Source organism: Pongo abelii, chromosome X, assembly GCF_028885655.2.
Source record: "Pongo abelii isolate AG06213 chromosome X, NHGRI_mPonAbe1-v2.0_pri, whole genome shotgun sequence".
In the NCBI taxonomy this organism is placed as follows: domain Eukaryota; kingdom Metazoa; phylum Chordata; class Mammalia; order Primates; family Hominidae; genus Pongo; species Pongo abelii.
Genome location: NC_072008.2, coordinates 112,491,039 through 112,605,599, shown reverse-complemented (window position 1 = coordinate 112,605,599; position 114,561 = coordinate 112,491,039). Strand labels below are relative to the sequence as shown.

General features: G+C 36.2%; 1 protein-coding gene across 2 annotated transcripts; it reads right to left on the bottom strand.

The window, feature by feature from the left end:
* Positions 1 to 4,783: 4,783 nt before the first annotated feature.
* On the bottom strand, positions 4,784 to 110,605 carry RNF128 (ring finger protein 128). 2 transcript variants are annotated; one of them, XM_024240262.3, is made up of 7 exons: positions 110,200 to 110,605; positions 30,815 to 31,062; positions 18,845 to 18,916; positions 15,963 to 16,045; positions 11,498 to 11,594; positions 10,545 to 10,713; positions 4,784 to 6,202 (listed from the first exon to the last, which is right to left on the bottom strand). In XM_024240262.3, exons 1-7 carry the CDS (start codon positions 110,603 to 110,605, stop codon positions 6,069 to 6,071), a joined length of 1,209 nt encoding a protein of 402 aa, XP_024096030.2. In that variant the 3' UTR covers positions 4,784 to 6,068.
* Between the last annotated feature and the right edge of the window lie 3,956 nt (positions 110,606 to 114,561).

Here is a 114,561-nt window from a genome sequence, read left to right as displayed (position 1 = left end):
ATACAATATGTTCAAAGCCAAACTTATTTTTCCAATATTCCCCCTGGTTGATGTTTCTTCTACTGGGTTTCCTAGTTCAAAGGCCACTGTTTACCAAGACACTGAAGGTAAGAACTTGGTCTGTCAGTCCATTGGTTGGCCAGTCTCTCTCTCTCTCTCTCTCTCTCTCTGTGACACACACACACACACACACACACACACACACACACTCCTCTACTTCTTTTTCAAAAGTCCATCCCATCTGCCTATTATGGCTTTAGATTAGCCTCACAACACTTTCCTGCCATATGATAATATAGCTTCCCAACTCATCTGTCTGCTTCCATTCTTGTTTTCTGACTTATCTAAGCCACATATTAACAAACCCAATAATACACCATGTAGAGATAAATAATACCTTATTTTTCTGAAGGTCAGTCTTCCAGCTGACTCAGCCTTCTAAGAGCCTCAAACACCTATAAGAAAAGGTATTTGGCCATTCAGGACATAGGCATGGGCAAGGACTTCATGTCTAAAACACCAAAAGCAATGGCAACAAAAGCCAAAATTGACAAATGGGATCTAATTCAACTAAAGAGCTTCTGCACAGCAAAGGAAACTACCATCAGAGTGAACAGGCAACCTACAAAATGGGAGAAAATTTTCGCAACCTACTCATCTGACAAAGGGCTAATATCCAGAATCTACAATGAACTCCAACAAATTTACAAGAAAAAACCAAACAACCCCATCAAAAAGTGGGCAAAGGACATGAACAGACACTTCTCAAAAGAAGACATTTATGCAGCCAAAAAACACATGAAAAAATGCTCACCATCACTGGCCATCAGAGAAATGCAAATCGAAACCACAATGAGATACCATCTCACACCAGTTAGAATGGCAATCATTCAAAAGTCAGGAAACAACAGGTGCTGGAGAGGATGTGGAGAAATAGGAACACTTTTACACTGTTGGTGGGACTGTAAACTAGTTCAACCTTTGTGGAAGTCAGTGTGGCGATTCCTCAGGGATCTAGAACTAGAAATACCATTTGACCCAGCCATCCCATTACTGGGTATATACCCAAAGGACTATAAATCATGCTGCTATAAAGACACATGCACACGTATGTTTATTGCGGCATTATTCACAATAGCAAAGACTTGGAACCAACCCAAATGTCCAACAATGATAGACTGGATTAAGAAAATGTGGCACATATACACCATGGAATACTATGCAGCCATAAAAAATGATGAGTTCACGTCCTTTGTAGGGACATGGATGAAATTGGAAATCATCATTCTCAGTAAACTATCGCAAGAACAAAAAACCAAACACCGCATATTCTCACTCATAGGTGGGAATTGAACAATGAGAACACATGGACCCAGGAAGGGGAACATCACACTTCGGGGACTGTTGTGGGGTGGGGGGAGGGGGGAGGGATAGCATTGGGAGATATACCTAATGCTAGATGACGAGTTGGTGGGTGCAGCGCACCAGCATGGCACATGTATACATATGTAACTTACCTGCACGTTGCGCACATGTACCATAGAGCCTAAAGTATAATAATAATAATAATAATAATAATAATAATAAAAAGAAAAAAAAAAAGAAAAGGTATTTGGAAACCCCAAATAGCAATTCCAAACCCTGTGCTATGGAAAGACTGAGGCTGTCACTCAGGATTTTACTGGCTTTTTTGAAAGGAATGTCACTAGCTTAGGTTATACTTTTTTTGCAGTCTGCAGCTAGTTTAGAAGCAGTAAGATTCAAAACAGGTGGACTACTGCCAGAGGAGAGCCATTTAAAGCTTTGCTACTGAAAGTGTGGACCCCAGACCATCAACATTTGCATCATCCTGGAGCTTGCTAGAAATTCTGAATCTCATACTTCCTTCTACACCTGCTGAATTGGAATGTGCATTTTAACAAGATCCCCAAGTAACCTGTAGGCACATTAGCGTTTTAGTTGCACTGAGTTAAAGCAAATTAGATATTTGAAAATCAAACTCTACAACAAATTGAGGGTACTCATGTTTCCATTAAGACCCACATAGATATATTCTTAAAAAATAGGCTATTAATGAATTTTAGATCACTGAATTGCTTTTTAAAAAGGTTTATAACAGGGGCTGGGTGCAGTGGCTCACGCCTGTAATCCCAGCATTTTGGGAGGCTGAAAAGCGGGTGGATTGCTTGAGCTCAGGAGTTTGAGACCAGTCTGGGGAACATGGCAAGAGAACATGCCTGTCTCTACAAAAAGTACAAAAATTAGCCTGACATGGTGGTGTGTGCTTGTAGTCCCAGCTACTCGCTAGGCTGAGGTGGAAGGATTGCTTGAGCCTGGGAGGCAGAGGTTACAGTGAGCCGAGATTGTGCCACTGCACCCCAGCCTGGGTGACAGAGTGAGATGCTGTTCCCCCCCCCAAAAAAAAATGTTTATAACAGCACATGACCATTTAGTTTTCTAAGGCCGTGGTTTAGATGTGGGATATCAGTTGGTATTATAACTAGAAGGGGAAATTGCCACTAACCTTCCATGCTAAATCCTATTTATCTATACTATTCTCTTAACCATCAATGTCTAGGTATGCCTATTAGTGTCCCACATTCATGAGACTGTTTATGTAGAAAAAGGTTGAGAACTAGTGGATAGTGTTTCTCAAACATTTCACATTAGCTCTGATGGTAGAGGATAATGAACATTTATCTCTGGAAGTCAAAGTGCCCATCATAATAATGAATTTCTTTTAAGTTTCATGTAGTATATTTGTTTAAATTTTATATTGTTCAATGTTTAAAAATATAAAAAATTAACTCCAAACAAAAGCAATGAACAAGGTAAATAACTCAAAATTTGTTACAGCCTAAGATGATAACATTTTTCCAGACATTATAGAACTTAAATAAAATGTTTCATAAGTGAACAGAAACTAGATGTAGGTGGGGGAAGGAATCTTCCTAGCATTCCAATTGTATCTCTAAATATATTTTTACTGATTGACTTGGGAACCATGTATATTCTTATTTATAAGATAACACAACCTGCATTCCATTAAACTTACAAATAAACTGTGAAAACCCTTCTTAAGTTGGAGACTCCACAGACATACAAATATTACTGCCACTGTTAAAAAACACCAGCTTATATTTTTACTACGACGTGAGAGTGTAGCATGAAGTCTGATGCTCAAGCTAAAGAATGTCAAACGATAATAGCAGGAAGAAAATTCACAAGTGTTACGGAATTTCTCTCCTTGGTTTATAACCAAGAGAATCTAAAACATATATCTACACAAATACTTGCATGTGAATATGCATAGCAGCATTATCCATAATGGCCAAAAAGTTAGAACAGTCCAAAGGTTCATTAACTGTTGAATGGATAGCCACATGTGGTATATCCATACAATGGAATATTGCTCAGCAAGGAAAATGAACGAAATACTGTCATATGCTACAACATGGAGGAACCTTGAAAACATTATGCTAAGGGGAAGAAGCCAGTCACAAAAGGCCTATAATGTATGATTCCATTTATATGAAATGTCCACAATAGACAAATCTATAGAAACAGAAAGCAGATTGGTGGTGCTGTGGGCCTGGGAATGGGAGGGGGAACTGACTTTAAATGGGCATGAGGGAATGTTTTGGGGTGATGGAGTGTTTTAAAACTGGATTGTGGTAATAGTTGTACATATCTACACATTTGCTAAACATATTCCAATGATATATTTACAATGGGTAAATTATACTTCAGTACAGCCGTTAAATATTAAAAAACACTTAAAAATGCCCCCAAAGAAGTCCCACAAAACTTGAAAAGAGGTTAACTATCTAAGAATACAGGGCAAGAATGTAGGCATCACACATCCACCCCCGTCCCCGGCATATCGTCACATAAGACACATGTGCCTGGTTTGATAATCATAGTGCTGAGGCGTTCCAAGCATCTGTGTACTCTTAACATGCTTGAAAAAAGAAAGATGCACTTAACTTATTAACAGCATCCTGACAATCACACTGACAAAGAGAAGGCTGAAGAAAAACTTTAAAGTAATAAAAGTTTCTATGTCATGTATAGCTTGAAGATGGACTGGCATCAAGGTCTATTTTAATGTTATATTATTACTGGTCAAACCCTTTTTACCTTGCTGACATTTAACAATAATTCATGGTAAGTTGAATGATACTACAATGGCATCCATTCCTCTCTATGTAATATGTAAATATATCATACTAATGTTTTAGTGTTTATTGATCAAATATATAAATGACCATTTATATCCAACCATTTTCTTATCTTCCAAATCCAGACATATTATATGAGAAAAATTAGTGTATGGACAGTGATAAGGTTTGGATATTTGTCCCTTCCAAATTTCACGTTGAAATGTGATTCTCAATGTTGGGGATGAGGCCTGGTGGGGGTGATTGGATCATGAAGGTGGATCCCTCATGAATGATTTAGCATCATCCCCTTGGTGATAAGTGAGTTCTCACTCAGTTCATGCAAGATCTGCTTAAGAGTCTGGGACCTCTTGCTTCTCTCTCTCTTCCTCCTGCTCTTGCCATGTGATGTGTTTCCACTTAGCCTTCCATCATGATTGTAAACTTCCTGAGGCTCTTACCAGAAGTGAAGCAGATGTTGGCCCCATGCTTACTATACAGCTTATAAAACCATGAGCCAATTAATCCTGTTTTCTTTATATATTACCCAGTCTCAGGTATTCCTTTATAGTGACACAAGAAACATCCTAATACAGATAGTTAAACTAACACCAGACACAAACTTTTATTGGAATATTTTATTTACATTTTATATTTAAAGAGAATCAATACAAATTGGGACATATTTACAGCATTTCAAATCAGTGTACAAGAATGCAATGGTTTCATCCATTCAGCAAACAAAAATACATGTCTGTTTTATTCTTGCCTAAATTCTGCTATAATTTGAACAAAATTCTAAAACAAAAGATAAGCCACACAGAGTACAAATAAAGTGCATTTTTAAATAGCTCTATTTAACTTTGGTGGATGAAGCTTCAAACTTTATATTAAGGCACCTGGAATTCTCCCCCCCTTCTTTTTCAAACACCAGGAAAATGCATTCACAAAATTTATAGTTACAAGGACAGAATTTTAGTTTATCTAATGTAATTTTAGCCCATTTAGGTCAAACATAAACTCAATTTTCAAAGTAACATTGTTTGGAAAACATTTTCAACAGACTAATTTTATAGAACATTTTTTTTTCTGTAGACTAATTCATGCATGAAGATCAATGACAAATATTAGTGTTACTTACTCTGTCATTAGCATTTTCAAACAGTATGATGATTCATATACTGAGCTTTTGAAAAATCCCACAAGTTTGAGAAATAGTTACACAGTATTTTTGTAAGGAATTTTTTGTCTAATCTTGTGTCAAGTTGATGTCACTAATATACCAATCAATTAAGTCCATAATCTCTGATAAACTATGGTTGACACTCACATGAAGTACATTCGGCCTAATTTTAAAAACAAGAAAAAGTAAAAATGAATATTTTGCTTTAATCTTTTCTATTAACTTAAAGCAGCTTAAATAGACATTTCAAGAAGTACTAGCCTAAGTTTGCATTGCTTTTTACATTACAATTCCAGATCAATATAAGCACCTGGAGAAAAACCCTGACACATATAGCCCAAGCTAAAGTAGTAGTATTTTTCATTAAGATACTATCATAAAATAAAGTGATTACAGCTACTCCACATTTTAAAAGCAACATGTTTTTATAAGAAAATTGTTATAAATGAAAAACGTGACTTCTTGAAGACAGTTTTGAATGTCTAAAAATGTTGCTATCACTACTGAGAGGAAACTTGCCTATGAAAAATATTATAATGAGTTTGTGGAAAAAAGTTAACAGGTTAAATATTTTAAGTCATTTAACTATAGCATAATATTAGTCATCTGAGCACTTTTAGTATCACTCTTATTTTATTAAATTTATCCAATTTATTAATAGAAACTAGGCCCTGATTGGCAGTTCTGTTATTATTAACGGTTCAAGTTTTCTATTGACACAGATTTTAAGATTTAATTTCTCGAACAGCAGTCTCTTGATGAGGAGTTTCGTCTTCTTCAAAGGTTGGGTTGTCAACATGAGGAATAACATCCACTGCCACAGAATTTGCTTCATGGTTTACCAGCTGTAGATTTTCATCTTTAAAAAGAAATAGCAATTTTAGGATGATTTTGCCCCTCTCTTCTTTTAAGACAAAATTCATCATTTACTTCCAATAAGTCTTTCTTATTTAATTTCAACATACACTGACTATCATACTCATTCCCTGTACCTTTAATAATTATATGATTTATGCTATATCTTACATAAAGCACATATGGCATTATTATATTGATTTATAATTGCTCCTTTTTTGATTCACGTACATGTGCTTATTTCTACCTAGATTATAGCCTCCTTAAGAGCAAAAATTATGTCTTCTACTTTTTCCTTACCTTAAATATAACAAGCTGTTAAATCTGGCTATACATTTCAATCACCTGGGCATTTAAAAAATTACCAATGCTTCTTCATACACATAAATATAGATAGATAGATTAAGAAAATCAACCAGGAAGTTGGAAGGATGCCCAAAATTGAATACAAACAGTAATAAATGAACTTAATTGTATTATAAATGAAATACATAACCATGTGAAGAGAATGGGGAAGAAAACAACTAAACTTAAATAACTTTGGAAAACAGTATTTTGACTCTAACCTGTAAGGCTAAAAACAAAAAGAACTGTACACTAGTTACTGACATTGTTTTACACAGGGGTATGTGTTAGCAATGCTGAAACTATTTTATGTATATTCTATAATTGAACAAATAAGTAAAAATACTGTGGATAAAAAGAATCTTTCTCCTTTCACTGTTGGAGAAAGGAGTTACAAATAAATAAAGGGGGAGGCTAGAATGAACCCTGTGGTGTTGGATTGGAATCAGATGTATTAGTAGGGTCATTGTTTTTCAGACAGATAGATAAAATGACAGATAGAGAAATAATTTATATGTATGTGTATATTTGTGAGAGTAAATACATATATTTTCTAGTCTTGTTCACTAAAAGGGCCAATAGCAATGACACCCCGGTAGCAATAAACATGCCCGTTGCTCAGATCCTGGTTTTGAAATACCATTCTCCAGTAAAAGGCCTCCTGAAGAAGTGGCTGATTCTAGGGCTAGGAGAGGGAAAGTACAAGGTTAACCTAGATTTTAGCCTAGGGGCCAGCGAACTCAAGCCTACAAACTATAGCTAAAAGTGCTTATCATGGTTGTAAAAGGTTGTAAAACAAACCAACAAAAACAAAAAAATAAGAGTATGAAAATGAAGATTTAAGGCCTTCAAAGCCTAACATATTTACCATGTGGCCCCTTACAGAAAAAGTTGGCTAATCCCAGACCTAGAACACCTTGTGTTACCAGAAAGTAAGAAAGTTGAAAGAACACAGAAACCAACTTGAACAAGTTCCTGATTACCAAATCTAGGATGATATGAGCAAGGGATAAACGATGAGAATGATATTATAGAATGAAAGAAACATCTAGGATCCTACAGCATAATAAATAAATAACTGAATAAATAAATGGAGGAGAAGGAAGAGCTCTTCCTTATATTAGAAGTTTAATCAATAAATGTACAAAGAATGATGCAAACAGAAAATCACCATTTGGTAAATACTTCAGCAATAATTAAGGCAAGCAAGAAGCATCAATGATTGCTAAAAGTAGTGGGTAGAAGTATGATGAGTACCAGGACATTTGTGCAGTCTCCAAGTATCTCTCTATAAGATATTTAATAATTACAAAGGGAAAAATAGTAACTTTAAAGGGAGAAACCTGGCAGGCACCACCTCAACCAAGTGGGCAAAGTTTGAATCATCAGTAATAAGACACCAACATCACATGCTTCCTGGTATGATATGGGGGCACTGAAAGGGGCACAACATCATTTCTGTAGTATTCTTGACAAAAATGGACAATAAATTTAATCACTCGGAAACAGCAGACTAGCCCAAATTGAGGGACACCCTAGAAAATAACTGACCAGTAATCTTCACAAGTGTCAAGGTCATGAAAGACAAAGACTGAAGAAGTGTCACAGATTGGAGACTAAGGACACATGACAATTAAATGCAATGTGGGATCCTGGGACAGAAAAAGGACATTAGTGGGCCAGTTGGTGAAATTTGAGTCAAGTTTATAGTTTTGATAATAACATTTTATCGGCAAATTTCCTGGTTTTGATAATTGTATATGGTTATATGTTAACATTTGGAGAAGCTGGGTGAACGGTATATGGGCATTCTTTGTATTATTTTTGAAACGTTTTTGTCAGTCAGTCTGAAATCATTTCAAATTAAAATAAAAAATACCTGTGCCCGGGCCCTGCACCTCATGTTAAATCACAGTTGCTCTGAGGTGCAGTCCAAACATCAGCAAAGTTTAAAATCTCTCCAGGTGATTTTTATGTACAGCCACGATTAACAGTAGGGCCCTTATTCAATGGTTCTCAAAATGTGGTCCCTGGACTAGTAGCATCAGTATCACCTGTGAACCTGTTAGAAATGAAAATTCCTAGGCATCACCCAAGACCCACTGAGTCAGAAACTCTGGTGGTGACCTCTCTGTTTTAATAAGCCCTCCAAGTGACTCAATGAATACTTAAGTTTGAAAACCAGTGCTCTAATAGAACTTAGCCCAATGATGTGACACACGACATGAACTATGTGTGTTTACAAAGTTATGCAAATCAACTATCACCATAAGAATCAATGGCTAATACGTAAGATTCTTAAACTAGTAATATGTAATCCCAGACAAAATTAAATCTGGTTTAAGTGGTAATTCATTCAACACAAATTTGAGTATCTACTGTGTGCTGGGTGCTGGATAGACAACAGTGAATATAAGACACTGTTCTTACCCAAAGGAACTTTAAAAGTTTTAATACAATTCAGTGTAGTAAGTGCAATGATCAAAGTTCTATGGAAGCCAACAGTAGGGCCATCACATCTAGTCAAGAGAGGCTTCTCAAAGAGGTGTCAATCTTAAAGGAGAAACAGGAGTTATACTGGGATCCCCTAATTTCTTGGGTAACGAAGAATAGAAGGAATAGGCAAAGAGAAGATAGTGGCTCAAACTATGACTGTGGAATTAAGGTTGGAAATTAGGGGACAGAGTTGAGAACACAGAAGTGGAAGTGGGAAGAATTTGGGATGTCCCTAGTTTCTGGTTTGGGGCGGTTGGGTGAGTATTACTATCATCCAAATTAAGAATACAGGAGGAGAAACATGGATCATTATTTCATTTGCTTTTCAAATCTCTGCAAAATCTGTTGTGCTTACCTTTTTCCCCCACCCCACCCCTACCCACAGAAGAACAGAACACAAAAAGAGTAGATTGGAATGTTGTTTTTTAAAAGACTAGCAAGAAATTATCTCATACACTCTCTTTTATCTTTACTGAATTCTATTACCACACAATTATGAGATTACAAGATCATCTGGGGCAATCAATGATTCTCTATTACAGGTAGAATAATCCACAGATTATTAAGATACTTATAACTAGTTTATATTCAAGGGAATGTCTGAAGATTAGATACAAGAAACACAAAGTTTGCCTTTGCGTGGTTATATTCATTGTGATATCTTCAGAAGTGGTATCTATGGCACTGATAAGCCTATAGAGGACAAAGGTTTATATCATAGGAAGCTGAAAGTTTCATAAGTCATCTTGACAATCAGTTTTTGTTTTACTTTTATACTAGAATTAAATTATCTCAAAATGAGGATTGAGAGAAGACTTTCAAACCAACAAAAACATGGAAAAGATTGAGGTTAAAGAAAGGGAAAATAATTTTTATAGGGGTTTTATCTTTATAGGGAAAAACAGAACTCCCTAAAATTTCTCATTTGGCATAAAATTACTAAGTTGCAATACAAATTCACATGAATTTTGAAAATGATATATTCAATTTTAGTTTCTAACAGTTTGTTCATTTCATGGTAAATAGTCAACAGGTGGCAGCACATACCATTCTTAAACAGTTTCCTACTTGCAAAACATGGGTTCCGGAGAAGCTGGGTATAAATCAACCTTTTGTAAATTGAATTCTGTTTTATCATTTCAGAACTCCTTTATTTTAATTTCTGCTTTATCTGCAATAAACAATGGCTTCTAAAGTTTAAAGTTTCTCCTTACCTTCTGTGAGTAGTTAATAAGCCAAGATTTAAATGCATCAGAGAGAAGCTTTCCAATAAATCTTTCTTTTGTAAATAATTCCCACTCTGATGCATTTCATCTATTTCAAATACATTTGAATATATGTATATTAAGGTAGGGGTGCATCCTTCACGGCATTATTTTAAGTAGAAAAAACCTGGATCATGATAATGGCTGAATGGAACAAACGCTAAAAAGCAAGAGTACTATACAGGCATATGATCTACAATGGATTGCAGGGCACTCATTAACCTTTAGTATGATGCTTACTTGTTGACTGCACGTGTTCCTCCAGAGGCGGTTCATCTGCTCCCTGTACTGAAGCATATCCAGATGATGCGGTCTCACTGCGATTATCCTCTTCATGGGAGGAGGCACTATTAGATATTTCATTGGATACAGGGACTTGTAAAGACACTGATCCATCTTCAACATCCACCTTTAAAGAACATTTTAACAAATTAAAAGCCTCTCAGTGTACACGCTTTTCCTCGACATATCACTTCAAAGTTTCTTTATAGGTGACTCATTGGAGCAATATTTCTTAACCTTTTAAACCTATGATCCCTTTTGATGATCACAAGTCTCTTGTTAGCCCCAGTGAAAACAGAGTAACTGGGTCCACCAATGGGGTGAAAGATGCTATAGGCAGAGTGCACTCTCATCTGGTATGTTCATTTGGGTGATACCAGCACTTCATAAAATAATGCTGGGTACAAGTTAGATCCTAAAAAAACATCATGCTGTCCCCTATGGAACTTGAGAATCATTGTCATCTATGTACCTTCCCAAGTCAAGATTTGAGCTTGATTTTATGTTGTATCTTGAAAATAGGCCTTTTTTTCATTTACCAAATATAAAATTGTAATTTAATATTTATTATGCTTTCTCAAATTATGTCTGCTTATTTAACTACAAGTTTGGTCACTATGCAATAGTAAAAGATTACAAAAACAGAAAGAGGGATGCCAAGTTGGTGGTTTATATGGTTATCATTTCAAATTCTGACCAAATAATGAGTCTATTTGGAAAGAGGGAGGAAGAAGGAAAATGGAGATGGCCCAAGATGACACCTCACTGTCTATATGATATAAATATGCCTGGTTTTAGGTATAAACTATAAGTATGGCATACTACATAGCGAAAAAATAAGGATGTTATTTTTTTATTTTCCCCAAAGCCAAGGCATATATTCTTCATATAAATAACATATTAATGTTTACCTCAATTCCCAAAGCTTTGAGTATGTCGCATTTGCACATGGGGCAAGTCCTGTGTTCTAACAGCCATGGGTCAACACATGTCTTATGGAAAATATGGCTAATGCAGGAAAAAAACATAATTATCAGTTGTAAAGTAGCAACACTTTACCTAATATATATTAACAGATTACTTAGTGTGACTTTATTTAGTCTTTGAATGGATGCCTTTTCTTTTAAACACACTATTCATACAATGAAGGAGTCACAGAAACAAAACTTGGAAATTCCATAATACGGTACTTTTAAATGTAAAAGCCTCATTACTCTAGCTCCAAAAAAAATATATTTTCAGTACTCATTTGAAAATGGCTAGGATGCTACCTGACCTAAGACTTTGTTCATTATTTCAAATCTTAAACAGTTATAATTCCCTAACTGATAAATGGTACAGTCATTCTCAATAATACAGTCCAATATAGTACTGAGTACAACAACACTGTACTGATGCTTTAGGCAATGTGATATGTTCCAAGAGCATCACTATTGTATTAAATAGCTAAGAGAAGTAGTGGTAAAAACAACCTTCAGGAGAGGGATAATTTAAAAAACTAAGGAATGAACACTTTCAAATAGATGCTCATAAGTTGATTTCATTTTTTTCGATGGATTAGAATAAATTTAAAATTAATCCAGTACTATCCTTATATTCACATGCGTAACTATATATAATATTATATATTATATATTATATATACTATATATAATATATAATATTATATATTATATATTATATATAGTATATATAATATATAATATTATATATTATATATTATATATAGTATATATAATATATAATATATATGATGTATAATGTATACAACATATACTATATGTTATATATAGTGTATAATGTACATTATATATACTATATATTATATATAATATATAGTATATAATGTACATTATACACATAAATATATAATATACATATATACATAATATAATACAAATATAATGTAAATACACATATAAATGTAAGGATAATACTGGATTAATTTTAAATTTCTTCTAATCCATCGAGAAAAAAATAAAATGAAATCAAGTTATGAGCATCTATTTGGAAGTGTTCATTCCTTAGTTGGAATTTGTATATATGTATTTTATATATATACAATTTACATATATGTATAATATATACACAATTTATATATATGTATTACATATAATATATATAGCATCTATATAATATATACTACATACTATATACTATAAACTATATATTATATATACTATATATTTTATATATAGTATATATAATATATGTATTATATATTATATAATATATATTATATGTATAATATATTAAATATATTATATAATACATATTACATTATACATACAATATGTATAATATAATATATATTATATATTATATATGAAACATATTATATATATTATATAATACATATAATATATAATATATAATATATAATATATAATACATATTATATATAATATATAATATATAATACATATTATATATATAATATATAATATATAATACATATTATATATATAATATATAATATATAATACATATTATATATATAATATATAATATATAATACATATTATATATATAATATATAATATGTAATACATATTATATATATAATATATAATATATAATACATATTATATATATAATATATAATATATAATACATATTATATATATAATATATAATATATAATACATATTATATATATAATATATAATATATAATACATATATAATATATAATATATAATATATAATACATATTATATATAATACAGATATTATATATAATATATGTATTATATATGATGTATAATCACCTTTGGGAATATATAGTATATATATATATGCACTATATATATAGTGCATATATATATAATGCATATATATATGCACTATATATATAGTGTATATATATGCACTATATATAAAGTATATATATATGCACTATATATAGTATATATATATGCACTATATAGTATATATATGCACTATATACATAGTATATATATGCACTATATATATAGTATATATATATGCACTATATATATAGTATATATATACTATATATAATGTATACAGTATATATACTATCTATACTATCTATAATGTATACAGTATATATACTATCTATACTATCTATAATGTATACAGTATATATACCATCTATACTATATATTATATATATAATATTATATATTATATATATATCTATACTATATATTATATATATAATACTATATAATACTATATTATATATAGTATAGATAGTATATATACTGTATACATTATAGATAGTATAGATAGTATATATACTATCTACTATATAATATATAGTATATAATATATAGTATATTATATATACTATATTATATATATTATATATTGTATATAATATATTCTATATACTATATATTATACATAATATATTATATACACTATATATTATATATGATATATAGAGTTATAGAATATATGTTATGTACTATATAATATATATAATATGCATATAGTATGTAGCCTATACGCTATATGCTATATAGCGTATATATTCCATATATACGCTATATGCTATATAGCGTATATATTCCATATATACGCTATATGCTATATAGCGTATATATTCCATATATACGCTATATGCTATATAGCGTATATATTCCATATATACGCTATATGCTATATAGCGTATATATTCCATATACGCTATATGCTATATAGTAAATATAGTATATATAATATAAATATATAAACTACATATAGTCTATAGTATATAGACTATATTATATATTATGAATTATGCAATATATAATGTTATATAATAATGTATTACTATATAATGTTATATAATGTTATATAATAATGTATTATTATATAATATATAATGTTATGTAATAGTGTATTATTATATAATATATAATGTTATGTAATAATGTATTATTATATAACATATAATGTTACATAATAATGTATTATTATATAATATATAATGTTACATAATAAAGTATTATTATAAAATATATAATATATAATAAAGTATTATTATAAAATATATAATGTTATGTAATAATGTATTATTATAAAATATATAATGTTATATAATAATGTCTTATTATAAAATATATAATGTTATATAATAATGTATTATAAAATATACAATGTTATATAATAATGTATTCTTAGAAAATATAGAATGTTATATAATAATGTATTATTAGAAAATATAGAATGGTACATCATAATGTATTATTATATAATATGTAATATATAATATATAATGTATTATTATATAATATATAATGTATTATTATATAATATATAATGTATTATATAATGTATCATATAATATATAATGTATTATTATATAATGTATTATTACATAATATATAATATATTATTATATAATGTATAATATACAATATATTATTATATAATGCATAATATATAATATATTATTATATAAGATATAATATATTATCATATAATATATAATGTATTATTATATAAGATATAATATATGATGTATTATTATAATATAATATATAATGTATTATAATATATAATATATAATGTATTATTCTAATATATAATATATAATGCATTATTATATAATATATATCATGTATTATCGTATAATATATAAGATATAATGTATCATGTATTATTATATAATATATAATATATAATGTATTATATAATATATATAAGACATATTATATGTAGTATAAGATATATTAAGTAGTATGATATATAATATATATTATGTGTAGTATAATATATAATATATAACATATATGTAGTATATATAATTGTATATACTATATGGTATATATTACTATATATACTCTCTCTATATAGTATATATATAGTCATACATACCATATAGTATATATTATATGGTATATTATGTATATTATATACTATATGTATTATATATACTATATTTAAAATATACTATATATAAAATATATTTATATATAATTATATAGTATATACTATATATAATATATAGTGTTTGTATTATATATAATATACTATATAATATATATTACATATACTATATAATATATAAATATATTTTTATATGTAATATATTATATATAGTATTTATATATTATATAATATATATATATACTATATATATTACTTATATAATACATATATATAAATTGTGCTGGCTAGGTTCTCAGTTTTCTATGGAATTAGTTTAGAACAAGTTGATCCAGATTACAATTAGACTTATACCAATTTCAGTGGTATTAAGAAATTAATAAAAATAAAAAGAAACCATTCTACATTTAAATGAAGTTAAAAAATAAACATTTTTTACATTAATTTGGAAATATTCAAAATAGTTTTATTCCATCACAGTCATTTTTGTAGGTCAGCTATTTTTATTGAAGATATAGAATAAAATCAAACTTACTTGCAGGTTAAGATGCGTACCAAATCATTTGGTTTATACAGTTCAATGCACACAGCACAACTATCTCCATCAGGACCAATTTCCTACAAGGAAGTAGTTATTGTTACTCTGACAGATAAGAAAAATTACGTTAAACTACAGAACAAGATCAGAACATACATGTACTTAACAAGCCTAAATTCCTATAAAAAGAGGAGCATTATATCACCTAATGATTATGTAACTGTAAAGTTCCCAAAGGTGATTTAAAAGTATCCAGACTTTAAAAAGGTAAAAGAATAAAGTGAAACAAAAGGGGAACAGAACAAAGAGAAAGATGTAGCACTGATTTATTTTTCCTGATTTTAGAATTCACAAAATACCATTTGTACAAGTTCTATAACTTTTCTCATTTTTAAAAAATTAAGGTATAATTCACATACAGTAAAATTCACCCTTTTAGTGTACAGTTCTGCATGTTTTGAAAAATATATCATCATTTAATCCTTATCACCATCAATATATAGAATAGTGCTATTACTCCCAACAAACTCCTCCAAACTCTTTGTAGTTAACCCTTCCTCTCACCTCCACCTCCTGGCAACCACTGATCTGTTCTTATAGTTTTGGCTTTCTCAGAATGTCATATAAATGGAATCATGCATTATCTAGCTTTTGAGTCTGGCTTTTCAAACTTAGTATAATGCATTTGAGATTCATCCATAATGCTGTATGTATCAGTGGGATTCCCATCACACTTTTATTGCTAAATAGTATTCCATGATATGTATGTACCACGGTTTATCCATTCACCAGTTGAACAATATTTGGCTTTTTTCCAGTATTTGACAATTATGAATAAAGCTGCTATGAACAGTTGTGTTTTTATGTAAACATAGATTTTTTCTCCCTTTAGGGTAAATATCTAGTAGTGAGATTGCTAGGTGCTATGGTAAGTGTATTTTTAACTTCATAAAGAACTGCCAAACATTTTCAAATTGGCTATACATTTTGCATTCTCACCAGCAAATGAATGAGAGTACCAGTTGCTCCAAATCTCGCCCAGCTCTTGGTATTTTCAGTTGTATGAATTTTAGCCATTCTAATGAATGTGTAATTGTATTTCATTGTGGCTTTAATTTGTATTTCTTTAATTATTAATGATGTTGCATCTTTTATGTGCTTATTTGCCATCCATATATATATATATATATATATTTTTTTTTTTGGTGAATTGTCTGTTTTGCTTGCCAGTTTTCTCTTAGGTTGTTTGTATTCTTACTGTTAAGTTTAAGAGTTCTTTATATTCTGGGTACAGCCCTTTAACAGACATATGATTTGCAAATATTTTCTCCCAGTCTGTACCTTATCTTTTCCTTCTTTTAACAGTGCCTTTCAAAGAACAGAAATTCTTAATTTTGACAAGGCCAAATGTATCTTTTTTTTTTCTTTTTTGGACTTGTTTTTGGAGTTATATCTAAGAAATATTTGTCACCCAAGTCATGAAAATATTTGTCTTTAAAGTTTTCTTCTAAAAATTTCATAGTTCTAGGTTTTATGTTTAAGGTCTATGATGTATTGAAATAATGTTTACGTAGGGTATGAAGAATGGATTTAAGTTCTTTTTTGTCTGTTTGCTTGTTTTTTGCTTAAGGATATCCAATCACTGCATACGGATAGCCAACAAAGGGCTATCCTCCTGAAAAGGCTATCCTTTCTTCATTGAATTGCTTTTGCACTTTTATGGAAAATCAATCGACCATATATGTATGGGTTTATTTCTGTACTCTCTCTTCTGTTTCATTGATCTATAAATCTATCCTTTTTCCAATACGACACTATCTTGACTGCTGTGACTTTAAAATAATTCTTGAAATCAGGTAGCATGAATCATCCAAAGTTGTTCTTTATCAAAATTGTTTTGTTTATTCCAGTTCTTTTGCATTTTCATCTAAGCTTGGAATCAGCCTGTCAATTTCTATAAAAGATTTACACTAGGATTTTTATTGAAACTGCATCAAATCCATAAATTAGTTTGGTGGGGAACCGACATCTTAACAACAGCAAGTCTTCTGACCCATGAACATGGTATATGTTTCCATTTATTTAGATCTTCTTTGATTTCTCTCTTTCATTAGTGTTTTACAGTTTCATGGCTTTGGTAAGACTTAAAATGGTGTATTATTTCCATAAGTTCTATAGCCATTTTTTGAAATACATGTTTTACCCATCAATGGTAGTTTTCAACTGTCCTAAATCTGAAAATGCATATTCAACCAAAGTAACACTAAAGCATTGTATTAGTTTCCTGTAGTTGCTGTAACAAATTATCATAATTCAGGGGCTTAAAACAACACAAGTTTATTCTCTTACTGTTCTGGAAATCAGAAGTCTATAACCAAGGCACTGGCAATACTGCACTCCTTCTGGAGGCACCAGGGGAGAATCCCTCTCCTTACCTTTCCCAGCTTCTAGAGGCTGTCTGCATCCCTTAGCTCCTAGCCTCTTCCTTGTATCGCCCCAACCTCTTGCTTCCATTGTCACATCCCTTACTGTACTGTGGTCAAATCTCCCTCTCTCTCCCTCTTATAAGGACACTGCAATTATATTTTGAATCTACCTGGATAATCCAGGATAATCTCCCCATCTCATGACCCTTAACTTAATCATATCTGCAAAGTCCTTTTTGCCATATAAGGTAACATTCACAGGTTCAAGGGAATAGATAACTTAGATATCTTTGGGAGGCCATTATTCAGCCAACCTCTAGAATCAAATGCATATAAAAAGTCAATAAGGTTCATAAATGCCAATAAAAGCATACTTAGGAAGAACATTTAGCCTCAACAATGGCTTGGTAGCACTGCTTTAAAACAAATAGCATTTAAAAGTCATGAATGTACCCTGTCTCCTTGTTTCAGTGTGCGTAGTTGAAGCCTTCCAATAGCTTTTTTAGCATCTGCCTTTAATTGCCTCTGTAAAAAAAAAAAAAAAAAAAAAAAGCAGGTATTAGAAAAACTATTTTTAAAAGAAGTATGATGAAAAAGATAGAGAGGATCAATAAATATTTATCAGGTAAAAGTCAATGTACGAATCAATTTTAAAAGATAAAACTTAATTAGCCATAATAAATGTCCCATTTACCTGATATAAGGCAGGATTTTCCAAGTTACTGAGACTTTTCACTTATGTTTCCCTACTTTCTTAAACAATACTGTTGGGACCATAATGGTAAAAATACATTTCCCCCACCCCTAATGGATTCAAATACTATGAATTTTCAAAGCAATCTTCCTATTTGCAAGCTCAGAGGACATTAATATGCATTTTTTTCCAATTTCCTTTTTGAATCGTGTCTTGTTTGGTGGAAAGCGCATAGGATTTGGATTCCAATGGTTCAAAATCTGACTTTGTCACTTACTCAATGAATAACCCTGCACGAGTCATTTAATTCTTTGAGCTTGTTTACTTATCTATAAAATGAGGGTAGTACCAACCTTTACACTGTTTGGTATTAAGAAAAATATTGGTGCTTATAACCACGATTGCTTAATGAAGAAGATTGATTCTGAGAGTGGTCGCCTTTTATTGTTTCACTGAGCATATATCTAGATGTGTCTGGATATGCAAAAGCAAGCCACAGGCTCATTTATGGAATAAAAACTAAAACATTATGCATAATTGAGTCAGAAGTGAAGTTGAGGTGTGGGAAGAATCTACCAGGTGATGGAAAGACTATAAAGAAAGTCTATATAGTTCAATAACACATTGTCCCTCTATGTATGGTGAACCAGCCAGAGGAAAAAATCCCAGGTGACATTTGTTAAGATATTTGCCAATTTGAAGTTACTGGTGACGCTGCAAATACTTCACTCCCCTTCACTAAAGTCTACTACATACACGAATGCCTCAAGTGAATATAATATACATATGAATTGAAGTAGAGGCTAAGTATGACACTTGGTAGATGCTGTGTTGAAATGGTGAATATTTGTCCCCTCCAAATCTCACTGAAGTGTGACCCCCAATGTTGGAGGTGGGGCGTGGTGGGAGGTATTTGGGTCATGGAGGAGGATCCCTCATGAAGGCCTTAGTGCCGTCCTTATGGTAATGAGTGAGTTCTCAGTTCCCGCTGGTTGTTTAAAAGAGCCTGGCACCTGCTTCCTCTCTCTCGCTCCCTTTCTCATCCTGTGACACGCGTGCTCCCCCTTTCCTTTCTGCCACGATAGGTAACTTCCTGAAGCTTTCACCAGAAGCAGAGGTTGGCACCAAGCTTCTTGTATAGCCTGCAGAACCATGAGGCAAATCAACCTCTTGTCTTTATAAATTACCCAGCCTCAGGTATTCATTTACAGCAACACAAACCCGACTAATACATGTGTGAAATATAATGGTAGCATGTGCAGCATGGCAAGATAAGTGATCTTTCTATTTTGAACTGTAAAATGAACAAACTTAGAAATTCGGCAAAAAGTAGGCCCCCAGAACTAGAGATCATTGGGAGAATGTAAGCAGCTTCCTTCCTATATGTACCCCCATCCCCAGCTGACATTTATGTTACATGAAAATTAGAGATAATGTAAGTATTTAGTATAATGTCTGGCATATAGCAGATACTCAACAAAATGTTTATTACATAAAATGTAAACTACCATTCATCAATAAGCATAACAGGTACTTGCCAATATATATTTGCTACAAATGCTACAAATATTTGTAGCAAATATATTTTGGAAGGTAAGAATCTATAAGTATCAGTATGTGAGGAATCTCCTTGATGCCCAAACCTGTCTCCTATATAAGATATCATTTTGTAGAAGATATTTAGCTTAATGCCAAGGAGAATATTAGCCAAAGTATTTCTTTGCTGTCACAGGAAAAGCAGAAACCTCTCAGATTATTACCTGACCAGCAAATAAGCCTAACAGAAACAGTGAATAGGAAGGCCTAGATTCTAAGAAGGAAAAGAGGTGATAATCAAGGCACTTTCACTCCCGTTTTGGGACATAATTATGAACTAAAAAAATTCCATGATGGGACTTAATTTCAGCACAAATATCTTCCCTTCTATTTTGTTACTTGTAAGGTAATAACAGAGTGACAGTGAACAAAGGTACACCTAGGATCTTTAGATTACCGAGCCCGACATCTAATCAGACAGAGAAGAAAACTGATGCTCAAAGAGGAAGAATGTCTTGCTCGAAATATCAGAGCTAGTGTCAGCCCCACTGAAATCCAGAGTTATACCAAAGTAGCTATCTGTTTTGACTGTAGCATGGAGTAGGAAGCTACTCCCACCATTTCCTTACAATACACAGTTGTTATACAGTTTAAAATATATTTTTTATATCCATTACCTCATTTAATCCTCACAACAACCCCCAGAAGAAGGTAATATCCTCATTTTAGAGATGCTCAAGTGGAGGGTTGAAAAAGTAAAATAACTTATTCAAAAGGGAATGCAGCATCTAAATAATAAAGCTGGTACTGGAACTCTGCTGTTCATATTCCGAGTCCATTACAATATAACCATCCATAACTCAGCTGTCTTTTGATGTTTTTCTAGCTCCTGGATTCTAGGGTCTGTCAAACTGTGGCAATCCTTCCACCTGTATGCCTACAGGGTCCTGGCCCTGGCCCACACACCTACACTTCACTACTTTCTTTTCACACAGATCATGAGTCAGTTGGACATCGAGATGAGAAAAATGCAAATGAGAAAAAAATAGAGCCAGCAAGAAGAAAGGGGAAAAAAATGTAATGTAGTTGATGATGTCTTTCACAATCATTTTGCTCTTTGTCCTTAAAGCAATTCTAATTTAGGTTTAGGCAACAAGCTGTATCACACAGTTGGGGAAAGCTCTCATAAGGAATTGATACCTCTCTAGGGTATTTACTTGATTCACTCTATACAGTCTGATTTCTCATTGCAAAATATTTGATTCAATACAATATAAATGTCTGAATCTCCAGTGCTAGTGCTTATCAATTTATTAGGCATTAATGTCAAATATGTAACTTTCTTAATTATAGCCAAGACTATAATGCAAATTAATTTGAAGTGTGGGATCAAAGGGAAACTTTGTATGTAATGTCTGAGTCTATGCCCAGGAGAACAGTAGAACTTGCATTAAGGCCGATGCTAGAAAATGATGATGGGGGAGAATACAAAAAATAAAAAAACAGGGCCAAACCCAAAATGCCAGAAGACACTAGACAAGAGATTTGATTATAAAGGATCTCTAAAAGATTTGCAGCATAGCATAAACTAATGTTTAACAAAGCAGCCTTAGAATAAAAGTGTGTTTAAAAGAAAATTTGAATATTTTCAATAGCTCCTACTGGGCCGATATAAAGAAAAGCTATTTTCTTTAAATATAGATGCAAGACAAGTGATTTTAGTAAAAAGCACAAACTGTATTTTTAGAGCTTAAAGGAAAGTCACTCACAAAAAAACTGCCTCACGATATTCAAGATAGTACTCAAGATATTTCACTGTGACACTGATAGCAAGAGTGCCAAGACGCAAGCCTCCCTCTTAAAAAAACTGAAATATGAGAACACCATTAGGGCCCAGTAGATTATATTCAACATGTGTTTGAACAACATTATGTCAACTTTTGAGTGCCCAAATAAACCTCAACATTTAAAGACAATATGCCCCATGTGAACTATAATTTGTACCTTACTCCTTAAAAAACAGAATTTCAAGAACATATCTACATTATACAAATCACATGAGATACTTTTCCAATGCCTTGCTACCAGATCAGAATTTCCTTAGTCTATAAATTCCAGTAACACATTGTTTCCACCTCTTATCTTGTTCAGTAATTGTATTATTAATGTGCCTTTCTCTCTTGAGTAGCTGGAGGACTGGGCCTTAGTCACTTAGAAAAAAATTCCCCAGTGGCTAGAGTTTGCTCAAAAATTATTTTCTGAATTTAGAAAATATAAACAGACTTTCTTGATTTTCTCATGCAAGACACTTCTCATTTCAATTATTAAAAGTCTCTACTCCATTAAGTTTGGGGAAAGAAAGGTTTACACATTAATTGAGCCTTTACCATGTGTCAGGTTGTAAGCTTTTTACATGTGTCATCTTGTTTAATCATTAACAACATTGTGAAATAGCTATTTTAATATCCAAGTTTTATAGACAAGAAAAGTAAGGTTCAGAAGCTTGACTAAAGTCCAGACAGCTGGTTAGTTTCAGCGCTGTGATTCAATTCAAGCCCAGGTTCTATCTGGCTTTAAAGCCCATGATCTCTCCACTATTGTACACTGCCTCCACTGTGTAATGGCAAAGAAGCCTTTAAGAGGCTTCACATTCCTTGTGAAGATGACAAATGAAGGAAATTTAAAAACCCCTTTAAAGCCAGCAATTATCCAATCTTAAAATTCTTCCCAAACTGGCTATTTACTGTGATTTGGGGAATTTTAAAAAGCAAGTACATTATGTCAAATGCCTTTTGCCTTTCCCCTCCTCCTCTCTAATTCTAAGAGATACCTGGTCTAAGAATATTTGGCAGTAGAACTGAAGACTGATTCAAAGAAGCTGGTTTTGGCCAATTTTCTTAACAGAAGCTTAATGTGACTATTCTGACTAATCAAAAGCTGCATTCGCTCTAGTTAGTGAAGAATTTCCACTATATATATATTTTTTTATTCTGAATGGGAATATATTGGGGTTGACGATAAAATGTCAGACCAATGATCACACTTTATTACAATGTTCAATTTTGAAATTATGGTGAATGCAAAGATATTCTACCTAGTTCACTGGTGTATTTATATCCAATTAGGTAAAATATATGTTTCAGTCTGGTGATTTGTCAGCCTGATTTTTGGTCCCAGGGTGTTCAGCTTTTAGCTTAACTGAAACCCACATGAATAATATTAAGTATGTAGTCAAACCTAATTACTTGATGGAGGACAGGGCGTGCAAAAAGCAAGAAAGGAGAGAGATATAAGCAAACTAGATTTTTCTGTACTTAAGTCACCATATTTTAAAAATAAACATTTTCCTAAAAATTTGGCTAAGAGTTTTAACACCAGATATTTAAAATCAAGAATTATAGTAAGAGGATTCTTTTCCTCAGATATATTCCTAGGACAAAATAAAAGTCCGAGCCATGTAGCTGTTTAGGTATCTGAGAACTGAAAGAAATCCATTTTATTCAATAAAAACTTATCCATAATATTTGAGTGAAAACATTCCTACAGGCAAGAGGAGGTGCAGGCTATAAAACAGCTTCCCATGAATCTATGGAACTACAGATGAGGGGATAAATGAGTGCAGACCACTCCCATGAAGAACATAACTGTGAGCAGTGTAAGGAAATACACTATAAGGAAGAACCGTGAAGAAAGGGTGAATTTGATTCAGTAGATAGGTTATAGCTCAGATTACAGCATTTTTTTCAAATAAATGTGATTAACACCCTTTAGAATTTGTGGTATAACTGCAAGTTTGTATACTTTGACCAACATCTCCCCATTTCCCCAACCCCCCTGGCAACCACTTCTCTGTTCTCTGCATCTATGAGTTCAAATTTTTAGATGAATAAATCCTGAGGATCTTATATACAGCATGGTTTACTTGAAATTTGCTAAGAAAGTAGATCTTAAGTATCCTCAACACACACATGCACACACACACACACACACACGTAACTATGTGTAGGGATAGATGTGTTAATTTATGTTAATCATTTTACAATTTATATGTATATCAAATCATAATGTTGTACACCTTGAATATATACAAATTTTATTTGTCAAACATACTTCAATAAAGCTGGAAAAAGAATTAGTGATATAAATTTAAAATTAGAGTAAGTGAATATATAAAAATCCTGAGACCCATTATAAGAGCTTTCTTTTGTTCAGTGAGAAAGTCAGAAGAAAGATTGTAAAACTAAGTCCTATTTAGACAAGGATTTAATCTGCTCTTCTTATACAAGAGTCAAAATTCTCATGGTTTCTGTAAAAGACCCTGAACTACTCTCAAATGTAGGCAGAAATAGATACATACATGTGAACACACCAACTGCAAATGTATATATGTTAATAGTGGTACAGTGTGCAGGTACTTAATGAATCTTCCAGGTAATTTCGTGTACTAGTGGAGTAGAAAAAAACTTAATGTAACCAGAAATAGTTTAGATAATTTTTAGTAATGCTTTAAGTTGAAGGACAGATTTTAAGATATTAATGTAGCCTAGTCCTTCCTCATTTGAGAGCACACAGGAGTGCTCTTTCTCCCTGGCAGCAAACTACAGAAATGTGTGGCATATCTCTGCCCAGGGAACCAATTTAAGTGTTGGGATCCAAGACTCAGATGAAGGGACTGCTTACTAGGTGCATCCTGCTAGCAACTGGCCATGTTGCTGGAAACTGAGGACCCCAACAATGAAACTAGGATATCATCAATCTTGATTGTTGTGAAAAGCAACTCTGACAGGCTGGTACAACATGGTCCATTGTTCCAGGTGTATATAACAAAATTATCAATCACTAACATAAAGACCACTTTGAGAGCCACATTCCCAGGGTTGGCCAGGGGCCAATCATGGTTCCCTTGGGGACATGGAAGGAGTAAGCAACTACATCTGTTGTGTTACCTTTTTCATCACAATCCATCCTGTTTGTCAAAGCCTTTTTATAATAAAACTTTCAGTACAGCAACTGTTTGTACAGTATTTATATATTATCACTTCAGTTAGTACAGTAGTCAGTATAGTTACTATACAGTAACTATACAGTTAGCATAATATTTATAAACAGTGTACTACATACAGTATACAGTTGACCCTTGAACAACATGGCAGTTATGGGCACTGACCCTCACACAGCCAAGACTCCACATATAGCTTTTGACACCCCCAAAACTTAACTACTAATAGTCTACTGTTGACTGGAAGCCTTACTGATAACATAAACAGTTAATAAACACATATGTTGTATGTTATATAAATTATATACTGTGTTTGTACAATAAAGTAAATTAGAGAAAATAAAATGTTATTAAGAAAATCATAAGGAAGAAAAGAATATATATTTAAAGACACGGTCTCACTGTCACCCAGGCTGGAAAGCAGTGGCATGATCTCGGCTCACTGCAACCTCTGCCTCCCGGGCTCAAGTGATTCTCCCACCTCAGCCTCCCAAGTAGCTGGGACTACAGGCACACGCCACCATGCCTGGCTAATTTTTCTATTATTTGTAGGGACAGGGTTTTGCCATGTTGCACAGGTTGGTCTCGAACTCCTAGGCTCAAGCAATCCACCCGCCTCGGTCTCCCAAAGTGCTGGTACGACAGGTGTGAGAGAAAATAAATTTTATCTTAATTAAGAGGCCGTGGATTATCATGAAGGCCTCCATCCTTCTTTCTTCACATTCACTAGGCTGGGGAGGAGGAAAAGGATATATTGGCCTTGCTGCCTCAGGTGTGGCAGAAGTGGAAGAATATCCGTGTATAAGTGGATTCATGTGGTTGAAACCCAAGTTGTTTAAGGGTCAACTGTATATACTGTTCAGTTAGCACAGTATTTATATATAAGGTGCCATAAGAACAACATAAGTCTATCTAATACTTGCAGAAGCCAACAAGGAGTGGAAACAGGTTCAAAGGAACAATTCATCCAGTTTATAAGACCATCACAAACATCTTTACATTATTATACCAATTTAATTATCCATTTATTCCCTTGATCTATGGCCACTTGAACTTTGTGATAAACTTGCACAGAGCTATTTAATATAGTAATGAACTAAATCATTCTAATTCTTCTTCATGCCAGTCACTCTCCCTTGGTATCACACTGTGAGGAGTTTTTAGTTCAATGTCTCAAATACATTTGATTACCATATGATTTATTTATATAAGATAGTTGAATTTTACTAACAATACCAGTATTACACCATATCAGAGTATGGTTATGATACAGTTTGGTTTGGCTACAAAAAAATCTGGAAATGTCACAGAAATATTTATTAAACCTTCCTAGAAGAATTAGCCTTTGCCCATATGCCAGATATGATGAGGAACAAATGCTGTCACCAGTAGCAATCATTCTGTCATTTCTAGGTTCCATGTTAGCTGGGGACAAAGCCAATCATTTGTCTCAACTTATATTATTATAAAGTTATAGGTTCCTGTTAACTTTGTACAGCAAGGCCATTTCCCTCCCATGGGAGTACATGGGTATCATTCAGTATTCTATTCCTACTAGCCTTATTTTGGCCCATCCTTTGGTCAAGATCATTCAGAGATCAGCAGTGCAAGTTGCAATTTTACAAAAAAAAATTCCATAAATTTGGAGATCTGCATGTGTCTCAAATATTCTCTGCCTGAGCTTCTACAGCTAAAAATGGAAGGTCATTACCCCCATGGCTACTTGGGGATCACTTTTAAGTAAAATAGTTAATAGATTCTGCTGTGTTAGAGTATATTTTCTTTCCCAATATCGATTCCTAGCATTCTCTAGCATTATGTGTTGGGTCTGTGTGATCAGTTTATCAAAGCTTTATGACCTTTGCAAGTGGATTCCCATTCTTTTCCCTCCTCTTGGAATATGATTTCCTTCTAATCTGTCTATTTTAGTTAGTAAATCCTTTTCTTCTGAAAGCCACTCTTCATTAAAAGTAAATTCAGCTTTTCACATTATATCTAGGCCAGCTCCTATTTCACCTACAGCCCTCTTTTGTTTCACTGGTCAATGTTTAATCCAACACACGCATTGTGACTATTGAGTATTAACTGCTTGAATACAGTTAGGATACATTTACTGTACCCGAAAATGTTTGGTACTCCATGCTAGAGTCAAGTGTATAGTGGTCACTCCTAAATGTAGTTTAATTTGTGTATGCCATAAGGTTTCCCATAATCTTTCTTGTCTCAAGTTAGGGTTGTTCCTGGAAGGGACATGAAACTAACTTATAAGGCCTAATATGTTATTTTCATTTATAATCCATTGATACTTTTTTGTTCTGTTTAAAAGCGTTGTATCTACAAAACAGGGATGATATGTGTTCTTACACATCACACTACAACATATGAGGCTATTCTGTCTGGGGGCTCATCTGAGCATTCAGTCATCGGAATTTATGGTTACAGTTATCAGTTTCCTGACATTATATATCACGTATCATAACCTTCAGAAGAAGAAATTCTTGAATATATTAAATTTGCCTAACATTCTAATGAAGCCAAATTTCCATAACTCAGCTTCATCATCATTTCTACCAGTAAAATGGAGATAATATAGTTAAATGTTTAGTGATAATTATAATCAGCATATGCATTAATCTCTACCTTTTAAAAATTAATACTAAGTCATGAAAATTAAATATATAAATGACATTCTAGCACTCTCAAATATTTACAAGCAAAAAGGATTATCAGCCATATATTTAATCTTTTAGTCCCCAAAGGATAAACAGATATAGTCCATTAAGTAATTTTTAAAAGCCCCTTAAAAAGCCTTCTCCAAATAGATGAGAAGTTTTAATGCTATTCTTGACCATTTCTACAGAGGTTAATTTTCATAAGATGTATTATAAACTATGAAAATTAAATGCGTAGACCAGAGCTAAATGTCCAATGAAGCTCTGTAACACCAGACAAAGTTCTTTATAAACCTTATTATTTTCTGATGGGGTTTAATGCCATGTCAATAAATTTATTATAGCACTGAGAATACTGAAACACATACCCCACCATGAACATATGCAAACCAAACACTCTTGTCATTGTAACTATAACCTTTGAATAGTTAGTCACACTGGACACCAATTTCCTTCCAGCATCACAGATAAAAAACTGCACAATATACAAATGTCAAATATTAACACAGTGTAAAACTACTGAGTGGCCTGGTACAGGAATTTTAAACATCTTTTTGACCGCAGCTAGTATCAGGCTGAACCTGCCACCAATGTGATAAGCTGCTTGTCTAAGGAGAAGGATAGAAGCCAATTAACTTTAAACACTGAGATAACCATCACTTATTACCATATGCTGGTATCTAATCTTTATGAAGTTTTTATAATAAAATTTCAATTTCTCATCTATTCCTAAATTAAATTAACTTTCTTGCTATATAAAAATCCTCACTGCTCCTTCCGCCCCCTAAATAAATTGAGTTACTTTTCACTTATTGGAGGAAGAGTACATGAAGTGACCAGAAATCAATTGCCTTTAGAGAAACTTCTCAGTACATATAAAAATGTATTTTCATCTGAAAGCATTAAATCCCTACTGAGCTTTCTAAAGAAGTGGCACACCATTCCGCTGTTATACTGAGAATACCTGAAGGGAGGAGGAGGTAAGAAATCATGGTGGCTTTGACTGGGGTGGAAGCAACGGAAGTAATAAGAAATAATCAAATTCTGGATATATAATGAAGGTAGAAATAAAAGGATTTGCTGATAGAGTTTACGTGGGAGGTGAGAGAAAAAAGGAATAAAGAATAACTTCAAGGTTTTTGGCCTGGGGCCAAGAGAAAATCTTTTGAAAATGGGAGCAATAATACTATGTTTGCATGTTGGTGGAAAAGATCCAGAGGAGAGGGAGAAATTGTTAAAGTAGGAGAGTGAGATAGGACAATTTCTGGAGTGATGTCCTTGAGTATACAAAAGACAAAAATAATCTTATACCTGAGTGAAAGAGTTAGCCTTTGCAAAGGAACAGTTCATCCATAAAAACAGAAGACAAAGCAGGGGAATAGGATAGACGCAGATGAAGATAGATGAGAAGATGTGGAAGTATTATTGATTGCTTCAATCTTCTCAGTAAAATAAAATACAAATTGAGAGTAAAGTTGGAGGAGGTGTTGGAGAAAGGGAGAGGAACACATATGGTTACCCAACAGTAGGAGAGTAAATGGTCAAGAAAACATAGTGTGATTCCTGGGTAGCATTAAGGGCCCACTCTGATTTTACGGTCACAAATTTAAAGTGAGATCAGTCAGTACAGCTGTAAATGCCTTTCTGATACTTCAGTTGTGCAAGGTGAAGACATAGAGTAGGTGGGAAGTAAATTTAACCAGGGTTGGATTTGTTTTTCCAGCAACTATAACAAAGAGAAAGAAGGGCCAAGGGAACTGAAGATGTATGCATGGGAGTGACCATGGAATTTAAGCTGGGTAAGGAGAAATGGGAGCATATCAGGGGGCTGAGGGGGACAATTTAATGGTGGCAGGAACAATGCCATACAACCTTAGGTACTTTACTGTTCAATAATGCTTTGGTATTTTTGCTCTGTTGTTTCTATACCTTGTACCTTTTTATACACTGTTATAATATGGTAGAAACTATTAATATTTGACTCCATTTGAAGCCTAACAATATATCATGCACAATTAGATCTTCTAATCTGCCTTCTCAGCCTAGTCCCTCTTCTCAGCCCCATCCCCACATGCAAATACAGACATACATATAAAATAATAGTGGTTACCTTTGGGTGATGACTATAGTTATATTGCTATATCAGGTTTTAGGTGAGTTTTTTTCCTGTGTACTTTCTAATTTCTAAGTTTTCTATATTGAGTATGAAATGTTTTTGTAATTTAGAAAAAAATGTTTATTTAAAAGAACATATGTATTTGCACCCATATGTAATTAAATGCTGGATGTGTTCTCTAATGAGGAGTTAGAAGATTTAATCAGGTAGGATTAAGTTCTTTGACAAATATAGAAAATAAAACCTTTGAGAAGAGCTGACATACTTTTAAAAACTACCAGATTTTGTAAAACATATGGGGAGATCATTGTCTAGCACGTAAAATGTATTGAAATGCAGGATCCTGAAACCACAATTAGAACAGTAATTTTTTTTTTTAATAGTGGAAGAAAGGACCATTACAAACCTGCTTCCTGCTTTGAGCTCTTGCATTCCGTAGCCTTCGAGCAGAATAAAAGATAAAATAGCCCACAGTTGCCGCCGTAATAATAAAAAAGGACACAGAAACGAAAAAAATTGAATAGTGATTCACCCAAGGGCCATGTTTTTTCCCTACTTCTATGACCATTGTCACTTGTATGCCTCTTTGAATAGATTGTAGAATTTTTGTGCCTTTCAGATTGCCGATCATGATTGCAACAATGTCTCCTGCACCTGTAAAATAAAACAAATTCAGTTTTAGTTTGGTGAAACATTCTTAGTATAATAACCCAATTGCTAAAATGATTTTAAATGGGTCTCAATGAGACAAAGGAAGGATACTCATTCATTCAATTAACATTTTTGAGCACCTACTATCTATATGAAAGTTGTAGGCTACATAAACACGCATGAGATTTGGTTACTGATTTTAGGGAACTCATAACTTAGTAAGGAAGCTATTATATACAACAAACACCTCCCCCTCCTCAGATTAACTATCTATAATTCAACAGTACTGCCTTTGAGACCCAATTTGCATCTTATATGAAGGCTTGCTTAAAGACAAATAGTCCCCCAAATTGTAGAAAATAGGGCTTATATGATAAGGAATCTAAGATTTGGGGAATACAGAAATATTTCCCAATTTATAAGATGATAAATTATCTCAAGAGCTCACTACTAGCATGTATAAGGATTTACATACTGGGATAGCAATTTGAGCCAAACAATGTTTACAAACCCAAATGTACAAACTATACATATGTCCATGATGTACCATTTTTCTATATCCTCAAAAGCAATATAAAACTTGCTCAAGGTGTTCTAAGGTTTTACATGGACGTGATCAGGTTAGCAATGAAGATAACATATAGAAATGCACATTTCTATGCACTACCTATTAAAGACAAGCCTAAAATAAGACTAATCTTATTACTAAAGGTCTAATTATCTATAATACTTACCTCTCTACCACCAATTATATAAGTTTTGTGGAAAAAAATAAAGTACAAACGTTATCTTTCCCAATGTTGTAAGAATGTCAGATTGCTCATGCCATTCCAATGCTTATCAAGGTTTACATTCCCTCTAGTTTATATGACCTGAGACCAATAATCTTAAGCAAAAGAAGAGCACTTATTGAATGTTAAGGTATAACCAACTAGAGAAACCTCCCACTGATATTAAGTTAAGGTGCTAATCTGGGTTAATGATTCAACTCCAATCTGGAATAAATACAAATACACACATACAACTCTAAAAGGACTTTTAGAGGAGGTTCCAAGATGGCCGAATAGGAACAGCTCCAGTCTGCAGCTCCCAGTGTGAGTGACGCAGAAGACGGGTGATTTCTGCATTTTCAACTGAGGTACTGGGTTCATCTTACTGGGGCTTGCCAGACAAGTGGGTGCAGCCCACGGAGCAGGACAAGGCATCGCCTCACCCAGAAAGCACAAGGGGTCAGGGAATTCCCTTTCCTAGCAAAGGGAAGCCATGACAGACGGTACCTGGAAAATCGGGACACTCCCATCCTAATACTGCACTTTTCCAATGGCCTTAGCAAATGGCACACCAGGAGATTATAACCCGCACCTGGCTCAGAGGGTCCCATGCCCATGGAGCCTCGCTCACTGCTAACACAGCATCTGAGATCGAACTGCAAGGCAGCAATGGGGCTGGGGGAGGGGCGTATGCCATTGCTGAGGCTTGAGTAGGTAAACAAAGCGGCAGGCAAGCTCCAACTGGGTGGAGCCCACTGCAGCTCAAGGAGGCCTGCCTGACTCTGTAGACTGCACCTCTGGGGGCAGGGCATAGCTGAACAAAAGGCAGCAGAAACTTCTGCAGACTTAAACATCCCTGTCTGACAGCTTTGAAGAGAGTAGTGGTTCTCCCAGCACGGAGTTTGAGATCTGAGAACGGACAAACTGCCTCCTCAACTGGGTCTCTGACCCCTCAGTAGCCTAACTGGGAGACACTTCCCAGTAGGGGCCGACTGACACCTCATACAGTGGGGTGCCCCTCTGAGACGAAGCTTCCAGAGGAAGGATCAGGCAGCAACGTCTGCCGTTCTGCAATGTTTGCTGTTCTGTAGCCTCTGCTGGTGATAACCAGGCAAACAGGGTCTGGAGTAGACCTCCAGCAAACTCCAACAGACCTGCAGCTGAGGGTCCTGACTGTTAGAAGGAAAACTGACAAACAGAAAGGACATCCACACCAAAACCCTGTCGGTACGTCACCATCATCAAAGACCAAAGGTAGATAAAACCACAAAAACGGGGAGAAACCAGAGCAGAAAAGCTGAAAATTCTAAAAATCAGAGCGCCTCTTCTCCTCCAAAGGAACACAGCTCCTCGCCAGCAACAGAACAAAGCTGGATGGAAAATGACTTTGACGAGTTGAGAGAAGAAGGCTTCAGATGATCGGTAATAACAAACTTCTCTGAGCTAAAGGAGGATGTTCGAACCCATTGCAAAGAAGCTAAAAATCTTGAAAAAAGATTAGACGAATGGCTAACTAGAATAAACAGTGGAGAGAAGTCCTTAAATGACCTGATGGAGCTGAAAACCATGGCATGAGGACTACGTGGTGCATGCACAAGCTTCAGTAGCCGATTTGATCAAGTGGAAGAAAGGGTATGTGATTGAAGATCAAATGAATGAAATGAAGCAAGAAGAGAAGTTTAGAGAAAAAAAAGAGTAAAAAGAAATGAACAAAGCCTCCAAGAAATATGGGACCATGTGAAAAGACCAAATCTATGTCTGATTGGTGTACCTGAAAGTGACGGGGAGAATGGAACCACGTTGGAAAATACTCTTCAGGATATTATCCAGGAGAACTTCCCCAACCTAGCAAGGCAGGCCAACATTCAAATTCAGGAAGTACAGAGAATGCCACAAAGATACTCCTTGAGAAGAGCAACTCCAAGACACATAATTGTCAGATTCACCAAAGTTGAAATGAAGGAAAAAATGTTAAGGGCAGCCAGAAAGAAAGGTCGGGTTACCCACAAAGGGAAGCCCATCAAACTAACAGCAGATCTCTCGGCAGAAACTCTACAAGCCAGAAGAGAGTCAGGGCTAATATTCAACATTCTTAAAGAATTTTCAACCCAGAATTTCATATCCAGCCAAACTAAGCTTCATAAGTGAAGGAGAAATAAAATTCTTTACAGACAAACAAATGCTGAGAGATTTTGTCACCACCAGACCTGCCTTACAAGAGCTCCTGAAGGAAGCACTAAACATGGAAAGGAACAACTGGTACCAGCCACTGCAAAAACATGCCAAATTGTAAAGATCATTGATGCTAGGAAGAAAATGCATCAACTAATGAGCAAAATAACCAGCTAACATCATAATGACAGGATCAAATTCACACATAATAATATTAACCTTAAATGTAAATGGGCTAAATGCTCCAATTAAAAGACACAAACTGAAAAAAAAAAAGACAGACTGGCAAATTGGATAAAGACATCAAGACCCATCAGTGTGCTGTATTCAGGAGACCCATCTCACATGCAGAGACACACATAGGCTCAAAATAAAGGGATGGAGGAAGATATACCAAGCAAATGGAAAGCAAAAAAAAAAAAAAAAAAAAAAAAAAACAACAAAGCAGGGGTAGCAATCCTAGTCTCTGATCAAACAGACTTTAAACCAACAAAGATCAAAAGAGACAAAGAAGGCCATTACATAATGGCAAAGGGATCAATTCAACAAGAAGAGCTGACTATCCTAAATATATATGCACTCAATACAGGAGCACCCAGATTTATAAAGCATGTCCTTAGAGACCTACAAAGAGACTTAGACACGCACACAATAATAATGGGAGACTTTAAAACCCCACTGTCAACATTAGACAGATCAACGAGACAGTAAGTTAACAAGGATATCCAGGAACTGAACGTAGCTCTGCACCAAGCAGACCTAATAGACATCTACAGAACTCTCCACCCCAAATCAACAGAATATACATTCTTCCCAGCACCACATCACACATATTCCAAAATTGACCACATACTTGGAAGTAAAGCACTCCTCAGCAAATGTAAAAGAAAAGAAATTATAACAAACTGTCTCTCAGACCACAGTGCAATCAAACTAGAACTCAGGATTAAGAAACTCACTCAAAACCACACAACTACATGGAAACTGAACAACCTGCTCCTGAATGACTACTGGGTACATAATGAAATGAAGGCAGAAATAAAGATGTTCTTTGAAACCAATGAGAACAAAGACACAACATACCAGAATCTCTGGGAGACATTGAAAGCAGTGTATAGAGGGAAATTTATAGCCCCAAATGCCCACAAGAGAAAGCAGGAAAGATCTAAAATTGACACCCTAACATCACAATTAAAAGAACTAGAGAAGCAAGAGCAAACACACTCAAAAGCTGGCAGAAGGCAAGAAATAAATAAGATCAGAGCAGAAGAGAAGGAGATGGAGACACAAAAAACCCTTAAAAAAATCAATGAATCCAGGAGCTGGTTTTTTGAAAAGATCAACAAAATTGATAGACCACTAGCAAGACAAATAAAGAAGAAAAGAGAGAAGAATCAAATAGATGCAATAAAAAATGATAAAGGGGATATCACCACCGATCCCACAGAAATACAAACTACCATCAGAGAATACTATAAACCCCTCTATGCAAATAAACTAGAAAATCTAGAAGAAATGGATAAATTCCTCAACACATACACCCTCCCAAGACTAAACCAGGAAGAAGTTGAATCTCTAAATAGACCAATAACAGGCTCTGAAATTGAGGCAATAATTAATAGCCTACCAACCAAAAAACATCCAGGACCAGATGGATTCACAGACGAATTCTACCAGAGGTACAAACAGAAGCTGGTACCATTCCTTCTGAAACTATTCCAATCAATAGAAAAAGAGGGAATCCTCCCTAACTCATTTTATGAGGCCAGCATCATCCTGATACCAAAGCCGGGCAGAGACACAACAAAAAAAGAGAATTTTAGACCAATATCCCTGATGAACATCCATGTAAAAATCCTCAATAAGATACTGGCAAACCGAATCCAGCAGCACATCAAAAAGCTTATCCACCACAATCAAGTTGGCGTCATCCTGGGATGCAAGGCTGGTTCAACATATGCAAATCAATAAATGTAATCCATCATATAAACAGAACTAAAGATAAAAACCACATGATTATCTCAATAGATGCAGAAAAGGCCTTTGACAAAATTCAACACCCCTTCATGCTAAAAACTCTCAATAAACTAGGTATTGATGGGACATATCTCAAAATAATAAGAGCTATCTATGACAAACCCACAGCCAATATCATACTGAATGGGCAAAAACTGGAAGCATTCCCTTTGAAAACTGGCATAAGACAGGGATGCCCTTTCTCACCACTCCTATTCAACATAGTGTTGGAAGTTCTAGCCAGGACAATCAGGCAAGAGAAGGAAATAAAGTGTATTCAATTAGGAAAAGAGGAAGTCAAATTGTCCCTGTTTGCAGATGACATGATTGTATATTTAGAAAACCCCATCATCTCAGCCCAAAATCTCCTTAAGCTGATGAGCAACTTCAGCAAAGTCTCAGGATACAAAATCAATGTGCAAAAATCACAAGCATTCCTATACACCAATAACAGACAAACAGAAAGCCAAATCACAAGTGAACTCCCATTCACAATTGCTTCAAAGAGAATAAAATACCTAGGAATCTAACTTACAAGGGATGTGAAGGACCTCTTCAAGGAGAACTACAAACCACTGCTCAATGAAATAAAAGAGGACACAAACAAATGGAAGAACATTCCGTGTTCATGGATAGGAAGAATCAATATCGTGAAAATGGCCATTCTGCCCAAGGTAATTTATAGACTCAATGCCATCCCCATCAAGCTACCAATGACTTTCTTCACAGAACTGGAAAAAACTACTTTAAAGTTCATATGGAACCAAAAAAGAGCCCGCATTGCCAAGACAATCCTAAGCCAAAAGAACAAAGCTGGAGGCATCACACTACCTGACTTCAAACTATACTACAAGGCTACAGTAACCAAAACAGCATGATACTGGTACCAAAACAGAGATATAGACCAATGGAACAGAACAGAGCCCTCAGAAATAATACCACACATCTACAACCAACCAATGTTTGACAAACCTGACAAAAACAAGAAATGGGGAAAGGATTCCCTATTTAACAAATGCTGCTGGGAAAACTGGCTAGCCATATATAGAAAGCTGAAACTGGATCCCTTCCTTAAACCTTATACAAAAATTAATTCAAGATGGATTAAAGACCTAAATATTAGACCTAAAACCATAAAAATCCTAGAAGAAAACCTAGGCAAATACCATTCAGGCCATAGGCATGGGCAAGAACTTCATGACCAAAACACCAAAAGCAATGGCAACAAAAGCCAAAATTGACAAATGGGATCTAATTCAACTAAAGAACTTCTGCACAGCAAAAGAAACTACCATCAGAGTGAAAAATGCAACCTACAGAATGGGAGAAAATTTTTACAATTTACCCATCTGACAAAGAGCTAATATCCAGAATCTACAATGAACTTAAACAAATTTACAAGAAAAAATCAAACAACCTCATCAAAAAGTGGGCAAAGGATATGAACAGACACTTCTCAAAAGAAGACATTTATGCAGCCAACAGACACATGAAAAAATGTTCATCATCACTGACCATCAGAGAAATGCAAATCAAAACCACAATGAGATACCATCTCACACCACTTAGAATGGTGATCATTAAAAAGTCAGGAAACAACAGGTACTGGAGAGGATGTGAAGAAATAGGAACGCCTTTACACTGTTGGTGGGAGTGTAAACTAGTTCAACCATTGTAGAAGACAGTGTGGTGATTCCTCAAGGATCTAGAACTAGAAATACCATTTGACCCAGCCATCCCATTACTGGGCATATACCCAAAGGATTATAAATCATGCTGCTATAAAGACACATGCACACGTATGTTTATTTCAGCACTATTCACAATAGCATAGACTTGGAACCAACCCAAATGTCCATCAATAATAGACTGGATTAAGAAAATGTGGCACATATATACCATGGAATACTATGCAGCCATAAAAAAGGATGAGTTAATGTTTTTGTAGGGACATGGATGAAGCTAGAAACCATCATTCTGAGCAAACTATCACCAGGACAGAAAACCAAACACTGAATGTTCTCACTCATAGGTGGGAATTGAACAATGAGAACACTTGGACACAGAATGGGGAACATCACACGCTGGAGCCTGTCGTGGGGTGGGGGGCTGGGGGGGATAGCATTAGGAGATATACCTAATGTAAATGACGAGTTAATGGGTGCAGCACACCAACATGGCACATGTAAACATATGTAACAAACCTGCATGTTGTGCACATGTACCCTAGAACTTAAAGTATAATAATAAAAAACCCAACAAAATAAAAATAAAATAAAATAAAATAAAATAAAAGGACTTTTAGACTAGAATTTAAATACAAAAATACTGAATGTCTGAAATGTAGACACCCTCTGTTGTATCTTCTTCCAATATGAGTATAATACCCAAATATCCCTTATGGGTCTGGAGGTAATTTTGCCAGAGAGTGCCCCTTTTTTCTATTTATTTGGGGATATTAAGTTTTTAGCTATGGCACTAAAATCACAGACATTATTTGTCTTTTCTCTAAAAGCCATTTCTCAGGAAAATATTAAAATAGTATTCACAGTTTTAATTTTCAAATTAAGGGTACAAACATTAAATGGCAATGTACACAGTAAAATTGTTAATCAAGCAATCCCTTAAATTTATGGTCCTCAGTAGCCAAAGTTTTCAAAAGATGAGGCCAAAAAGAAATATCTCATAGTATGCTAAGATTCTCTCTTTATTTGAAGTTATTAATTTAAAAATTTTATTCAAAGCATTTTATTATAGATCCTTAACATTCCAAAAGACACTATTTTTACATGATAGCCATTTAGTTAAGCCCTTTTTATAACTCTACTGACTCATGTATGATCATTCAGTTTGATAGAGATTAATGACTCACCTTGTTCTCATTTACAAAAGGAAAATCTCAAAAACAATGGGGAGTGAAGGAGTCTGAAATGTAGAGACCCTCTGTTATATTTTCTTCCAATATCAGTATATGACCCAAATATCCCTTATGGATCTGGAGATAATTTTACCAAAGAGTGGCCCTTTTTTCTATTTATTTAGGGGCTTTACATTTTTAGCTATGGCACTAAAATCACAGACATTATTTGTCTTTTCTCTAAGAGCCATCTCTCAGGAAAATGTATAGTAATAAAGTTGTGATTAATTATATAATGTAGCATTCCTGTCCGATATTATAAACTGTATAATCTTTGAAAGCATAGAGAATTCTAAAAGTTAGGCTTTGGAATATATTTTTAAATATTTCTTTTGAATCACAGATGTGTACTGCTAATAAATTGGTTTTTTTTTTGTTGTTGTTGTTGTTGTTTTGTTTTTTTTGAGACGGAGTTTTGCTCTTGTCACCCAGAGTGGAGTGGAGTGGCGCAATCTTGGCTCACTGCAACCTCTGCCTCCTGGGTTCAAGTGATTCTCCTGCTTCAGCCTCCCGAGTAGCTGGCATTACAGGTGCATGCCACCACACCCAGCTAATTTTTGTATTTTTAGTAGAGACGGGGTTTCACCAGTTGGCCAGGCTGGTTTCAAACCCCTAACCTCAGGTGATCCACCCACCTTGGCCTCCCAAAGTGCAGGGATTAGAGGTGTGAGCCACTGCACCTGGCCATAAGTTTTTTTTTTTTTTTTTTTGGCTTAAACAATAGAAATTTATTTTCTCATAGTTCTAGAGACTGGAAATCAGAGATCATGGTATCAGCATGGTCAGGTTCTGGTGAGGGCTCTCTTTCTGTGCTCAGATGACCTTTCTCAGAGAAAAGCAGGGAAAGAGAGTGAGAGAAAGAGAGAGAGAGAGAGAGATCCCTTCCTATTCCTATAAATCCACCAATCCTATCAAATTAGGAACCCATCATTATGACCTCAGTTAACCTTAATTATCCCCTAAAGGCCTCATCTCTAAATATATTTGCATTGGGGGTTAAGGCCTCAACCAATGAATTTGGTGGGGAGAGGACACAATTCAGTCCATAGCACTAAGTAGCTTGTTTTCTTTGCAGTAATTGTAAATGGTACTGTTTTTAATTTGCTTTCCTCATGTTCTCTATTACTATAAAGAAATAGGATTAATTTTAATGTTCGATCTTTTATCCTGTGACATGGCTAATAGAAATGTTTTGTTCTTTTAGAACATATGGGGTAGGTGGCGGGGTAGATACTCAGGAACATATGGGCCATTGTGGTCAGATGAAGGTTAAAAAACAAAACAAGGTCGGGCGAGGTGGGTCACGCCTGTGATCCCAGCACTTTGGGAGGCTGAGGTGGGTGGATCACGAGATCAGGAGATCAAGACTATCCCGGCTAACACGGTGAAACCCCGTCTCTTCTAAAAATACAAAAAAAAATTAGTCGGGTGTGGTGGCGGGCGCTTGTAGTCCCAGCTACTGGCGAGGCTGAGGCAGGAGAATGGCGTGAACCCGGGAGGCGGAGCTTGCAGTGAGCTGATATCGTGCCACTGCACTCCAGCCTAGGTGACAGAGCGAGACTCCATCTCAAAAAACAAAACAAAACAAAAACAAAAAACAAGGATAGGCAAGAAATGTACATTGTATACATCTTAGCAACAATACTGTGCTTCAGTCCTCACAATCTATATTCATACATGCTATATACAGTCCAACTATTAAAAAACCTGAACTGGCCGGGCGCGGTGGCCCACGCCTTTAATTCCAGCACTTTGGGAGGCCGAGGAGGCGGGCGGATCATGAGATCAGGAGATCGAGACCATCCTGGCTAACACGGTGAAACCCCATTTCTACTAAAAATACAAAAAATTAGCCGGGCATGGTGGCGGGCGCCTGTAGTCCCAGCTACTCGGGAGGCTGAGGCAGGAGAATGGCGTGAACCCGGGAGGTGGAGCTTGCAGTGAGCCAAGATCGTGCCAGTGCACTCCAGCCTGGACGACAGAGCGAGACTCCGTCTCAACGAAAATAAAAAACAAAAAACAAAAAACCCTGAATTGGCTTCCTAATCATGTAAAAGACCTATTTCTAAGCATTTTGATACTTCCCACACACTTGAAAATATCTGTAAACTGCTCCCCCTCCACTGTTCTCAATTGCAGTTAACAGTGTAACAACCCCTCTGGTCACCTAGTTTAGTAACCTCAGAATCATGTTTGAATCCTCACTGCTCACCTAGTCAGTCATGGAGATGCTATTTACTTTCTTGGTGTCTCCATTATCAGATCTTTCTATTTCTGCTGTTTTAATATAGACCCTCAAAATTTCTTTGAAATAGGGTACTGAAACTATTACAGTAACCTCCTAGCTGGTCATCCTATATCCAGTCCCTCCCTTAAAGTTTCATTAGAGTTGACCTTTCTGCTTGACTTTTGCTATAACATGGTTGAATCGTGCCTCTTTTTCTGCCCAGGAGTCTTTAGTGGCTCCTAATTACTCATTACAATCTGACTTCTTGGCCTAACAAGTAAAGCCATATATGATCTGATCTCAACTGATCTGGCACATGTGTTGGTATGTTATATAGGCAAATTGTATGTCACAGGGGCTTGTGTACAGATTATTTCATCATCCATGTAATAAGCATAGTGCCCAATAGGTATTCATCCTCCTCCCTTCCTCCACCCTCAAGTAGGCCCCGGTGTCCGTTGTTCCCTTCTTTGTGTCCATGTGTACTCAAAGTTTAGCTCCCACTTATTCATAAGAACATGTGGTATTTGGTTTTCTGTTCCTGTGTTTGTTCACTCAGGATAATGGCCTCCAGCTCCATCCATGTTGCTGCAAAGAACATAATCTATACACAAACCCCTGTGACACACAATTTGCCTATATAACAAACCAACACATGTGTCCTTGAGCCTAAAATAAAAGTTTAAAAAATTTCAAGACTGGGCTTGGTGGCTCACACCTGTAATCCCAGCACTTTGGGAGGCCGATGGGGGGCAGATCACCTGAGGTCAGGAGTTCAAGACCAGCTTGACTAACATGGAAAAACCCTGTCTCTACTAAAAGTACAAAATTAGCCAGGTGTGGCAATGCATGCCTGTAATCCCAGCTACTCAGGAGGCTGAGGGAGGAGAATCGCTTGAACCCGAGGCGGAGCTTGCGGTGAGCCGAGATGGTGCCACCGCACTCCAGTCTGGGCAACAAGAGCACAACTCCATCTCAAAAAAAAAAAAAAAAATCAAAAGTGGAGAATGGAATAGTGATTACCAGAGGCTGGGGAGGATACAGGGTAGGGAAGGATGGAGAGAGGTTGGTCAATGTGTACAAACTTACAGTTAGGCAGGAAGAATAAGTTTGGTGTTTTTTTACACAGTAGGGTGACTATAGCAAACAGCAATGTAGTGTATGTTTTAAGATAACTAGAAGAGAAGATTTTGAATGATGTCACCACAAACAAATGAAAAATGTTCAGTGTGATGGATGTGGTAATTGCCCCCATTTGATCATTATACTATATAGTATACTTACATTGACAATCACATTGTACCCCATAAATATATACAATTATGTGTCAATTATAAATTTTTAAATTAAGGGTCTTTAAAAAAAAAAAGACAGCATCTGCCCAAAATAAAAAAGTTCTTAATTTATAGAGGCATGCCAATTGAGATGCAAAGTAAAATGAAATACTAGATAGAGGTTAGAAACCAAGAGACAGGGGACCAAAGAGGAAACATTTATTCTCTCACTTGGAGCTTGGGGAACCTGTATAGAAGCATCATTTGAGCTGGGACTTAAGTAATACATAGATAAGCAGAGGACAGGGAGTGTCAGAGCAAATATGGGTATTTTAGGCAGAAGGATCAGAATGAACAGTTAAGAAAAGTGAATGACAATAGTCCCATGTGGCTGTATCTGAGTACTCATGAGATCATACATGATCTCATTCTTTTTTATGGCTGTATATAATATTCCATGGTGTATTTGCACATTTTTTTATTCAGTCTACCATTGATGGGCATTTAGGTGGATTCCATGACTTTGCTATTGTAAATAGTGCTGTGATGAACATACACGTGCATGTGTCTTTATGGTAGAATGATTTATATTCCTTTGGGTATATACCCAATAATGGGATTGCTGTGTCAAATTGCAATTCTGCTTTGAGTTTTTTGAGAAATCAGCAAACTGCTTTCCACAATGGCTGAACTAATTTACATTCCCACGAGCAGTGTATAAGCATTCCCTTTTCTCTAAAACCTTGTTAACATCTGTTATTTTTTGACTTTTTAATAATAGCCATACTGACTGGTGGGAGATGGTATTGCATTGTAATTTGGATTGGTATTTCTCTAGTAATCTGATTAGTGATGTTCAGCAATTTTTCATATGTTTCATTTGTTGGCTGCATGTATGTCTTCTTTTGAAAAGTATCTGTTCATGTCCTTTGTCCAGTTTTTAATGGGGTTGTTGGATTTTTGCTTGTTAATTTAAGTTCCTTAAAGATTTCGGATATCAGACCTTTGCTGGATGCATAGTTTGCAACTATTTTCTCCCATTCTGTTGTTGTCTGTTTACTCTGTTGATAGTTTCTTTTGCTATGCAAAAGCTTTTTAATTTAATTAGGTTGCATTTGCCAACTTTTGTTTTTGTTTTTGCTTTTGTTGCAATTGCTTTTGGCACTTAATTTCCTCCAGGTTCATCCACACTGCTGCAAATGACACGATTTGCTGCTTTTTAAATGCTGAATAGTATTCCATTGTATATACGTGTGACTTTTTCTATATCCATTCACCCATTGATGGATACTTAGCTTGATTCCATATCTTTGCTGTTGTGAATAGTGTTGAAATAAACATGGGAGGGCAGATATCTCTTGGACAAACTGACTTCCATTCCTTTGGATAGATACCCAGTAATTGAATTGCCAGATTATATGGTAATTGTATTTCTAACATTTTTTAAGACTCTCCATACTGTTTTCCATTATGGCTGGACTAATTTACATTCCCACCAACAGTAAGTATATAAGAGTTCCCTTTTCTCCACATGCTTGCCAGTATTTGTTTGTTTTTTGTCTCTTTTATAATAGCCATCCTAACTGGAGTGAAGTGATATCACATTGCAGTTTTGATTTGCATTTTCCTGATGATTGGTGACGTTGAATATTTTTTTCATGTAACTGTTGGCTATTTGTATGCTTCTTCTGAGAACTGTCTATTCAGGACTTTTGCCCATTTTAAAATCAGATTATTTGTTGTTTTGCTATTTAATTGTTTGAGTTAACAGTCTCTTAATGACAGTAATGCCTTTATCTGCTATTTTTAGGAATTAGATGTTCCATAAAAGTAAAATTTACAGGTAACAAAAGGTTTTACACAAATACTTAGTTTTAACAATTTTGAATGAACACTTGAAAAAGTAATCTATATTGTCCTAAATTTGATTTTTATTCTTTTTATAAAATGTTTAGTTTTTATGGGTGCATATCAGGTGTATATATTTCTAGGTTACATGAGATATTTTGATACAGACATACAATCTGTAATAATCACATCAGGGTAAATGGGGTATCCATCACTTCAAGCATTTTTATTTTCTTTGTGTTACAAACATTCCAGCTATGCTTTTAGTTATTTTAAAATGTACATTAAGTTATTGTTGACTACAGTCACCCTTTTGTGCTATAAAATGCTAGGTCTTACTCGTTCTATCTAACTATATTTTTGCGCCCAGTAATAATCCCCAATTTCTTTCTACCCACCTCTACTCTTCCCAGCCTCTGGTAACCATCCTTCTAATATATATCTCCAACTGTTTAAAATTTTAGCTCTCATAAATGAGTGGAAAACATGCAAAGTTTGTCTTTCTGTGCCTGGCTCATTTCACTTAACATAATAATTCTCCAGTTCCATGTGTTTTTGCAAATGACAGGATCTCATTCTTCTTTATGGCTGAATAGTACTCCATTGTGTGTAAGTACCACATTTTCTTTATCCATTTGTCTCTTGATGGACACTTAGGTTGCTTCCAAATCATGGTTATTGTAGAATAGTGCTGCAATAAACACGGGGGTGTAGACATCTCTTTGATATCCTGATTTCCTTTCTTTTGGGTATATATCTAGCAGTGGGATTGCGGATTAATTGGTAATTCTATTTTTAGTTTTCTGAGGAACCTCCATATTGTTCTACACAGCGGCTGTAGTAATTTACATTCCAACCAACAGTGTACAAGGGTTCCCTTTCCTCTACATCCTCGCCAGCATTCATTATTGCCTGACTTTTGAATAAAAGCCATTTTAACTGGGGTGAAATAATACCTCATTGTAGTTTTTATTTGCATTTCCCTGATGATCAATTATGTTGAGCATCTTTTCATATACCTGTTTGCCTTTTGTATGTCTTCTTTTGAGAAATGTCTATTCAGATCTTTTGTCCATTTTTAATCAGATTATTAGATATTTTCCTATTTAGTGATTTCAGCTCCTTACATATTCTGGTTATTAATCCCTTGTCAGATGAATAGTTTGCAAATATTTTCTCCCATTCTATGGGTAGTCTTTTCTATTTGATGATTGTTTTCTTTGCTGGTAGAAGCTTTTTAGCTTGATGTGATCTCCTTTCTTCATGTTTGCTTTGGTTACCTGTACTTGTGGTGGAGTATTGCTCAGATAATCTGTGCTCAGTCCAATGTCCTGGAGAGTTTCCCCAATGTTTTCTTTTAGTAGTTTCATATTTTGAGGTCTTAGATTTAAGTCTTCATTCCATTTTGATTTGATTTTTGTATATGGCGGGAGATAAGGGTCCAGTTTCATTCTTCTGCACATGGATATGCAGTTTTGCCAGCCGCACTAATCGGAGAGCCTATCTTTTCCCCAATGTATGTTCTTGGCACTTTGTTGAACATAAGCTCACTGTGAATGTATAGATTTATTTCTGAATTGTCTATTATTTTCCTTTGGTCTATATGTCTGTATTTATGCCAGTACCATGCTTCTTTGGTTACTATAACTGTGTAGTATAATTTAAAGTCAGGTAATATGTTTCCTCTAGTTTTGTTTTTTTTGCTCAGGATGGCTTTGGCTATTCTGGGTCTTCTGTGGTTTCATATAAATTCTATAATTATTTTTTCTATTTATGTGAATGATGTCATTGGTATTATATTTTAATAGGGATTGCATTAAATCTGTAGATTGCATTGGGTACTATGAACCTTTTAATAAAATTGAAACTTCCAATCCATGAACATGGAATATCTTTCCATCTTTTTGTGCCATCTTCAATTTCTTACATCATTGTTTTACAGTTTTCATTGTAGAGCTCTCTTCTTTGGTTAGGTTTCCTCCTAGGTACTTTATTTTATTTGTTGTTATTGTAAATGGGAATACTTTCTTGATTTCTTTTTCAGATTGTGTGCCATTGGCATATAGAAATACTACTGATTTATATATGTTGATTTTGTATCCTGCAGCTTTACTGAATTTATCAGTTCTAATAGTTTCTTGTGGGGCCTTCAGGTTTTTCAAACTATAAGATCATATTATCTGCAAACAAGGATAATTTGACTTTTTCCTTTCCAATTTTGTTGCCCTTCTTTCTCTTGTCTGATGTCTCTAGCTAGGACCTCCAGTACTATGTTGCATAACAGTGGTAAAAGTGGATATCTCTGTCCTGTTCCAGGTATTAGAGGAAAGGCTTTCAGTTTTTCCCTATTCAATATGATACTAAGCTGTGGATCTGTCACATATAGCTTTTATTGCAATGAGGTATGTTCCTTGCATACACAGATTTTTTAGGGTTTTTAATCGTGAAAGGATGTTGAATTTTATCAAATGATTTTCAGCATCAATTGGAATTATATGCTTTCTATCCTTCATTCTGTTGATAGGATGTAGGACATTGATTTATGTATAACTATCCTTGCATCCCTAGGATAAATCCCACTTGATCATGATCAATTACCCTATTAATGTGTTGCTGAATTTGGTTTGTTAATATTTGGTTGAGGTTTTGCATTGATGTTCATCAGAGAGACTTGCCTGTAGTAGTTTCCTTTTTTTTTTTTTTTTTTTTTCGATATGTCTTTGTCTGGTTTTGGTATCAGGGTAATACTGGCCTCATAGAATGAGTCTGGAAGTATTTCTTCCTGCTCTATTTTTTCAGAATAGTTTCAGTAGGGTTGGCATTAGTTCTTCTTTAAACGTTTGGCAAAAATCAGCAGTGAAGTCATTGGGTTCCAGGTTTTTCTTTACTGGGGGACTATTTGTCATGGCTTTCTTCTCATTACTTGTTATTGGTCTATTCAGGTTTTGGTTTTCTTCCTGATCCGATCATGGAAGGTTCTATGTGTCTAGGAATTTATCCATTTCTTCTAGGTTTTCCAATTTATTGGCGTATAGCTGCTCCCAATAGTCTCCAGGGATTCTTTGAATTTCTGTGGTATCGGTTGTATGTCCCATTTTTCATCTTTATCTATTTGGGTTTTCTCTTTTTCTTTATTCTGGCTAAAGGTTTGTTGATTTTATTTATTTTTTTAAAAAACCAACTTTTCATGTCATTGATATTTTGTATTTTTTTATTTCAATTTATTTCTGCTCCGATCTTTATTAATTCTTTTATTCTACTAATTTTCCATTTGGTTTGCTCTTGCTTTTCTAGTTCTATTATTAGGTTTTTAATTTGAAGGTTTTCTACTTTTTTGATGTAGGCACCCATTTTTATAAACTTTCCTATTAGTACTGTTTTTGCTATATCTCATAGGTTTTGTTACGTTTTGTTTTCATTTCCATTTGTTTCAAGAAATTTTTAAATTTTCTTCTTAATTTCTTCATTAACCCACTGGTCATTCAGGAGCATACTGTTTTATCTCCATGTATTTGTGTAGTTTCCAAAGTTTCTGTTATTATTGACTTAGTTTTATTCCATTGTGGTTAGAGAAGATGCTTGATATTTCAATTAAAAAAAAATTTTGGCTGGGCATGCTGGCTCACACCTGTAATCCCAGCACTTTGGGAGGCCAAGGTGGCAGATCATTTGAGCCAAGGAGTTTGAGAACAGCTTGGGCAATATGGTGAGACCCTGTCTCTACCAGAAAAAAAAAAAAAAAAAAAAAAAAAGGAAAAAGAAAACATTGCCAGGTGTGGTGGCATGTGCCTGTAGTCCCACTGTAGTCCCAGCTACTTGGAAGGCTGAGGTGGAAGGTTCCCTTCAAGCCTGGTAGGTTTAGGCTGCAGTGAGCCGAAATCATGCCACTACACTCCAGCCTGGGCAACAGAGTGAGAACTTGTCTGAAAAAAAAGAAAAAAGAAAAAAATTATTTGTTTTATGATTTAACATATGGTTTATCCTTGAGAATGATCCATGTGCCAAAGAGACAATTGTGTCTTCTGCAGCTGTTGGATGAAATGTTCTGTAAATATCTATTAGGTCCATTTGTTCTCTACTACACATTAAGTGTGATATTTCTTTGTGGATTTTCTGTCCGGATGATCTGTCCAATGCTGAAAGTAGGGTGTTGAAGTCTCCAGCTATTATTATATCAGGGTCTATATCCCACTTTCTAGTTTGTATAATATTTGCTTTATACACCTGGGTGCTCCAGCTTTGGGTGCATATATACACTTGTTCTATCTTCTTGCTGAATTGATCCTCTTATCATTATATAATGACCTTCTTTATCTCTTTTTATAGTTTTTGTCTTGAAATCTATTTTGTGTGATATAAGTATAGCTACTCCTCTTTGTTGTTTTCTATTCGCATGGAATATCTTTTTCCATCCTTTTATATTCAGTCTATGTGTGTCCTTATAGGTGAAGTGTGTTTCTTACAGACAGCAGCTAGTTGGGGCTTTTTAATGCATTCAGCCATTCTATGTCTTTTGATTGAAAAGTTTATTCTATTTAAATTCAATGTTATTATTGAAAAGTAAGTTCTTACTCCCTTGCCATTTTATTATTTGTTTTCTGGTTGTTTTGTGATCTCTTCCTTTTTTCCCTCTCTGTCTTCCTTTTTGTGAGGGTGATTGTCTCTGGTGGTATGTTTTAATTTCTTGCTTTTTATTTTTTGGTGTATCTGTTGTAGGTTCGTTGATTTGAGGCTACCATGAATGTTAATAGATAACATCTTATATTGCGTTATTTCAAACTGATGACAACAGTGATTGCTAAAACAAACAAACAAAGAGAAAACTAATTGAAACTCTATACTTTAACTTTATCCCCTCCATGGCTTTTTACATTTTTATTGTTTCTATTCATATCTTATTATACTGTCTATGTCTTCAAAACTTGCAGTTATTATTTTTGATAGGTTCATCTCTTAGTCTTCCTACTCAAGGTATGAGTAGTTCACACACCACAACTACAGTGTTATAATATTATTCCTTTGAATATGCTTTCTATCTCGATCTCTCTACCTCCTCTTTAAGGCAAATAACTCTTAGATCTGTACTTTTGAAGCTATTTTCTAGATGTCGTAGGTGTGCTTCATTCTATTTTATTCTTTTTTTTGTCTCCTCTGACTGCGTATTTTCAAACAGCCCCTCTTCAAGCTCAATACATTTTTCTTCTGCTTGATCAGTTCTGCTATTGAAAGACTCTGATGCATTCTTCGGTATATCAATTGCATTTTTCAGCTCCAGAATTTATGCTTGATTTTTTAAAAGTATTTCAATCTCTTTGTTCAATTTATCTGATAGAATTCTGAATTCCTTCTCTGTGTTATCTGGAATTTCACTGAGCTTCCTCAGAAGAGCTATTTTGAATTCTGTCTAAAAGGTCACATATCTCTGTTACTCTGGGATTGGTCACTGGTTCCTTCTTTAGTTCATTTTCTAAGGTAATGTTATCCTGGATGATCTGGATGCTTGTGGATATTTCTTGGTGCTTGTGCACTGAAGAGATAGGTATTATAATATTCACAGTCTGGGCTTGTTTATACCTGTCCTTCTTGAGAATGCTTTTCAAGCATTCAAAGGGAATTGAGTGTTGTGATCTAAGTTTTTGGTCACTATAGCCATATATGCATTAGGGGGCACCCCAAGCCCAGTAACGCTGTGGCTCTTGCAGACTAGTAGAGGTACTGCTTTGGTGGTCTTGGGTAATATCTAGGAAAATTCCCTGGATTACCAGGCCGAATGTGTTGTTCTCTTCCCTTACTTTCTCTCAAACAAAAGGAATCTCTCTCACCATGCTGTGCTGCCTGGAGTTGGAGGAGAGGTGATGCAAGCACCCCTGTGGCCACCACTGCTGGGACTGAGCTGCATTAGACCAGAAACCAGCATAGTTCTGGGTTTTGCCCAAGGCTTATGGTGAGTATTGCTGTTTGTTCAAGGCCCAAGGGCTCTTTAATCAGCAGGTGGTGAATCCAGCCAGGCTTGTGTCTTTCCCTTCAGGGTGGTGGTGTCCTTTCCGGCCCACGGTGGGTCTAGAAATGCTGTCTGGGAGGTAGGGTCTGGAGTCAGGAACTTTAGGAATCTATTCTGTGCTTTATTTTACTGTGGCTGAACTGGTACCCAAATTGCAAGGTGAAGTCCTTTTTACTTTTCACTCTCCTTTCCTCAAGCAGAGAAAAGGAGTCTCTCCCCTTGGCCACTACAGCTGGGAATGTGCTGGGTCACACCTGAAGCCTTGCCCAAGGCCCAAGGTGAGTACTGCTTAGCTACTATTAATGTTTATTCAAGGTCCAAGGGCTCTGTAGTCAGCAGGTGATGAATCCTTCCAGAACTGGGTCCTTTCCTTCAAATCAGTGGGTTCCCTTCTGGCCCAGGTTGTGTCTAGAAATGTCATCCAGGATCTAGAGCCTGGAATGTGGGCTTCAGGACTCTGCTTGGTGCTTTATTTTACTGTGGCTGAGCTGGTATCCAAATGTTAAGACAAAGTCCACTTTAATCTTTCCTCCCCTCCCAGAGCTGTGAGCTGTACTGCCTGGAGTTGGGGGAGGGGTGATGCAAACGCTTTCTTGGCCATATGCACCGCAAGTCCTCTGGTTCTGAGCCCAGCACAGCACCACCAGGACTTGCCTCAAAATTGCAGTCCTTTTGGTCTAGACTGCCTTTCATATTTATCTAGGACTCCAGGGCACTTTAGCTCACAGTGGTGAGGCTTGCCAGAGGGATGGACAATTCTCCTCTGGCTAGGGCTAGTCTAAATGCTCCCTCCATGGGTATGGGCACAATTATGCCCCATGTTGCTTTCCTCTGTGACAGGGTAGCACTGAGTTCCCATGCAAAGTCCCACAATCACTGTGCTCTCCTTCCCCTAAACACACAGATTTTCTCTCAGTGCCATGCTGCACCACCAGGGGATGAGGGAGGGGTGGTGTAAGAAATTAATGACTATCTTTCCTATCCTATCCAGTGCCTCTTTGCTTGATGTGATGTTAAAACAAGGTACTGTTACTGCTCACCTGATTTTTGATTCTTACAAAGATGCTTTCTTGTGTGGGGAGTTGTTCAATTTGGTGTTCCTATGGAGGGGATGATCACTGGTGGGTTTTATTTGGCCATCTTGCTCCCTGTCCTATTTTCTTAACTAAGAGATACTGATTATGATTTATTATTGACACTGGATTATCTTTGTATGCCATTATTTAACATAGTAGTAAGATTATTTGTTTCTAAACTGTTGCAATTTTTCACTCGTCATAAATTTTTGGAAATGGAACAGATCTTAGCAATCAAGCAGTCTGACTCATTTTTGAGTTCTCACATTGGATAATTTTCTTTGAGGGAGGAAGGTTCTCACTTCAGTTGTTGCTTCTAGCAGCATCTCTCCTCTCTCTCTCTTTTTTTTTTTTTTTGGTGATGTCATGCTTCTAATATACCTTTGGCTCAGAAAAGACAATCAAGCTTGGTTCTACAGAAAGAGTAAAATTAGCTTCTAGAGAAAGCTTGGGGGCTTCAGGGCAAGTACCCTCTGTCTGACATTTACATTGGTGGCTCAGTGATGTTTTTATTTCCTGAATCCTGGCTATGCGCTGGATTTCTGAGGTTGCCAGATAAGATTTATCTATAAAACAGACCCTTAACATATTTAATCCTCATGTCAACCCTATAAGGTAGGCATTGCTACCATCCCCATTAATGATAAGACTGACTAATTGCCTAGGATAACACAAGCTAGTAAGTGAAGAAATGGTATTTGTACCCAGATAGTTTGGCTCTGGTATCTCTGCTCTTCACCATTCTACACTAGTTTTCTTCAATGAAACCTAAAGCTGTTATTTAACTGTAAAAGTGAAAATTAAATAGGCACATTCATGGGTGCAGTAGTAAATGTTTAGAAATCTGCTCTCAGGGTTGGAGAAAGCCCTAATTTGTAGTGTGTGCCAGTTTCCATGGTGTAAATACTCCCACCATAGCCACATGAACGTGGAATTGGGATGAAATGTGTACAATTGACTGAAGAAGCTCACCACTGGACATTACAGATTCAAAACTTCAGTACAATTGATTTTTCAGTCAGTTACAGATTGAACTGCTTATTCTACTCTTTCCCCACTTCTCAATACTGAACTTACCTAGTCTTAAAAAAGCTTAACTACAACTAAATACAATTCAAAATTTGTAACTATTTTACTTTGCTATTCTTTTCACTTGTGCATACCTAATTTCCTTTTTTTTTTTTTGAAACAAGGTCTTGCTCTGTTGCCCAGGCTGGAGTGCTGTGGCACGATCACGGCTCACTGCAGTCTCCACCTCCCAGGTTCAAGTGATACTCCCGCCTCAGCTTCCCGAGTAGTTGGGAATACAGGTATACACCACCACACCTAGGTAATTTTTTTATTTTGTAGAAACAGGGGTCTCACTATGTTGCCCAGGCTGGCTTCAAACTTCTGACTTCAAGCTATCCTTCCACCATAGCCTCCTAAAGAGCTGGGATTACAGGTGTGAACTACCATGGCTGGCCTCATACTTGTGTTTAAAAACTAGTGAAAACCCATGCACATTCCCAAATTAAGTGTCTCTACTTGTGACTCTGTTGAAAAACCACAAAATATGTACCCTGAAACTCCAAGGAAGAACAATCAAACTTCCTTTGTGGAACAAGAAAAAAACCCTTTTAGTGTGTGTGCTTTTTTGTGTGGTGTTGTGTGTTTCTGTTGCTACAGCAGGCCTTGTTGAGCCTCTTTTTCCCGTTAGCTTTTTCTATCCTTAAAATATTGGAAAGGGTCTCTTATAATGCGCCAGCAAATTCCAAACTTCTCAAATTAAAATTAGTGACTTTGTAAGTTATCTTTTTAAAGGATCACAAAACATTCAGTATGTAAAGTTAGCCATTTATTATAAGCAATATAGATGTGGTCATGTTCAGAATTTATCATAGATATTTAATCTCCCTGATTTTCAGTGTGTTAGGGAATAGAAAGTGAAGGGAATATTTAAAACATACACAGGACCAGAAGCTTTTCTCATATTAAACAAGATTTGGAAAATGTGAAGGATGGCATTTTTTTCAAAGACAGATTAAAATATCATCTTTTGCCTGAGAAAAAAATTCACTTTGTTTTTTAAAAATCGATGTATCATAGTTGTACATATTTTTGTGATAAGTGTGATATTTTGATAACTGTATATCATATGTAATGATTAAATCAGGGTAATCAGGATATTTGTCATTTCAAATATTTATTTTTCTTTGTGTTGAGAAGATTACATTTCTTTGAGCTATAAGTTATTCACTACTGTATTATTGTATACTAGAACTTATTTCTTCTGTCTAACTGTAATTTTGTACCCCTTATACAACTTCTCTTCATCCCTCCCCTTCCTGGCCTCCAATAACCACCAATCTACTCTCTATCTTCATGAGATTCACTTTTTAAGCTCCCACATGAGTGAGAACATGTGATATTTGTCTTTCTGTGCCTTGCTTATTTCATTTGATACAATATCCTCTAGTTTCATCCATGTTGCTACAAATGACAGGATTTCATTTTTTAAGGCTGTATAGTATTCCATTGTGTATACATACCACATTTTCTGTATCCATTCATCTTTTGATGACTGATTCCATATCTTGGCTATTGTAAATAGTGCTGCAATATCAAAGCATTTCTTTAAGTGCTCATAAAAATTGATCTTTGAAAACAAGAGTTTAGGTCCTCAAGAACACAAGTTCAATGAACAGATACCATATCACTGAATCTATGTTGTTTATGTTGCTGAGTTTTGCTTATCAGCAAATTTTGTTATTCTCTCATAATAAAACAACACCATATTATACAAATGCAATCAGTTTTACCAGTCTGTAAAATTAAGGTTTTTTCCTCAAAACGTTGAGAGCTGATCTTTAAAACCAATGTTGATATGCTAATATATAGATTGCTGTACAAGTTCTAGAGTTTTCCACTTTTCTGTCCAAAATTTCACTGTAACAACTATTTCCTTTGGAAAGTACCAGGCTTAAGAAGCCAAAAATGGGTTACATAGCTCAGTTGATTAAAATGTAGCACTAATAAGATCAAAGCTATGGTTCCATTAACTTTCTTGTGGACCGGTTATACAGAAGACAGACAGTACTCTTAATTTCATTCATTAAGTGTTTTTCTGAATATCTACACACATGCCTGGCACTATGCTAGCCTGTGGGGCTACAGAGAGTAATAAAGTGCAGTCCCTGCCCTCTACGCACTTGCAAATATCTTCCATATGTTAGATATTCATCACTAGGAAGAATATGATCCAAGCCAGTGAAATGAATTGTATATATCTACTACTATGGCCAGTAGTAGAAAATAATAATTCCCAAATCACATTTCAAACTGATACAAGTAGAATAAAAAGGAAAATTTATTTTCCTTCAATGTCCAATGATTTGTAAAATAACAAATTGTTTTGTATTGGTTTTGATATTTCTCAACTTGATAGTGTTCTTTATTTAAAAACTGGTAACCTGAAACAGTCTACAGTTTGGGAGAGAGAAACAGTATAATGTAGCCAAAGTAACTCAAATGGGATCAGAAGATTGGGCTGCATCTTCTGCATGAAGGAGGTCAGGCTGTGCTAGGTTTCTAAGGTTCTATAATCAAGTCTGGCAAAGGAAGATCACTACATTTCTTCTATCTTTATAGAATCTCCAAATCATTTATTAATTTCATCCTATTTTTCTAAACAAACAGAGCGCTCATCCCAAAGAAAAGAAAAAAGTCCTCAATTTGCTAAAAGTATCTGATGAGAAAAACTGATAATTGGACAACGAACTAATAGTCTAAACCCCAATCACCGAACAGCTGTCTTTTCAAGATTTCAATCTTTCTAAATCTGTACTTTGTTTCAAAGGTAATTGTGAGATCATTCACACCCTTTTCTTTCACGGACTGTTAGGCAAAAATCATTAACACAAACTATAAAATTTATTTGTTAAATGCCTATCTGATTTGTAGAGATCAATCAAGGATTTACTCATAAATCTTATATCTAATAATTACATTTTCAGAGTTGAATAGCAGAAAAAGCTGTCATTTTTATAATTCCAGTGTATTTATACCACTTTGTATTTGACAATTTAGTCATCAAGAGTAGTTAATCTGGACCCTTATTACTTAAATACAGATTCCTGAGTCCATTATAACTTAAAGAACACTTATCTTGATACAACAAATGTATATAGTAGTTATAGATTCCAATTCTATGAGAAATTCTCAAGCTTAATAGTCATTAATAATAACAAGACATGGCTAGAGTTTTATGCATTTTCATTCTGCTATCTAAAGTATCTTAGGAGAAGGGACAGATTAGAAATAGGTAGCAATTAAGTAGAAGAAGAAATAGAGATTCAATTTCAAATGTTTAACAGTGAAAAAAGGTTTTGGCATGTACCTATCTTGGGAACAAAGGTAATGAAATAAGCTGTAGCAACTCTTACCTATTGTTGAATATCATTCAATTAAAATGTTAATACAAAGAATGTCTATCTTGGGCATTATTGGGGAAAAATTATTATTCACAACATATAGAAATCCGTTGTAGGATCCTGCTGGTGGCCAACTTGTTTCTTTCAAAAAGCTAATGATATTATGGTTTTTGTCTAATCTTATTTGTAAACACAAATTCACTGGACAAATATTTATTAAGCACCAACTATGTAATAAGTTCTGTGCCTCTGGACCTTTTTTTTCCCCCACATTTAATATTAACGTGTTAAAATGTAAAATAAATTCTAAAATATTTTTACAATATATTAAATATTCTAAGCATAGTGATAACATACTTACAGCACCTTGGCATTGAAATACAAAATACAAGGTGAAGGAAGCTGTTCTAGTATCTCTTTCAACCAACATTTTCTAATATTAACATATTAGAAAAGAGAGGTTATTCACAATGAGAATAATAAGGGCAACTGAAGGGCAAAGTAGTTCTTCTTCTAAAACTACATTCAATACTGTCCAAACATCCTGATAATACAATAGGGTCAGCACTTCTGAATTTGCTGATATCCAGAATGAACAAGATCTAGCTGTAAAGAGTTCCAACATAACAAACATTTCCTCCATTATAAAATCTGGAACCAATTCAAGTGGACTTCTAAATATTCATTTTGTCCACAGTAGCTTTTCAAAGGCTTGGCTTTTCCTCCTATATCCCAAACTCTTCGGGCAACTGGGGAAGGACAACTATTTCAAAGGGTGATACCAAACCTCATCAGACCAAGAATCCCAAGTGGTGCTTTTTCAAAACAGAAAAAAAAAAAATCTAAACTTTTAAGCCAAACTAGCCTCTCTTTCTTCAAAGTCCTGTTTAGTGGCAACTTTTTTTTTTCCTTTTGATTGGTCTCAGTCACAGATGAACTAAATTTGCGTTTCTTGATTCCTTCATAGCAGTTCTTGCAATATATATATGTATTTACTATCAGTGTACCTCATCAAAGAAATAAATACACAAGTGATTTCTTAAAAGTATCTGGACTATATATCAGTGTTTCACTAGGAACCAGACAAAATCAGTAGTGCATACCCCTGTATAAAGTGATTATCCTCCTGCTATGGTTTGAATATGGTTTATTTGGCCCCCAAATAGATTTCTTTTCTTTCTTTACCTAGCCTCAGGTATTTCTTTATAGCCACACAAATGAACTAAGACACCTCCTATCTAGCCTTTTGTTAAAATCTAGTCTGTTGCAGAATAGGCATTAGTACAGATTAGCTGTTGATTAAAGCAATGGTTCTTAATATTCTGGATTATCACAGATCATCTTTTGGAGGGAGGGTGTATCGCAGGGAATGTGACCCAAATCACCTTTATTACCATTTTTTTTTAAATCAACAAAGGCACACAGCTAATGCAGAGTACAGTGAGTTGCCTTTCTGCCCTGCACCTCTAGATAATTTTGCTGTAGTTTTTGAAGGCAATAATACTTTAGGGAATGGGTCACATACTTGATATAGCACAAAAATTCTCTGGCAGATGGAGTCCTCAGGAAACAGTATATTAAAGACATTGGGGAATTAGAAATGACACTGTTCAAAAGGTCAAAGATGAATAATTTGTGGATGACATGTCATACTCATAGGTAAACAATTCTTAGAAATATTATGTAAAACACCTGATCCTGCTTGAACTATTCTGACTTCCACTAGTGGTTATGTTTAACGTATCACATAGAACCTAAGGGCTAGATCAGCAATTCTCCAATTTTTTGGTCTCAGGACCCCTTTACACTCTTTAAAGTTATTGAGAACTCCAAAGAACTTTTGTTTAGTAGATTATTTCTATTGATATTTACCACATTAGAAATTAACACAGAGGAATTTGAAAAACATTTATTTATTTATTCAGCTGGGCTTGGTGGCTCACGCCTGTAATCCTAGCACTTTGGGAGGACGAGGTGGGTGGATCACGAGGTCAGGAGATCGAGACCACCCTGGTTAACACGGTGAAACCCCGTCTCTACTAAAAACACAAAAAATTAGCTCGGCATGGTGGCATGTGCCTGTTGTCCTAGTTACTTGGGAGGCTGAGACAGGAGAATCACTTGAACCTGGGAGGCAGAGGTTGCAGTGGCTGAGATCGTGCCACTACACTCCAGCCTGGGCGACAGAGTGAGACTCCATCTCAATATATGTATATATTCATTTAAAATAATCATAAGTTCATGTTAATTAACCTAATTGTATTAAAAATAACTATATTTCCCAAAAAAATGTAACAAGGAAGAGTGGCATTGTTTTTCATTTGTGCCAACGTCTAATATCAGATTTAATAAAAGATAGCTGAATCTTCATAGCTGTTTCTGCATGAGATCTATAGTGATATGTTGTTTTGGTTAAAGCACAAGAAGGAAATCATTTTTTTAATTATACTTTAAGTTCTAGGGTACATGTGCACAACGTGCAGGTTTGTTACATATGTATACATGTGCCATGTTGGTGCGCTGCACCCACTAACTCATCATTTACATTAGGTATATCTCCTAATGCTATCCCTCCCCCCTCCCCCCACCCAACAGGCCCCAGTGTGTGATGTCCCCCTTCCTGTGTCCAAGTGTTCTCATTGTTCAATTCCCACCTATGAGTGAGAACATGCGATGTTTGGTTTTTGTCCTTGTGATAGTTTGCTGAGAATGATGCTTTCCAGCTTCATCCATGTCCCTACAAAGGACATGAACTCATCATTTTTTATGGCCGCATAGTATTCCATGGTGTATATGTGCCAATTTTCTTAATCCAGTCTATCATTGTTGGACACTTGGGTTGGTTCCAAGTCTTTGCTATTGTGGATAGTGCCGCAATAAACATATGTGTGCATGTGTCTTTATAGCAGCATGATTTATAATCCTTTGGGTATATACCCAGTAATGGGATGGCTGGGTCAAATAAGCACAAGAAGGAAAACTATATTCAGATATGCAATTGGAAAATTGACGGATGTCTCAATAGCATTTTCAGATAACTGTAGATATTATCCTTTGATACTATACCAAAACTCAACAAATGGTAGTTTCTTAAATACTATGTGTAAGATAGAATTTGAAACAATATCAATGAATTCTTTCTACTTGGTTAAATGAAAATCCATTGGTCTATCTCACACATTGAATGGATCTTTTATTTATATGGGGTTTTGTAATATCATGCATTGGTCATTTGGAAAATATTGGCTCACTGTGTTACATAGATCCCAGTTAGGCAGACTCAGTTATGCAGATTCACTGAGTTATGCAGTTATATGGGGACTCATTTCAAGATAAAACAATAACAAAAAAGTCAGTTGTTAATATCACCATTGATCCCATTAGAAAAGTCTAAGTATTGGGAAGTTATGCTTACATAGTAGATAAAAGTTTTTCCAAATTCTGATTTTTGCTTAAAAACTTAAATCTTATCATTGGCAACAAATATTGTCATTTGTTTTCCTGAAAGGACAGGCTCACCCAGTTAACTTTTGAGAAAATGTCTTCCAAATAGGACTGAAGTCTGAACAACTGTTGTTTGTCAGTGGATCTTCAAGTTAAAGAGTTGTTTGAAGTGGCTATTTCATCTCATGACTCAGTCATACAAGTGCTTTTCCTTCAGATAACCATCATACTTTGGTATGCTGTTGAAGTGCTTTATGCCTACTTCCCATTTCATGACACAGAAATACATATATATGTGTATATATGCACATGTATATATATGTGCATATACATATACGTATATCAATATGTACACACACTATATACATAGTTGTGCAGGGTAGAGATTTAATAAAATTAATTATTCTTTTTGATTCATCAAGGGCATTCTTAAGTGAAACCAGCATTTTCTGTTTCCTGAAGTGCATGGAGGTAGAGAATACAATTAATACAGTTTGGTGCCACAGTCTTAATTTGTGTTAAGGTGCCAGCAGTTTCACCCACCATTGCTTTTATATCGTCTGTGTAAATATTAACACAGTGAATAAGGCAAATAATGTGTAAGCATTATTATGAAAATAGTTTTGATCTCATGGACCCCTGAAAGAATCTCAGAGACTAGTAGTCCCCAGATCATAATTTCAGAACCATTGTGCTGGATCGATGATCCTCAAACGTTAATAGGCAGAAGAATTAGCTGGGAAACTTGTTAAAACACTGAGCTCTCTGGGCCCCATTCCTTCATTCAGTATATCTGGGGTGGGGCTTGGGAATCTGCAGGTTTAACAAGTTCTGTGGGTTATTTTGCTGCATGTGGTCTGTGGAAAATACATTGAGAAATACTGGATTGGAGTTTGTTTATAGCTTTTCCAACATTAAGGTCAAAGAGTTTCAAGATAGCAGTCTATTCCGTCTGTCCAGATCAATGCCAATCCTTTACCATGCAGAGAAAAACTCTGCCAATAGAATTATTTTGTTTTCCTCAGTATGTAATGTACTTCACATAGAATTTTAAAAATTTGCTATATCAGAAATAGTCCCATTCCTTTCCTGTTATAGTATATCTCCATTGTCACCATTATCTTTCATTTAAATCACCATTAACAACCCCTTAGCTGGTCTCCAAGCCACCAGTTTTAGACTTCTAATTCATTCTCTTCATGGCTACTAATGAAACATTTTGAAAAGGAAAAAGTACATTATTCTTTTTCAAAAGACCCTTAAAGAGTTCCATTTCACCAATGGAATAAAATTAAACCTCCTTTTATAAGATCCTGACCTGACTGTGTTAGATGTCCTGCTTTTACACTACCTACTACAGACTTCCCTTAAAGTTATCTGGTTTATTTGTCCTTCATAAACTATGAACTTCATGTTAGGGACTAGGTCTTTCATCACTGTATCTATAGCAACTAGCAGAGTGCCTACCACATAACACATGTCAAATAAATTTCTGATGAATGCAATTTTAAGTATAATATATTTAGTGATAATTTGAATTTTGATTTAATCTGAAAACAAATTCATCTTTTAAAGATAACTGTGGTTAACAGTCTACCGTGTGCGTCCTCTCTCTATATAAAGATGGCATATCTAGACAAGACATGTCTGCCTACAGCAAAGACCTATCACAAAAACAGATAAAAAATTAAATATTAATTCTATCCTATAGACCTTGGGTTTAGCGGAATGCTTATTGCCACAGTGCTGATTCTGTTGAAATTACCATACTTCCAGAGCTGCACTAATGGTGACAAATAATCCCCTTCCAACATGGGGCTTTGGTATACCTCAGTTTCAAACTTCCATTCAGATGCTGGTACACATGCCATTTTAGCCCAAAGCTCAAGTTAAAACACAATCATCCTGGTTCACTAGTAGGCTGATGGCTTGGACGGTTATGAGGAATTTCAGAGGGCATAAAAGAGAAGCACTGAAGCATCCAGAACAGGTTGAGTCTCTATAAAACCTTAAATTTCTGCTGATACTGAGGAAAAAAATAAGATATGCTATTGCAAGGCCAGGCAGAAATTATAGTGTATATGTTATTATACTGATAAATGGGTATTCTGTAATTATATTACAATTTTTATGCCAATGTTTTCTATTGTCGTTGTTTTTGTTTTGGGGTGGTAAGGTTTCTAGAAACCAGATTTAACATTTGCAGTTGCTATTTATTTATGTTTTCTAGAGGAATGCTAGTCAGTAAACTCTATACCATCAACATTTTCAATCCCTTGGGATTATAAACTATGAAATATAAAAAGCTGTTCAGAATCTGATAGGACTATTTGATGAGAAAAGGTGAAACAACTATGACTAACAAGATATATACAAGTGGTTAAAAATAATTAGATTATTTGTCGGGCAGTTTAAAAACAGGAGCAAACAGGAGACTTTGAGGTTTTAGGGAGAGAAAATTTATACAAATGATCATTAGAAATTACGGTGTTCCTTTTGTCCTTTATTTTTCGGTTCTAGCCAAGTGTGGTTGCTTATGTCTGTAATCCCAGCACTTTGAGAAGCCGAGATGGGAGGATTGCTTGAGCCCAGGAGTTCAAGGCTGCAGTGAACTATGATTGCACCACTGCACTCCAGCCTGGATGACAGGGCAAGACCCTGTCTCTAAAAATAAAAAGTAAAAATTATTTGTTGGTTGTATTTTCCTATAATGTGAGCCCTTGTAAAGGAGAATTCCACTGTTTATTCAATTGTTTATTTAGGAGCAAACATATGGGTACAGACATAGGTCATAGCCTAGACTTACAATGAAACTGGGACATGACCTTCACCACTTTATCCTGAACCTTTCAGACCAGGTGGAACTAGTAAAACAATGCATGAAAGGTACCTGTACTCTGTACCTTAAATGTTGCCAAACTCTAGTCAATGTAATTTTTTGTGCAGATCTGAAAGCCCTACCTAAATTGACATTTAAGTGCCGGACTAAAATATTATTAGGCAAAACAAACGAACAAAACAACAACAACAACAACAACAGAGGCTAAAAATGTGAGGTCCCTGGAAGGAAAAAACACTATCATTGTTGTTTTGAGCATGCTGCTTACTCACTCCCCTTCTCCTACTACAACATTCAGCATAATGCTGGTCATAAAGGGGCATTCAAACTTTTATTGAAATTGGTGCTTCTTCTTACATGCATTCTCTTCAGGTATAGTTTTTAATATGGGGATTGGGTTGGAAATTGCATTTGTCATTAAAGTTAGGAAGAGTATTATGTTGAGAGATTAGGTATTCATTTTGACCTGGCCACAAAATCCAAGGGTGCAAGAGTTCCAGTAGTCCAATTAGTTATTATTCCATTATGTATTCAAATTAGAGAAAAGGAGAATTTGGGATGCCTCTGCATGACTTTTGGTATCCTATAGGTACCAACAAATCTATAAAAAATAACATTCTAGTACTTGAGTATATTAAATTTCCTCCTGTATAACATATTACAAAAGCTAGCTTCTACATTAAGGCCCACACACGAATTATAAAACCAGACATGAATCTGTCTCACTTATGTCCTTATCTTTTCACTATAAATTGTTTCTGAAAGTCCGTAAAGAGAATAAACCTAGCATGTAGAACCACTTTAAAGCCACATAAACCTGATATAGAAGCTACCATATTAGTACAAAAAAAGAATATTTGTCATCACATTGAATATATTCTGTTCCTATCATACTGAGGTTAACTTTATTAGTTAGTCTCTGACATTGACAAAACTTTGATACAGTTAAAATATGAGGGCTGGGCATGGCGGCTCATGCCTGTAATCCCACCACTTTGGGAGGCCAAGGCGGGCGGATTACTTGAGGTCAGGAGTTTGAGACCAGCCTGGCCAACATGGTGAAACCCCGCCTCTACTAAAATCCAAAAATTAGCTGGACGTGGTAGCACACTCCTATAATCCCAGCTACTCAGGAGGCTGAGGCAGGAGAATTGCTTGAACCCGGGAGGCGGAGGTTGAAGTGAGCCCATATTGCACCACTGCACTCCAGCCTGGGTGACAGAGCAAGACTCCGTCTCAAAAAAAAAGTCAGAAAAAAAGAAAGAAAGAAAGAAAGAAGGAAGGAAGGAAGGAAAAAAGGAAGGAAGGAAGGAAGAGAAGAGAAGAGAGAAATTGTTAAGTGTCTGATAATCAGTGCTACCCAAATCGTATTTCAGATGTTAAGTATTTGGAAAGACAAAAAGGACTCTGCAGATAAATTCAGAAAATAATGCATTGAACAAAGTCAAACAGGGTTTCCTTTGCATATTAGAGGCTCTAAGAAGCCCTGCAGTGATATACACTGCCAATCTCCAAAGCTGGGCTATAGATGAGGGTAAGGAGATGGTTAAGCTATCCCTTAATAAACCAGGATGTGCACTGAGCACTGAACATATATTATTTAATTTACACCTCACAATAACCCTATGACATAAAGACAATTATATCACCCATTCTATGGGAGAAGAAACTGAGTCTTAGATTAATTTGGTTAAGGTCACAAAGTTTTACATGATAGAGTTGGGACTCATACCAAATCCATTTGATTCCTAAGTCCCCTCTTCTTAACCACTGTGCCAGCAAAAGGGTCATAGCCATTTCCATTGTTAGAGCTTAATATCTTGATTTTAAGGTTTTGCTTTTGCTTAAAGTGGAAATACACCAGGGAGAAGGAAGATAATATAGTCGTTTCAGTTTCTTGATTATGTGATTTCTTCCTGCATTTTTAAGGAACTGCCCAGAAAAATTGCAATATGGATGTTACGTTTTTTCTGCTTCTACATATGAAACAATTACATATTTCAAAATGTGGTAGTAAATATCTATAATAACCAATGGAGAAGTATTATGTTTAGTAGTAATGAAATTGTTAGCAAAGTTTCAAGAGAACTAGCATTTACTAAACGCTCACTACCTGCCAAACACTTGATTTATAATATCATAGAATAAGTAGGTATTATCATCCCCCTTTTGATGAACAAGATAAATAAGGTCTAGGTTAACAACTTGCCCAAGATCACATATTTATTAATTGGTAGAGCTGGAATTCAAATCAATCTGTCTAACTCAAGGACACCTGCTTCCACTGCAATATGCTGTCTCCCAATTTCAAATGGAACACATTCACCTTGGTACAATAGGTTGAAATAAAAACAGAGCAATCAAATAGCTTTCCTTACCATCAAATGATGATCTGTTGGCCTTTAATTACATTACTCAAAGTAAGTCAATTCTTTTGTCTTACTAGCTAGTTCAATCAAAAAGCATCAGCCATAGAGGAGCAGCAAAGATAATGGCAGTTATGGTTTGTGCCAAGGGAGGTAATTGGTGATTTTACACCATCCAGTTTCAGTCTTATATATCCTGCCGTTTTGCCAAAATGAACTGGTGATGAAAGAATTTGATTGAAACACACCTATAAAAGTATTTTGGAATTGTGTTCAATATAGATTGCCCATGGTTCTATGAATGAAACCCTCACTCAATATGATCACATTTTTTCTAGCTTTCATCCAAGTGACTGTTGAAATCTTCGAAGATAAGAGATGTATAGTCAGCCCTCCATATCCATGAGTTCTGCATCCATGGAGTCAACTAACCAAGGATCAAAAATATTTGGGAAAAAAAGTGCCTGTATTGAACATGTACAGACTTTCTTCTCTTGTCATTATTCCCTAAACAATGCTATTAACAACTATTTGCATAGCATTTACATTGTATTAGGTATTACAAGTATTTTAGAGATGATTTAAAGCACATAGGAGGAGGTGCATATATTATATACAAATACTATGCCATTTTATATCAGGGACTTGAGCATCTGTGGATTTTAGTATATGCGGGAGGTCATGGAACCAATCCTCCACAGATACCAATGGACAACTGTACTTGAAAATCTATTGATGGCTAACTAAGCCATAAATCAAGATACATTCTTAAGACTTTTAGGGACATTACAAATGCTCTTAAGATAAGCCAACATCTGAGATCCTCAAAGATTAAGAAAACAAAATGTAGTCTTTAAGGTGAAGTACATGGAAAAGGTGAGACAGAACTTTGGTCAACATGACAAAGAAACTGAATTAAAACTCCCTAAACCAGCATGGTTGGGAATAATATAATAATCCATACTCGATGGGGCTATCATAATGAACAGCCACAATAGAAACACTAATAGGTTACGTTTTAAAAGTTCATTTGTAAACCAGTTCTTTGGAAGTAGAGACAACATATTTTCCCATAGTAATGCTGCTAAACACTGGGTTCTCAAATGAGCTCAAAGATTATTACATATGAAAGTGCTTTGAAGACCAAAAACTGCAAAGCAAATATAAATTATTATTTAACCCATATTTGTAATAAAACTTCTCAGAAAACAGTATCACTGCAATATCTAAAGTAAAACAAACAAAGGCACATCAAATTTATCATGAATACTGGTACATGAAGGAAATGTGTATTTAATCAGGAGGATTACATGGTTAACGGGTGGTTTTTATAGAATTTATGGGAGTAAGTTATGGACACCTTCAAGGTCATTAGATTTTGAGAGTACTGGTTTGCTATAATGTTTACTACTACATCAAAAGAAGTGGAATCACATAGAAGGAAGCAAAAAATTTTTGAAAAGGAAAAAGAAGCTCTAAGAGGGGTGTGTATGTATTTGTAAGATTATCTAAGGTAAAATTAATCATGTTATGAAAGACAGAGGAAGAGGGTAGAAAAGTATGACACAAAATACATTCTAAGAGGAAAATAAGTGGTACCAAAACAACCTTGGAATTTGACAGTTTCTTGTATAAACCACCAACTAGTGGAATTTTATATAGCTGAATAAAATCCCAAGGGAAATGCTCATTTTAAAAACAAGTAACTCAATTTAAATGAGCTTGTGTGTTCTATCATTAACAAAGTGTAAAATAAGAATATCACGATTCCCTTCTGCCCTTAATCTAATACAATTTCCTCCTGTTTTCTAGAATGACAAAATCTATCACCATCAGATGAAGTCAGTGTCTCATGGATGAAAATTACCAATATATTGAATTCTTCATATTGAGCTATTAGCACTAATCTTAACAGTAGAATGGATACTGAAGGGGGCTAATGAGGGTAAGCAGGCCTCTTATGGGAAAAAAAAACAAAAATGCAAAGAAAGGCATGGAATGTGCATTTTTTATGTATGTGTGTGTTGGGGGGAGGTTAAAAAAAAAGCTAGTGATACAATGGGTAAAGAGAAGAGAAAGATTCCATATTAAAATAGGCAAAGTCAGTCCTGAAAATTCTTTTAGTCGTCAAGGCACATGAAGAAACCAGTGTTAACAATAAAAGGTAACACCAACTATCATATGGATTAGATAGCTATATTCAAAAGGCCAAAGCAATTCTTAAATTCTCATAATAGTTTGTAAATCATTTCTATGAGCAGATATGCTTTGTTCCTGTTGTCACTATAGTCACATTAGTAATCCTTTCTTTAGGATCTATCAATAATTTTGGAGTATTTTGGGTTCTTTAAAATTACGAATTTTTCTGATTATAAAAGTAAAACATTCGTTATAAGAAAGTCAGAAAATATAGAAAAATAATAATGAAGAGAACAAATACTTTCTCCCATAATTTCACCAACAATATTAACATTATGGTGTATTTTCTTTTTAAAAGCTAAGATGCTTTTAGTTGCAGGTAGTATTTAACTAAGCTATTTCAACATTTTGTCTGAAATGACAAGTTAACATCTAAAGAGAAACATATATCAATTATTGAGTTCAAGGACTATCTTCTTTCAAAAAAGGTCAAAATGAATAGGGTTAACTCAGAATTACTGATTTGTACCTAACCTGGTCATTCAAGTATTAAAAGCAAGTAATTCATGAGCAGATTCTGGAGCTAACAACCTTCATCAAGTCCAGTTTCCCAGAGGTCAGCATGAATCACCAAACTTTCCTTAAGAAAGAAATCAATATTGCACTAAGACTATCGGTAAATTCAAGCAGCAACTACATGCCATGGTGCATAGAAGGACATACACACAGCTGAAAAAGAAAAGGACAGAACAGGAAATAACATAACAAAGAGCCCTTGTGTTCCACTTTGCCCATAGGGCTCCAAGGTGGTGGTGTACAGTAAAGTGTGGCAATTCTGAACTGGCTTGGAAAGGTGCATGTACTCTGTGCTTGGTAATAACTCCCTACGGTATGTAGCTGAGGATCACCACCATAAAATAACTCCAATGCAGTGAAGAGGAGAATATTTCTGTGGGTGACTGGGCTCCTACCACACGCTGCAAGACATCATTCCCTCAGGAAACAAAGTTGATAATTGTGCTACATAAAAATTCTTCATATTGGAGTGTGAGGTGCTCTTCTGGAGTTTGGTACTATTTTATTTCTTGAGCGGGGCACTGGTCACACAGGTGTGCTCAATTGTGAAATTTCGCTGAGCTATAAATCAATGATTTATGTACCTTTTTGGGATGTATATTATACTTCGATAGAACTTATATATACAAAAATTATTTATCCCCAGGAAATACCTATGGTGCCTTATCAAATAAACTTTGGGGTAAACACCAACAACAGTTTATAGTTCAGTAGCCATCATTATAATAGAAAAGCTACTTAAAAGCAACAGGGGAAACCAGGTGCAAACCTCAATTGTGAAGAAGACATAAAAAAAAGAAAAAGAAAAAGGCATTACCTATGGGAATATTGGGGAAGAAAATGAACTGAAGCACAAGTGGTGATCAAATCCTAAGAAATACCAAGGCCACAATAGGCAATGCATATGGGTTAGATCAGACCATGTTTATGGCTAGTAAGTATATTTCAATGTAAACCTCGGTGGAGCATATTTTTTATTTAAATGCCCCAATTCACAACCCTCCCCATCTCCATTTTTGCACTTCCTTTCTGGTAGCTAAAGAAAGAGAGACTCAATCCCCAACTCTCAGTCAATGACCACAACCTTCAACTGCAAGAGGACCATCTTCTATTTCTAGATACATGGAGAAATTCTTACAATAGAAAGCAGTATAGAAAACTAGTATATATAGTATGTAATTCTTTAAATAATATATCTATATACAGAACAAAAGAATAAAATGATACGCTGGGCGCGGTGGCTCACGCCTGTAATTCCAGCACTTTGGGAGGCTAAAGCAGGCAGATCACTTGAGGTCAGGCGTTAGAGACCAGCCTGGCCAACATGGTGAAACCCTGTCTCTGCTAAAACTACAACAATTAGCCAGGTATGTTAGCACAGGCCTGTAATCCCAGCTACTTGAGAGGCTGAGGCATGAGAATCACTTGAACCCGGGAAGAGGAGGTTTCAGTGAGCTGAGATCACGCCATGGTACTCCAGCCTGGGAGACAAAGCGAGACTCTGTCTCAAAATAAATAAATAAAAAAAAAGAATAAAATGACTAACCCCCCCCCCCAAAAAAAATGCTAAAACAGATTTGTATATCTTTTTTCATTTTTTTCTGTATTTTATTAATACTACATTAATATTTATAAAAAATTAACTATTATAAAAGTAGAATACAAAGTTATGCCTACGTACAGAAGTCAAGGTAAGAAGGAATATTAATGGTGTCATCTGTGTTGTAAAATTATGGGTATTTTAGTTTTACACTTTTCTGTATTTTTCAAGTTTTCTATAACAGTTAATTTTATAATCAGAAAATTACTTAGAAAATGTCTTTAGTACTCTCCTCTTTTCTGTCCATTTGAGTGTGAACAGAGTTAAAATGTGGCATTCTGTATTGAAAACACATATCTTCCAGGGACTGACGGGGGAAAAGTTATTTATGTGCTTAGAAAACAATTCACTGATCAAGCTATATAGTCATCCCTCAGTATCCATGGGGGATTGGTTTCAGGACCTCCCAATGATACCAAAATCCACAGATGCTCAATTTCCTTATATAAAATGGTTCAATGTGTGCATACAACCAGTGCACATCTTCCTGTATATTTTAAATAATCTCTAGATTATTTATAATACCTAATACGATGTAAATGCTATGTAAATAGTTGTTATACTGTATCATTTAGGGGATAATGACAAGAAAATGAGGTCTGTACATATTCAGTACAGATGCTTCTTTTCCCCCAAATATTGTTGCTCCTCAGTTGGTTGAATCCATAAATGTGGACATAGATACAGGGGGCTGACTCTATTTTCCTTTTTTTAAAAAAGATTTTTACTTTATGAAATTTCACATTCACCAACATGTTCAATGGAAGCATTTTAATTGGAGACATAAATATAATGCTGGTGTAGTTTTTAAAAGATCAAAAAAAAAAAAAAAACCAGCACAGGGAAAGCTCAATATGAAAACTCATTTGTCATTATTTTCTTGTTACCTAGGGCATTTTGCCATTAAAAATCCATAAAACCAGGCTAATCACCATAGAAGTTAGCCAGCAATCTTGAAGTATGTGTACACTCTATTCCTGTATGCTCTTCTTTCTTCTACCAGACTGTACATTGCTTAAGAGGGCAGGGACTTTATCTTAATTATTTTGTATACTCAGGCAAGAAGCACAGTATCTATCAGACAGCAGATCTTTGATAAATGCTCGATGAATTGAATTCCAATCCACTAGATACTTTTCTAGTGAATCTTGTGACCCTTCTGGCATTAGAGTTCTTGGGTGTTTAAGGCAATTCAGCAAGCATTTCTAGAGCATGTATAGTACAAAGGTTTCTATAGAGATTACAAAGATTAACAAAACATTAAAATGATTATAATCCAGTAGAAGGTAAAATATGTAAACAAATAATTACCAGCAAAATGCAGAACATACTATAAGAGAGGAAGTGCTATTGGAACAAAAAGAGATTACTATACTTTGTTTTGGGTGTGGGCTGTGCTGGGAAGAGGAAAAGAGAGAATTAAGAAAGGCTTCAAAGATGAGGAGGCATTTTTGTTGTATTTTGAAGGATGTGTAAATTTTTGACCAGCAGAGCCAAGAAAAACAGGTCTGTTGGCAATAGCAGAAGCAAAGGAATGTTAGTGGAAAAGAATAGAGAATGTTTAGGGACCAACATAAAAGAAGAGGCATATAAAGCTTTGAATGTAGTTTGGGATCAAATTACTAGGAGTTTTATATGCCATGCTGATAAATGTAGTCTAAAATTTATAAGTAATAGCATATATGTGATCAGAGCTGTGTTCTGATGGCATGGAGGAAGAACTGCATACTAGGAAAAAAACTACTGGAGGCAAGGAGACCAATCAAGAGGCTAAGTATTTTTTCCCATGAGAAGACACAGGAACTGAAAGCAGGGTATTGAAAGCAAGGAAGAAGGAGACATATGTGAGAATGTTTAAAGTGCCAGAATCAACAGGATGTGGCATCTATTTACTGGAGGAGGAGTACTAGGAGTCTGGGATGCAAGTGAGAAGTGTCAGATGCATGAATTAATAAAATAGTAATGAAACAAAAGAGAGGCAAGGAAGGAAGACACTACTTGGGATAGTTTTAAAGAGGTAGTTAACAGTGTCAAATACAGTCCTGCAGAGATACCAAGAAGGCTACATCTGAAAATGGCTTTGAGAATAGTATTTTACATTGGTTAATCATCACTGGCCAATCCCTTTTGAACTTCTCTATTAAAAAAAGATTTATTTTCAAAGCCAACATTCTAGAAAAAGTAGAATAAAACTTAAATATAAAAGGGTTGAGAAGGGATTGGGTGGTGATTAAGTAGTACAAACATACTATTCCAAGGTCCTCTGTGAACGGAAAAAGATTGGTAGCAGGAGGGAGAAGCAGTTATTTGAGAAAAGTACAACAAACATATGAGGACCAAAAGATCTTTTTCCTGTTAAAATTCAGTCTACCCTCCGTACCTAAAGGGATCAAATTAGAATTTCAGGTAATGTGGACTTTGAAGTACTCTAGACTGTTCATTTCCAATTATGTTCTACAAACACAGGATTCAACTTTCATTTTCTAAAACATATTTATCTTAACTGTGATTAAAACATAATAATAGCTTCCTATATGTCAGACACTGTGCTAAACACTTTACCTGCATTATCTCATTGAATCCCAGCAACCTTAGGAGGCAAGTTTATTATTATGCCTACCTTACATAGGAGAAAACTGAGACTTAGAGAAGTAAAATAACTGGCCTAAGATTGAAAAAATACTAATTGGCAGAGCACAACCTCTTAACTAATCTGTTCCACTATCTTTCAACAATGTACACAAGCAACTGTGTTATATATCAAACTGTATCCCATTGGAGACTCCCAAATCATTAATTAAACTGCTTGGTTCATTCACTTTTTTTTTTACAGCCCTCAGGAATAATGCTTCTCCTGACATCCCTTTGCATATGTTTCAAGCTCTTGTAAATGTTTCATGAATTATGAAGGTTGTAGTTCTGCACTGGTCTTTCAATAAATTCATGCCTACAATGTTGACTCAAGGAAAACTGTACAAGCAAGTATACATATCTCTTCAACCTGTGGGTTGTGCTCAATTAGACACCAGGCAAAGCTCAGGCCCATCTGCCTGGCGAAAGCAGAACAGTTTGTTGCGCAATAGTGAGAACATGCTTAACGTGTCTCGTGACAATCTTACATTTTAGGTGGTTTTGATGCTTACTTTAAGATTTGGCCACTTCTTATCTGACTTTCATTTTTAAGATAAGAAATTTGAATAGTAATTATACTTTGGAATAAAAATTTTCTCCTAATTTCCTTTCAGGTTTCTGCACTGATTTGATTGAAGTATATCCAGAGATTGCAAGCCAAACTGCCAATAAGCATCTGTCATTTGCAATTATTTATCTGTGTGAAACAGAATTTTCTGAATACTCTTCAAACAAAATACAGAAATAAACTGCATGAGTTGATGCTAGGCTACAATTAACTTTTGTAAAATTTTGGTATACATAAAAGTCTCATTTTCCTAATTGATTGCTCTTATATAGTGGAGTTTCTTTCTCCTAAACAAAAATTTTAAAGCAACTGTTCTAAATTAGTTAGGTGAGAGTATAGACACTCAGCACAAACTCTAACCAAGGGCAAACAATTCAAGTGCAGGCCCCTATGAGAGTGAGTGAAGAGAGATTTTGTAAACAAAGAAGATACAGAAGGCTTTTCCACATTTGGTGGCCCCTTTGTAATTCACAGCAATATATAATGAATTAATCCATACTTAAATCTCAGTCCTATCTCTCTGCCACTATGATCCAAGATAAGTTTTTGACCAGAGATTAAAAGGAAACCCTAGGCTTACTCTGAGGAATGAGTAAAGTAAACAATATAACACTTTGCAAACAAATATTCAATAACACATGTGGATAATATGCAAGGTGATTTTCCCCCATATTGAAAAATAGTTTTTCCAGGAGTTCAAGGAGAAATGTGATTCCTTACCTCAAGTAATTTGCTAGTTTTGTCTAGTTAGCTTGATGGCAAACTTTGGTATAGCCTTTATCTCAGATAATATTGTTTTTAAAGTATCAAAATGCTTTTCTGAATGTAGTGTAATTTGGTGATCAATATTTAGGGCTTTATTCCTATATGGTATCCTGAAACACAACAGCCATAGTTAGATTCCCAGTGTATTCATGTCTTCAAATCGACAATTGCACAATCATACATTTGTACATTATTTTTTTGCATCCTGTTAGCATTAACCTATTATAACATTCAGTGACTATTATCAGCTGGGTAGTATATATATAATCCTTAATAATCACAGCAACATAAATATTATCTCCATCTTACAGATGGGGTATCCAAGGCTCAGTAAAGTTAAATAATCCTATCAAGGACACAAAGCTATTGTGTGGTAAATCCAGAATTTTATTCCCAATCTTGACTAAAATGCCTGTGTTTTTCTTAGTACACCATATTGCCTCTCAATAAAGTATAAGTAACATGTATGTAGAGTGCCTGGCATATAGTGGGAGCCCAGCAAAAGTTAATTTTATTGTCTCCTAAAACTATCAGATAAATACCCTTAACAGAAGTAAAAGGAAAATGGTCTAAGTAGGACTCTGTAATTAAATACTCTTTAATTACAAATCATTCATGCAAATGAATCTCATTAGAAGACAAAGTCAAACCCTTGCTATTAGACAGTCAACTGAAATATAAAGACTATAAACTTTATTAGGTCTTTATTCTTGATTTTCAGTAACTTCTAAAAGCTACTGATTCATTCTAATCAATGAATTATTGGCCAAGAGAGATACAGTTTCTCCTTTAATCAATATAAAATCTAAAAATCATAGCATTTTAGATCTGAAAGGGATCTTAGAGTTCATCTAGTTTTGTTTTGTTTCGGTACACCCTTCTAACTTGGCCTCCACTGCCTATACAATCATTTGACATGTGAGTAACTTGTACAAGGTTACAAAGTTGGTAGAGGCAAAGAAGGGGCTAAAAGAACTCAAATCTCCTGAGTTCCAATTCAGTGTTCTTTCCATTACGCCATCCAGCCACTCAATACAAGTGCTCTCTAGGCAGGTTCAGTCATAAGGTTTTAAGAAAAACAGAAAACCTCCAGTAGTCAAATAAGCAGCTTCATCCTTCCAGTGACTCCCAGAAGGCTAATCCTATCAGCTAACCCTTACTGAGAGTGGATGATGTGCTTTACTGCACTAAACTCTTTAAGGCATTATTTCATTTTATCCTGAAGGCAAACTTGTGGATAAGTTTTCTTATTATTCATTCTCATTTGACTGATGAGAGAACCCAGACTCTAAGACTTCAAATAAGTTGCCCAAGGTCACAGGACTAGTAAGCAACAGAGCAGGAATTTAAACCAAGCTCTGACTTGAGGCCCAGCTCTTAAAAACTATGATACACTGCTATTACACGTGTCTCTTTCTTTTTCTCCATTTTTTTCCCCTTTGTCCTTTAGGGTCTAGGATAACTATATACATAAGGTATGGATACCTAATCACAAATAGGGAGGTTTCTGGAAGGATAACCGACGGGGGAAAAATAGTAACCTCACACCATCTCCAAGAATTTAAGAACTACCTGGACTATTTTTTTCTCCAAAGTCTAGGCCTTCGCTATCCTCATGCAGAAACCTCTTCTTTTTCAAGAACGTTAGTCACCTGTTTTGCAACTCAATAACCTAAATCAGATTTTTCAGAAGCAAACAAAAGCACTGATACCAACAGTCACTTGGGACTTGAGACCACTGGGCAGAGAAGAACCCAAGAACTAAGCAAAGTTTCCACCAAAATTGCAATGAGGTTAACAGGGCACAGTAGCACGATCTAGTATTTGATACCCAGGAAACATGGAGAGAAAAACATGGAGAGGAGGGGAAAATCTGCCAGTCTGAGGTTGTTAAAAAGCAGAGTGAGGAAGAGATTTCCAGGTGATCTTCTCCTCTGTCATTTAAGACCGGATGCCCACCACCACTTAATCCAAGGCTAGACACCCTTGTGAAAAACCAGGACAAGGGAACGCAAAGAGCTCAAACAGTCCTTGATTTGCCAGCCTCTGCACCCGGTTTGTTTTACCCTTTTCCACCAGAGAGGCAAATGAAGGATTTTTTTTGCCCAACACCCAGCCCTGGTGAATCTCGGGAAGGACCCTGCCCCACTCCGTGGGGGACAGAAAGGGCATCCACTTTCCTTGGGAGCAAGGGGATAGGGCGAGGAGGGCAATGAGGAAAATAAGAGAAACTGGCCATGGCAGAGGTCTGGAGGGGTGCAATCTAGTAGCTGCACTCACCCGGGTGAGACATGGGGATGACCTCATTGCGGGTCCCTGGGAAGTTAAAGATGACGGCTCCAGACGCCCCTCTCTCATAAGCCAGATGGATCTTGTCTGCGAAGGTGCAGCCCCCGCCGCGTTGGATGAGGGCCAACCAAGAGACTTGCACGGTGCTTCCCCAAACCGTGGGCACAGTGAAATTAGTGTGCGGGTTACAGGCGTTGAGTGCCCCGGGCCCGTCGGGCGGTACCAGGACCCCAGCCACAGGCTCCAGCGGCGAGTCCTGGCCGTACACGCCCTCCTCGCTCAGCTCCCACACCGTACGGTTCACTCCGGTGTGCGGAACCCGCCAGGACACGTTGAGGTACGCGGTCCACACTGCTTCAGCCCCCCGGGAACCGGGTGCCTGCGGACTCAGGGCCAGCAGGAAGCACCATGCCAGCAATCTGGAAGAGCCGCAGCCACCGCGGCAGGAGACCCCGGCCCCAAGCGGCGGCCCCATGGCGCGCGCGCTCCGCAGTTCCCTAGTGCCCCTGGCACGCGCCCTCCTAGCGCTTGGCAGGACCCTGGTCTTGAGCAGGTGCGCGCCAGGTGGGGAAGGAATGAAGGGAGACTGGGGAGCTGCGAGCTAGGTCGGAGCCAGGAGGCACGTAGCGTCAGCACACAGGTTGCCGCAGATGCAGCTCCTCGGAGCTCCAGTCTTCTCCGCTACCGCGGCTGCCGCGTCGGGCTCTGGGGCTTTAGCGTGAAGCTCCGCCCAGCCGACTGGGGGTAGAGGTGGCTGGGAGGGAGGAAAGGACACTGCGGGATCCGCCTCTTAAAAGGGTAACAGGATGGAACGATGTTAGAATAGGATCTGAGGCTGTGTGGTCAGGTGTGTCGCGTCGTTTTATAAAAAACGGACAGGCAAGGAACGATAAAGTCCGCAAACATAAAGCTTTCTGGCAGGATTCGAGTCGGTTTTGAATTGCAAGAATACATTTTTCCCTCCTAACATTTGCCTAAAGGACATTTCGGGCTTACGGTGCCAGAATGTGAAGTACAGTACTTCTAAAAAGCGCAAATCCAAAAGGTCTGAGTTGTAGTCAAGGGAATTTGGATAGGGAAGGAATTTGAGTAGAATCAGGCTATTTACTGATTCTCTAGAGGGGGGAAGGGCAGGAAAAGCGCGTTGTTACCCTTTCTTACTGACTTCAAATGGCACCTTTCTCTTTCCCTGCTCCTAAGAAGCCTCATACATGTGTATTTCCTTAACCATTACCCTAGGTTTAATGTACCGCATCAGATGCCTCTTCTAAAACTAATCTTAGTCCTCACAAAAGAATGACTGTTTTCACACACCTCAGAACCAAGCCTTTTTTCTGCATTTTTCACAAACCTGACTTACCCAAGCAGATGTTCCTGCGCTATTCATGACCTTAACTACATAATCTTTCTCCATTTCCCACTAACTGAAAGGAGCCTGACTCGCCTAGGCGATTCACTCATGGCATTATTACATTATGATTTATCCTTGCTTAAGTATACAATTATACAATTTTTGTCTACCTTGTCAACTATTATATTTACTAGATGGTTAACAAATGAACCTTGAATTAAGCTGAATTAATACACCTGGTGTCTGATAGTTATGAATAACTTTTGACCTTGGGGAACGTCCCTGTGCCTCAGTTTCCTCATCATCTGTAAAAGGGGGATAATAATAGCACCTACCTCACAGAGTGTTCAGATGATTAAATGAGTTAATACATGTAATAAAGCACTTAGAACAATGCTTAGCAATATAAAAAATACATGTTAAATATTAAAATTATTAAACAGGTTCAGAGACACAATTCTAAAATAATATTAAAGTTGTTAATTTGAGGTAATATCAGAGAAAATGATGTTCAAGATGTTCAGTCTTAGCCACTTTTTCAGTTCAAAGAAATACAGTCTACTTTATGCAGCTCAACATTTGTTAAATTTCTGATCAATTACTCCCCTCAATCCCTGGCCCCGCATTTACTTAATCAATGTTATTTACAAAGATTAAGCATGGAACAATTCTGTACTTGATACTCTTATGGCTTGAGAGAAACCTAGAGGAAAATTAACATCGTATACCAAACAACACCTAGAACATAAATAAATGGGCAATTTTGTGAAACATATACTCTTAGGTATTGAAAGGGACTTTAGAGGTCAAAGTGGGTATATGAGACCAATAGCATGGTACCCCCAAATAGTGATGGTAATCTCTGAGATAAAAATTACCTAGGGGAAAAATGGGTAGGACCAACCACCTCTGAGAAATAGTACAATTCCAGAAATTGTCTGATTTTGCTGGTGAAGAGCGTTCAAAATTCAATCGATATTACCTGAATGACAGCCAACTATATTGTACTTTGAAGAAACAATGTGTTCAGAAGAAAGAAGGTATTTTATAGCTACAAAAATGAAGTTCAGAGAGACATTTATTAATGTTTGTCCATTCATTATTTTCTTAAATATTTGTTGTACATCTGCCATAAGCCATGGGCTGAGCATTGTGGTACAAAATCAAATAAGACATCAACTCTCCTATCAAGAAGCTCATACATTAGTTTTGATGAGAAGGACAAGTAAAATGGTAAGTGCAGTATAGACTGATATATGTATATAGTGTAAGCACTATGATGGAGATATGACAGGGTAGTAGTGGATAACAGAGAAGCACCTAACCCAGACTGGGAAGTAAGGAAAAGCTTCCCAGAGGAGGTTAGACCTGGGCTGAGTTTGAGAGAGTTAACTTTTCTAGGCAGAAAACAACACAAGGAAAGGCATTGAAATATGAAAAAGAAATGTTAGGAAGCTACAATTACTACAGGCCCAGTAAATGCAAAATGGTTGGAACCCAAAGTAACAGAGGGAAGGTTGTAACAGATCATGTTGGAGAGGTACATGGGGGCCAGTTCTTGAGAGTCCTTTGGGTAAAGCTAGGAAGTTTAGACTTTATCCAAAAACAAGGAGTAATATAATCAGGGTTTAATCAGGGAGTAATAGAATCAGATCTGAAGTTTAGAGATCCTCCTCTGTGGATAATAGATTGGAGGGAATAAGAATAGCAGCAGGGAGCCCATACAGAAGATGGTTGGCAGTGCTACAGGTGAGAGATGAAGGTGGCTTGGATAGACAGGTAGTGGACATGAAGAGAAGTGGGCAGAATGGGAATGTTCTTTGGTGGTAGAATCAACAGGACTTGGTTTGGGGGATGAAAGAGAAGGAGGAGTTAGAAATTACTCTGAGGTTTTTGACTTGGAAGATTAGATGACATTCAATCAGGGAATACAGGAGGAGGGTTTTAAATGTATAGAATGGGTAGAAGGAGAGATGAGTTCACTTTAGATCTTTCAATTTTGAGGTGCCTATGATGTAACCAGGTAGAACTGTGTGATAGGCAGTTGAGTTTCTGATCACTGAACACCTACTAAGTGCAAAGCATGGGAGAGACAGGGGTGTAGAGAGACAAAAGAAACAGCCCTTGCCTTCAATGAGCTCATGGTCTAGTGAGACAATCAGAGAGGTAAACTATCAATAACAGTACAGTGTAATACATGTTATGACTGAGAAAAGTATAAGGCACTAGGGCAAGACGAGTGTGACTGAGTCTTTAAGTACAAATGGAGTGACCCAAGCAAAGAGAGTAAGTATTTTCAGGCATAGGCAAGAGTATATTATATGAGAATTCCAAAGAACATTCAGGGAACTAGCATTCAGTAGTTTGGTATGGTTGGGATATAAAATTGCAAAGGGGGAGCCAAGGGCAGTGAAGCTAGTCAAATAACTTGTGCCAGAACATGAAAAGTTTAGAAAATTATACATATATACATATATATATATATATTTTTTTAGACAGAGTTTTGCTCTTGTTGCCCAGGCTGTAGTGCAATGGCACGATCTTGGCTCACTGCAACCTCTGCCTCCCAGGTTTAAGCAATTCTCCTGCCTCAGCCTCCCAAGTAGCTGGAATTACAGGCACGTGCCACCATGCCCGGCTAATTTTTGTATTTTTAGTAGAGACGGGGTTTCACCATGTTGGCCAGGCTGGTCTTGAACTCCTGACCTCATGATCTGCCCGCCTCGGCCTCCCAAAGTGCTGGGATTACAGGCGTGAGCCATCGCGCCAGGCCAGAAAATTATATTAAAGAGTATGGACTCAATATGCATGCACATGTGTATACACATACATAAGGCAAATATGGCAAAATGACAACAAGTGATAAATCTAGATGGTGGGTATATGGGTGCTCATTGTACTTTTTTTCTACTTATACAGTATTTTAAACATTTTGTAATAATGAGTTTAAAATTGTGAATTTATATTGAAGTCAATGGAGCGAATGAATGGTATGATCAGATTTGAACTTAAAGAGATCATATGGATTGTATGAGGACAAGACTGATGAAAAAGAGAATAGTGAGGAGGCCAATATCTCCAGAACTATTCTGGAGGTCTAGACAATTGTGGAATGGAGGTATCAGACTACCATAGCTTGATAACGTGAGTCATTAAAATCATCCTATGAACTCCCCTTGCTCTGAGTTCATCCTCACCAAGCAACCCTACTTATTATCAGTTAGCTCCTCATGTAAATATGCCTACAGGGAGATAATGTACTGATTAGCAAACACTAGTATCTGGTCCACTTGGAAGTTGTACTTCTCATTATAAATTAATCAATTGGCATTCTGGCTTATATATTGTTCTCTAGTGAATTTGGTTAAGTGTGAGTCAGTCCCCAGAAACCCAGTCTCTGGTTATACTACCAATCAAATTTCAAGGCTTACAAAGCTAAGAACTAGATTGTAGATCATGACTGCAACAAAGTCCTTCCACTCTATGGAGACTTGCCTGGGTAACCCACTGGCTTTCCCCAACCATATTCCTCTATTTCACTGTGAGTTATTTTCTAACTACAACAGAGCCTTGCTACCAAGAATGAGGTCTGTTGATCAGGAGCATCAGCATCATCAGGGAGCTGGTTAGAAATGCAGAATCACAGGTTCCACCCAGACCGACTGACTTGGAACCTGTCTTTTAACATGATTCCCAGGGGATCTGCATGTATATATGTTTAAGGAGCCCTAGGGTAAACTAGAGTATTCCTGACAGGTAGCTAGCATCCAGCGTCTGCTTGAACACTCCCAGTGTCAGAGCTCACTACCTCACCAAGCATCCCATCCTGAGTAAGACTACACTTTTCTTGTTTGGAAGTTAATGTAAGTATAGTTTGACCCTGTTTCAGTCCTTCTTCTTCCTTCCACCCTCCTCTTCCAAACCCAGGCCCCAAGAGTTTCCATGCTACTCCCTGGCCATATCACTACTCCACCAGCGCCTTTGCTCTGAGCAGTCCCCCTGTACCAGACTTCACCTTATATCTGACAAATCAAATTTACTAGTCCCAAATATATTCCCTCAGAGTCCTACTCTCCCTAAGACTAATAACAGCTACTGTTCATTGAGCATTTACTGTATGTTTTACATGCATTATCTCATTTAATCCTCACAAGTATCTATTATTAACCCTAGTTTTACAGAAGGGAAAACTGGCCCAGAGAGAATTACAGCAACCTGCCAAAATGCATATAGCTAGGAACAGAAGAAGGATTCCAATGCCGTTCTGACTCTTAAGTATTAATAGCTGATAATGACTTAACTGTTTTCCCTCTGGAGAGTGCCATTCGCATTTGGATGTTGCTTTATACCGAAAAGAGAAAGTTCAAGTGAAATGTCTCTTGTATGCATTTCAGGCACTGTGACCATTGAGGGAGACATATATGGGCCAGGAGCCTTTTTGAATTCTTCAAATCCTACCACAAAGGCCTACCCTGCCAAATATTTGTATCAGCAATACTAAACTGAAAGCTGCCCTGAGCACTTCACTATTTAATGATGAACTGATAAGCAGAGCAGCATCCTGCAGGAGCAACAGCAGGGAACCATTGTGGCAGATTTAGTTTCCCATCACACTGACTCTATAGAGATGTTGAGATGGACGATAGTGTTCAGCTTTTAATATGTTTGCAAGAAATGAGACATTATATCTGGCTTCTCACCATTAAATGAATGGCAAAGCACAACTTGGGACAAACAGTATCCTGGCATCTAAGTGATGCTGGATACACAGCTCGACAACATAGGTATAGAGAATGTGTAGACAAGGGATGACAATAAATCTCCACTCCAGGCAGCTGCTCTATGGATAGCAAGAAGAAAATGGTGGGTGTGTGGAGAGAAGCAGCAGCCAACAAAACAAAACGAAAAGCCAAAGCATGATGCCAACAGCATACTTCCAAATAACATAATGTCACTTGCAAATGAAGATTAAACCTCAGTCAGCTCAAGTTAGTATACAACCATTAGGAAACAGGGATTCTTTTTTTAAAGCAAAACTTTCATGCACCCAAAGAAAGGACAGAATTACCGAGAGTGGCTTTACAAACGGTAGATACGCTGTATCTAAAACTAAGAACAATCTTTTCATATCCATAACTTTAATAACTACCATTGAGAGTCTACTATGGGCCAGGTACTTTACATATATTAATGATATCATTTTATTTTCACAACAGGTAATGATATCCTATTATAATTTACATTTTTTCAGATGAGGAAAATGAGACTCAGAAAAATGAAGTATCTTGCTGAAGGTCACATGGCTGGTAGGTGGTGGAGTTGGAATTCACACAGGGTTATGTATGACTCCAAATTCCATGCTGTTTTCATTCTGCTGTACTACCTCTACACATACATAGGGAGAACATTATTACAAGGTGGAAAAAATGGGTCTTCTTCAGCCACACATTTTACCATGCTAAGAACCCCCTCACCAGAATCCTGCTGAGCAGCCCAGAAATCCTAGATAACAAAGATTATGAGGCCGGGTGTGGTGGCTCATGCCTGTAATCCCAGCATTTTGAGAGGCTGAGGCAGGAGAGTTGCTTGATTGAGCCCAGGAGTTTGAGACCAGCCTGGGCAATATAGTGAGACCCTGTCTCTACAAAACATAAAAAATATATATTTTTAAATAAAAAAGAAAGAAATTGTGTTGGTGGAGATCATTGCAGAAAACTTGAGCTAAATTGTATGCACTTGATTGCTACTGGGAGATCAAATTAGCTATCTTGAGTTTAGGGAGGCGATTGAGAGGATCACAGATTGCTGAGAAGGAGAGGGATAAAGAGTGGGGAAAGGCCCAAGGCATGGGGGCAAGTTGAGCAAGGGAGGTGCTGGAAGGAACTATGGAGATGAGTGGTCTTTACTCCCCACTGTGGTATTGGGCAAACCTACCTCGGAAACATCTCGTCTCATGCAGTCTCTTATCTTTCCTTTTCAGGTTTCCAATAAGGTGAAGATTCCGAAAGAATTAAACCTGTGACCACAAGAGAATTTCTGTATATCTTATTAAAGAAAGAAAAACAACTATTTGGGGAAAGTGGGAGAGGAAAATATTTTTAATGAACTATGCCCTGTAAATATGACCACGTATTCGAGGTTCATTTCCAATCCATTCAGCAGATCCAGTATGACACTCAGTATACTAGATCCACAGAATCCCCCCTATTTTAGTCTCTGTTCTTATTTTTAACTCTGCTGTTGACTGGTTATGTAACATTGAGGGAGTCTCTTTTTCTTCTTTCTCAACTAAAATAGCAATACTACTGATAAAAAATTGAACAGATATATTTTGAATCACTTAATATTCCATATTAGATGAAAGCCTAACAAATCAGATAGTATATCTAAAATAAATATCTATGATCTTGCCATTGCCTAGGACAAATGAGAGAAGAGCTGTAGAAGGAAGTGGACCTGTCAGGCATGGATAAAATCAGTTTAGTAAATTGGGGAGAAATTAAGTTATTAAAAGTGCCCATGGCCAGGTGCAGTGGCTCACCCCTGTAATCCCAGCACTTTGGGAGGCTGAGGCAGGTGGATCACCTGAGAGCAGGAGTTTGAGACCAGCCTGGCCAACATGGCGAAACCCCGTTTCTACTAAAAATACAAAAATTAGCCGAGTGTGGTGGAGCACACCTGTAATCCCAGGTACTTGAGAGGCTAAGACAGGAGAATCGCTTGAACCCAGAGGGTGGAGGTTGAAGTGAGTTGAGATCACGCCACTGCACTCCAGCCAGGGCAACAGAGACTCTGTTTCAAAAAAAAAAAAAATGCCCATGGGCAGTATTTTTTTTTTAATCTACAGGCAATGGGATTCTTTTCTGATAGAAACCTAACTTGATAATTTCTAATAAGGCTGGGGCTCCTGAAAAAACAATTTATGAACAAACATCCTTCTACTGTAGTATGTAATCACAATCACCTATTAAGCTAAGACTTACCCTTTAGAAGTTAAAGTCTTCATGAGTGTGGGCAAAGACCGCCTTTTTATTCCAAGGGGGCAAAGTCACAAATTCACAGCTGCCAACTATATGCATTAGGATTAGTGGCAGCTGCGCAGAACTCAAACTTGATCAATAACTCGGAGTAAACAAGTATCTGGCAATAAGTGACCAGGTGCTAGCACGTAGTTGGGACAACTGAAATTGGCTTCCTTGCCACTCATGATTCACACAGTAATTAAGTTCTGTCACACCAGAATTAGACAAGTGTCATGGTTATGTTGGTAGCAGGAAACAGGCAAGGAACAAGCAGGCCTTCAACAGTAAGGTATTTTATAGCTACAAAAATGACTTCGGTTTTGACTTCACCACAAATCATGTAGTATAAAGTACAAGAACTTTAATGGGGAAAAATACTAACGGGAACATCAAAAGGAAAAAAAAGCCCAGATGCATTGAATCAGAGCACAACCTGGCATCTATAAAATCACATCTCCCTTAGCCGACAATCTTCCAATTAGCTGGGGGGTCGGGGGAGGCACATTTTTTCTAAGCTGTCTCTGTGTAGCTTTGGGTGCAGATAACATCAAAATATTTTATCTTCTTCATAGTAAACTAGTTCAGACACAGAAATCTGTGACTGTTGAATATTCTGGATGTTGCCAACTCTAGAGTCACAGAAAGTCTTTTATCAGAGGCAAGGAAGTGGCTCAGCAATGTTTGATTTTCGAGAGGGGAAAAAGAGGGCAGAAATTGAAACCCTGAAGCTCTTGTTTGTTTGAAGAAGAGGCTCATTAAGTTTATCTTCAATGATCCCACTAGTTCATTAAATGTCTTAGTTTTCTTAGGTGATAATGGAGGTATTTAGAGACCTGATGAGAGCATATGTTTGGCCTCTATATGGTGTTTAGGGCATAGCTCCCTCCTGGTTTTAGGGCCTTCTATTGGTTAGATTTAAAACAGAATAAAAACTCTTCAGTACACACATTCCAGTAAGCAGGCTAACATATGTCAGTGCTTTCAATATGCCCCGTGTATGGCATTTTAGGCAGAGGTTTCCAAGTTCTAAGACAGAGGCAATAATCAATTGCTTAAGAGCAGTCTACCAAAGAGTAGATTTATACTGCCTGCTATTGTCCAGTTTGCAACAGAATCTTACCCTTGTCACTCATTGCAAGTTGTAATAGGTAGCAGTGAATAAGCAAAGAACAGAAGACTTTCAATGAAACAGTATTGCTAGGGAAAAATGTGCTAGACGAATCCCACTTAATCTCTACATTAAGTATACAAATTAAGGAACAAAACATTTTTATCAACTTTAACCCTCTGGGATTTCTAACATAAAATTGTAAGCAGTAACTATCATTGGGCATAGAGGTATTATAATTTTCTATTTTGGAGTTTCAGTGATTTAAAATAAAATTCATCCACTCTATTCATTAGAATAAACATTCTTAGAGTTTCTGCTGTCTACAAAGTCCTACAAATTTGCTGGGGAAGATAAAAACATGAATGCGACAAGTTCCCCCCATTAAAGATCTCAGTTAATAGGGTTAAACTGTATCAAGAAAAGATCTGTGGGTCCTCTCTTTGCTTTTACTTTCACATATCTAGATTATCAGCAATATAAGCTTTAATTGAAAGCACAGTCTGATCTCGATTGTCTACTACTGGAGAAGAGAAGTGATATTAATTTTTTTAGATTATTGTAAATAGCCTTCTAATTGATTTTAGTCTCTTCCCTATTCCAAATCATCCTTCATATTACAGCCAGATTATACTTTCTAAAACCTAGCTATGATTATGTCACTTTTCATTGCATATTGAATACAATATAAATTTCTTTTCTTTTTTTTTTTTTTTTTGAGACGGAGTCTCTCTCTGTCGCCCAGGCTGGAGTGCAGTGACGCGATCTTGGCTCACTGCAAACTCCGCCTCCCGGGTCCACGCCATTCTCCTGCCTCAGCCTCCTGAGTAGCTGGGACTACAGGCGCCCGCCACCACGCCTGGCTAATTTTTTTATATTTTTAGTAGAGACGGGGTTTGACCATGCTAGCCAGGATGGTCTTGATCTCCTGACCTCGTGATCTGCCTGCCTCGGCCTCCCAAAGTGCTGGGATTACAAGCATGAGCCACCGTGCCCAGCAATATATAAATTTCTTAACCTGGAATTCTAGGCCTTCAACAATCTAAGTCAATCTGACCACTTCCTCCTTTACCTCTTCACTGTATTTTACACATAATATATATGGCATCTTTCATACTATATTGCATTTATTTACTTACATTCCTATCTCCTTCATTAGAGACAGTTTCTTGAGAGAAGGGACCATGTATCTTTTTTATAGCCACAGATCTTACTCTGGCACATGACTTGAAGAGCAAGTAAATGATTTGCAAGAATTTGAGGGCAGGCTGTCTAGCTTGCTGCCTAGCTGGTATTTTTTCCTAATGTTTTTGTTAAGATATAATTTACATAGAGTAAAATTCATCCTTTTTAGTATATGGTTATATAAGTTTTTACAAATATATACAGTCATTTAACCACTACCATCACAATCAAGATATAGAATGGTTTCATTACCACAAAAACTCCCTCATGCTATGCCTTTTTAGTCAAAACCCCTTCCCACTTTTAATCCCTGGTAACTACTCAGTTGTTTTCTTTCCCTATGGTTTTTGCCTTTTCTGGATTGTCATATACACGTAGCTTTTTGTGTCTGACTTCTTTCATTTAGCAAAATGCAGTTGAGATTCATCCATGTTATTGCGTTGGCGTGGCATTTAAACAAAAGAGTGGTCAGAGAGATAAGTGCTGTGAGGGAGTACAAAGTCCTGTGCTAGAATAGAGGCAGGAACGTATGCATCTGACTCAAGGAAGTAGGGGCTGTTTCATGGATAACAGCAGGGCCTTGAGGGATAGGTGGGATTTTGATAGACACAAATGGTGAGGGAAGGTATTTCAGTAGAGGATGTAGCAGTAACAAAAGCTCAGAGTCAAGACAGAGCAGAGCGGATTTGGGAAACAGTATTTTCATTTGGCTAGAGTACAAGAGGAGGAGTAGTGGGAGATTGGGCAGAAAAGGTAGGTTAGGGCATTGTTGACCTTGAATAACATATTTTGGAGTTGGTCTTGATTCACTGGGCAGTGGACTGTCATTGTAGGCTTTTTATTCGATCTCTTTTATGAGGAGAAGAGTAGTTTAGCCTGCAGGTAATTCTGTTGCCCTGCCTGAATTGTAGTAGACAGCTCTCTGTCCAGGTAGGTATACAACTTGGACTCCTAAAACAAGGCAACAAACTACATCTAAATATATCCAAAGTATACCAAGGACATAAAATATCTGCACTACAGATACTTGCTAGAAAATGCATTCATGAAATTATTGAATCCGATACCTGCTAAAAGCTCTCTTTTATCTCCAGTTGTATTCTCTCAATTCTGTCTACAGTCAAGGTATCAGAAAGGCAAGTTTTGTTCCTGGATCCTATTTTCCTAGTCCTCCACAAAAACATCTTCACTGGGGTAAGAGTTAATGTTAGGGCATCTGTCTTAGCAGATAGCCAATTAAAAAAAATCCCCATTGAACAGCATTTCTTTCTTTCGTAAAACCATATTATCCACTGATTACTTGAATTCCTATGTAAAAAGAACTTTTTCCTATTTTGGATGCTTGTGTCTGATTATAAAAGACATGAATAAACATTTCACCAAAGAGGAAATACAGATGGAAAATAAGCATACGAAAAGATGTTAAATGTCATTAGCCTTTAGGGAAATGCAAATTAAAATCACAATGTGATATCACTGCATACCTACCAGAATGGCTAAAATTAAAAAAAAAAAAAATGTGTCTACACCAAATGTTGCCAAGGATGTGGAGAAGCTGGATCATATGTACATTTTTTTTGGTGGGAATGTGAAATGGCACAGTCAATCTGGAAAACAGTCTGGCAGTTTCTTATAAAACTAACATCCAACTAACCAGTTTCAGTCATGGACCTTTATCTCAGAAAAATGAAAAATTACATTCACAAAAACCCATTCACAAATTTTCATAGCAACCTCATTCATAATTGCCAAATCTTGGAAACAACCTGAATATCCTTCAGTGAGTGAATGGTAAAACAAACTGTGGTACATCTACACCATGGAATATCACTTAGCAGTAGAAAGAAAGGAGCTATTAATATATGCAACAATCTGGATGAATCTCCCGAGAATTATACTGAATGAAAAAAGCCAATCCCAAAAGTTTACATACAATGAGATTCAATTTATACAACATTTTTTGAAATGATAAAATTATACTAATAGCAGATTAGTGGTTGCCCAGAGTTAATAAGGGGTTACGGGGTGGAGGTCCTTTTGGCTATAAAGGGACAATATGAGGGAGCTCTGTTGCAATGGAATTGTTCTGAATCTTAACTGTGGTGATAGTCACATGAACCTACACATGTGATAAAATTGTGTAGAACTTGCATATAATTGCATGTAAAACTAGTGAAATTTGAGTAAGGTGGGTGGATTGTATCAACTCCAATTTCCTGGTTGTGATATTGTACTATCGTTATACAAGGTGATACCACTGGGGGAAACTAGGTAAAGGGATGAAGGGTATACAGGATCTATTTCTTACAACTGCATGTAAATCTACATTTTTAAAAAATAAAAAGTTTTTCTTTTTTAAAAAAGAGGAATACATGTTGATTGTAGAATTGTATAATGCATTATTTGAATTCAACTTTAGGAAATTATTTTTGTTGAAGAATTTGCATATTTTCTTAAAACATAAAAATCACCGTGTTTCTAGTTTTAACTTTGTGTCAGGAAACATAAAGCCCATAGTACTCCTGCTATAGTAGTTCTTTTGTTTTTTTTTGAGGTGGAGTCTCACTCTGTCGCCCAGGCTGGAGTGCAGTGACGCCATCTCGGCTCACTGCAAGCTCCGCCTCCTGGGTTCACGCCATTCTCCTGCCTCAGCCTCCCCAGTAGCTGGGACTACAGGTATCCGCCACCACCCGACTAATTTTTTTGTATTTTTAGTAGAGACGGGGTTTCACCATGTTAGCCAGGATGGTATTGATCTCCTGACCTCTTGATCTGCCTGCCTCGGCCTTCCAAAGTGCTGGGATTACAGGCGTGAGCCACCGTGCCCGGCCTTGCTATAGTAGTTCTTAACCTTTCTGAGGTCAGAGTTACCTCTGAAAATTTGATGAAACCTAGGTACAAAATAAATCAACACACACAATTTTGTGCACAATTTCAAGGAGTTGTACGGACCTTATGAAAGTTATCCAACGACCCCATGTTCATGTTCATATACTGTTCAGTATGGTAGCCAATAGGCTCATGTGGTCATTTACATTTTTTTATATGAAAAATTCAGTTTTTCAGTTGCATTAACTATATTTCAAGCACTCAGTAGCCACAGATGGCTCGTGGCTACATATTCAACACAGAAATAGAATTTTGTATAATTGTAAAATGTTCTGTTGGACAGCATTGCTCTAGAACATTCAGAATAAGATTTGCTTTTAATTAATTTTTTGAGACTGAGTCTCACTCTGTTGCCCAGGCTGGAGTGCAGTGGTTGATCTCAGCTCACTACAACCTCCACCTCATGGGCTCAAGCGATCCTCCCACCTCAGTCTTCCGAGTAGCTGGGACTACAGGCTGTGCCACCACGCCCTACTAATTTTTGTATTTTTAGTAGAGACTGGGTTTCGCCCTGTTGGCCAGGTTGGTCTCCAACTCCTAAGCTCAAGCAATCCACCCGTCTTGGCTTCCCAAAGTGCTGGGATTACAGGTGTGAGCCACCGCACCCGGCAGAGATTTGCTTGTATTTTTTTTTTTTAAATTAACTTCATCGGGCTGGGGACAGCGGCTCACACCTGTAATCCCAGCACTTTGGGTGCCCAAGGCAGGGGGTGGGGAACCACTTGAGCTCTGGAGTTTGACACCAGCCTGGCCAACATGGTGAAATCCCATCTCTAATAAAAATACAAAAATTAGATGGGCGAGGTGGTGGGTACCTGCAGTCCCAGCTACTGGGGAGGCTGAGGTGGGAGAATCGTTTAAACCCAGGAGGCAGAGGTTGCAGTGAGCCCAGATAGCGCCACTGGACTTCCAGCCGGGGCCACAGAGTGAGACTCCATCTCAAAAAAAAAAAAAAAAAAGTAACTTTATCTACTTATAACTTCAAGAATATTAGGAGGTAGTCAAGAGTCAGGCTTATTTACATAACACCAAAACAACTGGCTAAAAGTGGAATGTTCAGTGACTTTGTTCAAATAGTATATCTTTTATTTTAGTAAACATATATGATACTAACTGTGGCAAAGGGTTATTAAAATAACCCTTTTACTTAACTTTTAACTCAGTTAAGAGGGAAGAGCAAAATTTTAAATACTATGATGCGAAAAATAGCTGAGTTGAGTAACGTTTTAGATGTGTAGGCAGAAAAAAAGGTGGAGAATGCATAAGGGAACTTGTGTCTTGCAAAAAGTAGCATTCTGGTTCATTGTAGTTTGTCAGATATTTAGGAATAGAAGGTGCTCATGCTCAAAGTGTTAGTGATTTATCAAAGCTCTAATGATCTTTCTCTTAGAAGAATTATACGCTTAAAGCATTAACAATAACCTTGCTTTACTGGCTTTCTTCTTGAGATCTTAAAATTAACTTTTTCTTTTTTGAATTGAATTTCATTTTCTACCTAAAGCAATGTATAGTTTTTTCAGAGTTGCTGCTTATTAGTCCTTAAAAAGGAATTGAGTCAGTTACAGATACCAGTAGATGGGAAGCAGTGATGCAGATGATACAAAGGAGCAGATAATGAAAAGACACTTGAAGTTGGCTTTGAAATGCATTTTTCAGCACATTTTCATATTCTGTTTTATGCAGGCATTCTCTTCAGACCTATAAAGAGGTGACTCTGAAGTATGTTGAGTGATCAAAGAAAGTTAGCCTGAGATTTAACCACCACCGGTGGGCTAGCCACATGCAGGTAATTAAATTAATGGCAAAACTTAGCATATTTGTATTCTGTATGTCACCTTACTCCCATGAGCATGTAGCCACTAAAGAGATTCTATGAACTTACTGATCTTATTCATTCTGGGAATTTATTCCCATCTTCAAGATGCTTAGTTTTAAAATAATCAATTAGATTGATTTTTGTTTTATTTAAATCTATTTGGCTGACCTTGGCTGAGTGTCTTGGTGTTCTCATAATTGAAGCAGTTGCCATATGGTGTCAGAAGACATTGGAAATTTGATTTCAGATGTCAATATAACAAGTTACCCAAACCTACACGTCCTGTACATGTATCCCGGAACTTAAAATAAAATAAAATTTAAAAAATATGGAAAAATAAACCAAAATAAAATGTGCTTGAGACAAGTACTGAAGTGTTTGAATTAGCCATAAAAATGTTCAACATGCTCTCTGTTGGGCCTTTCTTTTATAAGGTTGGAACAAAAAAATGCTGTGTCATCTGTTGTACAGTGGGTTGAAAAAAGGAATTCCACTCTAACTATGATATGCAATAAATAAATCCTAAATACATATTCACAGGTTTTTCTGGTATGGATAAGTCTGGCTCACTTAGCTAGTTTCAAAAGGAAGATTTAAAAAACCGTCGAGATCCAAATAAATGCAAACTTTGTTATGTGCTTAGGAACTTTCCTGTGTCTTATGAAACAAAATGATCTTACCGTCTGGTGATTGCTCCATAAATATGTAAACCAACTAAATAATTCTACCATCCACAAGAGGATATCTGTTAAGGGGTGGATACTAATTTCAGATTTTTGCAGTGTTTGCAAAAGTGCATTTCCACTCCAACCCTCCACTCCCTTGGGGCTAGGCGGTGAGTAGATGGGGAGAGAGGCTGGCTCCTATAAATAAGCACATCTTCCTATAAATTAAGTGGGTGTTTTGAAAATGAGGAATCAGATTCAGTGATTTTTTTTTAGCAAAAATTATTTTTATATTTGCTGTGGATCAAAATATTTTTCAACATCCTGTGTGGTAAAGTAGCAAATATTCAACAAGTATTTTCCCACCAACTTCCTTCACAGTCAAATGGGGTTGTTCATAGTTCAGCTGCATATGTTGTACACATATAAATCACATTTTAGTTGACCACATATTTCGGCTTATAGCTTCAGAAGAGGCAAATCAAGAAGCTAGACTAAACCTAGAGAGACTATTATTTCTAAATAAAATTGGCCAGAATATAGTTGGCTATTTTCTTTGTGAATTTCTCCCTAAGGCACCCAGATCAGCTTTTTTTTTTTTTTTTGACAGACTCTTGTCCAGGCTGGAGTGCAGTGGCACCATCTTGGCTCACTGCAAACTCTGCCTCCTGGGTTCAAGCAATTCTCCTGCCTCAGCCTCCCCAGTAGATGGGATCACAGGCGCCTGCCACCATGCCCTGCTAATTTTTGTATTTTAGTAGAGACAGCATTTCACCTTGTTGGCTAGGCTGGTCTCAAACCCCTGACCTCAAGTGATCTGCCCGCCTCAGCCTCCCAAAGTGCTGGGATTACAGGCATGATTCACAGTGCCCAGCCAGATCAGCTTTTCGTATCCCTGAAACTCTAAAAGGTTTTAATTTTATCAAACTGAAAATTATTCTGACTCATTTAAGTCAATATCCTCAATAAACTGTAGTTCTCTGAGTTTCCTAATATATTATCCATAATTGCTTATACCATTTTAACAAAATATATAACAGGTGCAAAAGTAGTGCTTGGAGGACTAGAAATTTGCCTTTTGTTGTGTATATCTTCACTGCTTTCCTTCTGTTCATAACAAATTCTAGTGGTATATCAAAGACAAGGGTGAAACTGACCTAGGGTCAGGAAAACAACCATATTAAAGGAATTGAGATTATCTATTTTTTTCATAGTTCAGTAGAACATGGTACTTTACTGTTTAGCTTCTCAGGAATCAGAACACAATTTATGCAGTACTTAAAATTTATATGAAAGTAAATTTAGAACATTGGAGTGTTTGTTCATTTTTGCCATTTTGTTTGGCTGAAGGTAAAAGTCTTAAATTACCCTTCTATTCTGAGTAATATTTTCTTTCCCTAAAGTACAAATAGGATATGTGATTGAGGAAGCCTTTCAAAAAATATAGACTATCTCCAAGATCCTACCGTAGGGAAATAAAAATATTCCATTAAGAAGTTAAAACAGGCTGGGCACGGTGGCTCTCACCTGTAATCCCAGCACTTTGGGAAGCCGAGGTGGTGGGATCACCTGAGGTCAGAAGTTCGAGATCAGCCTGACCAACGTGGAGAAACCCCGTCTCTACTAAAAATATGAAATTAGTTGGGCGTGGTGGCATCTGCCTGTAATCCCAGCTACTCGGGAGGCTGAGGCAGGAGAATTGCTTGAACCCGGGAGGCAGAGGTTGCGGTGAGCCGAGATCGGGCCGTTGCACTCCAGCCTGGGCAACAAGAGCGAAACTCCATCTAAAAAAAAAAAAAAAAAAAAAAGAAGAAGTTATAACAGTTAAAAATGTTCCAAATAAATATAAAACAACACAAAACCACCATAGCTTCATATTATGAAAATGTAATTACATTTAAACGGCACAGTTCAGTGAAATGAAAGCCTAAAGTAGAAGATTTATAACGTATTATTGCTTGAATGAGACAAGTTTTATCAATATTTATCACTTTGTTAACATTTTATGTATTTATAGAGTAAGGATTAATGGGCTGTGGACATTTATTTCTTCAGAGAAGTATTAATAGGATATCCAATAATTTGAACAATATCCACAAATGAGCAATGGGGATATTCTTTTAGATATAACTTTTTTCATTGTCAGAAGTACAGTCTGAGCATACAAAATAAAGGAAACAGAAGCCTACTTTCATTATGAAATTATTTTGCAAATAGAGTGAAACTATACTAATAAAACTTGCTTGAAGTAGGCAAGTTCTATAATTGGAATCATAGAATATAGTAATATTTTATTATTTTGGAGAATGGTTAGCACTCATTCTATGATAAAGGAAATTCATACTGTATATAAGTTCTGCACTAGGAATCTTGTACAAAAAAAGACCCCACAATTTTTCTAGTGCTTTAGGAAGTATTCATTTGCATAAAAGCAACTGAATTATTAATTCAAATCACTTACATTGTTCTTTGAAGCAGATTTCTATATTTCTTTAGCTTTGATTACATTACTATATAGTCTTAAACCAGGCATTTTATGTATTTTTAAATATATCCTTCCATTGTTAAAAAAACTGCTGTCAGGTAGGCCTTCCTCTTAAAGTTTTTTAAAAATATAAAATGCAGCTCTATTATTTTCAAGTAATATAATAACACAAATGAATTGCTACTAAAATGATGCCAAAAAGAAGCACTGCCAGATCTGCTTTATTGAATAGGCAAAGATTGTTTGCAGAAAACAGTTGCTTCTATATACTACTTAAAAGAGTTTCTTTCTCTGAAGGCACTTAATAATCTCCTCACTCCTCTAAGTGCTAACCCCACATTTTAAACTTAGTTTAAACACTGGTGAGAATTAATGAGGTTTTTAATACTCTACTCAAATTCACATGGTATGATGGAGATCACTACATCTACAATAGCTTATGTAGATAAGTGGAGAGTAATGTTAACTAATTCCACAATATCGTGCAGTGAAACAAGATCTGAACTGGAATCTGGTTCCTTCACTCCATAACCCTGTGTGGGTGTAAGCACTTTATGTAGCTGTGTGAATCACTGTTGGTAACCTAGGCAGTTCCTACTGCCAGAGCTTTATATAGAAACAGCCTAACAAAGAAGTCATGTCTCCAACTGCCAGCTAAAGATGAGACATCAAATAGCTGTGGGGAGAGCAGACAGAGAATAAAAGAACACTCTGTTAAGAGTCAGCATGGTGTCATTAAGCCGAGGAACCCCAATCTTTCTGGTGTTATAACACTTAAATGGTTCTAGATAAGATTATGAAGTAGGAAATATTTGACTGGGGGGATAGATGCTCACTTTTCCAGCTTCATTCATTCATTTTCATACTCTCATTTATTCATTCATCAGTGAGAGCCTGATATGAATCAGTCACTGTGCTATAATGAGATGAATGAAATAAAGTCCCTGGATCTCCGTCAGTCTCGTACTGCTTCCAGATCACACCTCAATCAATCTGCTATTTTACACTCAGGTTGCCATCAATGAATTAATCCCTGCTAAGTTATCAGTAGTACTTTTCAGTGGGTGTTTTTTTTTTTTTTTTCTTCCCTGGGACCATTTGCCTTTTTAACAAGGACTCAAAGACCCTGCAGCTTTTAAAACCCGAAAGAATGCTGTTTTAATGAAGGATGAAATTTTATACAGCATGTTAATAGGGAGGAGAATATTGTTGGGGAGGGGGACTCCTGAGACCCAAAAAACCACACATTGCACAGGTGACTGGTCCCCAAATCCTTCTCCAAGACACAAAAGTAAAGTTATCCTCAAAAAGTAGATGGAGTATATCCCATCCCACCAAGACAAAATTTAAAAAATAATTTATTTATAATTATTTTAGTAGTAAAAACATTGAAATTCTAACATTAGTTAATAAAAAAGCCAACATGTCAATACCACTGATTGGGAATTGACTGGATGATATAAAGTAAATAGAAGACAACTTAAAATATGTCCTATATTGCTCAGGAAGGTACAACAAGGAAAAATGTGTGAAAGTTAGAGGAAGGCACATTTTGGCATAGTTTGAACAATAACTTTCTAAAAACTTGAGCTGTTCAGCTATGAACTGAAATGCCTTGTGAGATGATGAACTCTCTGTCCCTGACAGTGCTCAAGTAGTAAGTGAATGACCACTGGACAGGGTTTTAGTTTAAGGGATTTCTGAAGTACATGGAAATTATATATTTTTTAATGTTTAAGCTATGAATCTATTAGCCTATGATAGTTAGGAATTCAGGAATTATACAAATGAATATATAAGAATACATAAAAATAGGCAAAAAGGCAAAATTAGCATGACCCGAACTATGTATGTAAATTTTGAATAGGTGCCAAGTAAAGGAAATATCAGGATAAACTGTTAGCCAAAAAAAACTTCTTGTAGGACAAATGTTTTTGCCCAAGAGTTTAGAGTGAGAAAGAGACACAGATAGGTGAAGAAGAGGGAGAATGAACTGAAAATAAGGATGACTTCATGAGCATCATCTTGCTACTACCGTAGTTTTTACTGTCTACTATAGAATAGACATTGCGCAAAGTGCCTTCTTTATATGCATTATGTAATTTAATCCTTACAACCACCCTATATAAAGTAGTACCACATACTCTTATTTCTTTTCAGATCCTGTACATCTTTCGCCGTTTAAAGTAGTATTGCTAGTATTCCCATTTTACAGATGAGATGACTGAGATAAGAAGACTGAAATTCAGAGTGTTTAAGTAACTAGACCAAGATCACACAGCTAGAAAACAAACAGTAGATCTGGGATTCAAACCCAGGTCTATCCGCCTACAAAGCCCATGCCTTGAATCACTACTACATCTCACTGCTTCTGGTAGAAGCCATGCATGCTTGAAGGTTCAGAGATAGAACTATGAAATGTAAAACTTGGGAGGACAAATAGTTGGCTCTCAGTAAACATTTGTTGAGTGAATAAGTAAATCCTTGTTTTTTAGATTTACAAAAATCACAGTTTTGCCTTCTTTTATTCCCAATTTAGAAAATCCAATTGTCAGCCAGAACTTGCTCTCCCTAAGAGATTTCCTCCTAGCCACACTGCAAAGCTACCCTTGGCCAAGGCTATGGACAAGTAAACAAGAATGAATAGCAACTCAGGGGTTCTTACCCCAGGGTTTCTCTTCACCCCTTGGTCTCCCATGCCGTGGAGGTATCATGCGGTAATGCATCAGGTTAGAGCCCTAGTATTTTTCTGTAGGCCTTCTTTAAGCTGCCCTTATTGAGGTAATGGACAGCAGCTTTCAGGTGAGAAAGATGTATTCCTTGTGAAACAATCAAATCACACACCTTCTTCTAACCAACATGTGATTTACCCACCTCTCTCTGAGTTCTGCTCCAAGGAGTCCTCACAAAGCCCTTTGGTAAATATGGTCATTTTGCATATCCTGGCTTTTTGAGAAAACTAATTTTCTAAGAGCATTTGCCTGTGTGTATGGTTGAAATAGTACTACATTTCTCAGATGTAACTACTGTGGCCTCCAACTGCAGCTAATCTTGCTATACATAAGTTAACTGAGCATTTAGATGCTGGCTGCATCCTATATGAGGCTAAAAATATCAGTTGAAAAATTATTTCTGAAAAATGGTTATTCGGTCCATGCTGACATTTTTAGAGCTAAAACAATATCAAACATCCTATTTGACTGATTGTACACTCCTCTTCCTCTGCTGAATTGACTGCTTTGAGGAAAAGAACTCAATTTACATTTCCATTTAAAACCTAAAAATATACATAAGTAAATGTTGATTGGATTTAATTCAATTCTGGAATGCAGGGTATCCAGGCATTTAGTGATTGCAATTTTGACATCCTAAGGCCTTGACTAAGTTTCTACCAGTTTTTACTAAAATTCTAATCTCCTCAATGCAGATAGGTAATTAGCATTAGTCATAACAAACAGATCATTTTCCAGCCATTTGATTTATTAAAATGGCCCCAAATAATTTTTCATGTGCTTGTTTTTTATAATGATTTCCTATTTTTATGCAACATCCTCCAGATACCCAGGTGACACTCAAGTCAAGGACCAACTTGTACCTGGATTAAGACTATAAAGCAGTTCCATTTGGAACCCTAGGGCAGGTTAATTTTATATTCAGGTCATTTAGCACCTGTTACCCTCCACTGTACCCTACCTCCCTGCCCAAACATTGACATGCTTCTCCATCCCTGTGATCTACAATCATAGATCTAGGAACAAACCCTTGTGATTTAAATTTATTCACATTTTCATCTCTAATCTGTTCAGCTCTGCCCTTGCCAGCTCCTTCAAGAGTGGCTGCTCCCTTGTAAATAATGCTCTTACATTGTATATACAATGCCAGCCCTTTACATTGATAAACCAAGTACCATACTTGCCTGAGACAAATTTACTCCAGAATTTTGTTTCAAATCTTTACATTATTGCCACCTGGTATCACATTCATTCCATCCTTAGCTAGTGCCCCAAATGGAAGCTAATTTGTTTACTATTCACTTCTGTGCACCTCTCTCTGTATTGCTCTTTACTTTCTTCTTCTACTTCTCCTCTCCTAAAAGTTTCCATGTGTCTTCTAGATCTCTGGTTACACGACAGATGTTTAACTTGTATACTTTCCTCATCTTCTCTTCACTGTGGGTTCCCTGTGCTTCCTGACTCAACCAAAACCCATCTTATCATGAGGACGCGACTTCTCCTTCAGATATTTTCAGTAAAGGCAGCTCATCTGTTCGTGCCCCACATATTTCAAGGAATAGGAGTCTCTTCACTCCCACATTGTTGTTTCCAGACTACTCCCCCACTCTTTTTTATTTTTTATTTTTTTTTGAGACGGAGTCTCGCTCTGTAGCCCAGGCTGGAGTGCAGTGGCGCGATCTCGGCTCACTGCAAGCTCCGCCTCCCGGGTTCACGCCATTCTCCTACCTCAGCCTCCCGAGTAGCTGGGACTACAGGCGCCAGCCACCATGCCTGGCTTTTTTGTATTTTTTAGTAGAGTCGGGGTTTCACCGTATTAGCTAGCATGGTTTTGATCTCCTGACCTCGTGATCTGCCCGCCTTGGCCTCCCAAAGTGCTAGGATTACTGGCATGAGCCACCGCGCCCGGCCTACTCCCCCACTCTTATGAATCAAAATCTGCTTCTTGGAGACTCACAGCATTTGGTTTTAATAACCTCTATTACTTTCCTCTCTGCTTGGCCATGGACCAACCTCCCAGTAATTTCCCCACATTTATCGAAGACATTATCATTTGGATCACAGCCATCCTTTTCACCCTCAAATCTTTCCATCACTCAACATTCTGTCCTCAGTGTGGTTTAACTTCAGGAATTTTTGTCGCCATTCCACTTTATTGACCCCACTGCCATGGCCATACTCTGTATATTATCAGCATCCTAATCTGCTAAACCTCCGAAATCCTAACAGAAATATCCCACTTTCTGATTGGTTATCCTATAACTCTCTCACTTTCATATTCCCGGTACTGGTCTTTGACTTCTCTGCTATCACCTTCTGTGTTGATGACCCTTCCAACACTCTGACCTTTACAATTTCTTAATTGCTTCAGTTCTAATAACCTTAACATTTCTATTCTGCCTTTTATGACTTGTATAAATATTAGTCCCCCGACTACATTTCCCTCCTTGAGGGCAATGATGATATTTTTGTACCATTTTTTACAGTGCCTTCCATAGTATATGATCACTGGAAAGGTAGTATTGTGTGCTGATTAAGAGCACAGACTCTTAATTATTAGGATATTAGGTTTCTTTTTTTTTCTTTTTAAATTATTATTATACTTTAAGTTTTAGGGTACATGTGCACAATGTGCAGGTTAGTTACATATGTATACATGTGCCATGCTGGTGTGCTGCACCCATTAACTCGTCATTTAGCATTAGGTATATCTCCTAAAGCTTTCCCTCCCCCCTCCCCCCACCCCACAACAGTCCCCAGAGTATGATAAAAACTCTCAATAAATTAGGTATTGATGGGACGTATCTCAAAATAATAAGAGCTATCTATGATAAACCCACAGCCAATATCATACTGAATGGTCAAAAACTGGAAGCATTCCCTTTGAAAACTGGCACAAGACAGGGATGCCTTCTCTCACCACTCCTATTCAACATAGTGTTGGAAGTTCTGGCCAGGGCAATTAGGCAGGAGAAGGAAATCAAGGGTATTCAATTAGGAAAAGAGGAAGTCAAATTGTCCCTGTTTGCAGATGACATGATTGTATATCTAGAAAACCCCATCGTCTCAGCCCAAAATCTCCTTAAGCTGATAAGCAACTTCAGCAAAGTCTCAGGATACAAAATCAATGTACAAAAATCACAAGCATTCTTATACACAAATAGCAGACAAACAGAGAGCCAAATCGTGAGTGAACTCCCATTCACAATTGCTTCAAAGAGAATAAAATATCTAGGAATACAACTTACAAGGGACGTGAAGGACCTCTTCAAGGAGAACTACAAACCACTGCTCAACGAAACAGAAGAGGATACAAACAAATGGAAGAACATTCCATGCTTATGGGTAGGAAGAATCAATATCATGAAAATGGCCATACTGCCCAAGGTAATTTATAGATTCAATGCCATCCCCATCAAGCTACCAATGACTTTCTTCACAGAACTGGAAAAAACTACTTTAAAGTTCATATGGAACCAAAAAAGAGCCTGCATCGCCAAGTCAATCCTAAGCCAAAAGAACAAAGCTGGAGGCATCATGCTACCTGACTTCAAACTATACTACAAGGCTACAGTAACCAAAACAGCATGGTACTGGTACCAAAACAGAGATATAGATCAATGGAACAGAACAGAGCCCTCAGAAATAACGCCGCATATCTACAACTATCTGATCTTTGACAAACCTGAGAAAAACAGGCAAAGGGGAAAGGATTTCCTATTTAATAAATGGTGCTGGGAAAACTGGCTAGCCATATGTAGAAAGCTGAAACTGGATCCCTTCCTTACACCTTATACAAAGATCAATTCAAGATGGATTAAAGACTTAAATGTTAGACCTAAAACCATAAAAACCCTAGAAGAAAACCTAGGCATTACCATTCAGGACACAGGCATGGGCAAGGACTTCATGTCTAAAACACCAAAAGCAATGGCAACGACAGCCAAAATTGACAAATGGGATCTAATTAAACTGAAGAGCTTCTGCACAGCAAAAGAAACTACCATCAGAGTGAACAGGCAACCTACAAAATGGGAGAAAATTTTCGCAACCTACTCATCTGACAAAGGGCTAATATCCAGAATCTACAATGAACTCCAACAAACTTACAAGAAAAAAACAAACAACCCCATCAAAAAGTGGGCGAAGGACATGAACAGACACTTCTCAAAAGAAGACATTTATGCAGCCAAAAAACACATGAAAAAATGCTCACCATCACTGGCCATCAGAGAAATGCAAATCAAAACCACAATGAGATACCATCTCACACCAGTTAGAATGGCAATCATTAAAAAGTCAGGAAACAACAGGTGCTGGAGAGGATGTGGAGAAATAGGAACACTTTTACACTGTTGATGGGACTGTAAACTAGTTCAACCTTTGTGGAAGTCAGTGTGGCGACTCCTCAGGGATCTAGAACTAGAAATACCATTTGACTCAGCCATCCCATTACTGGGTATATACCCAAAGGATTATAAATCATGCTGCTATAAAGACACATGCACACGTATGTTTATAGCGGCACTATTCACAATAGCAAAGACTTGGAACCAACCCAATGTCCAACAATAATAGACTGGATTAAGAAAATGTGGCACATATACACCATGGAATACTATGCAGCCATAAAAAATGATGAGTTCATGTCCTTTGTAGGGACATGGATGAAATTGGAAATCATCATTCTCAGTAAACTATCGCAAGAACAAAAAACCAAACACCGCATATTCTCACTCATAGGTGGGAATTGAACAATGAGAACACATGGACATAGGAAGGGGATATTAGGTTTCAGACCTCAGCTTTGAAACATACTAGCTGTATGACCATGGCAAATTTAACCAATCTCTCTGTGCCTCAGTTTTCTTATATATAAAATGGAGATACTGACACTATGTACCTCATAGGAGTTGTTGGGATGATTACACTGAGATGAATGCTTGGCACATAGCTAACAGAGTACTTACTATTAACAACTGCCTTCATAAAGGGGAAGGAAAAACAGATACTTTAACAGGTACATTACTGAAAGAAATAAAGAGTTCCAATTTATTATGAGAAATGATGCTGAGACAGTCATTTAAAATATAAATGGAAAGCAAGTGAATTATTAAGGAAATTTTCATTTCTCTTTGTTCTTTCCACAGGGGAGATGTCAATGTATTGATTATTGCTAGAGACGAATTTACTTAACTACATTGTGTTACTATCATTGCATATTAAGGTCATTAGCTAGGTCATGCTGAGAATATATGTCATTAAAAATTTAGGCAAAAATATGATATACATCTAAAACTCTAAAAAGTTACAGTTAACATTACTATATTGTTAAATATTTACATTACAATTAACATTACTATACTGTTGAATATTTATGTGCTCAAAGCATGTCCTGAGCATGGGTGGAACAGGTTGTTGCTTGCATGATGTGATGAGGGACACTCTGAAACATCATCTCCTGGAATTCACTCTTCCACTGTTCTGTCAAAGGTCCTGATATCACCAGTAAGAAATCTGTTTTGTTTTTCCTTTAAGGCATATTGTTTCTAGGTGCAACAAGTAAATCTTTCCCCCAACTTTATCAAAATAGCACCTGAATATCGAAAAATTTTCTAAATAAGTAGCCATAAAACTTGCAAGTTTAGACAGAAACAGACATAATTTGTTTATATGATGTCCTTGCTGCCTAGGGAATGTACTCTTGAATGAAGGAAGAGAGGTAGCTGGGGTAAGAGCACTTGTGAACTGAGGACTACTGAAATGAGAGCGACAGAGAGAGAGTACTTAAGAGGAAGTAGCCTACTTTATGTAGTCTTGCTCAGGCATTGTTCTGTGTGTATTTACACACACACTCTTTTCTAATAATTGCAAGTAATTGTGGGGGAAATCTGTCTGAGCAGCAAATCATAATATAATAAATGAAACATTAAAAATTTAGGAGGAAGAGGCCAAGAGTTAAGCAAAGGATATGTTAATGAACAAATGGCACATGTTTAGATGCTTTCAAAATGTTCTTTGATTTTAAAATGGAGAAAAGGGAGATGAAATGTACTTGAAAGGGCTCACAGTAAATTTACTCATTTTGTTTTTATCTGGAAACTGGTGCTCAGAGGTACTATATCTTGATTTCCTTATAAACATACATTTTTATGCAATTATGTTTGTATGTGCCTGTACCCAGGGGAGGGGGGCACCTGGGCATTTGTGTGAAAGCATAAAAGAGGTACTAAAATCATTTGTTATTGTAAGTCAGGTAAAAAAAAAAAACTTATGATGTTTCAGAGATTCATGAATTCCAAGCATAGCTGAGTTATTTTCCAGGCGTAACATGTTATATACTTACTAATACATCCCATAATCATGTCAATTTTTAAAATAACTGTGTCATTCTTTAGTTGACTTGTGGTACAATGTAGTTGTCAAATATTTTGCTTAGAAACCTGTGTTTTTTGCCCATATATTTCTATTTTATATCTGTCTCTACATTTATTATTCTTTACTATTCACCATGGTACTTCATCTTGTTTTTAATAAATAATTTTCCTAACTTGTCAAGATGCTTTTACTGTTTGTTTGTGTCTTACAACTTGACACTCAACTTGGAGTCGCAGTGAAATTTCTTTTTCAATTGTTTTATCCAGGGCACTAATAAAATAGTATTTGGAAAATAACCCAAAATTGTCCCTTTTACCTATTGTTTCTTCTTTCCATACCTAATTTATGGAGATCATCTATTGTTTCTGTATACCACTTTATTATTTCTCGCAAGCTAACAGTAAACTATTGGATTTCCCTTTTGGGCATATCCTACATGGTGACTCTATTTGTATCTATCTACAGACAAACATATATGCATATATACATATATATTCATATTCTAGTTTACCCATAAGAATAACAAAATTAAAAAATCTTACTGAAGTCCTGAACCTTGATAAAGACTATCTCCCAGAAGCTTCTATCAAATAACATACTCAATTATAGAACGGTGGGTGCACTTTTTAATAAAGTCAAGAACAAGTCAAGGATGTATACTGTTATCACTATTGTAGCCCTAGACAATGGAATAAGACAATTGGAAAAATTAAGAGGTAGAATTAAAATAAAAGAAGAAGCAAAACTTTCTAGAGAAAATGATCACTTATCTTGAAAATTCAAGAGAATCAATGAATGAATTAATAAAATTAATAGGAGTTCAACAAGGTGGTCAGATGCAAGGTCAACAATAGTGATACAAGATCAATATCAATAGCTTTCTTATGTATCAGCAATAATTATGTTAATTGAAGTATTGTTTGTAAAAGAGCAGCACTGAAAACAACCCAAATGTCCATTGCTAGGGGACTGGTTAAATAAATTACGTGTGCGTATGCAATATTAATATAATGCAATAGTTAAAAGAATGAATTTGATTTAAATACAAATTTACTGACATGAACATAACTCCAGTTCCTATTGTTGAGTAGCTAAAGCAAGCTACAGAATAACTTTGTTAATATTGAAAATAAAACACAAATTGACTATGTGTTTTCTGTACGTATATATGCAAAAATGAATAGAAAAAGTCTGAAAGGTTACATACTGAATGAATAGCAATAGTTATCTCTTGAAAGGGTGCTGGAATTGGGGGTGGTAGTCAAGGGGAGACTTTAATTATATTGTTAGTATTTTTAATAGGAGAAACTACTCATTTATTACTTGTATCAGTAAAAATAAAAACAATTTAAAAAATACAATAGTTTGCCAAATTTACCAAACTTCATTTAAACTTGTCCATCTTTTCATATATAAAAGAGAATTGTTTTGTAGTTTCTTAAACTTTTATTCATTGAGCAAATAGTGAAGACCATGCACTATGCTCTGTACAATGGATACAATGGCAAACATGACAGACGTGGTCTTTGTCCTCCTGGAACTTACAATCTAGTGGGAGAAACAAATAATAAACAAATAAGAAAATAATTAGGCCAAGTGCGATGGCTCATGACTATAATCCCAGCACTTTGGGAAGTCGAGGCAGAAGGATTGCTTGAGACTAGGAGTTCAAGATCAGCCTGGGCAACACAGTGAGACCCCTGTCTCTAAAATAATAAAATTGCCTGATGTGATGACACAGGCCTGTGGTCCCAGCTACTTGGAAGGCTGAGACAGGAGGATTGCTTGAGCCCAGGGAGTTCGAGGCTTCAGTGAACTTTGTTTGTGCCACTGCACTCCAGCCTGGGTGACAGAGCAAGAACCGTATCAAAATAAATAAATAAATAAATAAATAAATTTAAAAAATAAATTAAAAAAGAAAATATACATTAAAATAAATTTTAACAAGAAAGAGCTGAAGGTTTTGATAGAAAATAATACGAATAAGGTCAAGGGAGACCTGTTAGAAGAAACATTTAAACTGGAATATGGAGTACCTGTTACGTGTGATAATGATGGTGGTGAGAGAGAGCAAGGCAAGTAAAAAGCGTCCCACGTGGAAAAAGCTTCACATGTTGGAGAAAATGTCCAAAGATCAGAGTGGTTGAAGCATTGTGAGGGAGAGGGAAAGAGTAGACTGTTAGGTTGGAGAGATAGGCAGAGGCCAGATCATGCAACTCCTTTTAGGCCTGATAAAATTTAGACTTTATTTGAAGAACAATGGAAAGTCACTGGGGAGCTCTGAGAAGAGGAGTGATGTGATCAACCTATATTTTTAGATCACTCTGGCTTCTGTGTAGAGAATATATGGGGTAGGTTGAGTAGAAGCAGGGAGCCCAGTTTGGAGGCTATTTGCAGTAGTCAGTGCGAGAGCTGGCAGTAGCCTGCACTAGACTAGTGGTAGTAGATAGACATGGTTATATTTTGGAGGCAGTGTTATGTGAAAAAAAATAATGAAGGAGAAGTGACTCAGGCAGAGGAGGCAGCAAATACAAAAGCTTGTGCTTATTTCTCTTAGTTAAAAAACAGAGAGAAAACCAGAGTGGCTGAGGCATGGTAATGCAGGGGAGAAGGGCATAGGATAAGGTCTGACTGTACACGATTAGCATCAAACCTTGTAGGCCTAGGCTCAAGGCCTGGATTTTATTCTAACTGGGGTGGAATTACATTTTCCACAGGATCACTTTGGCTGCTATGTGCTACAGAGGGGCGAGAATAGCAAGAGAGAACACTTAAGAAGCTATTGCAGTGGTCCAGGTGGGAGATGATTTTGGCCTGGGCTTGGATGGAGGCAGCAGAGGTGAAAAAGTGAATGGACTTAAGAAATGCTTGGAGGTAGGATCAAGAGAACTTTATGTTTAAGGAGATGTGGGAGCGAAGATGAGGAAGGCATCAGGAGTTACTTTCAGGCTGTCTGGCAAGGAAATGTTTAGTGGAATTGAGGCACTGAAACGAGCCCCGTGTGGCAAGAGTTCAGTGAGTAGAAGAGGAGGGAGTGAGAGGAAATGAGGTCACAGCAGTAGGCCAGATGATTCAGAGCTGGATAAAGTCTTGGAAAGAAGTTTGGATTTACCCTGAGTATCATGGGAAGCCACGGAAGGATTTTAAACAGAGTGAGATTTATTTTCTCTAAAAAGCCACTTTGGCTTATAGTCTGGAGATTGGGCTTGGAAGGGGACAAGAGTGGCAGGGAAATCAACTAGAAAGCTGTTGTAGAGGTCTAAGATAGAGTGAGAGGTGTCTTGGAGATGCACAGAATTAGACAGATTTGAGGCTCATTTGAAATGGAACTGATTAGTTTTCTTGAATTAAGCTCTTCTTTATGTACATATCTGAGTTAGTTTTACTGAAGTTTTTATCATCTTCTCACTTCATTTATATACCATGCTTTTATTTCCCCTTTTACTTCTAGAAAAGCATTTTTATAAAGCATGTGAGTTTGCTGTTATAATTAAACCCTTCCTTTTCATGCACTTCACTACTCTGGAATTGGTGAGTTTTGGGGATTCTGAATGCCGCACACTTCACTCTAATCCACTTCGTTGGACACAGCTGAAATGATAAAACGTAAAAACCATTTTATTCCTCCCAAATTACTGACCATACTGATATAAACTACATGCAAATCTAAGCATTTCTTAAAACATTTTACCTAAAAATAGCATATTTAACTTCCAAAGCTGACTGCTCAGCAAACAAGTACTTAACATGTTACGCGTCTTCTGCTTGGATAACTCAGGAGTCCTGAATTTTCTTGCATCTCTAGAATAGAACCGAAAGGCCATGTGTGCAGTGTTTGGAAAAGATTGTTAGGAAGTTACATACTTACTTAAGAACATGGTAAACATATCCTTTTATTTCCCACCTCATCAAAATGCCAAGTCAAAATCCCATTATTCCTTCTGGTAAGCTAGAATATGAAAATATATGTATATATACATGTATGTTTGTGTGTAGATAGATACAGATATATCCACCAATGCAGAATATAACCCAAAGGAGAAATCCAAGAGCAAATTAAGAAACTGCTACTGGACACAGCACAATGGGAAACTGAGTTAGAAGTTTACCTCCAAGTATTAGGCTATACACTATTCTTCCTCAGTGAAAGCTATTCTCTAACTGAAATTATCCCCTTCAGAAAAATAACACTCTTAGTAGGGAGGCTGTAAATAGACTGGACTCAAGAGTAAGGACATTCTGTATTTAAATCGTGAAACCACGTGAGACAAGGGGTGCAGAAGCATCCCTTAGACTTATCACGTCCCTTGAAGGCAACTTATAGGGGATGCGGAGGCACAGAAATGTGAAAGGACATGGGGGAAGAGAGTATATTTGCACAACAGTACGAGGGTGGCTGAAGTAGATTGTCAGTGAGAAAGAGACAAGTTGCTCCTGATATTTAAGACCTAGCCTGGCACTCTCAATTAAGCCTCGACATTTTCTTGTTGAATATAAACCATCTCACGAAACATCAACATTAGAGAAGGTCAATCTGTGACTATGACAGATCAAAACAAACAAAAAAGACCACTCCATAATCAGATCTGAACACAGACAAAATATGGACAGTGTCCACGCCACAAAAATTACCAAATATTCCTCTATTCTGGCTAATAAGGGTAACTACCAAATATCTCTCTATTCTGGCTAATAAGGATAACTACCAAATATCTCTCTATTCTGGCTAATAAGGGTAACTATTGCTTCTTTACCAATTACAGCTTTAGCCATGGGCTAGTCTTCCCCACTTATAAAAAAGGTTTATTTAGGAACCTAAACACAGAACCACAACTTACTGGCAGCCTCCAAGTTCAGAACAAGGCCAGCTAGGGTGGCCAACTTGTCACAGTTTTCCCAGGAATTTCCTGGTTTAACATTAAGAGTCCCACATCCCAAGAAACCTTCAATCTCAAGTAAACTAGAATGGTTGGTTAACAGCCACCTTCCTTCAACTCTCCCCCAAAACACCTAAAGCAAGCCCAAATCCTGCAAGTCCTTTTTAACACCCTCTTACTAGGATGCCCTATGGTTTTCCATGGTGTGTGCTCTTCCAATTGCTGCAACAAGTAATAAATCTACCTTTTTAAACTACAGGTCTGTTGCTAGTGGTCTTTGGCTGGAGAGCATTGACATTAGAAAGAAGTAAAGAGACACAACATTGTGGAAGTGCTTAGTAAGACCTAGTACAGGAAAATGGGACTGAAGGAATGAAGAGGTAGGGGGAGCCAGGGAAGAGTAGAAGAGTACAAGGGCCTGAGGGGGCTACAGTGTGATTTTCTGAAAAGGTGGTTTTTAGGGGGTAATACAAGATGAGATGACAGAAGGTGAAACCGTGAGCTTTATTGTAGGAGGATTTCCCACATCCTCTGTGTCAAAACAAAACAAAACACGAATGAAAAGACAGCAACAACAAACAAAATGTTGGCATAAAATAATGACAGTCTTTAATGATCTAGTGTCTGGTCATCTAGTTTTCATATCCACACTTGATTCCTTATGTTTGTCAACTGCATCACTGAATAGTTTTTATATAAGGGAAATTTCTAGGAAGGAAAAAATCCAATGGCACACTAGTTGGCAGGTCTTAAAAGGGCAAAATTCCAAATTTAGTTTTAATTCTTTGGGGTTGATATCATCACATGTTAAAAAACAACGTTCATTAAATAAAATAAACACACTATAACAGTGCCTGAAATATAATAAATGCCAATAAATGTTAACTATCACAGTTATGGTCATTATGCTATCTTTTTCAATGTGTTTATTTTAAAACAATACTGCAATTGCAGTTTTAAACAAAAGTGCAATACTGTAGCTTTAAAAATATTTTTGATCATGTGTCTTTGGTTATATTGGAGGTATATATTGAATGATAAGTCTAACTGCCTCCTTTTTAAAACTCTGTTCAGAGTCACATATTCAAATGATTATGCACATGTTTCTTTTGGAGAGATTTACTGTGAGTGATCTTTGGTAAATATTCCAAATTTACTGGCAGGGTACCTACATTCTACTAGATATTGGTCCCTAATACAGGTTGCAAAGAAAGTTTTGAAAACAGGGCTACTATTTAGTTTGATACTGTTTGTATTTCAAAAATAGCAGGAGAGTGAATAAGTAGAATGTGTTCGTGCAAAAGGAAACCCAGAGTATTCAGAATCTCTAAGTTTAAATGTATAGCAAGTTGGTTCCTTAGGACAGATTTAATTCCTAAGTTTTATCAGAAAATGGCATTGGTTTCTTTCTACAAAAATGAAAGTCACTCGTAAAAACACAGGAACAGGCAGGGAATGCTTATGAAATGCTCTTAGATAGAAAATAATATAAAATGTGAATGTCCGAGCTCTTGCAGTGTCCAGGATGTGTCACAAAAGGTAGCACATGGAGTTTTGTTACATCTACAGTAATTTTGTACTGCTGAAGTTCATCTTACTTTTTTTTTGATGCTTAGCGAAATAAGCAGTTTGGTTTTCAAATAGTAGTACTAAACAGTGATATTGTATGTGTACAACTTGGAACGTTCCAAGCACCATACTATTCTTAACATAAGTTTGATTTTCTCCTTTTCATAACTCTAAAATCTGTTTAATTTAATTTGCATTAATTTTCTTAGAGGCCAAATTTGGCAATAACACCAATTATCAAAATTTTGTATTCATTTACTGTCAGCTCTTGCCTTGATTGAAATTATTCCTTTTTTTTTTTTAGAACAAGTCTGATAAAAACACACATACCTATCCACAGTGAACAAAATGGGATTCAGAAGTTTACTTCTTCATTGGTTTAAGAATCTATTTACTTAGAAACTGTTTTTTCAAATAAATAAAATAAAAACCAGTAATTTTCAGAAGTAACTCCTTTAAAAAGTTAATAAATTAGAAGTTTCTATTTACTTAAGAAGCCATTAGTAAATATTTCTAAGGGAAATCTTTATTTTCTTTGTGAATTACAGTGTTATCCTATTTCTGCCATACACTTTTCAATGGGTAACATCATTTTTTTGCAGAGTAGTTTCATTTGTATCAGTCCCGCAAAAAGATTCAAATCTTACAAGCATAGAGTAGAGTCAAGTTCTCATTTCTATAACATTTTACACACTTATAATATGCTATTATTTAAGCATAATGAAACTGTTTTGCAGTTTCACAAACTTGAAAACATACAATCCCTTTTGCAGGAGAAAATAAATCAAACTGAGAAGTGCAAATTAATAATGAAATTAAATTTTTTAATGTTTAGAGGTAAAGGCACAGTTTATTAAAAAGCAATTCACGATATAATGCCCACTGAGGAAACTTATATTGCTAGGAAAACATGAAAGAAAATAGGAATCACTTCATGAATTGCTACTGTCTTTGGAACAAATTAATTAAAAATATTAAATAATAATAAAGTAATTACAAGTCGTGCCAGGCAAGAAAATTTAAAGTAAAATTATTTTACAACCTTGTTGCCAGATCCTAGAGCAGTTCTAGATGGAAATACCACTCTAAGATAAACGGACATTAACTCTCTTTGTGAATCAATTATTACTTACCAAAATTTGCCATCTGTATCGTCTGATTGCCAGTCTCTGGAGCATTGTAAATCACAACAGCATCAGCATTTCTTCTGCCCGCTGTTTGAATTTTTTCTGAAAATGTACAATTACCTCTTTCTATCAGCGCAATCCAGGGCTTCTTAGTATTACTAAACTCAGTGTTGTGGTCACAAGCTTGGTAGTTATTGTTCTTAGGGATGCCTACAACTCCCATAGCATTAACCACTGGTGAAGCTAATCCATAAACACCACATTCACATGTCTCTATTGCAGTGTAGTTGCTGGTTTCATTGTAATAAGTCACAGTCACATAGGCGGTCATTGAAAAAGATGCTGTAATTTTAAGTAAAAAGGTAAAAATTACAAGGAGCCAAAAAAAACTGGACCTATTCTCCTGGTTCATTGCTCATTCATTTGAGCATAAAATTTAAGATGTTTGCTGATATTTCCAACTATCAGTTACTATTGTCCACTCACGTCCCTGCTGAACAGAAGTTTGAAATTTCAGTTGCACGTAGGTAACTGATCTCACCTCTAGCAACATAACCTCTGGATATATCAGCTCTATTTCACTTTAGTTATCTACATTCCCCTTTGCTTGCCACTCCTCCAACTGTACACACAGGCAACCCTTAACCAGGACTATCTTAGTAATAAATAACACCATCAACTTTATTTTACATGTCAACTTATTAGGATTGGATGACTTCCTGCAGTACATTTTCTTTTTCTTCTTACTGTTCCAACTAATGCACTTTCATAAACATGGAGTGGATTGGAATGAGGAACTGGACTCTGGGGAATCCCACGTGACAAGGCTGAAAGTTACCTCTCTCAGAATATCTAAAACACTAAACTGGTTTGCCAAGCCCTGCTGAAATATGCTATCAACCAGTTCAGCTGGGAGTAAGTTAAGATCCATGAGTTTAATTGCTATGGCATTAGTAGAATGAATTTTACTGCTTTTTTCTTTTCTAACTTCTCTCTCTCTCTCTCTCTCTCTCTCTGTGTGTGTGTGTGTGTGTTTTCTTAGCAGGCTCCCCAAGGGATATCCTCTGTTACCTTGTTTATTCGTTGGAAAACAAACATATTTCAGTAGCTAGAATTCCTTCCCTTTCAAGTATAGTGCCTTGCCCATGGCAGGCACTCAAATATTTGTTGATTGATACCTGTGAGTTGCTGCATTCCATTAATTTTTGTGCCCCATGTGTTATACTCTAAAAAAGTTTGTTTAAGGTTTAATTTTTAACATTTACATTTTTAAAGTTTTAGTTCTCCCAGATGTATAGACAACTTTATTTATTTCATTGCTTCCTTTAGTTCAAGCTCTGTTTTTATTCAGGAGCACACTGGACACTAACAGCATTAGGACACATACGCTACGGGGTCAACTGGTCTGTGAAAATTGCTGGTATGGGGAGATTGCAATGTGTGCCAAGGGCTGGTGAAGGAATAGATGAACAAACAAGACAAACAGAGATATCAGGAGTCTGACTGGGCCAAGAGTCAGCAAACTAGACAAACAGGCATCAGGCTGCCAGGGAAGCAAAAAGCTACCAGGTCAAAAGGAAGGTGGGTACAATGGTAGTCCAAGGTCCAAGTCAGGTAATCTGGAATCAGGAAGGTTTACTAGAGTCAAGGGGACAGGACAACCGAAAATAAAAAAATAGGAGACGTTGTTGATGGAGGTGGTCAATGAAGCTGTTTCTTCTCCTTACTTGTCTGCTTTTAAACATCTGAAATATCAGTGTTGGAGTGGACCCTGCAGGTGAGAGTTAACAGTTCACACCACTCAGCAGAGGGAAGGAGTTCAGGGAATCAGCAGCAGAACCTGCTGAATAAATCCCAGCAGATGTAAAATACAAATATGAACCTTGCTGTCATATCATAGCTGCCAATTACTCATTAGCGTACCCTCCCATAGTACCTGGTACTACTAGCATGATACACTTAGCAACAACCTAATAATTCATATAATTGAACCGAAAAGATTAAAGGTCTTGTGTATTATCTTATGGTCAATTTAAGAGTAAACACAAATAGTTCATTATTTTCCTACCAGCTCTATCATTTTGATATGTTTTTAAGATCACAATAAAGCCTGTATTCACCAGAGAAAATTATCAGACTAAAAACAGAAATGTTATTATTGTTATTACAAGTATTGTCAAAACCATTAGCTTAGAGATTGCTGATGGACAGTCTTTTGTGATAAATTCAACATCAACATTCAACATTTAAATAATTAGTAAAATCCCAGAAATTCGATCTATCCTTTTCTGCCAGTTATTAAATTACTCCTTAAAAAACCTTCTCATAAAAAAATTTAAAAGCAGATTAGTGAGAAGTTACTTAAATCCATTAGAAGTCAAATTTTAAAAAATAATATTTCTTTGTTTATCTTAAAATTTCTTTTCATTATTCTGTGTAGGGATTTTTTCTTAGTTACATGATCATATTTATATATTTTTAAATTAGTTTTTCATTTAATATCTCAGTCATTATATATTTTATCTTATAATCTTTGTAGACAATCTTTGTTGGATAAATGATATTCCATTATGGAAATACCTCGGTTTACTTAGTCATTCCATTTTTGTTTGCTTGGTCAAAATTTTAAATAATATTTTTGCTATTATCATTTTGTTATAATAACTTTTTCTGTGTTTAAGATTATATCCTAACAGATTTTTTCAGTGGATTTAATAGGTTGAAGTTTTGAACATTTAAAAAATCTTAACACATTTTACGTATTCAGGAAACAATTCAGGATACAAATACACTAAGGAAAAGCTCTCCTGCCTTATTCCTCCTCCCATGTCTCCAAGGTAGTTACCAGAGGCTGGGAAGGGAAGGAGGAGGGAGTGATGAAGAGAAGTTGGTTAATGGGTACAAGAATACAGTTAGCTAGAAGGAAGAAGTTCTAGTATTCGATAGTACAGAAGGGTGAATATAGTTAGCAACAGTGTATGGTATATTTCAAAACAGCTAGAAGAGAAGAATTGTAATGATCCCAACATAAAGAAAAGATAAATGTTTGAGGTAATGGATATCCCAATTACCCTGATTTTATCAATATACATTGCATGTGTCAAAATGTCACATGTACTCCATAAATATGCACAACTATAATCTATCAATAAAAAATAGAAAAAGGCCAGGCACGGTGGCTCATGCCTGTAATCTCAGCATTTTGGGAGGCAGAGGTGAGCAGATTGCTTGAGCCCTGGAGTTTGAGACAACCCTGGGCAACATGGTGAAACCCCATCTCTACCAAAAAAAAAAAAAAAATAGCTGGTGTGGTGGTGTGCATCTGTGGTCCCAGCTACTTGGGAGGCTGAGGCAGGAGGATTGCTTGAGCCTGGGAGGTCGAGGCTACAGTGAGCTGAGATTGCGCCACTGCACTTCAGCCTGGGTGACAGAGTGACTCTGTCTCAAAAAACAAAACAAGACAAAACAAAACAACCCAAGAAGGCACCATTCAATAAACGGTGATGGGACAATTGGCTAGTCAGTTAAAGAAGGAAAATAATCAGTTTGCTCCCCATTTCCTCCTCACAAAACACCCAAATAAATTACAGTTGGATTAAGTAATAATGTTTCTTGAAAAATTAAGAATTTTTTAAAACCAGCAGGCACAGACCTGGGTATTTATTAAACCTTGTGAAAGGGAAAAGGCTGTCATATCAGTGGAAAAAATTAAAGTGGAACATTTGCCCACTCAACAATGTTAAACTATTTTAAATAGGCAGTGATACATTGGGGAAATATTTGTAGCAAATGCCCCAAAGATATTTTATTACATGTTATTAAAGATCTTATACCCATGGAAAGCAAAGCAAATTAAAGAATAATATGCATACTATGACTTTATTTTGGTAATAAAACCAAGCCTTTTTTGTATCTTTAAAAAGAAGTGTAATTGTATACACAAACAAGGAGAAAGGTAGGAAGGCACACCCAGGCCTTTACCACTGGCTCCCTGTTAAATAATCTGAACATACTAGTTTCAAATCTTGACATATTTTTGCACAAGTTAAATCATGAAGTTCTGAAAAAAGGACAACTTGGTTGGGTGCAGTGGCTCATGCCTGTAATCCCAGCACTTTGGGAGGCTGAGGCTGGCGGATTGCTTGAGCTCAGGAGTTCGAGACCAGCCTGGGCAACAAGACGAAACCCCGTCTCTCTCTATATATATTTAAAAAAATACAAATAAAATAAATTTTAAACAATGACAACTTTCCCATAACATCTCGTGCCAGTGTTGGTGTAATAAGAGAACATTCCTAAGCTATTATGTTACATTGCACTGGAGGTTGAAGTACATAACTTAAACTTGAAAAAAAATGTTTGTGTGTG

Bases quoted from the DNA above. Each gene is read 5' to 3' on its own strand.
- RNF128 (XM_024240262.3), bottom strand. From the start codon at position 110,605: ATGAACCAGGAGAATAGGTCCAGTTTTTTTTGGCTCCTTGTAATTTTT. The intron at 16,046-18,844 runs GTACATTCATGA...ACTTCCTTGTAG, and splicing joins CACTGAAACAAGGAGACAGG to GAAATTGGTCCTGATGGAGA. The intron at 6,203-10,544 runs GTAAGCATCATA...TTCTTTTTAAAG, and splicing joins GGAACACGTGCAGTCAACAA to ATGAAAATCTACAGCTGGTA.